This window comes from Drosophila innubila, assembly GCF_004354385.1.
Source record: "Drosophila innubila isolate TH190305 chromosome 2R unlocalized genomic scaffold, UK_Dinn_1.0 1_C_2R, whole genome shotgun sequence".
Taxonomy (NCBI): domain Eukaryota; kingdom Metazoa; phylum Arthropoda; class Insecta; order Diptera; family Drosophilidae; genus Drosophila; species Drosophila innubila.
The window spans coordinates 4785970-4901759 of record NW_022995374.1 but is presented as its reverse complement, the minus strand read 5'-3'; the positions used below and the strand labels follow the sequence as shown (position 1 = coordinate 4901759).

Genomic DNA, 115790 nt, shown 5'->3' with positions numbered 1-115790 from the left:
CAAGCTCCAACCTTTTCAACCACATGTCTGCACCTTTAATTAATATTCAAATATAAATGTTTATTTAAATTAATTATACTAAAATTATTTACAATTATATGAATGTAGAATTTCATAAACAATATTCAAATTATTTACAATGATATTTCCATTTTAAAGTATATTCAATGTTTATATTCACATGCCACACAAAATGGCCAAAAGGCAACACATTAGTCAAACAAAGCACACACATGTGGCTGCCACTGTGTGTCCTGGGTGTGTGTGTGTGTGTGAGTGTGTGTGTGTCGACAGTTAAATGGAGGCAGTTGAATGGAAGTTTGCCGCATAACATTAGCATGCAAATTGCTAAATTGAAATTGTCATTCACATTTACCGCCTCTTGACTTGATGTTGCCTGCTTCTGTTGCTGTTGCTGTGTTTGTTTTCAACCTGGCTAAAATCAATATATATGTACGTATCTAACGCGGCTTAACATGACATTTGACTTGGTCTTGATGTTCGCTCTGGTGTTACCTTTGTCAATTGGCCTGACTGCTTGAAATGGGTATTATACGCATCATAAATGGCCGCAATTAGAGTTGGCTAAGTAACTGGCCCACACAGATCGATAAACTGTCGCCACAGTTACCAAAAATAAATCCAAATTACCATACTGAAAAGAAATGTCGAACAAATTGATTGACTAACTGATAGCCTGATTGAGAGATTGACAGGTTGAGAAGACACGGCTCAAAATTCCTCTTGGCCTGACTGATAAGCTAATGGTGCTTTAATTGAAGGTCTTAACGCTTTTCATATCTCATCAGAAAGTGCTCAAATAAGACACGTGGCATATTATTTACTCTCTCTTTTTCCCATTCTTTGCCTATATCTGACTTTGTCTGGTTGCGCTGGCAACACTAATTGGTTCCCTAATTAAACATTGGAGCTGCAAAAAATGTGGCCAACAGCATGTAATACTCTTAGTTCTTAGCTGAAAGTCAGTTGAAAGTTGCCAGGCGCTTTGAAGTGGCCAACACTGCAGTTTTGGCCAATTATCGGGCATGCAATTCATTTAGTTAGCACCGCACTTGGCCTTAATGGCCATGCTGCACTTTCAAAGTGCCAATACGTGCCACAAATTTCAGTTAACTTCCCTTTCCTGCTAGCTACTTATTACTTTGACTTACATGCCGGCAATTAAAAGACAATTATGTGACCAAAACTTGTGCTGGCCAAGTATTCCCTGAACTTCAGCCTGGTGACCATATTTGATATATTTTTTTAATTTGTTATTCTTCTTGCAGCAGGAGCATCAGGCTAAATCGAAACATGTAAAACAAACACAGATGGCAACTTGATGGAAAATCTTTTAGCTGCTTGCCAGGTGAGATGCCTGCAATTTCACTTTATCGGACCAAGTGTAATCCTCTGCAGCTATTGTAAATCTTATACGTTTTTCAAAGCTACGACCACATTGGAATCTGAACGCTTCAATTATTGAACAGCCCCAGTTAAGACCTTAAGGCCAACTTTGTGTGTGTGTGTGTGTGGCAACAAAGAAACAGCAACAAGTGCGCAATGCGTTTAATCATTCAACAGACCTCATTTAGAGTGACCATAATTTATTTTGCAAACTTTTTTTTAAAATAAAAATTGTCGAGCTTGCAAAAAAATATCATATCATCAAAATTCCATTTTATAATTTTTTTTCGGCTTGATTTTGATACAATTATATGTAAAAATAATTATAAAATCATTATCTTCGCTTAGATTCTACACAAAACCAAATCTCTCAACTAAATAATTTTATTGACTTAAAAATTTTAGGTTAAAATATTAAGAAAAAATATAATACAATGAAAAAGTATAAATATATTTTCTTAATAATTTGAACAATTTAATCAAAGACAAACTTACTCGATCCACCCTTCCGAAACCTCTTCAGATTTTTGCAGCTTGTCAGCCTTGGCCAAAAAAAAAAATTAAAATATGTATACATCTCTAATTATCTGTTTCAAAATATATACCTTGCCAAGTTCACTGTAGAATGCTCTAAAGTCAAGGCTTTAAGTTTAAGCTTCCATTTGGCATATCTATTGTGTGAGTCATTCCTTATGCCCCATATTATAATACTTACTTTAGCTGAACTGTTGTTGTCCCTGAGGTAAAAGTTATAAAAGAGCGCACATAATAAAGTAATTTTACAGTTTACCTTGTAGCTGTAACACAAACTCCATTTACTTGATGAATGTACTACGAGAACTCGTAGAGTTCTTATATTTATATTATAAAGAAAAGCAAGAGAAGCAGCCCGTCAAGTATGTTGGATTCATTTTGTTGGACACTTTGACTTCATTAATATTTATAAAAGCTGCTGGAACAGTGACAATGTTGGTCGTGGTAACGGTGACGGTGGCTTTGGCCAACAATAAGCTCAACTTTGGTTGTAATAATTTAATCGCCAGGTATTTAACAAGTTTTCTAATGCCAACTTAGAGGTTGCCTGGGCATGAACTAAGCTGAAACGCTTGAGTTGAGTTTGTAAATTGTTTGGTCACTGGGCGTGATTCTAGGTGACAAAACTTTGCCAGACAGCGAGAGAAATCGACACAGAGGAAGTGCAAATGGGAGCGAGAGTGGGATAGGTACACTGATAAAAAAAATGTTCTAAAATCAAGATATTGCTCCCAAAACTAAGAATTTGTGTCCAAATAATGCGTTGAGAACATAGAATTCTTGAATTAAGGAAACACATCTTGGTTTTGAGAATATTTTGAATAAGACCAAGTTTTTATTTTAAGAATAAATGTTTTTAAAACTAAAATAAAAAAATTAAAAATGATTTTTTAAATTTAGAATCTAATTTTTTACGAGTGAAGCGGTTTCTCTAACCAGAAATTTTTATTCTTGTACTAAGAACTTTGATTTTTTAGATTAATTTTCTTAGTATTAGTTTAGTTTATTAAAATATTTAAGATGAATATTCTTGATTTTAGAAGTTGGTCATTTTTTTCAGTGTGGAGAATAAAGAGGGGGTATGGTGGTGGCAGGTAGAAAGCTAAACCAAAGAACCGCAATCGCTTTACATTTTCAATTTCCATCTAATCTAAATTACATGATACGCGCACAATTTGAACGCTAATGAGCAAAAGGAGCTTGAGCTCAGCTCGAATGTACAACGTTGCGTATGCGCAACATATTGCGTGTGAATTTTAATTAAAAAGTTTTGCTCACTTACCCAACCAAGATAATCGCTGGCCGGGCACAGGGACAGACAGACAGACAGACAGTGTGATAGACTCCCCTTAGCCATGGAAACAACGGATGTTGTTTCTTTGCCACAGTTGCTGTTGCTCCTTCGATTGCATCGATTTTCTCATTGAGTTTGTAAGCAATTTTGCAGGAAGCAGCCAGAAGAAGAAGCAGCAGTAGCTTAAGCATGTGCATTGTTGTCAAGTTGATTTTCATTTATATTTAATTATGTGCAACTGCACGACAGCAAATGGCTAATAGTAAACAGTAGTAACAGTAGATACTATATACACGTACTAACGCCACAGGCAGCCAATTGATTAGCTACTGTTGTGGCACCTCACACCTGCACATCACCACCGCATGTTGCTAGGTAATTAAATGTTCACACATTAACTTATGCTGGCACACACCTGCTGCTGATGTTGCTGCTGCTGCTGCTGTTTCTGCTGCTGTTCAATTGACCAGGTCGCTGCAAATTGGCCTGGCTTATTGGCTGACAGCTAACAGTCAATTATTGATTACGCAGTGAGTTTTATAATTTACGAAACAATTCATTTCGACAGCATATAATTTGTTTTAGTATTTGGCATTTGGCTTTTTGGCTCATAATTAAGCATGCTTGATGTTTAGGGCCATTGGCCCAAATGCAAACCACTTGCTTGATTCTGTTTTTGGGCAGCACGCTCTTTGCGTGCTTCGCTCTCACGGCGCAGGCGCCTCGCAGTTACTCCGAAAATAGCAAAATAGCATGAATAGGCAGTCAACGTTGTTGCGTATACGCAGCGTTGTCTCAGTCGTTAGCTGGACGTGATGTTGGCCGCAAGGGCGCCACGGCATAAACGCAAGACCAGAGGACTAGATATTGGCCTAAAGGCAGCTCTTTTTTGCCGCTGAAACAACAAGTACCTAACTGTGTGTGTGTGCGTGCGTGCGTGTGTGTGTGTTTGTCTGTGTGTGGTGTGTCTGCCACAACGTGAGTGAGTTAGTGTTGTTTGTGTTGTTGTGTACAAGTGCAATGTATAGATGCGTATCAAAAAGTGCAGCATAGAGCTAAAAAGTATGCTTTAGAAATTTATTATCGCGCGCGCTGCGTTTACGATTCGTTTGTGCAACTTGTAACTTTGTGAAGTTTGACACGCCTTCCGTGACCCCACCATACTATATAACACAATATACATATATACTCCATACTATATACGATATATATATATATACAAACAAATATTCGTACTACCTTTCGAGCTGAATAATTAATGCAATCAAGCAATTTGAGCCCAGTTTTTAGTGTCGTGTGCGCGTTGTGTGTGTGTGCTCGGTTTCAAAGTGGCAATAATGAGTTGCGTTCGCGTTTTCCTAACCTAAACACAAAAGCAAAATGAAGACTATGACTAAATGAATATTAACTTTGTAGCAAAAGGCTTTATACCTATATATTGTACATAATATATATATCAAGTGTGACAGGCGCAACGAATTTCGGAAACTCAACTCAACTGATACTCAACTCAACTTTAACTTTAACTCTAACTTGTAACTCAACTGCAGACCAAATTAATAACAGGAAACATAGAATACTCTCAAAGGGATAAACACACTATTTTTCGAGAAGTACATACAGCTGCTGAATAGAGCAAATATTTGCACATACTCGTACATGTTTATAAATCTAGAGCTAACTGGCAACAAATTCCAATCATAAATTAACGCTATAAAAACTGCGGCGCTTGACTTTTCGCCGAAAAAAAAAATGTATTTCAATTTTCACCCCGAGCAGACATAACGAAATAAATAAATAGTAGAAGCACATAGATAATATAAGTAAATAGAACAAAATGAAATGAAATGTGTCTGCAGACCAAGAAGCGCAAAAGCAAGCAACAAATAACTAATAATAATTTTCAAATTTATACGAAAAACATCCATATACATATTTACGACGAGTGTCTACATATATGAGAGTAGAGCATCGGCATTCATCGTTTAAATGAGCAGACAGCTTGGCCAAAATATATTTCGATTAAAATCGAAATAAAATTGAACTGGACACAGCGCTGACACGAAAACCAAATAGCGTGCCAACTGTTTGAGTGGAATCTTGTATTGTCTGCCAATATTCATATACAAAACAACAGCTGACAACAGCGTAAAACAACAAATACGACAACAACAACAACAGCAACAACAACACCAGCTATCAGTTATTGCAACCAACAGGTTGCCAGCAAACAATACAAATTATTATCATTTCCCCTCGAGGTAAGTCAATAAATACACCAATTGCAATTAAAATAATTAACACACTTTTTTTGTTCTATGGAAACGTTTCTTTATGAACTTGAAATCGCTCGTGCCAAAAATTATTTGATGTTTAATGTTTTTCTTTTGTGTTTCAACTGTTTGTTGTAGGCAGCCGAAATTTGGGAGCTAAAAATAAATGTGGACAAACTGCTTTAAAGTAGTTGGCATTCTTAAAGATTGAAAATTAATATTTATGTGACAAAAATTTGTTAAAATATAATCTCAAATATAAAAAAAGCGAATATTCATAGATTAGAAAAGTAGGAAAAAACAAATGTTGCCAAGTTCCAGACAAAAAAACAAGAAGAAATTCAATTTGTAAATATTTTCAGATCTTTATTATTTCTAAGAAATATATCAATAAGAATAAGTTTTGTCTTTGTGTGGTGAACTCGCTTTTTATTATAAAACTGGATTTCTGGTCTTTTTAATTTGAAAACTTAAGCAATATTAAAGGTGTTAAAAATTTGTCGATAAATATAATATACAGTTTCTTTTTTAAAGAAAAATTATATTTGAATCGTTTCAAAAAGAAATTGATAAAATAATTCTATTGAGTGTAACTACTAAAAGTGTCTATCAGCTGTACTCTATTTATTTGGTCTTAGATTAAACTTCTCTGCTTAACTATATTTGAAATTATTTTCGTATCTTTGTAACTTAGAAATATCTTAATAAAAGCAAGCTATTGTTTTTGTGTACTGAATTCGTTGCTTAATATAAAACTGGACAATCGAGTTTCATTTTAATTTAAAAACTTAAGCAATATTAAAAATAAACTGATAAAATGTTAGAAGGCAATTGAGATTTTACAAGTGAACAAACATAATAAACAGATTTGTTTCGAGGCGGAAATATTCTATGTTTATTAGTAAAATAAAGTGTGTGCAAGTGAAATAAATGTATTTTTTTCAAAGAGAAAAATTATATTGAATATACTCTTACGCAGAATCGCAATATTGAATGAATCCTTTCAGAAAGTAAATGATAGATTGATTCCATTGAGTGCCAGCAGTAGAAGTGGATGTCAGCAGGACTTCATTTACTTGGTTTTCTCTGCTTAAGGATAACTTAGCATTTGCCTGATCACCTGACAGTTTCATTTGAATCCCATTGTTGAGACCCATGAGCACATGTGCGAATAAATGTGGTTTTTATGAGTAGTATGCGTTGAAATGTGGAAAACTGACCATGTCACAAAGTGCCATAAACAATTTTACAACATTTTGCCTGTCATAAGATTAAATGTCCATAAAATGCGATAGAGGAGGGCATGGCAGCTGGGAAACTGGGAAAACTGGGCGACTGTTGAAGGCGAAACAAAAGCAATAACTATAAAACAAACAGAATACAATGCGCTTGAATTGTGCGAGCGAAGGAGCACAACAGGAGCACAACAACAAGAAGAAGAGAAAAAAAAAATGGCAGACCCCCACACGCAGACTTTATTACAACAGCAGCAACAACAACAACAACAATCTTGTGCGGTGGCAGCAACAAAACATGCACACATACAATTTGAGTTTTGCTTTTTACGAACTTGAATTTCTTTCTTCATTTTTTTGTTGTTGTTTTGTTTTGTTTGCCTTTGGCGCGGATTTCAGAGTGCCACAATGGTTGTGCGTGTGTGTGTGTGTGTGTGTGTGTGTGAGGATCTAAAGGTATGCACAGTCAGAGTCACAGACGACAGCATCCAATTACAAAAAGTGAATATTTGAAACTTGTTTGTTGACCTTAACATTTTATTTCGACTCTTGGCATTGCGAAGATTTTCAAGTACGCACGTATATCTGACCTAAATGCGAAACCTTTAAGGAAACTTTGATATGCATTGCTGGAAAAAAAAAATACACAAAAGTTTATAATTCAGACATTTCTTTCATGCTGCTGATAATGAGCCGTTAGTGGTGTTCGCCGTGCGGGGTTGGGGGAGGAGAGGGATGGCGACTCAACGCGTTAGTTGGCGCCACTCACGCGATGTGGGCCACTTGAGCACGTTTTGCATAAATTGCTGGCCCCGTCGTCATCCCTGATGGCATGCTAATAACGACAACCGCGCCCACCTTGATACAAACATAAAAGCGCCTGCGGAGAGAGGCGATGGTGGGTCAAAACAAAAGACCGCAATGCCACAAGCTTATAGGCTTGTTAAGCACATCTAAGCACAGCTGCCATTTGCACATTATTGCCGAAACAGCCGCAAACATCAATCTGATGCTGATCTCTGTTGAGGCGCCACAGATGCCTATCAATGTCCCGGCCGGGGCCACAAAGCACCGCAGGCCAATGTAATCTGCTGCCAGGCTTGTTTTCACTTGTTAAGGCGGTAAATAAGCCAACAAGTGTCTGCTTGCACAGTTGCATGAACTGTAATTAGATTTACGTTGCGTATACGCAACGTCGCTCAGTCAACAAACGCACCGCACAAAAGCAACCTGACACATACATAAACACATACACACACACACACACACATACACTGTTGAGCAAGGACACGCAGCATATGCTGTCCCTTCGGAAAATTTGTATGCAACCTCTGGTTGCGCATTTCCAAAATGGCAGCACGTCCTCTGTGGCAATCACTGGCGGCTCAATAGAGAAAAACTAATTTTTTAGTGCCAAAAGAGAAAAGGCAAAAAAAAAAAAAAGAAAACAAATTGTTAGCCTGCCTCAAAGCAAATGTTGAAGCAGCATTTTGCAACTGACGTGTTTGTGTAGGTGTGTGTGTGTGTGGGTGTGTGTGTTTGTGTGCTGTAGGGCAGCTTTGTTATTGTGTGTGCTGATTAACTGTCAGGTGACCGAGAGCCTCAAATGATGGCCATGGCGATGGCGTTGCTGTCAGTCTCATTTTTCCAGCCACCAGACTCATTTGGACAGTCATTTTCACTGTCGCTGTGACAACAGGCCCTAGACAAATGAGACATTCCCTTAGGTGGCATAAACAAACAAAAATAAACACATGAAAAACAAAAAAAAACACCTGAAATATACCCTATACAAAGTAAAATATTCTTGAAAACTGCACAAAATATGAAACTTGTTTTATTCCTTTGCAAAATTTCAGCAAAAATAACGAAATAAAAAAATTTGATGTTATGTGTGAATGACATTTATATTACCACGATTAATTTGAACTATATATATAAAATGTAAATTTACAAATACTCGCATTAAAGTATTTTATTTATAGAAAATGTTCAATAATAATTGTCAAGTGTAAATGGTTAAATTTACTGTCATTAAATTCAGTTGAAACATTGAAACATATTATGAATAGTAGTATTCAATATTGAATCTCATTATTATTATTATTTTTTGCAACTACTGAGAGTTTATTTATGTCAAACAAATCAAGATTTTTTCAATACTGAACTAAACGAAAGTGCATAAATTTTTTATAGCCAGTTGTAGGGTATGAAAACAACAGCAAAGGGTAAAAACAACAATAAAACAATGCTTTGCATTATTCAGTCTTTTGCATTGTGGCCAAAGTATTGTTGCGGTTGGCAGAGGCGACACAAAAAGTTCATAAAATAAATTGCAAAGTTAATAAACAAGTAGTCGAGGCTTTTGTGGCTGCTTATATGCTGAGTCGAGGCCCAACAGTTGGCAACGCCAATTAGCTTTAAACACGCCATTAACTGCTTAAATGGCAACATGTGTGTAATGCCAGGACATTAGACAGCAAGGCGGCACAGTATCCTGGTCTCTTCAGGCAAACAGCTACCAGCTCTCAGCTAAGTGTGTTCATTATCACCTGTCCGTCCAGACAAGCATCTGATATTAGATATACATATATACATACATACATACATACATACATATAGGCGCCCCATTCGACCCCAAAGCTGACATCGCACAACGCATTCTTAAGTGCTTCATCTTGTCTGAATAACATTAGAGGCAGTAACCTGCCACAACCCACAACCTCCTGCCACTGCCACCATGTTGTACAAAATGAGCTGGCACATTTATGGCAGCCATTTTGGGGCACAGGCAGCTTGGCATTAAGTACCTGCCCCGGCCTAGACTTCCCATACATACCTAATGAACTTGGTGTTGCCTTTCAAGCAGCAGCAAATGACTCTTGTCTCTACCAGGTTCTTTTTTTTTCAGCAGCCAGCATCATCCTCCAATTTTGCGCCAACTCAGTTGTAGCTCTTATTTATGAACGCATGTAGGAAAAATGCATATTTATGCCAGCCTTTGTTTTGGCCTGCCTATTTATTCACTTTTCGCTGGCATTTTTATTGGTCTGACTTCTGTGAACATATACTCTCTCTATATATATTCCCTAGAAATATATTCATATATATATATATACAGATAAGTATTCCACTCACACCTTTGCGACTGGCACTCAAATTTCAAACTCGTTTGTGCGCGCAAAAACTTGTAAATTAGTTTTATGCCACCTGAGAGTTGAAGCATTTGAAGCGTCTTGTGGCACATGCATGAGTGTTGTGGGTTGTGGGTTGTGTGTTGCACGTGCAACGCTCACTCTTAATTTGATTCCACTCGACTATTGCCAAAGTTTCGTTGCTTAAATATGACTTATAAGTAGTCATATATCAATATAACCAAAGCTGTCAAAATCAAGCCAAAGTATTAAGTAATTGTTTGACATGATTGTGGCATCATTTCAATAGAAGATAATTTATGAGTCTCCATCAAGAATTATGCTTAAAAGTTTTTGTTATTTATTTGCAAATTTTGCCATTACTTTGTATTTTATGGTTAAAGTTTATTATTGTTTAAAGCAAAATTCAAAGCTTAAGAAATAAATGCAACTAACATAATCATTTTTAATGTAATTATAATATAATTATTGAATTAGATGCATATTACGTATACGTAAATCTATTAAGTCTTTAAATAACTTTTAAATGTATACATAAATCATTTATTTTAATTTACACCATTTATTTTAATTGTATAAAATGTTTATTATTATTAAATACTATTAAATCGAATACGTAATATATATAAATTGATTCATTATCATATTCAATGCTAATGACACTCACAGTACTTACTATATCTGCGGCAATCAGTTACTCAAGCTGATAGAAGCTTTCCAGTTGTTATAGATTTCATTACAAAAAGCGCTCAAATGACAACAACAATTTTTATGTATCAATTGAATTGCTGCTCGTTTTCCTTATCGCGTGGTTCAATTTTTCACTGACTGTGATTTGAGGGCCCAGTGAAATTTGACTGAACGCAGGAATGAGGAAAAGAGGAGACTTTCCAACTGGATTGTTTGCGTTGCTACGGGTCGTTAGCCTCGGGGCGGGTTCCTAGCCCAACAACAGCAACAACAACATCAACAATTTACAGCAAATAATTCAAAATGTCAGCCGCAGCAATGAAGAAAATGCCAAGCTCAAGAAAAATGTCAAGGAATTTAAGTAAGTGCAGCAGCCTTGACTCCCTCTCTAGTGGCAGCCCCTCTCCCCTCTCCCCTCTTCTCGCTCCCCTCAACTTCAGCATTTGTAAGCCTACTATTTGTATAGCACTTGATGTTATGTAAGTCCAAGAAAATGACGCAAGTATATTTGACGAATTGCCAAATAGATAAATGCTCGATGGGGTTTATAGTCAATATACTACGAGTATTTTTTTGTTTATAATTTTTGGGGCAATTGTTTATCTCCGCAGTTGGTGTAAACAATGGCCAATGTATTTTTTTATGCGTTAGCTATGAAAATCGATTAATGTTTTCGAATATTTCGAATGGCCAACACATTTGTTTTGATTTATGGTTATAGGAAGCAATGGCCAACACATTTCGGCCAACAACGGCGGCAACAATAACAATAGCTCCATTGATTGTTAAGTAAACATTATGCGTTTGTTTAGGTGCATAAAAGTTTCGCTTTTTTTTTTATTTCTTTTTGTTTAATTTTCGCTTTTAAATTGATGTTGTTGTTGCTTTTGTTGTTGCTGGTTGATCTTGTGGCTTTGGCCCATTTGGGATTTATGTGGTGTGTTTAGATACACTTGATGTATGCTTTGTATATTTGATTAGACTATAATTTAGTTCTTTCATTTTATTGATTTTCCCATAGTTGAAAATTCGGTTTACAGTTTTGCAGTTTCCAGTTTATTTAGCCTAATGAGGCATGCCCCATCTCCTCGAATTTCGGCCAAAACTAACCGCAAAGTGGTAAAGTGCATGGGGAAATTGCTCAAAATGTCAGTTAGCAATTTAAAGGGCGCAAAAGTGAAGAGCTGCCACTAGCAAAGATTGCACCCGCATCCCCCTTCGACACTCACCCCTTTGGTTGGTTGTAACTGAAGCTGCAGGAAAACTAACAAAGTGCTCTAAGAGAGCCAAGGGGCAATATTATGGAGGCAGCAACTGCAGTGGCAGTGGCAGTGGCAGTGGCAGCAATAGAAGCAACAGAAGCAGCACAAGGGCAAGAGTCTGTTTGTGGGCGTGGCGTGGGCGTTGGCGTTGCCTTTGACTGTCGACGTTGTTGCTCGTAATTTGCAATGCAAAAGCAACATAAAGTGGCTGACTAGGCAGACAAAACTCGGCTCAATTGGGGGCAGGCAGCAGGGGTGTGACGACCCTCTAAAAAACTTAAGTATTCCACAACAGATTTCGTATATCTTTTTTTTTTTTTGCGCGTTTGCGTTTTCGCTGTCGGTTTTGCCCCTGCTGTGCTTCCCCGGCATCAGTTATCAGCGTTTGTTTAGCCCCGCTGACATCTGTCTGTCTTATCAACAAAATCCCCGTCTCAACTAATATGAGCCGGCTTTGGCAATAAAAGCGACGCGGATTTGGCGCTGTGGCATCAATCAACACTCGACACTCGACACTCGTATCCGTACAAGATGCAACTCAATTTGGGAAGAATTTTGTGGCTGCCGCTGTTGCTGCTTTCACTGGGCCTGGCCTTAACCGAAGCCAGTCCACGTACACCGATTCTTGTCAGCCGACCAGCTCCATCTCCCTACAATCCCAATCCCCCAAGAGGCGGTGCGGCCGGAGGAATCTACTAGCTGACACGCTGATGTCGTTAACACATTTGTTTAATTTAATACAATTAAAATCAACTGAAAATCAAAGGCTGACTCATAATTCAATTATTGATATTGTGTGTGGCAATTCGTGTTCGGGTTGTAGATACAATTTTGTGAATGATTTCCCTACAGTGGAGTTACTGTAGCAGGGCTCAGGGAAAGCTATTTTCCATGAAACCAATTAGCAAAAGTTTGTATTTGCTGTTGCTGTGAAATTTGCAAGTCATAACTGAAAATTTGCTTGTCAAAAGTTGACAGCTCTAGTTGAGTTTTTCTTTTTTTTGGGGTGGTCATAAAATGTTTCGGAGCGGGTTAAAGCAACTGGGAGAACGGGCAAATAATCTAGATTCGACGTGGTTTTTGTAGCATAAATTTTCCTAAAGTTGGCAAATTATTCTCTGAAGCGGCTATTATGTTACTGTTACTAACGTTATATCTATTAACATAGCTGAAGTTCTAGAGGCCAAAAGTTTGCAAATTGCTGGAGTTTTCAAAGTCTAAAAGTTAACAGTTTGCTTGGTAGCATTTAAATGGTAAGTTTGAAAGCTTAACAGCGCATGTTAATGTTAGTTTTGTGAACACTGATAAGAAAAAAGGATTTTTATCTCAAAACCAGGAAATTACACTGTAACCGGTATTAGTACCGGAACTGAAACCGTAACTGAAATTAATTCTCTTTCATTACCGTACCAGTACGGTTAAAGAGGTGATAACTTCCAACTGTCATAACTTGATCAAAACTGAACCGATTTTTGATCGGAATGCCATTTTGATCATGATTTGGCCTCTAAATTAATTCTGCATTTAAATTTTTAACATCTAGAAAATTTGATATTTTTTCGATTCTAAGCCATCTATTATCCAATTTTCCATACCTACCCCTTGTCATTTTTTCAAAAACTTTGATCTCTCATACCTTCAACAAAAACTAACCGATTTTCGAGCGGAATGTCATTTTGATCATGGTTTGGTCCCTTAAATAATTCTGCATTTAAATTTGTATCATCTAGAAAATTTGATATTTTTTCGATTCTAAGCCATCTATTATCCAATTTTCCATACCTACCCCTTGTCATTTTTTCAAAAACTTTGATCTTTCATAACTTCATCAAAAATTAACCGATTCTCAAGCGGAATGTTTTTTTGATCATGGTTTGGTTCTAAAAATAATTCTGCATTTAAATTTTTTTCATCTAGAAAATTTGATATTTTTTCGATTGTAAGCCATTTATTATCCAATTTTCCATACCTACCCCTTGACATTTTTTCAAAAACTTTGATATCTCATAACTTCATCATAAATTAACCGATTTTCAAGCGGATTGTCATTTTGATCATGATTTGCCTTCTTAATTAATTCTGCATTTAAATTTTTAACATCTAGAAAACTTGATATTTTTTCGATTCTAAGCCATCTAACATCCAATTTTCCATACCTACCCCTTGACATTTTTTCAAAAACTTTGATCTCTCATAACTTCATCAAAAATTAACCGATTTTCAAGCGGAATGTCATTTTGATCATGGTTTGGTCCCTTAAATAATTCTGCATTTAAATTTGTATCATCTAGAAAATTTGATATTTTTTCGATTCTAAGCCATCTATTATCCAATTTTCCATACCTACCCCTTGTCATTTTTTCAAAAACTTTGATCTTTCATAACTTCATCAAAAATTAACCGATTCTCAAGCGGAATGTTTTTTTGATCATGGTTTGGTTCTAAAAATAATTCTGCATTTAAATTTTTTCATCTAGAAAATTTGATATTTTTCGATTGTGCCATTTATTATCCAATTTTCCATACCTACCCCTAGACATTTTTTCAAAAACTTTGATATCTCATAACTTCATCATAAATTAACCGATTTTCAAGCGGAATGTCATTTTGATCATAATTTGGTCTCTTAATTAACTCTGCATTTAAATTTTTATCATCTAGAAAATTTGATATTTTTTCGATTCTAAGCCATCTAACATCCAATTTTCCATACTTACCCCTTTACATTTTTTCAAAAACTTTGATCTCTCATAACTTCGTCAAAACTGAACCGATTTTCGAGCGGACTGCCATTTTGATCATGATTTGCCTTCTAAATTGATTCTGCATTTAAATTTTTATCATCTAGAAAATTTGATATTTTTTCGATTCTAAGCCATCTAACATCCAATTTTCCATACTTACCCCTTGACATTTTTTCAAAAACTTTGATCTCTCATAACTTCATAAAAAATTAACCGATTTTCAAGCGGAATGTCATTTTGATCATGATTTGGCCTATAAATTTATTCTACATTTAAATTTTTATAATCTAGAAAATTTTATATTTTTTCGATTCGAAGCCATCTAACATCCAATTTTCCATACCTACCCCTTTACATTTTTTTCAAAACTTTGATCTCTCATAACTTCTCAAAACTGGAACCGATTTTCGAGCGGACTGCCATTTTGATCATGATTTGCCTTCTAAATTGATTCTGCATTTAAATTTTTATCATCTAGAAAATTTGATATTTTTTCGATTCTAAGCCATCTAACATCCAATTTTCCATACTTACCCCTTGACATTTTTTCAAAAACTTTGATCTCTCATAACTTCAACAAAAATTAACAGATTTTCAAGCGGAATGTCATTTTGATCATGATTTGGGCTCTAAATTAATTCTGCTCTTAAATTTTAAACATCTAGAAAAATTGATATTTTTTCGATTCTAAGCCATCTAAATCCAATTTTCCATACTTACGCCTTGACATTTGTATAATTTTTTTACGTATATTTCGCTTAAAAATGTAATTACAATATTCAATGAAATTGTTAAGAAATAATGTATTTACGTTTAAAACAACGAGATCAGCTTTCGCTGTGACTGCCGAAGCTGAAACGTGCTGACTACGAGTAGTTGCAAAATTTGGATGTGGAACAACGCTTTTACTTTATTGTGGTGGTGTTTTTTGTTGCTGCTGTTGTTGTTTTTGTTGTGTCACGCCGTCAAATTTGCATGTCGTCATCATCCACATAAACATCTACATATACCTGGTGACAGGCCTCATAAATAATAATTAGAAATTGGGCTAGCGAAGCCTTCAAATGGAGATGCATTCACCTGGTGTGCGGGTGTGTGTGTGCGGGTGTGTGTTGACACTCACGCATATTGCGATTTGCATGGAACGCGCGTGATGCCATTTATAATTTTAATGCAATTTAATTTGTGCGCCAACGGGACGTATGAGTAATCAGCTGCTGTTGCAACGGTTGCCAATTTTATTTGCGTACGAGTATATTAAAATTGAGTACGCGCAAACATTTCAATGAGTTTCACACACAATTTTTGCTTTGCTTTTCTATTTTCAGACGCGTCCGATCCAAGAAAAGCGCAAAGAAAAACACTTGCGAAAATTAGCAGCAGCTTTGCTGATGCTGCGGCATCGGCATCGCCATCGCCAGTGGCAACTATAAATAGTGCTGTGTACTGTGCGCGTGACAGCTGTGACTGAACGGTGACGTCATTGACTGGATAGTCGAGCGACGCGCTGCTGGCGACGTCATCAACAAACAAGCAAACAAACAAACAAACGAACAGGCAGCAGTTAAGCAAATACTGTACATCACGTATACGCCGCGTATATACACATCGAGTGATATTATCAGCTCGTGTGTGGGTCAAAATGTGGCCATCAATTGTGAATTGATAAGATCAAAAAAACTATATAGTCTAACAATATCTAAATATATAAATAAATATATAAATATATACATATATACTTATAATAACAATATGCGAAGAGTAAACACACGAAGAGCCATGAGAATCGCACGAAAGCACAGCAAGAAGAAAGAAAAGCGGAACAAAAACAAAAATTGTCAAAATAGCATTTACAGCTGCTGAGCCTCAGTCTAAATTCATCGTCGATCGGCGTCGCGCTGCGCGAGGCGTCTCCTCAGTTGTGTGCTGTGTGTTTGGTGTTGTGCCTCTCACTCTCTAAAGGTGTCGGTGCTGCTGTGTGTGTGTGTGTGTGTGTGTGCGTACATGTGTGTGTGTCAAATTAATGCGATACACGTATCTGTATCTGCTTCTGGCGCTAAATACGCCACTAAAAAAGTGGCAAGTGCCTGATCGACTCGAAACGAGTAACGAGAAACAAAAAAACAACAAAAAAACATTGAAAACAACCAAAAAAATTAAATAAACTACAAAAAATAAAGCCAGTTTAATAACAATAACAAACAATACACAATAAATACGTGTCATAAATCATATAAAAATTGTGCAAAACTTAAAATGTCAGCCATAAATTCAAGCAAAGGATTTCATTTAATGCCATTGCAGCTGCTCTAAATGCGGTGAGTACTCGTATTCAAATAAGTACTCGAACACACTCATTAAATAATCTTTCCATCGAATGTCTAATTAGCCTAATGCGTTTACCGCTTACCTTTTGTCTCTCTCTCTGGCAAAATTGTTGTCCATCTCCGTTTCAGACTAAAGGCAAAAGAGACTTATTCACTTATTTATGTAGAGATTGTGATACCTATCTTGTTTCTAGCCAGAATAAGGGGGAAGGCAGGCAGAAAGGGAGAAGCGAATTGGTAGGCGGATGGGCAGGTGGGCGTGGTTAAAGCTTATGTTGATTCAAAATGGGACCACGCTGCGCATACGGAATTTGTGTGCGTGTTTGCTGCATGAATGTTTTCATAAATTGAGTTTGCTTTTTTCGACAGTTTCGAGGGTTGTCAGTCCCCTAAATCCACCCTCTTCCCTTCGCCTACTCTTGATGCATACACTACCTGTCATATTTCATTGCTGTGCGACTTTTGTATCTGTATCTGAATCTTGGAGCGACTCGAAAGCCAACTCATTTCAATAGGGGAATTATGAGGTATTAGGCACACATTGCAGACGCAAAATGCCTATTATAAATGAGTGGGAGGTGGGTAGGGTAGGGTGGCTCATTATTATGCGAGGTAACATTTGTGAGCTTGAAGGCAGCTTACGCAATTGATTAGTCTTATATATATATTTAAATTGTGCTCGTTGTAATGCGCTTTGAATGGCATTTGTTATTGTTGTTAAGAATTTCAAGAATTTTGTACTGCGGCAAAAAGAAATGCAATAAAATACGAAGAGAAAGAGAAGAAGAGGAATAAAACTAAGTTAATTTATGTGCACAAGTTCATCTAAATAAAAATAAATAAATAAATATGTATGCAATCAACTGCTGGGCATCATCTTCAGATACATGCAATTATGTATGTATCTATGCAACCATGTATCTTTTTATATGTTTCGATGACTGTGACTGTGACTGTGTGTGTGTGTGTGTGTGTGTCTGTGTCTTCTGCCCGTTGCCCGTACCTTGACAATGCACTTGAGTCAAGTTGCTTCCTCTGCTTGGGCGCAGCCAGGTCGTCGAGTCGCTTCGCTGCCAATGTAGAGGCTGCCAAAATTGCATAGCAAGTGTTCGGTGGCAGAGAAAGAGGGGTAAGGGGTTTGGGGCTGGGCTGCAAGGGTATTGGGGCAGACGCCAAGGCATGATGCGAACACCGTGTAGCAGCTGTAGAAGCCAACGCGCTGCTTGTTTGTTTATTTATAACATTTTTGTTTGCTACTCGTTTCCGTTTGTCGCTTGCCGTTTGCCGTTTGCTGTCGCGCTTCCTGATTATGATACCGCAGCGTGTTTGGGGTATATTGGCTTTATCATGAAATATGCAACATCCCCAGTGGCATTAACATGTCCAGCTGTCAGTCAACTTGTGTGGCAGACAGCCACAATGCTCGCACGCCATTAACTGATTTGTTCATAGTCGAATGTGTCATTTGGAATGAGTGTGCCATTTTAGATTTCTAAAAGGAATGCATGCTTATAAAGAGAGTCACATTAGTTTGATTAATAATATTATTCATATGTGAGATATTTGCATAAGCAAAATATGAATGATTTATTCAGTATTCAGGCAAAATCATATACATTTTTTGAATGTGCCAAATGATGTTTGTTTTGCGGCTTCTATAGTTGAATCTGTCATTACTAATGAATTCAAATAGTCAAGGAGATTTACATAGGTTGTGTAATAAATAGCTGAATATTTGCATAAAAATTTGTCCTCAATGGTGAATGAATATTTGAACATGGTGTTATTTTTTTTTTTATAATTTATTTATTTATTTAATGTCAGACTAAAAGCAGCCGACATTTAAATTAAAATTTAAAAAATTAATTAATTATTACTGTGTAATTTTAAATTTAAATATAAATATAAATATTCTGGGGGTTCAACATTTGTGGCATATTTTTGGGGAAAATCCAGAAAAACCCAATCAGACCAAGATAAAATTAGAGATTAGTTAGTTTAAAACATGTTTAAAATTTCGTACTTAGTACTTGAAATAATATTGATAGTTAAAATGTATTCCAAATATTTAATATTAAAATAGGTTAAACAATTTATTTAGATATAGTTATGTTAATATATAATTTTTAATTTATTTGATACAATTAAAGAGATTTATCAAAATAGTTTGCACTCTTCACTGCGTTCATTAGCATAATTAAACCTATTTATTATTTATATTTATATATATTTATTCAATTTATTTAATTTATTTAATTTATTTAATTTATTTAATTTATTTAATTTATTTAATTTATTTAATTTATTTAATTTATTTAATTTATTTAATTTATTTAATTTATTTAATTTATTTAATTTATTTAATTTATTTAATTTATTTAATTAATTTAATTTATTTAATTTATTTAATTTATTTAATTTATTTAATTTATTTAATTTATTTAATTTATTTAATTTATTTAATTTATTTACTTTATTAAATTTATTTAATTTATTTAATTTATTTAATTTAATTAATTTAATTAATTTATTTAATTTATTTAATTTATTTACTTTATTTAATTTATTTTTTTATTATTTCAATAAAAGCAAAAATATCAAGCATAGTCTGAGTCTGAATAAATAACAAACAAACTATCGATTCTCTATCGTTCTCAAGTGAAAGGGTATTCAAGTGTCATTGCTCAAGTGATTTGCCTCTTTTCTCATTGTGTTTTCGTATTCATTTTCATGCTGGGGTTGTCATGAATGATAAGCACAAGTACTTCAAAGTAGCAACCGGCTGACTGACTGACGGACTGACTGACTGAGCATTCGTCTCTGCCTTCCGTCTCCGTTTTGGCCACCGCCGGCGCTGTCACAGCCATTGTGAGTCTGTGTCAGATTGGTTCATTGTTTTTTGTAGTTAATTAATTTTATATAGTTACCGTTGCACTTTTATGGCACAACAAATGTCGGCAAGTAGCCCAGGGCGATCATTGTTGCCGGGTTATTGCCGCTGTTGTTGCTCTTGTGTGTGTGTGTGTGTGTGTGTGTGTGTTTGTGCATTTTGCAAAATTGCTTTCACTTTGTGTTTTGCTTTATGGCATTGCTGCCGCCGAGAATAGTCTGACTGCCCCGCCCCTTTCAGTTGCCATCCCTTCGCCCAGTTGCGGCTGAAATTCATAGCGTATTTTCAATGCCATCCGTTGATGCAGAGTGCTTCATCTCTTTGCCCTTTTCCCCCTCTCTTCTCTGCTTTGCCTGTTCCCTTTTTTGCTAGGTATTCCATTCTCATGCGAAGTCCTTTAAGCGCGTCGTCTGCTTGGCTTTCTAGCTGTGGAAACTTTCACCGGATGATTGATCAATGTTGACAGATTTAACGAGCTGCTAAAGTGCTGCAAAACAATTCAATTATCGGGGGAGTATATGTGTAGTATGTGTGTGTGTGTGTGTGTGTGTGTGGGGTATTTGTGTGTAGCTGCAGGGCAAATGGAAGTAAAATATTTGCATATACGAGCAATCGCTTGACAGCTGCAACGCATCATCAAACTTACAACTGAACACATCATCATCATTAACAGTTTTCCCATTTTCCATTAACCAACATTTAGTTGCATTCATCTCGGAAGAGTGCGTTATTATATTCCCCTTACAACGTATAAATAATTCAGTTTGCAAGATTTGCGTTTGCCTTCAAATATATTCATGATTTATAGCACATTCGTTTATTTATTTATTTATTTATCGATGCATTTTTATTTTACTATTATGCTTAAGTCACGGCATTTTGTTGCAAGGTCTGTCAGCTTATGACAATACGAATTTAATCGTAAGATTTCAATGCCGTGTAGATTTCAGCTGGCCAACAGCCAAGGAATGTCAATATTACTTAGGTTTTCAACTTTTGTTTATCTACTTGCCAGGTTAGCAGGTCTTACCCATTAATCAATGAGTTAAGACACTTTTCTAGGGCTAAAAGACTTTTCGTTATGCTTAGATTTAATTTCAATTGCATGCTCACATTGAATACTTTGAAATATTATTTCTATCTATTAAATTCAACGAATCTATTGTTAAACAGCTTGTGAATTATAATCATCAGTCAAGTGAATAAATGCAGCTTGTTTTTCCTCTCATGATAAATCACAATGGAATGCAATGTTTGAACATGCAACATTTTTCATTCAATTTATTATTGCGCTTTGGTTTTCAATCATTTATTAATACCCTGTATACACAGAATATATTGACTGGGTATAACTTTGTGTTTGTCCATTTGTAAGAGGCAGAAAAAATTTGTTTCTGTTGGCTTGTCGATAACATAAAATTCAGGATTTGAGTTAGATAAAAATATATGAATGAGATAGGAATTTCTGTACCGCAAAAGATACAGCTAAAGTTATGGATGGCAAAACAGAAATAGATTGAAATAGAGCAAGAGCTAGATTAGAAAGAATTAGAGTTGGTAAGAATTGGAGATAAGTATTGAAATAAGAGTTGAAATAGTTACAGTTAAATTAAAGCTTAAAGTTTCAATAACAATTTACTTTTCGTTGCAAAACCTATAATAACTAATTTAATGTATACATTTTGAGTTAAATTTATTTATTTATTTATTTTAATATGGTGTTTCATATCGGTTGAAACGATTCTTATATAAAATGGCCAAGTAGGTTGAATAAAAGCTTTATACATAAAAAAGGTTATGGTACTTTTGATAGAGTAACTTATTGTCGAGCACTCTTTGTTTCTATCAATCAAGGCACTGACAAGCATCCACATTTCAATTAATCTGGCTCATCAATTTCCTAATAAAACGGACAGGCTAATAATAATAATAATCCTTTTATGCGCATAATTTGAGTCTACGCCTGTCAGAGCTAATTTGTGTGTTAATTTCTGTGTTCAGTACTCTCACTGTTCAGAGCCATTGAATACTCAATAAGGCTGCAAGTTGAGCTCGGAACTCGCCCTTAATTCACTGGGCTAACTGCGCATCGGCAAATGGGGAAATGGGCCGTCTTGGCCTTGGCTAAAAGACAACATGTGAAAAGTTGGCGTAAACTTTGTTTTTTGCTGACTGTCACAAAGTTTGTCCATCTGCTGTGTCGAATCCTGGTCGTAACTTTTGGCCAGAAACTTGCCACGCAATGAATTCAAATGGTAAACAATTTAATGAGCACAGAAATTTCTCGTATGTGAAATTGCTAAATAATTTAATGATTGCATTCGAACTTCGAAGTTTGGTTTTATTCGCTTTTATTCTGCTCGTACACTGATAGAAAAAATGTTCTAAAATCTAGATTTTTGTCTCAAAACTACGAGTTAAAAAAAAATGCGTCGAGAACATAAAAATCTTACATTAAGTGAAAAAATCTTGGTTTTAAGAACATTTCAAATAAGACCAAGTTCTTATTTTAAGAATAAATGTTCTTTAAGTTAAAATGAAAAAAAAATAAAAATTATTTATTATATTCATAACTTTTCTGTTTTTTATTTTGATTTATATAGATTTTATTTTATCTTAGAAATTTTATTAAATTTATTTTAAATTGTTTCGAGTGGGATTCGAACCGCCGCCTACTGCTTCACAAATGAAGTGGTTAGTCTAACCAGAGCGCCACGGGGCAACCATTAGTTTTATATGAAATAGTACATATTTATACTTTCCTAACATCTTAAGATTTTTATTCTAGTATTAAAAACTTTGATTTTTAAGATTAATATTCTTAAAATTAGAAATTTGGTCTTATTATAGATACATGTTTTTGACTTTTGAAGCTGGTCTTTTTTTTCAGTGTACATACACAAACAGAGCAATCAATGCTTTAATTATTGATGTTTTTTAATTAACAAAATTGCTTTCCTTTCTCACACACATTCTCTCTCTCTTTATATCTTGCAGCTATTGTCAGGATGCAACGCTCTAAATGACAACACGATACCAAAAAGTTCGAACTCGCTTTGTGATAAACCCAAGTTGAATAAAGTACGCGCCAATAAGTTAATATATAATATACTTTATTTCATTGATATTTATACGTAAATCTCTTAAGTTCAATTATATAAATTCAGTTAGTGAGACTTTGAGACATAGAAAAGCAAACATTATAAAAGACAACTCGACACTGCAAAACTGTAACTGTAACTGTAACTGTAGCTGTAACTGTAATTATAACTGTAGCAATAACTTTAGAAGTACCCAAAAAGACAGACACGCCCCCTGATTAACATTTAGTTAGAGCAAATTAATTATTTTTGATAAGGATAAGCGACAGTAGCGTAACATTCATAGAGATGTGCCACCATGTCACATGGGGACATTGAGGAATGTACGTAATATATCCCGCCGATGAGCTCATCTTGATGACCTATGGTTTCTTTGCGCCGCGTGTGAAACCACGACCCTCACTCGACTGTCTGCCCGAGCCGCTCATACCGCTTGAGTATCCAGTCCGAGCCAGCTCCAGTAACAACAACAAAAGCAACAAAAGCAACGCCAACACTTCCGTTAAGCATAACAACAACAGCAACTTTATAAGCGTCGCCGCCACCAGCGCCATAAACGATTCATATCCAGCACAGTGGTCCACAGGTGTCAGCACAGCAGCGTCCATTGTAATACCGCCCCGCATTCCTACTTCCATTGCCGCGCCCACGCCGCCCAACTCGCCACACAAGCACCTAACACCGCCAGCTGCTACTTTGCCCCTGAGCAGCAGCAGCAATAGCAGCAACAACTTCTTTAGCTTCGAGGCAGTTCCAGTTGTTCCAATTGTTCCACAGACACCTGTTCGTCGCACTTCGCGCGCTTCGCTGACTCACTCCAACTACAATCAGTCCGGCGGCAGCAAGCGTTCCAGTGTTAGGAGCAATCGATCGAGGCCATTGACGCCGCTGCTGCCACATCAGCGTACGCTGAGCACGTCCATGTATAATGACGCGAGCATGCAAGGCGGCAGCTCAGCATCTGGACGAGCACCATTCCAGCGCAGCAGCGCCTACAACAGCAACGACGAGCAGCAGGAGGAGGGCGCTGATTTGACCGATTATGGAGCAACTGCATCGGGAGGATTGTTGGTTGCGCGCTCACGCAGTCCCAGCGTCTTTTTGGAGCCACCAACGCCAGATCCAACGCATGCACACTTTGGACCCGGCTGGGGGCGACCCATGTCACCCATGGATCTGCCGCCGGATCTACCACGTTCGAGCGGCAGCAGTGTGGGCAACAAATCGCCCACCACCAAGTCGCGACTGCGTCCCAAGCTGCACATACCGTTGGGTCGACTCGGCCGCTCCACATCCTCGGATACGCGGGAGCGTGAGAGCAGCCGGCTGCGTGAGGATGTCCATGTGCATGTGGAGAATCCGGTGTTCAGCAGCGAGAATCTGCGTCAGAACAACTTTGATGCATTCTTCGAGGCACGCGAACCGGTCATTAAACTGCACCCACGTACGCCTGGTACGGCGCCAGCGGACGGTCACGGCTATTCGCCACCCCTGGACAAGTATGCTGGCGTCTATGACTCCCCACGGGCCAAGGGTCCCGCTGCCAGCTCCGGAGGTGGTCTCTTTGCGCGCTCGCCGCGGGAGGAACGCGAACGTGCGCTCAACGCGCGTTCCCGCAGCGCCGAGCAATGGGATGAGGCGGGAACGGGAACGGGAGCGGGAACGGCAGCGGGTGCGGGATCGGTGGGTGGCAAGGGCAGTGGAGGTGCTGGTGGCGGCGCGCACTCCAAAGGTGACAGGTGCCCCCAAAAACTACTTTTTCACAAGCTAATCAAATTGTTTACAGTTATTTTTGTGCTGCTGCCGCCGCTGCTGCTGCGCCGCAAGCTGCCAAAAAAAAAACTCATAGAAAATGCTGCGTACAACGTTTAATTGATTGATTGATTGATTGATTGATTGAATGATTGATTGATTGATTGAATGATTGAATGATTGATTGATTGATTGATTGATTGATTGTCTGATTGATTGAATGCAAAGGCTGCATAAGGAGCCAAAAGTTTTTGCTAGTTTTTAACTGCAGTTCTTGAGATGATTTTATAGCATTCTCTTATGACTTTGCAGAGGTTATTTTGCAACTTTGTTGAACTGCAGGAAAGGAGAAGAAAGCACGTACAGAAAGAAAGAATTTATAGCAACAAGTTTGTTAATCAGCGTGGCACAACTTGATTTATTACCCAGTTTGAGAAGTTAATGTGCCAATTTCAGCGACTTTACTTAGTTTTGTTTGGAATAAACAATCGCAATATCAACGATAATAGAAGTCGAGTAAAGAGAACAGCTGATAGTTCACAATTGGTTTACTTAGCTTGCTCTTAAAAAAAAAAAAAAAAATAAAGTTATGATGTCATTTATATTTTAATTTCCTATTTGGCTCAGTGTACAAGCCAGGGACAGTAAATAATGATAATTTTGTTTTTTTCAAATGTACAAATCCTTGACTTCTAGTAACTGTAAATATACGTGATATATACCAAAATTTGTATATTACCATGAACTTAAAATTTATGATTTTTAATTTTTGTACTCATTAAATAATCATTATTTTTGGTCAAAAAAAAATAAAACTCATAGCATTAAGATTATTTCTTGAGTTTATTTGTTTTGAATCAAAAATAAAACTCAAGTTAGTATTTTTATATGTCAAAATAACACCTTGAGTTTTATTTCAAAATATTCAAAAAATCAAGTTTGTATTTTAATAAGTCAAAATTACACCTTTGATTAAAAAAAAATAAAACGCAAGATATATTATGCTATAAGTTTTATTTTTTTTTTTGCTCAAAAATAATAATGAAGATTTCTTGAGTTCTATTTCATTGCTCAAAAGTAATCAAAAGTGAAATAATTAAACTCATGATTATTTATTGAGTTTTATAATAAGACTTAAAATGATTACTGTCCCTGGTACAAACTTGCAATTGCTTATGACACCATAAGATTAGATTGTTGTAGACTTTGGAATATGATTGAACAGAATTTAACTGTTCGAATTTGATTAATTTAACTTAAACGCAAACTTGCTAACTTTTTTAAAAATAAATAAGATTTTCGTATCACACATTTCAATAAATATTTTCCTTAAGACAATTTCCATATTAATGTCAAATATGTGCTCATTATTATGCAGAAGTGCACTTATCTGAATAGTAATGGATAGTTCAACAAAGCATTCAAAATAGTCTCTGCAGGGATTTGCAAGCCTTCGCATGCCAAAGATGACTTCTCTTACATGTTATGTTCTGCATAGTTAACTTGAAAAAAAAAATAATACAACATAAAGGCTTAGACGAGTGTTTAAGCTGCTTGAGTTTAAATGGAATTGTGAGAGCCTGACTGCCTGACTGACGTCTTATCCTAATTCTTATCACACATGCAATGATGTCGGTCTCTTGCTGAGTTGCTTGCATGCAAATAGGATTATGTGCATGCCTGCATATGCCCTGGACAACCTATACACACACACACACACAATTCACACATTCGCAGCTCCACTCATACACACATGCACACACACACACACAGACAGTGGGATTTAACCTTGCATTGCGTGCTTATGGCCGCGCCTGGGGGCAAGGAGATTGTAAAGGAAATGCGCGCACTCAGTTCGCGTTTTTCACTGTGAAATGGGCACGAACATAATTCCTAGGATACGCTACGCAGTGCTTTGCAAAGCAGCAAAAAGAAAGGAGCAAGGAGCACATCCTGCTGAGCACTGACGGACGCCTTCAGAAATGAATGCCAAGCTTAGCTGGGCGTGAAGTGTAATCAACAACAACGACAATAATAACAGCAACAGCAGGAACAACAGCAGGAGCAGGAGCAACAGCACATCCTGCTGCATGCAGCACGACGGCACGTGAGTCATGCCTCAAGATGGCAACCGACTTGTCGCCCACTTGGAATTCATTTAAAAGTTCACAGCGCGCCAAATTTGATGACCAGCATCTCAACTCAACTCAACTGAACTGAACTCAACTCAACTAAAACTAAATCAACAGCGTGTCCTACGTGCTCCAGCTGCAACATGGGATATCCTTACTCCGTCTGGCTGGCAACAATCTCGGGCACGCCTTGTTTATTTCGCTTGAAATTGCCGTCGGAATATGTCTGCGATAAACTATAACCAAGGCACACATGCCGTGCAGCTGTCAAGCAGCTACACTGAAAAAAAAAATTTCTAGATTTTGGTCTCAAAACTAAGAATATTGGTCTAAAAATTCTTAAATTAATAAAACACATCTTGGATGTAAGAACATTTCAAATAAGACCAAAATTTAATATTAATTTAAACAAATTAAATATTTTTTTTTAAATATATAACTTTTTTTTTTTTAATTATGACTTTTATACAATTTTTAATTTATTTTGGTAATTTTATAAATGTTATTTTAATTTGTTACACATATTTATACTTTCCAAACAATTTAAGATTTTTATTCTTGTATTAAAAACTTTGATTTTTTAGATTTATATTCTTAAAATTAGTAATTTGGTCTTAAAATGTTTTTATATTAAGTACAAATTATTTGAGATGAATGTTCTTGATTTTAGAAGCTGGTCTTTTTTTCAGTGTATGCTTCTGCGTCATTAAGCGACACTAAATAGTCTCTATAGCATACTTTTGCGAGCAGGAGCAGCACTCATACGCCACGTGCGCCACACAAGCCACATGTAGACACTGTGCTGGTGGTCAGCTAAACAGTTGCCTCCCAATAAGCATTTTGAAACTAGTTCAAAATTCGTAAAGCCAATAGCATTACGCTTGATTTATCGATTGAATTTGAAATGAGGCACAATGGAGAAATAGCTTCGACAATGTCTTGGGATCCAATTCGTGTGCCGTTTGTTCTGTTGACTTTTGTAATGGGCGACCAAGCACTTGAAATTTCCGTTTGCTCAACTGAAAATACAAAGAATGGCAAACAAGAAAGCAAAACCCACCTCGTCTCATTATTTATGCATAAATATGAGAGGCAGCGATTTGTTTGATTGTTCGCTGCTCCAAATACTCCACCTACTCCGCCCACTACACCCCCCCTGCTGGTATTGCTGGCGGGGAGCAAGGGGCGTGGACAGCTTGTCGGGCACGTCAACCCAATATATTTTTGTATTTATCACGGAAAACGAAAAGAAGTGAATAAAAAGAATAAGAATTCCTGACATGCCTGCCATTATTGAAAGGCAACAGAAAAGAGGAAAATGGTAAACGGGAAACGGGAAATGGTGGGAGACAAAATCGAACCGTATACGGAACGCATAACTCAGACTACGGCTACTGTTTAATTTGAGTTACTTTTGTTATTTACTTATTTTCTTACAGCTTTTTGAATGCCGTTTATGCCGATTCAATTCGTTTCGGTCAAGATTTGATATAATTCAATCATATTTGATATGAAATTTAATTTGTTTGCATTTTTTTCGGTTTGTTTTCGTTTGTTTGTTGCGTTTTGGAATTTTATTTAAATTTATTTAAATTTAAATTGCTTGATTTGAATTAATTGTTAATTTTTTTACATTTTTCTTTTCATTTTAAATTATATGTTTTTCTATATTCTAATAATTGTGATTCTGTTCCAACAGATTCTTTGGCAAAATCTTCAAGTGGTCCAAAAAATCGTAGTTTCTTCGGGTGGAGGGGACCACGGGGTGGTTCCCTTAGCCCACAGGGCAGCATGGCGTCCTATAATGGTGTACTAAAGGATTACAGTCACAGCAGTTTGAATGAGGCTTTCAAATCCCAAAACAATGTCAACTTTAAGTTAATTAAAACAGGTAAGCTCAACATATCTACATAATACATAAATCCGTATACATATATCATTTTAGCCAAGGGAGTTTTGTTTACACACAAAGCCAAAAGTTTTTGTTTAGGGTCTGTGCTATTTTCATGTCAAAAGCAACAATTTATTATGGTGTTTTTGTGTATGTGGAAGTGTGTGTTTTATTTGATAACTTTCTCGAATGTTTTCCGTCTATGAGTTTAGATGGCTTCGCTTTATGGCTTATTGATTTCAATCGCATTGCGCCTTTGTCTTCTGATTTGGCTATAAATCTATTCAATTGATTTGTACACGTTCAAATTCCCACTCTATATATGACACACATTCTAACAGCTGAAGTCGTGACTCTAAGTCACACTTTAACTTTAAGTCCTCAACTATTTTTCTTCTTTTTTGGATACTACTTTGCTTACTTTGCAGTTTGTTCAAAGTTTGAACACATGCTGTATTGACCTTTAGAACTTGTTGTCAATTTGTATACCCTGTCGATGTATTAAGGGGTATTATAGTTGAGACTAGAAATATACAAGATTTCAACTTTCTTCTTTGAGTAGATAGTTTTCTTAACAGGGTAACAAGTAGTTGGCATCTTTTTATCTCTGTCATAAAGTTCTTGTTTGTTGATTTTGTTTGTTTGGTCGTCTGAAGGGAACACATGATCTCAAAGCAAAGGCATAACTTTGACTAGTGTCTTTGAAAGTTACACATTCTGTCAAAAGCAATACAAACTGAGCCTGAAATTGCATTTGGGGTCCCCCGTTTGTAATTTCAGCACTCAGTTGCAAGTTGGGAAAACTTTTTAATAACATTTTTGTGGAGCAAAGTGACATGATTGCAGGCATGACAAGTACGAGCAGAGGTATCGATGAAGCTGTTGCAATTCCTGCCAAATTCCAAATTCCAAATTCAAATTCCAGCAATTCCAAATGGAGCACTTCAATTAGCTGGCAGTTGACAGCTTAAATTCTTGACATTTTTGTTGGTTTTTCATAAAATGCAAATTTCGAATGGCACTTGTTGCTGCATTTCGCATTCTTGAGGCAATGTGTGTGTGTGTGTTTGCACCAGAGTCAATAAAATTGTTTATGGTCGGAGGTTGGCCCATAAAGTGGCAGGTGAATGCTAAAGTTAAAAGTAGAAAGTTAAAAGCCAGTGCAGATTCATATATATTTAAATAGTCGTAAATGTGATGGATTACAGCGATGACAGACAATTTTCTCATATGACTCAGCTATTCAGTGGGATTTACGAGGAAACTTTTCGTATTACGTATACGCATTCAGAGCCAACACATTGTGGGCGTCAGTAAATGAGTAGCTTAGTTCAGTTTTAAGCCATCAGCTGGCATTTTCAAGCCACTTTTAAAGTGTTTTCATTTCAGTCGGGCTAAACAATAGCCTTGTACACACAGCTTTGCACACACTCTCCAGCTGTGTGTGTTAGCCAACATTAATGCACTTTGCAGCCATGTACAATCAACACATTTCGTTTTTAAATTGAATACTATTTTGCTAAGCAAGCCAAAACTTTTTATTTCTTTATTTCTTTGGTGTTAGTGCTAAAAACAAAAGTATCATAAACTAAAATAGTAAGTGCTAAAACGATTTCTTTAAAATCTTGCTAAGCAAAAGAGATTTTCAGCTCAAATCATATAGAAATTTGTTAGAAGCATATCAATTTTTAGTAAGAAAATTAGTAGCATATAAAGTGGCTTAAGCTTTCAAATATTTTTAAGTCCAGTCGGAAAATGCTGCCGGCTAATGGTTGACCCATATAAGTGCACTGGACAGAGACGGGCTCGTCACTCCCTAGTAAAGTTTCAATTTCACTTTTGTTTAGAAGTGGAAGTTTTTTTATTTTTGCTTCCCTTTTTCACTTTATGCTGTCCATTTTTGGCTTTGTGGTTTACAGCTCAGCAGTGTTGTTATTGATCTTGAGCGATCTGGCAACATTGATTTTAAAATATATGCAAATTAAATCAAAGTTATCGATATAACAGTGCGATAACATTAAGCCTCAGAAAAGTTTTGATTTATTTTGTTTTTTTTTTCAGTGATTATAATAAAAAAAAGTAAACTTGAATTAATTATTCGTATTTTAATTGGCTTACAGTATCCGATTTCAACGAATCACTTGCCCAATTGTATGAGGAACATGCAACTGCCCTTCAAACTTTAGTGTCCAATTATCGCAAAAAGAATGCTGAGCTGCGCAAGGAAAGGTATAACCTGATTATATGCAATTCGATAAAGCACTTAATTAATCAACTATTTATAATTGTTCATGTGGACAGACCCGCCTGCCATTTGGCCATCTTTCAGGCATGGGAAACATTCCTGCAGGAAGCGGAAACCGACTCGCAGGCCTGCAACGATGTGGCCAGCGTACTCTCCCGCCAGGTGAGTAAAAATGGAGGTGAAATTGTTCAAATTGCCAGCTATTTTCATGATTATTTCGTGTTGACAGTTAAATGGAAAAGTTGTGTTGACCTCTCATCCGAAGGTAGTGCGGGAGAATGAGAGAGAGATAGAGAAAATGAGATCTAAAATAGATTATGGTTGTCATATGCGCTAATTGAATAATGGGCATCCTTAAATCAATCGCTCGACTAACCAGACAATTATATACATACAAAATCACATGACCGCGGGCAGACACTGATTAATTATGGTTTAATGTACTCACAGTTAGTGAGTGTGCTTGTGTGTATGTATTTGTGTGGGTGTCCATAGCTTTGAGACCTTGGGAAATCGCATGTGTAACTCGAATGACGCGTAATTTTAATTCTTTGTTCATTTATACCCTGTAGTCAGTCAATATGTAAAAGCAGTTGCTCCGCCTGTCTAGTAGTTATAATTTCCTTTATACATTTTTAAGTTCTATTTTTTTAAATATTATTTTGTAAATGTTTTAATTTTTTTTTATAAGTTGTGAATTTTTTAGCTGATTATAGGGTATTTCTTAGTCGCGCACTCTCAACTCCAGGCGGCTTAAATATTGTACTTTTTCTTTTCTTGTTGGTGGAGTTTGTTTTGTTTTCTGTTGTTTATTTGTTTTTCGCGTTTTTCATTTGCATTTTACCAGATGATTTGCATTTTTTGTTGCCCAAAAAAAACATTGCCATCAATTGTAGCATACATCATCAAAGGAACATCATTAAGTAGCTTTAAATGTTGATTAAATGGTGCTTTCTTAAATTACTTAAAGTACTTTGTAAACTGTTATTTATTTGATTTTGAAATGTTGCAGGTGTCACGACCAATGCTGGATAAATCCTTTCATCGCAAAGTTCAAAGTCGCAAAATATTTACACACAGGGAGTCTTTTGAGACTATTATCGCAAAGACTGAAGAGAAGCTGTCAAAGGTGTGTATTCTGAGCAAGTTGCCACATAATTAAGTGGCAAGTGTCGAGTGCTTTTATCAACCAGTTGACATTGACTTTTTTAAGCACTTAATGCGCTGCATAAAGAAGCTGGCTTAAAATCGCACTCACACTTGCAAACAGAAATTTATATTAAGCATACGCAATGTTGCCACGCACATGGCACTTGATGATGTGCTTGCTTGTGTACGTGTATAGTATAACTCAACTGTTGTCTCGCTTCCGTTCTATGTATGTGTATGTGTATGTGACAGTGTCGCCTGGACTACAAGCAATGCCACATGGCACACCGCCAGAATCCCAGTCAGCACTCGTTAACCGAATACATTGATGCGCATAATGCGTATGTGCAGCAGCTGCATGCAACGAATGGAATGCTCGAGGCCTACCACGGCGACACGCTGCCCCAACTGATGCAGGAGTTGGAGGAGATACACAACGACCTATGCAACATTGTGTCCGACTCACTGCAGCAGGGCGCCGATGTAATTGCCGCCAAGGTGAGTCACATTGAATGACCCAACTGATTTATGTCTTGAGATACGATTTACGCAATTTGTTGCTACTGTTATTGTTGTTGTTATTGTCGTTGTTATTTGCGGTCGCTGTTACTGCAGTGCAGCAGGTGGTTGTTGTTGTTGTTGTTGTTGCCGTTGTAGTTGTTGCTCTGCATCATGGCACACTGCCAGGATAGGAATTTGTTTACCCTAACCTGAGCCTAACCTTTTGAATACAATTTGAGCATTATTATAATAATTGCCATAATTGCGACTCCAGGGGTCGCAATTTGCGCAGGTAATTTATTTAATGTTACGTAATGTGAAGTGCGTGCGAGTAGACATCAAACAAACAATCGCCAGAATATGCTTGTGGCTATAAAATGTTTCTTTTTATCATCGCCCTTGCTGACTACAACTAATACTTTGGTAATGAAAACGATACGACTACAAACAAACGGCATTTAACATTCTTGCAAAATATTTGTTTTCCCTTAAAGGCTTTAATTCTTTTGTTAAAAAAACAATTGATACACTAGTTGTTCTCAGTTTTTCTAAAGGGTTTGTTTATTTTTTGTAAATTAATGATTACATTTGTAATAGTTGGACAATTTGTTATATTACCATTTTAATTGCTGGAAAAGCCGTATTAGTGAAAAATCCATTTTAAACATTATATTTATGACAAAAACTTTTTATGCTCGTTTTGCCTTGATTTCACTAATCCATTTTGATTCCATTTAGATTTAAATAAATCCTAATTTTAAATTTTCAAGTATTCTGAAGAAATACATACATATCTTTAATCCATTTCCCCATGTCTTTAACTGTTGTATGCCAAATTAAATTCTCCTTTTTTTTCGTTTTTCACATTTAATGTTTAAGTGTTTATTGCATATTGGCGATTTCAATTTCCAGAGAATCGTAATTGATGAAGCCTTTTTTTATGTTTTATATATATCAATAATCCTTAAGCAATAACTTCAGATTTCCAGAGAATCGTTATCAACGAAGCCTTTTTTTATATTTATATTCAATACAAGTAATTTATGTTTTACAATAATCCTTAAGTAGTCACTGTAATCTTTTTCCCTTTCCCTTAAATGTTTTTCCGTTATTTAAAATGAAAATTATCATATTTAAAGAAATTTTTACAAATTCAAGAAAATTATTTAAATTGTAGTAAAATGGTAATTTTAAATTTATTTTCTGTTATCTATTTTTTTATATAACCTTTTTTTTATATTTGATGCCAGGTTCTACGTTCTTGCAAGTTTTTTATTCATATCTCACATTTAATGATTAAACTTGAAATTGCTGAGAAATAAGGAATTGAATATTGTAGCTGTGAATTGCCAGAGAATCCTTAAAACCGATAGCACATCCCTAGGTAATAACTCTAATCCCTGTGCATATTTACAGGCTACAGAGCAGTCGAAGCGCTATGCGAGCCTGGCCAACCAATGCAGCAGCGTGTTGCCACAGCAGGATTTGGCCAACTTTGTGCGGTTGTTGGCGCAGCCATCGCAGGCACAGAAAGTGCCCAGACGAGCCTTTGCACCACCGCAGGCACAGCAGCCGGGCGAGGCGGCTGAGGAAACGGGCGACTATAACGTGAGTACACACACACATACAAACCTACACACATGTGTGTAAAACACCTTCAATGCATACCTTGCAGGAGATGACGCCCATTTTGCGCAACGAGCTCGTCTTTGACCGCCACTCGACGTTGTCGCAGCGCTCGGCGTTGGAGTCACTAAAGCGTGAGGCCATTGAATTGGAATTGCAAATACGTCAGCTGCAGGTGTGTAACAAATTTATGTGTAAACACAACATACGATGCGATGTAAACGTATACATATGTTATATATATATATATACAATGCATTTGGTATGTAATTGCCTTACAGGACTCCATTGATGCACTGAATCGCACACAGACACGCGGCATTGAGGGCCAACTGTATAACAAGGTTAACGAGCTCCAGGAGGATTTGTCCATGAAGAAATTTGATTTGCGCGCCAAGCAAATACACTTGGCTGCCATTCGTGCACAGGTGAGTTTAGTATTTTTTATATTTAGGTGAAAAGCATCGCTTAGCCGGTGCAAGCACCACAACTGAAATCTGTTATACTTGTAGCTTAAAGCTGTCACAAGTAATAGAAAACTTTTTGTAATTTGTGTAAGCACCTGTTGATGTCGGAGAGAGCTTTAATGTTTGACCTAAGAGACTTTATTATTAACTGGATTATCCTTATTAACTTGATAATTAACTTTAATAGATTTTCTTAATTTATTATGGTTGAAGCTGATTTCTTATCGGAAATTTATTATATTTGAGAGTGTGCTATTTAAAGTGCACATGTACTGAGTACTTTTTGTGGATGTAGGTCAAACAGCTGTAGGTTTTGACATTCTGTTTTCAATTTTTCCCACTGCGCATGTGACCAGTTGATTCCCTAAGTGCTGCCTGTCGGAGGAGCACAACTCCGGAAGTGTTTGTCCTTCGTTTAGTTCTGCGGTAGATGAGCTTGCGTTTGGTCTGTGTAACGACGGTTGTGTTAAGAACGACGAACACGACGACTACGAGCATTATAACCGATGTCAACTGCTTGCACGTGCTTGAATTTTAAACTTGTTTTATGCAATTAGTGCACAAGTATTTAAAAGTCTGTGTGTGTGTGCGGTTTTTTTTTTTGTAATTTCTAATTTTGTCTACCAAAATTCGAATTGTGTTAACTGTTGTTGTTAGATTTGTTGTTATTGGTGGGAAAAACTCCAAGCAAATAGCTTTAACCCCAAGCTCTAAAATCAGCTGTTCGCCTCGGTAAAACCAACAGGACAAAGAGAAAGAGAGTGAGAGAGAGAGTGAGAGAGTGTGTCGAGTACGACGACGGGAGAACACATGTGCATGGGCAGCGTTGCCAGATCGTCGCGTTGCAATCGTTTCTGTTCGCCGTTTATAAAAGCAACGTGCAAGTGTCGCTCCAAGTCAGTCACGTGCCTGCATCTCAACGTTGCTCACAGCGCGCGTCGTGTTCACGTTCACGTTCACGTTGTTGTTGCCCCAGCTGCTGAGTGATCCGCATCCGTTCGACAAAAATTTAATCGTCGCCGTCGCTGTCGTCGCGTCTGAGGTTTGATTGGCTGCAACTGTCAACTGCCAACTAACTACTGGCTATACTTGCAACTTGCAACAGCCCAGTTAATAAAACAACAACAACAATATAACGAAAAGCGGAAAAACGTCTACAAATTACATACATGAGAAATGCATTGGCATTTGTTTTAGACTAAGGCGTTGTCTCAGTAGCAAATATCAATTTTGTTAATCACAGACAATAATAATAAATATATATATACTCGTACTTTGTAGAGCGCAGGACAGGCAGGCTTTTGTGTTCAGTTTACTCAAATCTATAGATCTGTCTAAATCTTGACTTGACCGTAAGTAATGCAACAAATGTCGTTGATCCACAAGAGCAGTGTAGTCTCGGCAGCATACATATGTAAAATAATCATAGCTTTCCTATTCTTTTATCTAACTACATATATAAATATTAATAAATATCAACAAAACACGCATACGCACCGTGCGCCCAACGAATTAGCAATTGTGCAAAATATTCAAAATGAAATACAATAGCAATAATAGTTTTTACTATGTAGCACTGTCAGTTTATACTTCGAATCGTTTTGCTTGCTTTAAGTACTCGTAACTCGTAACTCGTAATTTTAGTGCATTCAATTATATAGAAACCAAATCGGTTGGTTGCCATAAATCAAACGAGCTAAAAAAAACAAACAAAACTAAACAAACACACGCTTGTAACTAATTTTAGCAGCAAATAGCAAATAACAATAGCTATCTAGCTATACTCATCTCTATTCGTACTTCTATCACACTTTCACCATCTACAATTACTACTACAACTACTACTACTAAATACATATTTTTAGAACCACTTAACTAACAAAAACGCTATAAATAGAAAGCAAAAAAAAGCAAGCTACTTACTCGTATGTACTGTAAATAACAACTAATCCACTTTGCTAATCTATAGAAAGTAGTTATCTAACTAGCATTTACTATGTACTCGTAATGAACATCGCCTACTAGCGGCTCGCATTGCATTTATATCCCTATATCGTGTGTCCTGAATGTGCAACTCCGTTTGTGAACGGCAACTCATTTGAGAGACCGAGAAACATTGCCACGTCACGTCGTGTTAACCAATCTATTTCACATCGAATTTACTACACCCTACGATCTATATATATTAATATATAACTCATACCATATATCTATATATAATTGTGCACCATGCGCGTTATCGTACTCAAAAAGAATCGCCCTAATAAACGCGGCACGCCCACGGCAACATCCTCCTCGCGAGAGCCGCCCAAAAAATCGTATGCAAAAGTAAGAAATTCGTTTCAATTTATCAATTGGTTATTTCAAATTCTGGTTTTTTTTTTCTTTCTATTTTTATTTGTGCTCCACAACTATAAAAGTGTGTGTTTAGGCTTCGTTATAGCGAAGATAATATTTACGTTTACTATGTTTTCTTTCGTTTCGCCCAAAATTGCGAATGCAATCAATTTTTGAGAAATTAAAATTCAATAAAAATGCAATTGAAACGCGTGAATTTCGAATGTAATTGAAAGCAATAAATGCGCAATAATAACATTTATATTAGCAACCATAACTAGCATGTTTAACTAGTACAATTTAACTATAATATGATTTCGATATTGCATTTGTAAATATTAGAGATTTCAATCAATATCAACAGCAAATAAACAGCAATTTAATAGCTCAAAAATTGGTTGTAGTTGTCGGAATTCTATGGCATGTTACAATAACAATTCCATGTTATGCATAGCAATTAAGCATTTTATTATAATATATATACAATTATTTATATAATATCTTAATTTACTTGGCGAGCTGTGGCTCGCTTGCCGTGAAAAGTATCTCGAATTCTTCATTCGAATTTTCAGCTCTCCGCAACTGTAAATAATATGCCAAAACGATCACGAGAAAATATGACTCTATGGCTGAAGTTACGGTTTTAGATCTGTAAATACTTGGTACTTGTAATATTATACTTTTACCTGCTGATACAGCATCGAAGATGAATAGATTGTTTAGGTTGTAGATCATAAAGACAACTGTACTGATCGATATCACAAAGATCCAAAACAGCAGACACGCCTTACGTTGCTGGTGAACAAAACTTAACTATAGAACTATATTTAATTGATTCTTTAGTTTAACTCACCATTATCACACCTGCCAACAGCACCTGAGCACTTAAGCAGCCGATTAGGCCCAAGGTCAGGGTGGAAATTGGATCGCGTCTTATTATATCATACTCACGATGTCTATACGAAATTTGTCGATAATAGCCAATCTCATGGTAGGAAATGAAAGCCTCAAGTAGACCAGACAGACCTTCAAGCACTGCGATTAACTTGCAGCCCATTTTCAGGTCAAAAAAGTAGCAACAACTCTTTATGTTTAAAACACTTTCGGGTATAATTGATAAGAGCATATTCTCTCGATCGTGAGATGCCTCGTTGCGATGGTTGCGGTTTCGTAGAAAATTTGGAAAAGACATTATATGTTGACTTTTTAAACTGTTGTTGTTAATGAAAAATTGTTGAAGCTGTCCAGAAATAGCAAAATCATCTACCCCAAAACAGCCTACTTAGTGCTCTATACAATTGTTGCCTGCCGTTTTTTGATTAAGTTTTGTACAATTTCCTATTCGAAAATGAAGTGCACAAGAAAATCCAATTTGATTTATTTGTTTGCAGCAGCGAAAGCGAAAAGCGCCGGAAAATGAGCAGAAAATCTAAAACAATTCAATTTTCTAAATGCCAAACGTGAGGTCTTCCATCTACATCTTCTACTTCTATTCTTTGTAAGGTTCTCTAGGTTCTGCTTATTTTCTCAGTTGGACTCTGGACACTGTCTCAAATGGTTCTGCCTCAATTTCAGACTTGGCTGCTGACATTACCTCTGCTGCCATTGGCACAATCAGTTGGCCATAAGCGAAATTCCTTTACTGATTTCCTTTTAAAAGCATTTTTCGAATTGTCTTGACTTGGCCACTTGAACTGTTCCCCTCTCTTTCACTCTCGGTCTGGACATTCCCTTTTGCTTTCCTGTTCATTTTCCGATTGCCATTTCTACCAACAGCTTTTCAACTTCTTATTACTGTGTGTGTGTGTTGGCACATTTTATTTATTGTTGTTTGGTTTCATTATTGTTCTTGTTGTTGTTGTTCAGACAATGACAACTTACTTCAATGTTTACGTAGCATTTATTCAAGCCACGTCATCTTAATACCATAAGTGGCATATCATTTTGTTCGAATTAAATTTGAGAGCATTAAATTAATGCATATTATTAATATAATAGTATTAATAATATTGAACATCACAAGTTTTATTCGCAATATGGTTTATTTTATCAAATAAATGTCCAATTTGTTAGCAGCAGCAATCGTTAATATTTATTGTATTTTTTTTATGTATTTAAATAGCAATTGTTGCAATGTTGTTGCTTATCTTTTGGGCTATTTTTCCATTATTGAAATTATCTGAAAAAACATGTTAATTCAAAAGGCGAATAGAATAAATGAAATATTATTATTTTAATAGATTTAACAGTACATTTTTATTGGAAAGCTGTTAAGTTGAGTGCTTAAATAATAAATATTAAATTAATTTATATTGCTTAAAAGCTATTTTTTGTGAATAATATTGATGAGGCGCAAATTGAATTTTAATTTCTTATGCCATAAAATCAACTAATCTTGTCACACACACACACACTTACGCATGCTGCTGCTGCCCCAAAATGTATGCTACACAAAAGTTGAATAGATGCAAATAAAATGAATTTCCGTTTCTAGCTGGAAATAGTTGACAACAATTCGACGACAGCAGTGGGAGGATATGTGACATTTTTTTTGTAAGTCTCTTGCTATCCTGAATAGATTAATGCACGCCTTCTCTGAATCCTTTTGTGGGATACGCATATATGTAGCTGTAGTCTGTCAGAGGGCTAAGGTCAAAAGCTGTGCTCCTAAAAGGGTTAATTTTAAATTTATTGCTACGGTCTTGTTACTTATGCCCCCAAATCCTTGCAAAGGGACGTAAAGGAGCTCAGAGGCATTCAGTTGCCAAACGGCGTAGGCGTTGTCATAGTCATAGTCCAAAATGGTGAAACAACAATTTACACGCTGCCCTCGAAACTCACACACACACACACACACCAACAACTAACAGTTGGAGGAGTTAAAGGGGACAAACTGCTGAATTTATGTACGTGAGCTGAGTGTTTGGGGAGCAACCTGCATGACGGCTATGACATGGCGATATTTCTTCGCTCGGCTGCCGGGATACCGTTATCTGGGCAACCGGGTGGCCAGGTTGTACTTTATTTTATTGCTTTAATAAATATAAAATGCGTTTTGCTTTTCTTTTTTCCTCCTACTGCTGCTATCTTTCTCTCACTCTCACTCTCTCTCTCTGGCTGTTTGCGACTCGTGCAACTATCGACATAGTTTGCCACAATCTCGGGCGCAATTAGTGTCTGGTGTGTGGGGACTAGCCTTAATCTTAAACAGGGCCAGAACTTAATTGGCCGCCTAATGTGTCGCTGCTGAATTGGTTGTCATATATGAGCATAAGCTACAGATCATTTCTTATTTTGCTCTCCCATTTTTTCATATTGCTGTCGCATAAATTTTAATTAATCATAAAAATGTGTGCACATCAAAATGCCACAGGTTTGGGGCAAGCATTGTGTTTGCTCTTTGTTTCTGCTCGCGCTGCTGTTGTTGTTGCTCATTTTGCCTAGCATGCTGTCGTGAGAAATTCATATTCGTGTTTAATAATAAATCACAAGATGCTGCCGCTTGGAGGTCGCAACAGCAGTCTGCCCCATTCATTCTGCTTAGCCACTGGGACAGTTGAATGTGGTGCAACGTTTGATTTTCATTAGCTTTGCCACTTACACACACACACACACACACATACATATAGCGTGGGTCAAAGAGACACACACACACAATGACTTGTAAGTCTGTTGGCAGTGGAAATGCCAGCAAAATGGTGCCATAAAAGGATTGCTGGCCAAGGAAATTTAATTAAACTCATCATTCCATTGTATGCCAGTCTCTGCCGCCATTCCTTTTCTCTCTCCCTCTCTCCTCTCTCCCTCCCTTTCTCTCTGCTGCTCTCAATTAATCAGGCTGTTCGCGAGCTTCAACTTTATCAGACGGATGTTTGCATCAACTAATTTGCTGAGTTTTGCGGTCTGTAAATATATGCCTGCATTTTCCGTCGTTTTTTCTGTTTAAGTTCGAAAAACTAACCGAAAACAAAACGCTGCATTAAAGCTACCAATTATTTATGCTCTTTTCTGTGGGCATTATCAATACTGTTAAACAAAATAACAAAAAGTTTTGTAGTTTTAATCAGCTAACTACTGAATAGCTAAAAAAAATCAATTATGATAATTTTGGGAACTGTCAGAAAAATTCGAAAAGAATTAGCAAATTGTTAACTTTATGTCCTATTTTTAATTACTGATCTGACTTTTAAATTTAATTAATTGAATTTTTGCTCAATTTTTTCATTAGTCAATCTGCAAGAGTATTAAATCTTCGACTCGTTAGCTGCTCATTTTTATTTTGCCGTGTCTTAACTTCGCTCTACTGCGACTGCTGTTCGAAACTGATAAATATTTAAGGGGAAATCTGAAGAGTAAAATGTGGAGAAGGTTTTGGTGTAAAGCAGCTGCTTTTATGGTTATTTTGTTGTGCAATCCAATCCCTCCAACAGCAGTTGGCAGACAGATTTGAGTAGCTTGGATTAGCTAGAAGCAGTTTTGGAAGATTTACAAAAATGCGCTTCATTTTGCCACTGATTGCTAGTTGTTGTTTTTATTTTTATTATTTTTGTTCTTGTTGTTGTTGCCGCTGGTAAAGCTTTCTGGGTGTTTTCATTCATTAAAATTTCATTTGAAAATCAGTAAAATGCTGCCGTAATCTTTTCTAGCCATTTGTTTTGCCCAGCATTTGGCCCAAGCTCATTGTCTTGGCCTCATCTTTGTCTAAGTCTTTGTCTGTGTTTGTGTCCTGCCACTTGAACAAATATTTCTGTCAGCAAAGTCTCTTGACGGACAGTTGTTGTCATTGTTGTAGAAAAGTGCAAGGACATTCGCCTGAGAGTTACAAACAAATACTGGAGGCTTGTGGACTTACGACTTAGCCAAAAAATTGCAAAGCCATATTTTTGTCTATTTAATTGCTGCAAGCTCTTATCTGAGTGCGTTTTATTTGACGTTCATAGTTTATGCTTCATGTTTTAGCCAACTTTTTATACCTTTTTTTTCTCTTTTGGCGCTGTCAAGATAAAAACAACAACCCAAAACATAGCTCGAACAACGAGCAGGGATAAAAATAGTAAGGCATACAACAATGTTTGACTTTGTGGATTCCGTTGAACAGCAATTCCTACCCATCTTCCCTCTTCCCCCTTGGTCTTACCTCTTCTTTATGTTTGCTTTACTCTGCGCTGTTCTCTGTTCTGGTTTACACTTGGCTGGTTATCCCTTCAAAGCACTTTGGCAGTTAAACCGTAAAGATGATAAATGCGAATGTCTTTCAATTTGAGTTGCTGCTTGCCCCATGCCTCATGCCTCATGCCACATGCCCCTTCTTTCTTTGCTGCCGATTTCTGATTGCCTCTTGCACCTATTCGCTCTAAAAAGGCAGCTGAATTTATGGTTATGCCGCTGACCCGAATTAGGCCAACATTTAGCATATTTCTTTTCTCAGCTTTTTGGCCACACTGATTGACAGTCAGCACTGGGCCAGCTACACCTACTCAGCCATCCATTTTGGCCAAGGCAACGGACTCTGGCTTAAAATACAGAAAGTCACATTAATCAACACTTAAGCGTTTAATTGCCGCTCATTAATCTTGACGTGGCCAAAACGAGAACAGCCGCATTGGCAACGTTCTGGCCTTCTGTCAATTGTCTCTCACTCTCTCTCACTCTCTCACTCACTCACTCTCTGTCTCTCTTTGTCGTTTTTTTCTCCCTCTTCTACCATTCCTTGCGGACATTTTGTCATTTAGCAATTAACTTTACGCCCATAAACACGCCTTGTTTTTGGCTGCGCCAAAATTTGCGGCACGCCGCTTGTAAATATTGATGAGGCCAACGCCGTGGCAAGACGAGGCGCCTGTGGCAGCCACAGCGCCGCACACACAGTGAGCTGATGGACTCTTGCCAAAATTATGTTGCAGCTTATGCTGCTTGGCTCGCAGCTGTCGCCGTTTTTGATTGAAATATGAGCCTAAAATTTGCTCTGACCGCGACAGCAACCATTTCCCCCACTCCCCGCTCTCCGCTCCCCGCTCTCTCTCCCTTGCTCCCAAACCAGCGAAAGTCAAAGCTGCGCAATCGAGTTAATTAATTTTCACGTTGACATTTCATTCGTTGTATATTTAATGAGCGGGTGTCGCTTTTGGCCCAAAACTTGCCAAGCGTATATTTACATATTCACTCAATATATGCTACATATATCTATATAAGTCTACATGTGTGTGCGTCTCTCGCTGTGTGTGCGTGTGTGTCTATTTTACACCCACAAATGGTTTGTCGTTGACATTGGCTGACTTTCTGTGTTGTTGACTCGTTTTTCAAAATATTGTGACAAAGTTATGCCAAGCAGCAGTCACAGCGTGCAAAATATAATTTCATTTTCACATTGCATATCCAATAAGCACAAACAGGCGTTACTTCAAATGTCAAAACTTATGGCAACAAGACAAAAATAAAATACAAAATAAATATACATAAAAGTAGAACAAAGCAACTGAGGTAATTTTCAAATGTTGTTAACTCGCCTGACAGATATCCTATCAGCTTTTTGAGCTAGAATTAAATAGGCTGATATTTTATTTCAAAACAAACTGAAATTTATTAAGGTTGCCTATCAGAAAGATATAAATAGCATCGTTATTGTTACTAACATTGTTACAATTATTGGTATTATGGCTGTATGCTTTATTAATTGAATAAAGAGGAACAAGTTTATACCAAAAACAATAAATTAAAAATTAATTAACAATCTTATACACCTTTTAAGCTAGTATCTTGTAGCTGAAAATAAAAAATCTCCAAACATGATTTACAACATTTATTCGTTTGATTTATTTAGCTATTAATTGCTTGTGACAATGATTATTATTTTTTGAATTTATAATGCTGCTTTACATTACTATTAATAAAATTATAACTACTATGCCATAGTTTTATAGGGAAATCTTTAGCCAAGCATCAATCTGTTGATTTTGCTCGTAAATTCCAATTCTTATTGCAAATTTAAGAAAATTTTTGTTATCTATCTAGTCGATACATTCCTAAAATGCCAATAAATTGTTTCTCTGTTTTATTAAAAAATCAAGTTGTTCTTGCTGAATAGTTGGCAATAAATATTTGCTAACCTGTTGGAATTTATACAAAATTGTGAAAGTTTTGTGTGATGAAATAAAACAAAATTGATATCAGCTTTTTTTTTTTAAATTGAACATATAGAAAAGAAATGTGAGGAAAATAATAACATACACGTATATGGGCTGAATAATCTATGCAATTCCTTGGCACTTTTGTTTTGTGTATTTTCTCTCAATTTCTCAAACATTTTTCATTGCGCTGTTTTCCTACAATTTCTACTCGTATTTGAATGTTGCCATCAAAGGGAAAACTTTCGACTACTCGTATTTGCCTTGGCACTTGTCTTTTATTTTTGCCTTACACTTAACAACATAGCCTCAGTTGTTGGCTCAGTTGTTGCCTGCTCAGTTGTTGCAGTTGCATTTCGTTTTTTTTTTTTTTGTATTTATTTTTCTTTTATTTTCCGCTCTTTCAATTTTTATTTATGCAAAATAAGTTTTGCCTGTGGATCTGCCTCTGACGCTGTTGCCTTGTTATCGCATAAGGATGTTGTTGCAACTTTTGCCAGTGTGTTTGTTGTTGCTGTTGGGGAACTACAAGAATCGACATGTTGTCTGGCCACACAGGACACACAAGTGCTACGAGTACCGTGGTTAAAATAAGTAGGAAAAGTAAAGAAAAACCCCAAACAATCGCAGCCCTGGTGTCAGTCCTGTTGAGGCCAGCAGGACACAAAGTAATAAAGCTCAAGTGACTTCTGTTGTTGCAGCAGTGGTTGCCCTTGTTGTTGCTGTTGCTGTTGTTGCTGTTGCCGAAACTTTAATTATCACTATGTTTGCAGTGTGTGCGGCCGCTCATGCACTCACTTATCCCACTGCGTGGGCGTGGCTGTGGGCGTAGTTGTTTGAATTTAACAAAAAACTTTTAGTCTGCATAGTTTTTTGGCTATTGTTGTGGCTCAGTACATCACTCTCCCTTTCTCTCTCTCTCTCTGTTGCTGGCCCTTTTTTGTGGTTGAAACTTTGTTTTTTTGCGCTCAGTTGGGTGCAAGAAAAAAATCACGCATACGCCACAGCAGCCACATATGTGTGGTCAATAACTATTGCATACTTCACGGCGCTCGCATATGTAGCAGCAGCAGCAATCACGCATACGCCGCGTACGCCGTGCTACCATGCATATGCAACGCGCTGTTAACACGACTCAAACAACGAAAGTCAACGAGTGTGGCGACTTGGGCGACTCACCGCATTTCCATATTCATTTGCACATTAGGCAGCCAAATCACACACACACACACACACACACAAGCAGCCACACCCAAAATTGTTGGGCCAGACTCATGAATTTTTATCGGTGCTGTCGTTAGTGCTTTGCATACATTACTCTGCATTTTGTGCAGAAGGCATGTGGCACGCAACTGTCCACGCAACTGCAACATACGATTTCCAGTTGAGCTAAAGTGCAACAAAAGTTTGCCATGAACATGCGAAATCAATGAAAGAATTACGCTGCAGTTCAGGTGCATTTTTTTAATGCCATGTTGCGCTGATTGCAACAGAGAGTGATGGGGGGAGGGGAGTGGCTGCGGGGGTAAGTGCTAAATGATGCCACGTGCGCTGCATTGACAAGCAATTTTGCATTTGGGAGACAGAAGCACAAAAGCGACACCATCAATTTGCAATATATCAACTTGAAAAGTGTTTCTCTCTCCTCTCTCTCTCTCTCTCTCTCTCGCTCCCAGTTTCATTTAATATTTGCCGTTAGCTGCCAATTGATGTGACAACTTGATTGCAAATCCAGCTACAACTAACCGTTGCAAGTTGCCAAGTGGCAGGTGCATTTTGTGTGGCAGTTTTTTTGGCACGTACTAAAAGCAAGTTGCTTGCAGCTGCAGCGTCCAATGTTTAGGTTTCAATTAAAGCATCGTTACCAGCCCGCAAATTCGGCAAATGTTGGCAGCCTTAAGCTTGCAACTTGCAACTTGCAACTGGCAATTCGCGAAAGCACATGTTGAAAATACAATAAATACACTACATATATAGATATGTGTATACGAAAACATATACATGTATGTGTGTGCAAGTGTTACAAGGCCAAAAGTTTTGCAGCATTGGCACAAAACGCACAGCACGTGGCATTTTCTTTTATATATTTGCAGGTTTTACTCTCACACATAACTTGCTATAAGTGCTGTATGTGTGTGTGTGTGTGTGTGTGTGTGCGTGTGTGTGTGCGTGTGTGTGTGTGCGTGGGCGTGTCGCATTTAAGCCTCAAATGCGCCTTAGGGTTACCATCTTATGGGCAAGCAAGAACGTGGCTGGCTTTAATGGAAAGCGAGCGGAAAATCGCCTTTCCTTTTCTTTCTTGGGTTTTATTTCCATTTTTATTTTTATTTTAATGCCCTACAACCTATTGAGCACTGGAATGAATCCAACATTTGAGAATTATGTAAAAATATGCTAATGCAAAGGTATTTGATAATTTCTTTAGCATTAACATAACAATTATGGCTATAAATCTGTTCAACAGCTTGTTAACATTTAGTGGCAATACTCTGTTAACTGCATGTTAAAGCGTAGGGAGTAGTAATGTTAAAATACATCGCCAAATTATTTAATGCATAAAATTACAAGTATATATTTGCTGCAGAATAAAACATAAAAAAATAAAATAAAACATAAGTGCTGCAGTTGAAAATTCCAATTAAAAAAATATAGCTAGTAAAATTTTAATAGTACAAAAAATCCCAATTAAAATTGTACTTTTAGGTAAGTAATAAATAAATACCTACTTGACCTGAAACGAACTATTGACTGAGAGCTTTCCATTTTAAGCATTTTCAAACTCTAGTGAAAGATTTAAACTAAAATTTCAATTTATCCGAGAAGTAGTTCAGATAAAAACGAATCTAATTTCAATTTTCATCTAATTTACTGTGAACTGAAATACTAAACCGAATTTATCAAAAATGAATTTTGGCTGTATAATTTAATTTAGTAAAAAAAATTTAATTAATCGGTATTTCCAGCTCTGCTATTAATATAGTCAAAACAATTGAAGAAATGTAAATAATTATATTTTTATGCTATATATAGGGTATCTAGCAGTCGTTTAGTTAGTGAGCAGTTCTAAAATTCTGCTGGCGACAGCTGCATTAATTTGGCTGTCATGACTTTAGCTTGACTTATGCCATATTATAGACTCGTAGCCAGAGAAGCTGCAGCTGTGTTGGATAATTGCTTCTCTTTTTCTTTTGAACGTATTGGAAACCCTTCAAATGCTTAAACATGCTGCAATCGATGTTAATTACACGCTGTTAGTCAATAGAATACTTAACGTTAGTTGGAGCCTGGCTTAGAGAGTAACATAGAGAGAGAAAGCATAAGAGGGAGAGAGCTTTTGGTCAGAATGCGGCACGGTAATGGCCAATAGCTGGCAGCTGCTTTTAGTGGGTGGTGTTAACGCAAATATTTTCAAAGAAAACATTTTGCTTTTCATGCTGTGCCGTTCTCTCTCTCCCTCTCTCTCTCTCTCGAATTGTGGGAAATATTTTTAAACGGTTCGTGTGTTAAATTCATTGGCATGGAATTTTAATTGGATGATTTTTAGTGCAGGCCACGTGCCAATTTGATGTGGCATGTTATGAATTCACAACTGAACAGAGTGTAAGTGCGTATGTGTGTGCTTGTGTGTTTTGTTTGTGGCATGCGCAAATTGCGAGGCATAGACAAATATTTCACTGTTGCCTCAAGTTGCTGCTTAGTCATAGATAAGCCACTAAGTGTAAGCGTGGGCGATAAGTTCAGGCAATACATAACATAAGTAGAGCTTGTGGGAAAAGCCACAGTTAAATAAAGCCGACTGTGCAAGACCCTGTACTTATTGTGTAGAAAATGTATACGATGTTAAATTGTTTCTTGAATAACTTTAAAGTTTATAATACGAACGAAATTAAATTTTTATTCTCAACAAACTTGGTTGGCATAGTCTCTGACAAACTAGACACACCTTGTATACTTTTCCTATACAGGGTCTAACAAGAGCTCAGGCATTGGCAGCCATTATGGCCAGTAGCTCCATCTTCTAGCTGAGCGTTGTGTACGTGTGTTCATATATAATGATGTGGTCTCCAGTCTACTCCAGCTTCAGTTTCTGCTCTTTTTGTCATACATTTTACGCTCGAGAGCGTACAATGGGCAAGCTGAGGCTGAAACGGGAGCTGAACTCTGCAAGCTTCAGTTGTCTTGGGGGACTGAGCAGAAAATGTGAGCTAAAAATATACATGACAGCAAAGAAGAAACAGAAAAAAAGAAAAAAACGAAATAATAATAATAAAAAATAAAAGAAAAAAACACCGAGAAAATCAACGCGAAGGGAAGCAGCTGGCATGGTCTGAATGCTTTTGCCAGTGGCAAGTGTTAGCCAAAGCTTTAGCTGACGACGGCTTTGAGACTCGCTGCGAGCAATCCAATAACAAATTATATGCACAAGACAATTGGGTCCTTTATTGCCGAACGACTTTTATGCGAAAAGTGCAAAATGATTTACGATTATGTTGATAAAATGGCTTAAATAGTATTTTCATTTCGTAACGCTCGAGTGCACTTTGGAGAGCCAACGAAAGACTCCAACGACAGCAGAGATTCACACACACACACACACATACACACACACACACACTCAACACACACACACATAGCATACAAGGGCAGTTTCAATTGTCTGCTGCCATATGATTTGTTTGCGTTTAAGCATTGGCGACAGCAAAAAGACAACGACAGTTTCTTTTTTTGTAGCATACTTTTGTGCGCACGCATGCTTAATATGCATGTGTGTTAGTGAATGCAAGTGTGCGTATGTGCGTGTGTGTTAAATATTCATGACGCTGTCTGACTGTGCCCCTCCTTTTTTTTTATGCAATCGAGGGAATTTCTTAGTTTTCAACTTTCGCCTTCAACTCTGGCTACGTGTTTGCATATTAAATAAGTATCTTTTACTTTAGCCTAACAACTGACACGCACACACACACACACACACACACACACACTCAGAGACAGTTACATGTAGCAGCTGCTGTTGAAAGTGCTTGCAACTTGCCACATGCAACTTGCACTCTGTCAGTTGCTCAATTATGGATACGCTGACAGAGTCTCTGCATCTGTAAATGTAACTACAAATGTATCTGTATTTTTTGGCTGTAAAATGCAATTATTGATTTCGTAGACAGCATTCAACATAGATAATTTATTAAAGCATTTCTCTGAGCATAATTGAATGAAACCGCAAAGCATGCCACATACATACGTGCTCACATCCATCGACACGACTCTCGCAAATGCCACAAAGACTGACAGTTTCCTTGACATGTGCTCAGGTGAGCTCACATATTTGTAATGAGTGACAAGGCAACTTGATCAGACTTTATTATAGGCTGCGGTCAGTCATGCTCAATGTTGAATGCTGAATGTTGAATGTTGTCCATGGAGCAGAAAATACAATTACTTTTCCTACACACACAATTGATTTTCTATCGCAGCTCACGCCGAGCAAAACAAATTGGCCGTAAAATAATTGCAAATACACCAGCTGAATAACTATTTGTGCACAATATTCGTTTAAAGACTTGACTCGCACATAAATCACAGCTTCTTGAGGCAATCGATTGTTTCTCTCGCTTTAATCTCTTTCAGAGCAAGACAGCAAGATTTGTGGCAAATTAAACTGAATTTATTAAACAGTTTTGCAATATATAAATCATTGAGAAAATAAAACAAGTAATTCTTTTCTTTAATTAAAAATCATAATTAAAGCAAAACATTGTCATATTTGTCTTAACTTTTCATTATTTACTCAACTTAATTGCTATTTTAAATGCTTGACTTCTTGTTGCATAAAGTTTTGCTATTGATAGTATCATTTAAAATATGTATTATTCATAATCTAGAGTAAGTCTAGAACTAGTGACAATTTGCCATTTCGTTTGCTTGCTGCTTAAGATTTTGTGACACACTTTTTGGGGGGCATTTGGCAGCTAATTAATCGCGACCTCGCTTGCCATATGTTTACCTCGGGTAAACAGCCAAACATTGCGCCCATAAGTATGCCATAAACTGTGCTTAAGCCAAGAACTGAGCCCTCTGCTTACTTGTGAACGCTGTGGAGGGTGGGGAGGTGACCTAAATGATGTTTGCTTAACAGCATTTGAATTAATGATGAATCTGGTTGCTTAGTCAGAGGCAAAAGCCAAGAGCAGCACTTGCCGACTCACCTGACTAAGGGACACCTTCGAATCAGCAGAACGCCCACTGCCACGCCTTTGAAATGCGTCCGCGACTCTAATTTGTTTGTACAGCTTGTACTTGGAACTGAATTATGCATGGCAGCTGAGCTGAGGCATTAGGATGGGGCATGCCACCGTTTGGGCCTCGCAGTTGCTTAATTGGATTTCGATTTTGTACTTGTGACACGCACTGAAACAATAGACAACATACAAGCGACTCGTCACAGACAAACAACAACAATAACAATGGACATGCAGATTAACTTAATTAATGTCACACTAATGACAGCTCAATGCGATTATGTTGGCAACTGCAACAAAAGTGGCAACAGTCGCGGCAACAAATAAAATTCAGGCAGAAATTAACTGTCACAAGGCAGCGCAATAAATTGAAAATGTAATCGACAAGTCCAATCAAATGCTATCGATAAATGATGCATTGCTAATGAGCCAGCTTTGAGCCAGATTCTTAACTGAATGGGAGCAGCTTTTGTGGCATTCATTTGGGGCAATACACGTACTCGTAATACGGCTAAGCTTTTAAGCCGCTAATTAGTTTATGAATTGCTGTGCATCGATTTCTCAGCTATCAGGCAATCAACTCGTTAAGCACATCTATCTAGATTTTAGAAGCTGCAAAGTTAATCAACGTCTGTGCCTCCACCGTCTTCAACCAGAGGCAAACTGACTTCCAGATGCCGTTAGCCTGTCACGTCCTTCATGTGGCCAATTGAGAATGCAAATCTGTCGTTCGGCTCAAGCTCAGTCACTATAGTAGTTGAGTATGAGTATGAGAAAGTGGATGAGACGACGAAGAATGGGGCTTCAGTCTGTGACGTGTGCCCCTCATCGTCAACGGCAGTTGCACTAACAGCTTATAATCGCAACTTAACATGCTTGCAACAGCTGCCGAAGCATCAGTGCAAACATCCTCTATGCCGGATATCACACAGTTTCACTCGCAAAAAAAAAGGAGAAACAAAGAGAATGTTATGATTGACATACGAAAGATTTAATACTCTTGCCGAACATATTAAAAAAAATAAACTATCAAATTTAATCTTTATTTTCCAAATATTTGCACAAATGTTTGTTAGAATTAAATTAAAAAAATCGTGTATCAAATTTAATCTTTATTTTCCAAATATTTGCAACAATGTAAGAATTTTTTTTTTTTTTTTTTTTTTTTATTAAGCGTTGAATCCTTACAATACAAAAAATAGTAACATACAACACAATTATAGTAACTCATAATAGGACCAATCCTTAAGCTAGGCGCATGAGGACTTGCAATAGTAAAAACTAAATTAAAAAAGTGGTTTATCAAATTTAATCTTCTTTTTCAAATTTTTGCAACAATGTTTGTAAGAACTAAATTAAAAATATAGTGCATCAAATTTAATCTTTATTTTCCAAATATTTGCAACAATGTTTGTAAGAATTAAATTAAAAATATAGTGTATAAAATTAAATATTTATTTTTCAAATATTTTCACAAATGTTTGTAAAAATTCTATTTTTTGGATATAAATTTTAAATTTAATTTTCAATTGTATTCATTCACTCATTTTTTGATTTTAAATGACATTATAGACAATTTTAATTGAATTACAAAAAGTCTTTAACTAAAGTATCAATGCAGATACACATAACTTTTTTTTTAAGCTATTCTAAGGAAAATATATCAGAAGTGCCACATAATTCGAAAGCAACCGAAAATCTCCCAAAAATGTATGGAGATTTGAGAGATTTTCGGTTGCTGTCGTTTTCTGTGGCATTCCTGTATGATTTTTATACTTATCCTTGATCTTGAATCGGTCGTTTCTATAATTCCTAGTAGAAGCAGATGAAAAGAGAAAAATGTATGTCTTTATGGACTCGAAATATTCATGTAGTATAACGGTCACATCTAGTAACATAACTAAAAGACCTTTTGTAAGGGCATAAAACGGGCACCCTGTACGTCTGCTACGGTTTGTAACTGGATGCCAGGCATGCCCTGCTTTGCCCTACCCTGATCTGCTCGACCTCAGCTCGTTGTTTACTGCACCTCAGCGCATCCGAGTATGCTATGCTAAATGACTTACATAGCAACACACACACACACACATACACACAGCAGCTGAGAGATTGCAACAAGCGTGTGGCGTGTCGAGTGCGTTGCACTGAATTTTGCAGCTTTTGTTTTGCGGCTCAAGCCACTCAGCTTGTTTTATATGCGCTTATCTCTAGATACTACACACACACCCACACACACAAATGACACACAACAAGAATATGGGCAAGCACAGCTGCCATTTTGTTGGCTTTCTTGCAAGAGGTCCTTGTGCCTGAGCAACGTTTACAAACATGTAGTTGAGTGGGCCGTGAGTGTCATTGTTGCTAGAAATTTGAGAGAGCGTGTGTGTGTGTGTGTGTGTGTGTTGCCTGCTTTTGAATACCAATACCTGTGTGGCAGTATCCTTTCGCTCCCGTTCTCTTCTTTCCTCCATACACTAAAATATGCAGACCGCAATTTGCAAGAGACAAAAATGTAATTTGTGCGGTATTCTTCTACACATATGTTTCCAATTCTTTCTCTCTCTCTGTCTCTCTATCTCTTTTTTAAGCCTGGGTATGCTGCATAAATGCTGACCACGTAGCAAGTCCACTTTGTTGAACTTTGAGTTGCATGCTCGCGGCATCTTCCACAGGATTCCATGTTACGCTGCACACTTTCAATATCGCTGTGGCATGCAAGATTTCAATTCCAATTGCAATTCCAATATCAGAGACGACAACAGCAACTACAAATACCAACTGGCACTCTGTATTAGTGAATGAATAGAGCAGAAAGAAGTCAACATAAGTGTGGGCTCAGCGAGTGCAAAAGGCGAGTGCAAAAAAATATTTGTCCTGCCAGAAATTGACAACTGTTTGCTTAGCTGAGAGTGTTTGCTTGTTCCGGGTATGGGCAGCGGGAATGGCTGAGGCAAGGGGGTAAGAGACTGCTGCTAGAAGCGGAAATTTGACACTCTCATTCTCAGTTGCACTTACCAAGTGGCTGCTGTGTTCGGGTCTGGGCTAAAGGGTGTTGACTGTAGGGGGTGTTGGCTGGTTGACTGGTTGACTGGCTGACTGGCTGTCTGACTCAGTGAGTGTCCCTGCAGCCATAGCGGGTAATATCAGCTTACTTTTTAATGGCACTGCCGGCAGTCAATTATGTTGTCTTCTAAGCCAGCGATGCCAGCTAAAATATGCAATTAAAGCATCTAGCCAACTCTGGATGCGAAAACTATTTGATTGCCAATTGATGTTTCCAGCACAAAGAATGAGAGAAGTGCTAAATGAATACATGGCTCACATTTCTTCTCACAGCACATAAATAATTCTATAAAAGAAATAAATTAATCTTAAATATTTCACTTGCCCTACGTTGGGCGCCATTTGTACTTCAAGCCAATTAAATATAACTTTTTGGTAAAACCTTTTAGCTTTCATATATTTTCCGACTTCTTTATTTTCTTTTTTATATTTAAAAGCTTTTAAAAAGGCCAAGTGACGTAGCTAAAGTCCATAAGTGATGTCTAACATCTGGAAACTTTGCTTTAAAAAACTGCTGAGCCATGCCCATGCAATTTAAAGTGAATTTCAGCCAATGCTAAAATCTATTCGAATATATTTGACTAGCTTACATTTATGTATTCCCTCTGCTAACTTTAAAAAGCTTTAAACAACTTGTAACAAAGGCTTCCCACTAGACACACGTTGGGCGCCAACAGCGTGAAGCATATTTTAGCTGAAATATGTAAGCTTTATATTTGGTTTAATATATTCAGAAGCTATACGAAGAGATATTTATTATTAAGCTTAGCTTGCAACAAAAGAGCTTCGATCTGCTTGATGTTGGGCGCCAGAGGAATATGAAATATTTTTACAAACTAAACCCTTTTTAAAAGTGGGTTACAGTCAGTTTGGGATTCACTGTGAAATTTGCCAATCTTTAGATCTATAAACTTTTCCATTTGGGCGTCATGAGTTTTACAACTTTAATCAAATATTGAAAAATTGAAAAATTGTATATTACTGTCAGCTCAAACTTTTGCCACACAACATACTAAATATGTCAAAGGTATTTGAGAACTATGTGTCAACTATGCCACAGGCCTCCCCTCCTCCGGTATCTTGAACTTGCCAGCTAAAAGCTCCCACAGTATTTTTTTTTCTTCTTTTTTTTCAACTTTAATCGATAAATATAACTATTATTAAACTACGAGCAGGAAAGAGGCAGTGACAGAGACAGAGACAGACGTAAGTGAATAGCTCATGATTTCGTAACGATGCCAAAAATATGAAAGTGTATGTATGTCATGTGATTTGTGTGTGTCTGCTCAAAGTATTATGTGTGTGTATTCATACTCGAAACTCGCTTGTGTGTGCGGTCTTTTGAGGCAGCTGTACGTTACGCTAACAAGCTGCAGTCTGGCCCATAACTAAGGGCCAAAAGCCAACTACAATATGTGAACTGCAAGCCTGTCTATTCTCGGCAGCAATTTGTTGCCAACTTCGTCTGAGACTTGGCTGCATCGCAACTTGCTTAATTTGATATCAAATTTATAACTGACTTATTGGCACTTGGCAGTAAGATTACGCCTGCCAGGCAGAACCGTACCCGTTTACCTTAGCCTTTTACACAACACACAGCCACATATCTTTCAAGTAAGTTATTACGTATACGCAGTGGGTGCTTGTGTGTCTGCGGGCTGTCAAACTTTTGAATGCCGCGGGCCGTTTTACGACTTAGGTATGTGCTTGTTATATGCCATGAGTGCTATATTCCAAGCAACTGAATTTTTAACACGCCCATCTCACGCCCATCAAATTCAAATGATGTGATGGGATGTTATGTGTCGTGCTGCTTGCTTGCAACACGCAAAAACAACAATATAAAATTCCAGAAATATATAACAGAAGAAAGCAGAAAAATTGAGGCATGCTACGTTTATGCAATTTGCAATATTGACAGCTCAGCATTTTGCAGAGCGGACATTTAACAGCTGGCGGCAGTATTTATGCATAAGAAGCTGCCCTTTCAAATACCCTAACCTTGAGGTAGTCTTAAATGTCTTAAGAAAAATGTGCACTGATAAATAAAATACCAATTTCAAAAATCAAGAATTTTCAACTTAAAAATATATAAATTAAATAAGACAAAGAATTAACTTGCAATCAAAAAAAAACAAAATATCCAAAATACATTCTAAATATTTTCTTTAATTTATGAATTTTAGCTCAAGACAAATTAAATTAATTTAGTACAATTTAAGAACTAAGCAACAAAATTGTTTTTATCACTGTAATTTAAAGTCTGCTGATTTTCTGACTGAAATGTTGAGCTTGCTCTTCTGCTTTCGTCCATTCTTAATTAAAGAGCACCAACGGCTACATATTTTTTTTTCTCGTGTCAAAACCAATTTCTTAACATCGACCTCGGCGATTTTATAAATTCCGCAAAGCTTTGCATTTTCAGCAGTCTTCCGGACCATTTTTTCTTATAGTTGACTTTCCGTTGCTTTCTCTTCTATTTTTTTTTTCTTGTAACAATATTTTGCCTTAACACTTTATTAAATTTCCACAGGCATTTTTTTTTTGCTGTTGCTGCTAGGAGTCTTAATGAAAATTTAAATAATTGAATGTGATGTTGCAGGTGGCAAGTGGCAAGTGGCAAGTGCCAGACTGACTCTGTTCTCTCTTACGCTCGCTCTCTCGCTCTCTTTCTCTATCTCTTACTATGGCATATTAATGAGCCTAAGAGCTGGCAGTCAGCAGTTTTCAGCACTTGGCTCGCAGAATTAGTTACTGTGCAGCATTTAAGCGTTTTTCTTAAAGCTTCCTTTTGGCCAAAAAACGAACACAGACGCAGCCTGCATCCTGACAATGACAAATGAATACTTTTATGGCCGCGACCCGCAGCGGCAGCGGCATTAAAAGTTTCGTGTTAGCAAAAGTGACACCTCGGCCCGAACAGTACTACATGTGTGTGTGTGTGTGTGTAGGTGTGTGTAGGTGTAAGCTAGCCAAGTTGTAGTGTCAGTGTTAGTGGTGTTAGTGCTGCTTGGTAGCTGGCAACGTGGCTTAGGCCATGACAGGAAGTGGTCTTTGCTTCAGTGTAGTCATGTCCCAACTGCCCGACTGCCTGAATCTGTTTGCCCTTTCCACTCACTCAATCTCCCATTCACTCTTACCTCTTCTCTTGCCATCTCTTTCAGCTAGTGAGTATTTATTCAGACTCATTGCCACAGCCTGGCATCTCATTCAAGCATTTTTGTTGCACGTTTCTGGTTCGTGTGCTGTTTACCAAACGAATTAAATTGTTCGCCTCAAGTGTATTTTGTGCTTTGACGCACAAACATTTCCACAACTGGCTACGAGTGTTGTTTTTGTTATTCTTGTTGGTAGTGTTGTTGCCTGTAGGCTGAATTTGTTAATCTTTAGCACTCAATCAGTTAGCGTTTGCCATGACAGCAACTGATTTTTTACTCGCTAATTATGCACGTGTGCGTGTGAGTGTGTGAGTGTGTCTATTAAGTTCGTATTCGATTCGTGCTCGTACCTGAGCCTATATGATTAACGACTGCATTTGACATTAATAAACGCGCCTCGTGCAACATTCGGTGCCTCCTTTGGGGCTGTAAGCATGTGTGTGTGTTTGTGTGTGTGTGTGCGAGTAGGTGTAGTTGTGTGGATAATTCCATTGGCTCTATCGATTTTGAGTCTACTGAATTTATGAGCTAGCACGAACATGACCAAGTTAATTGATTTTTTATTAGCCCAAAAACGAAGCCAAAACCTTGGGCAACATCCACAGGTAACAGGGAAAGCGGCTAAAACGCTGTTCATGGCAACAGCGAGTTTCAATATACCGCTAAATGTATTTTTCATGTGACTGAAAGGCACACACACACACACACACACACACATACAATACATGTGCGCATGAAAACCAATTGACAGTTTTCAATTTAAGTTGCGGAAATATTTTGATTTCCGTGTGCGAAATGCTTTATTGTTGCTGTTGTTGTTGTGGGAGGAAAAAACCGGCTCAAGCGTCACCATGCCATTTGGCACTAGCATATTTTCCGCTCCATTTCCCAGGCATACATACATATATAAATTTTATTTTATTTGCACAAAGCAAAGAAGAAAAACCGCAGCAAACCATTTTGTCAGTGCAATAAAAGTTTGCGTGTGAAATGCCTGGCGGGCAGCAGCAGAAGGTGCGAGAGAGAGAGAGAGAGTGAGAGAAAGAGAGGTAGCAAGGATGCAAAAGAGTTGAGAGTTGTCCTGTTGTCGACTTAATCAACTGGGAGCTGAGAGACAGCCGCCTGCCATGTGGGGACATATGCACTTTAAATTATGCATATTATACCAAAGCCTCTGTCTGCCACTAAGTAATTAAGCAGATAGCACACAGATTGCCGCTGTCTCTGTGTGCGTTGGCTTTAATAAGTATTTATGAGTCGGCGAGTGTGTGGCACTAACACACTTTAATTAGAAATGCATGTGATAAGCCACAATCCAAAAGGAAACTTCTTCAACGCAAGCTAAAATTATGTTGCCTACTTATGAGGGCAGCTTGATTGATAAGTCAGTTAGTTAGGAATTCGATTAGGCCACAGACAGCAACAAAACAAAGGCAAAGGAGAAAGGCAAATTCAAGTTTGATAAATTACTTTTAAGCTGTCACGTGTAAAAAAAAAAAAAAAAAAAACACAAAACCATTGACCATTTATCAGAAAGCCAGCCAAGTGAGCAGGTCAAGTGGTTGGCCAATCGATGTGGCTATATCTATATTTATAGGCCCATCAATTATAGGCGAGGTCACTTATTTTTTCTTCAGTGTATATATAAATAGCAAGGTAAACAGACTGAATTAGATTCGTATGAATTGAGTTGCGTAGTTGCAAAAGCAAAACAAATTCCAATGCCATTGGCAGACCCAAAAGATGCCACACACCACAAGCCACAGATTGTGGCAACACTCATAGATACACACACACATGCACACGTAACTGGGTGGCCTTCTACTTCGTTAAGAGTCAACTGAGTATGTCATTTTATTGAATCAAAAACCACTCAGCTATTGAAAATCAATTTGCACTGCAGCAAAGCAGCAAACGTCGTCGCCAAACTGGACCAAAGAACACCTGGCAGCTACACGGACAGACAGACAGACGGACAGACAGACAGACGGACAGACAGACAGACGGAAGGAAGGATGGAAGGACATGCTGTGCAAGAAATAGGACAATAAATACTCACACACACACAGTCGCCTGAACACGCACACAATTTTCCACATTTACACTTGCCATAATAATAAAGCGACAAAAAAAACGAGATGTGGGGAAAATTGTGAGAGAGGGAAAAAAAAGAAGAAAAGCAGAGGAAATCAGCAGCAGCAACTGAATATAAAATTTGTTGGCAGCAGCAAAGAAAATGCAATGCCATTTGAGGTATGCTGATCAGCATTTGGCGCGCACGTTGCCTTTTTAAACCAATTCCAAATCGAGTTAAGAGCACAAGGACATGCCACACACACACACACACACACACACACGCACACACATTTAAAGAGGGGTAACCATTCACCTGTATGCAAAATGAAGCGGCAATGCCACTGAAAATTGATGGCAGTCACGTAGAATGTCAGGCAGCAAGAAGAAAATCCATAAAACACAAGTAGAAACTTGAGGGCAGCATATGAGTTCTGCTTCTTTCACATCCCTTCCCTCCCCTGTCAGCCAACATTGCTGCTTTTTGTTCTTGGTGTGCCTGCAAAAAAAAAGGACAAGCTAAAAATGCAAATTGCAAAAGAAAAAAAAAAAAAACAGAAGCACGCAACGTTTTCAGGTGACCAAAGAGAGGCAGCATCAGCAGCAACAAGGTTGCACCTGCAACCAGTTAAAGTCTCATTAGAGACCAGTTTGCGGCAATGTGTGTGTGTGTGTGTGTGTGTGTGTGGGTGCGTGTGTGTATTCCCCACTTCTTCTCTTGCTGCTACTTCTGCTTTTTAGTCTGGCTTTAGCATTTCACGCAGTTTAACCAACTTGCCCCAGGGACTGAACTGAACTGGCATGATACTGATGCTGCCACAGTTGTAGGTATTGCCTAATGAAAGCCATAACTGTGCATTAGCACGACTGGCAGTTAGTTCTCTGTCTGCTCTTACCCTGTTTTAGCCTTAAAGCGGCGCCTTGCCAACCGTATATGTACAATAAAAGGCGGCTTCATATGAGTTTGACATGAAATTGCGGCACGCAGCCATAAAATACGCACGCCCAGCCGAAAGCTGGGCAAAATAATAAATAAAAGCCCCAACAAGCCATGCAAATGGCGCCGCTACGCATCCGTATCCGCATCCGGTTGTCGGTACCGGAGCCGGTGACGGTGTCGGTGTCGGTGTTGGTGCCGGAGTCGGTGTTGCTACCGATGCTGTTGCCGTTGGCATTGCCATTCCCGTTGCCTTCCCTTCACTCTCCCTTTGCCACTGCCATCGCCTTGGCCTTCTGCTTGTTCTGGGTTCGAACCGGGGTTCGAACTAGGGGTTCGAACTGGGTCTGCCTGGCAAGGCGTTAAGCGTGAGCCGATTACGCGCACTTATCAGACTTGGCTGTCAGCCGAATGGAGCTGCTATTGCTACTTACAGTTCCAGGCACCCAGTCCACATTTCTCCCTCTCCCCGCTGCAGCTTTAGTTGCCGTCCATAAATTGTTACATGCTTTTCAGTTCAACTCCGAAATGTGCCTCAGCATTTTAGTTCTATTCAGATATTTGCCTCTGCAACTTCCTGCAACTTTACTAGTTGCAACTTAAGAATGCAACCTGCTCTACCTTTCAGCAGTCGTTAAGTGTTGTAAAGTGTCAGCATATTAAATGACAGTGTTGCTTTTAAGGCATTTCAACACTTTATAAATGTTTTTTTTATGCAACGCAAATATAATAAAGTCATAGATTCTTGTTGTTAAATATGTATAAAAAGATTTATAAGCAGATGAAAGCTTTGAGCTCTCGGCTCAATTGACTTAATTCTGCAGCAAGCTCAAGCTTAAATCCATTCTCCAGTCCGTTGCATTTAGATATATCATAAGACTTCTATTCGGTATAAATTGTGCCACATCTACTTGAGTCAACACTATTTGGTAAACTTTGTTGAAAGCCTTAAGCTGTTAACTCAGTTAACTTATTCTATCTGGCTGAGAATTGACTAACTTCCACATCTGGAGCTCTAGTTATTACGAGATAATCCTTAAAAGTGTTGAGTTCTATTCAGATTTGAATTTAGGAAGCTTGAGGTTCAGATGACTGTGAATTACTTTAATACAGTTCTATCTATATAATAAACTAAACTCTAAATTCATGTAATTTCTGATTTTACGCTAAAAGCTCTCAGTTAAATAATTAAATGTGCATTCAAAAAAAACTAGCCATAATTATAAGAAATGTGAATGCAAAAAAAATAATTGATAAAAATGTTTTTTTTTTTTAAATAATACAGTTTGTCTACTTATTTTAAAGTAAAGTTAATTTTTATTTCTTTGATTTTGTTTTGTACGAGAAGTTTAAGAAGAATATTACGTTCAGAGAATATACATAATGTACAGACAACATCCTGAGCACTAAAAAAATGTTGTAGTTATATTAATAAAATTGGAAAAATACTAACAATGTTCATATATTTTTTTTGCCCGACTGGTTTAAAGTCTTGAATTCATTGATTGATATTAGCTAGGAACTCAACTGACTGACTACATTTAAAACCCATTCCTCAGCCAGCTGCAGTTAAGATTTAAGATTTCTATTGCTTGTCACGAGATGTGGCACATTTAGAGCTCGTGTCATTTGGGAAACTCGCATTGACAGCATGTGGCAGGCTTTGTGTGGTCCAAAAAGTGCTGTTTAATTCAATGCAAAACAGCACAAAGATGGAATAAAAAAGAAGATGAAATGGGATTGAAAATGGAAATGGGGAAAAACTAATTGCTGCTTTTAGGCGTTAATGAAAATTACAAATTGCGCATACGCCGCATGTTGCACTCTATAGACGATGGCATAGCGAATGGAGGGAGGAGGTGGAGGGGGGCGTGGATCGATGTTGCATTGTCATTGCATGCGGTTGCATAATCGCTGCTCTACATTTCGCGCTTGGCTGCAGCGCGACAACAACAACAACAACAACAACAACGATCTCAACAACAAGCAAAGCCATTAGAAGTTGCTACATTTTCTCTAAACACTGCGAGGGAGACAGAGAGAGTGTGTGTGAGATGGGCGGAGAGAAGGAGGGGTGGGGCAGACAGAAACATCACTCCGCTGCATTTCATCTCCTTCTCTTTTTGCTTGTTGCAGTTTTTGTGTCGAGTCATTTTTGCGCTCAAAAGCACTCACTAAAACAAATAAACACTTTGCGCATTGTTTCGTTTTGACAAATGCGTGTAATTTACGGAAATGTTTGTTTGGGCATCCTACACCCATCTCTCTTACTCCTCTCACTCTCTCTCACTCTCTAACTCTGTCTCTGTCTGCCTTTGTGTGTCGTTTCATGTTTGCTAAATTGTCTTAAGCATATTTGCACGGCACTCACATGAAACTGGAGCCGTGCTCGGCTCAGCAATTAGTTGGGGCTGCTCTAAAAGCCATGAAGTAAGCACACTCACTAATGACTGCGCTCATGCAACTGCTGCTGTGGCAACAGCTGAGGGGCACAACAAAATCCCAGCCGACGGCATTTGAAAAAATAAATATATGGGTTAATAATGCAACTGGCTGCAACCGCTGCTCATCAAAGTGGCAATAAAATATGCGCATATCCACGCGCTCGAATAGCTCATTACAACGAGTTATGTGTGGCATGCCCCACCACTCGTGTTGCAATATGCACTGACTGCTATCGGATCAGCAAAGAGTGAGGCAAATGAAGCGAGATATAACTAACTGAGATTGCCTTTGTTTTCCTTTTTATACCCTGAGTCCATTGAAAATGTGCAAAAAAGGGTATATATGTTTGGCAGAACGTATGTAACAGGAAGAAGGGGGCGTGGCAGACCCCCCAAAGTATATTTATTCTTGATCAGGATCAACAGCCGAGTCGATTGAGCCACGTCCGTATGTCTGTCCGTCTATCCGTCTGTCTGTCTGTCTATCCGTCTGTCCGTCGGTCTGTTTGATCGCGTCGATTTTAGAGACCATAAAAGCTAGAGACTTCAAACTTGGTATGTAGGCTTATGGATGCCTTACGCGGATCAAGTTTGTTTTTATTTTTGGATCGGACCACTATATCATATAGCTGCCATAGGAACGATAGATCGAAAATTAAGTTTTTGTATGAAAAAGTTTTTTGTTTTATGAGATATCTTAACCAAACTGATAGAATATGCATCTGTGCTGGTATTATACATCCCGACCAAATTTGGTTCAAATCGGTCCACTATATCATATAGCTGCAATAAAGACGCTCAATCGAAAATTAAGTCTTAGTATGAAAAAGTTTTTTGTTTTATGAGATATCTTAACCAAACAGATAGAATATGCATTTAGCTTGGTGTTATACATCCTGGCCAAATTTGGTTCAGATCGGTTTCCTATATCATATAGCTGCCATAGGAACAATCGGTCGAAAATCAACTTTTAGTACAGTGTGCCTGGGCACAGGGTATCCTGCTGTCGAGCGTGCCCGGTTGTAGTCGTTCACTTGTTAATTTTTATTTTAAATGACCAGCTTTTGTTGCGGTCTTAATGAGGCAAATTTTTAGTTGCGTTTCTCCATTTTACTTTGCTCTCTAGGCCAACTTGAAACATTTCTTGGCCGCCTTTTGTTGTCTTCCTTTTTTGTTTTTGTGTTTTAGTTGAGAGCAATTTATGATACCTTTGTGGTTTCAATATCGCAATGCAAAGAGTAGAGCAACATAATTAAAAATTGTGACAGCCATAAATTTTACGTTGGACGTTTTTTTTGCCCAATTCCCAGGAGTCAAGCGCTATCAGACTCTGTCTGTCCGACCGTCGTGCATTCCTTTTTGCCTCATCATCATCAGCATGAAAAATCAACTGAAAAAGTTGTGCCTTGCCGTGGCTTTTTAAAGTTGTTGTTGGACTTAAAAGCCACTTTTGCCAAGTTGCAAGAAAATCAATTAGAGCGCATTATATGCAGTTGAAGTTGCACTCAAAAGCATTTTAAAGTATGGCAAAGATAGAGACAGATAGAGAGAGAGAGAGAGAGACAAGGGCAACATTTGATTCCTTTCATTGTGTTCCGTCACATGGTCACTGATTGCTGAGTAGGAAGTAGGACTAAGAGAGAGGACAACGATGAGACGACGCCCACATTGGGTTGCTATTTTAGCAGCTAGTTGGCCCTGACAGCAAACGGGGCGATAAAGCAGACCGAACCGACCGACGAGCGTCGTGGCCCGCTTTCAGCTGCGGGTTCCAGTTGAGCCAACAGAATGAGGCAGCTGGCAACTGGCGACAGGAGGGCAGGCACACTAGTGTTGTAAAGTGTCAAAACGTGTACTTGTCGCTGGCAGGATGCGCGGCGGCTCCTTTAATTTGAATTTTATGCACTGCATGCATAAATTTATGGCACAGGACACGCCCTCAACGACAATGACAAAGGCAACATGACAGGCACATGTCCATTACGGCCACCCAACACCCAAACACACCCCATCCACACACACACACACACACACTCGCACACACACTCACCGAGACAGAGACACTCTTAAATGTCCTGCTGCTGATGCTGGTGCTCAGCGTCAGGCAACAGCTTCTTATCTTGGCCTCTCCCATGTCTTGTCCGTCTTCGTCCTTCTCTTTTTGCCTCTATTTCCTCTTTAAATTGTGCTTTAGGTCTTTCTGCAAATTGAAATTAATCTTAATTTAAATGCTGGCTGGCATTTGTGAAAATTAATTGTGGATTAAAAAAGTGATTACAAACGTTGCTTTGTCATACATATTAAATACATTATTAATTGCGTTAGGTCAGTTATTCGTTTATAAATGCATTTCTCGTTTATGCCAATAAAATGGCAATTCATTGTCATGGCCAACAGCATTGTTTAATTTATATCGATATGTGCACACTCACATTCTCTTCCCCCACTGCCCTTTCAAAAAAAAGAGCATATTTTCTGGCAAGCTTAATATCCCGCTGTCAGGCATAAGGACGAACTCACGCCCTGCTGCCAATCTACTGTCACGTCCCTGTCAGTTGCCAAAAAAACAAAAAAAAAAATATCATGTCGAGAATAGTACTCGCAACTCATATCAAAAGGCAAAAAACAGCAAGTTGCACGCGCCTCGTTGCATTATAAATGTTGCAATTGGGTGAGTGCTGAATTTGGAGCTGTTATTTTGTGTTATTGTCAGGCCTGTCTGTCTATCCGCCTGTCTCCGAGTTGAAAACACGCGACGAGTCAATATCATTCCTCGCAATTGCACGGCACTTCCATCGATGCACAATGACACCAGCTGAAAGTGACCCTGAAAAGCTCAATTATATTTCTCGAAGCGTGTGAAGAGAATAATGTGGAAAGTTGTCAAGGGTGTCAAAGTTTTAGTCGATTTTTAAGCTGTAAGTAGAATTTATTGTATTGAAGAACTCTACAGGCTTTCATGTGCTTTCAAAACTCTATTTACCAGTAAGCTTATATAAGATTGTTGTATTTTTATCTTATCCAGTTATCTTATATTTGCGTAGGCTAAACAGCTTTTTGATGAAGTTATGAGAAATCAAAGCTTTTGAAAAAATGTAAAGGGGTTGGTATGGAAAATTAGATAATAGATGGCTTAGAATCGAAAAAATATCAAATTTTCTAGATGATAAAAATAGATGATAAAAAAACAGAATCAATTTAGAGGCCAAATCATGATCAAAATGACATTCCGCTTGAGAATCGGTTAATTTTTGGTGAAGTTATGAGAGATCAAAGTTTAAAAAAAAAATAGGTATGGAAAATTGGATAACAGATGGCTTGGAATCGAAAAAATATCAAATTTTCTAGATGACAAAAACTTAAATGAAGAATTAATTTAGAGGGCAAATCATGGTCAAAATGAAATTCTGCTTGAAAATCTGTTAATTTTTGATGAAGTTATGAGAAATCAAAGTTTTTGGAAAAATGTAAAGGGGTAGGTATGGAAAATTGGATGATAGATGGCTTGGAATCGAAAAAATATCAAATTTTCTAGATGATAAAAATTTAAATGCAGAATTAATTTAGAGGCCAAATCATAATCAAAATGACATTCCGCTTGAAAATCGGTTAATTTTTTATGAAGTTATGAGAGTTCAAAGGTATGGAAAATTGGATGATAGATGGCTTGGAATCGAAAAATATCAAATTTTCTAGATGATAAAAATTTAAATGCAGAATTAATTTAGAGGGCAAATCATGATCAAAATGACATTCCGCTTGAAAATCTGTATATTTCTGATGAAGTTATGAGAGTTCAAAGTTTTTGAAAAAATGTAAAGGGGTAGGTATGGAAAATTGGATGATAGATGGCTTGGAATCGAAAAAATATCAAATTTTCTAGATGATAAAAATTTAAATGCAGAATTAATTTAGAGGCCAAATCATAATCAAAATGACATTCCGCTTGAAAATCGGTTAATTTTTTATGAAGTTATGAGAGTTCAAAGGTATGGAAAATTGGATGATAGATGGCTTGGAATCGAAAAATATCAAATTTTCTAGATGATAAAAATTTAAATGCAGAATTAATTTAGAGGGCAAATCATGATCAAAATGACATTCCGCTTGAAAATCTGTTAATTTTTAATGAAGTTATGAGAAATCAAAGTTTTTGAAAAAATGTAAAGGGGTAGGTATGGAAAATTGGATGATAGATGGCTTGGAATCGAAAAAATATCAAATTTTCTAGATGATAAAAATTTAAATGCAGAATTAATTTAGAGGGCAAATCATGATCAAAATGACATTCCGCTTGAAAATCTGTACATTTCTGATGAAGTTATGAGAGTTCAAAGTTTTTGAAAAAATGTCAAGGGGTAGGTATGGAAAATTGTATGATAGATGGCTTAAAATCATAAAAATATCAAATTTTCTAGATGATAAAAATTAAAATGCAGAATCAATAAAGAGGCAAAATCATAATCAAAATGACATTCCGCTTGAAAATCGGTTTATTTTTGATGAAGTTATGAGTGTTCAAAGTTTTTTAAAAAATGTCAAGTATGGAAAATTGGATAAGAAAAGGCTTCGAATCGAAAAAATATCAAATTTTCTAGACGATAAAAATTTAAATGCAGAATCAATTCAGAGGCCAAATCATAATCAACATTACATTCCACTTGAATATCGGTTCAGTTTTGATCAAGATTTGACAGTTTGAAGTTGGTCAGAATTCAGATTAAGTCACTTTACAAGTCAAAATTTTTATCCAATTCTTCATGTTTTTAAAAAAAACATTAAGGGTGTCAGAATCAAGGGAGTTGGTTAGGTGATAAAGTTTCTCTTTTCATATTCGCACATGCTCTGCCCTATTTGCAGATTAATCTTGAATGTTGTTCAGCTAATGTCATGATGTTTAACAGCTGCTACAGCTGAGCTGTCAAACTGTCTGTTGCTGGAAACACAAGTCAAAATCAGTTTTTAGCAGATGATTTATGCAGCATTTGGTGGAATACCAAATGTTGCCCCTTTTGCCACATGCAACTAAATCGCATTTCATCGAAATTCTGTATGCCATTAAAAGAACCACAGAATAAACAATTTCAGTATTTATTGTTGAGGCCACTTAAGCACTGCACTCTAATATAAAACCAGAGAGAGAAAGAAAGGCAGAGAGTGAAAGTGAGAGTAATAGAGAAGGCAAGTACAATGATGGGCTAACTAAACTGTAACCAAATGTCACACGTGGTTTTAATTATCGTTACAAAAAGCCATGCATGCATGTATATATGTGTGTGTGTGTCATAATTACATTTTGTGGAATTCAGCAAAGTGTTGATTATTAATTAAAATTGCTTTATTTAACACGACACGCACAGCACAAATAGCTGTCGAGCTGCAGAGTTGTTCGAGCCGCCCATGAAAATATATATCAAAATATCAGACTATCAGTTAAATATTTAGCATTTGCCTCTAATTTGCGTATGCATGTAATTATGCAATAACGAGCTTGTCTCTTTCACTCTCTCACTCTCTCCCTTTACCTATCTTTCTCAGTTTTGTTTTAATTACTGTAATTAAAGTGCAATGTTAGGCGCTTAAATGCAAATTGCTCGCAAGTGAATTCTCGTGTCTGGTCTCAAATTGCAACTAAGCCTAAACTAAAATATTTCTTCTCTCTCTCTCTTTTTTTTACCATTTTGCAGAAGGAGTTATTCGTTAGCAAAGTTGAGCCAACTTCGCCGCGAAACGAACGCAAATTTTCCGCTGCCACAGCGCCATCGATGAAAACAAAGTGGCTGAAAGCATTTAAGAGCCTAAAGCCGGCGGGTTCTGGTTCAGCACAACAATCAGATAGGTGAGTTAACAACCACTTTTTTTCGCGCTATCTATGTATCTATCTATATACGTATATATATATACAAATCTTATGTGCATTAGCCCCCAATTCCATTAAGCCAAATCCTTCTCATATTATACAAGTGCTGTCGAATTGCAGTGCGCTGAAAATGCTCAGAAAATAGTCGGAAAAAATGTTTTAAACTGCAAAATACAGCTACAAATGAAGCGCAGCAAGAGTCCTATATTCCCCGCCCCCCACCACCAACCACCAAACACGCCCAGTTTAATATGACTAAAAGCCGGGAAAATCTACCATAAAGGAGTCAAAAAGTCTAACCGTCTGGCAAAGAGAATATTTTCAAATCCATTTTCTCGCTGTTTATGCAACAATTCAAATTTTTGGCTCCACTTTCTGTTAAGTAATTTAATCACTGCGAGAAAAACAAAATAAACAGGAAAAGCTGCAGCCTTTGAGTTGAATTTTGTGGTTACATAACCGCAACTGTGTCTCTTCCCCTCCTGCCCAAAAAAAAACTCCCCAACCCATCCAGAACCTGAATGAAAATAAAGCTTAGTTAAGGTAACCTTTAGTTTAATATGCGTCTACTTTCGAGTGAGCTGTACTTACTAATGTTCTCTGTATACACTTACTTCTTTCCCATAACATCTTGTGATATATTTTTATAATTTAATTATATACGATTATTCGATACAATCAATTAAATATTTGTATAACAATCGATACAATCGATCAGCCAACAACCGCGACAAAATCAAATGTACCACGCTGTATCGACCGTTTTGACCTTGAGGTAATCAAAATTAATCAAGAAACTAACAAATTAACAATTAACTCAACTCATTATGTTTTTGTATAAATTAATGGTACAATATATACATATACATTTCGATAAAACAAACGAAATTTCAATTAAAATTTAACAACAAATTAAATATTTACATTTTGCTTTTGCTTAGCGCTTGAAAAACAAATTCGCTGTAAATGTTGCACGCCAATGTAGAATTAGCAGCTCCCCCACCTCCGAACAAATATCGAATAAAAACTATATATAAATATAACTATGACAATTCGATTGTATAGTAGCAAAAACAAAAACTGCACAAAAGCAGCATTTTTATCTGGATTTATTTTTATTTGTATTGATACATTTATTTGTGTATTTTATTTTAATTTGTGCAAGCCATAAACTGCACCTGTGTCCGTTGACCATCAATCACATTTGCTCGTAAATCAATTAAAATTGAACTAAAACAACAACAAGAATAACACCTGGCAAACATACTTAGCCAAGTTCTATTTATACTGAAGTTGTTCAAAAAAGGCAACTTCTTCGCTGTGTGTCCATATGTGTCCTACGTTTGGGCCAGTAAATTCAACTTGGCGCCAAGTGAAAACATTGAAAAATATGCGAAAAATTGCAGGCAATAAATTTTAAACTCCGCCATAGACACCCGCACATTGAACGGCTGCCTTGCAGATAAATTGCATTGGCATTGGGCATTGGGCATTGCGCTGGCATTCCCATTCCCATTCCCAATCGCATCCGCATCCGCATCGAATTGGCTACCGTTTATGGTATTCCCATTGGCCCATTGCCGACATTTTTCTCTGTTTTTCTCTGTTTTTTTTCTGTTTTTTGGTAGCATTCGCCAACAATACTTAATACCATGCCGACAGCTTGCACTGCAAACGATGATAAATCGAAAATCTTCTCGGCTTAGAGCAAGATAGCGATAGATGAAGTGGGCTATAGAGCGAGATGGCTAATGATAACTCGTCAGCTTGGTATGGAATTATGGCCAGACGACACTCGTTTGCATTATTTGTTGCAGCTTCTCTCATTCATCAACTCGATCTGTTTATCTGGCTTTATAGAGTGCGATTTAAAGTAAACACACAACGGCAATGGCTAAACAATTTAATATAAACATTTGCAAACGTGACAAGAAAATCACATTTCAACTTTTCTTATATTGCAAAAGTTTTCGCATTGCGCTCGTAATTACTAATGCGCCCCGTTAACCGCCCGGGAAACTCGTTCAGCCGGTTTATACTTTCTTCACTCTTTTTTTTTTTTTTATTTATATCTGTTTTTGTATCTTGTGCAGCCAAAAAAGTTTCTCTTGTGCATTAATGAAAAATTTATAATTAATTTTATGACCCTTTTTTTTGTGTTGATAAATAGAAATACATGCATTTTGCTAGTCCCCGCAACTCTTTCCCCTCACCACGCAACTCAAGCATAAATTACTCCCCAATGTACATTGATTCACCATGAATAAAACTCTATATATTTATATATACACTTAGCGTTTAGTGTACCCTGTAAAAGTACGCATAATACGTATAATAAAAATAACAAAAATAGCCCAAATCTGTAAGTGTATTTATTTGTATATATACTTGAATAAATTAAATGTTACTTAATATAAGGTTTGCCAATTTAATAAATAATATCTGTGGAATGTGCCGTGGTCTAAATGAATATGCAAATCATACCCTTGGGTGGAATGCGACTAGTTAAGGATTTATCGATAAAAGTTCAACAAATTCAACTAAGATAAAAGTTTTATTTATGTTCGACCCACTTAAAACTCAGTTGCCGAACTTTAAAATAATGGGGAACCGATAATTGTCGAATATACATTTTTTTTTCATCAGTTTAGAAAAATCTACAACTCTAGGCTGAAATTTGGTAGAAGCTTGGTATCAGCATGTTTTATAATAAAAGATAAAATTATATTAAAAATTACAATGTATAGTTGAGTAAATAATGGGGATGGAAATTACTAGGAAAACTGCTAGGCTTTTATTGCGTATTCATAGTTATGCGGTATTAAGTATTAATATTTATAATAATTTTATAAAGTACGCAAAATATTAACGATTGTAGAAACTGAGCTTTAGTTATTAAATATAGTATTATTATAAATATTTTTCTTTAATAAATTATATAATTGATTAATGTGTAGCTTACAGCATTTTATAAAAATTAATTTATATATAAATAAGCCAAAATTCTTTGCAAAAAGAACAGAGATAACAATTAACAATTATTATTTTTAGCTAGGTTAAAGACTTGCTTAAAAGATTACTTATATTTAAAGCTAGACAAATAAAAAAATTATGCTTATGATTTAAAGCTAGACAAATAAAAAAATTATGCTTATGATTTGTAGCAAATGTTTCGCCTTTTTCCATTGCATTATTTTGGATCTTACATGCAACAAAGTGTAATTATTTTCACTTGAAAAGGTGAGAGTACAATACACCAATTTGTACAGTTTACACACATTTGTAACAACTTTATAAGCCAATGTGCTGAAATGAACTGAATTGTTGCTTGTTTGTCTGTCTGTTTATATGTTTGTTTGCTTGTTTGTTTGTTATTGTGCACAATATAAGCCACTTACAAACAATAAGCGTCGAAAGTTGGCCCACTTCCATTACCACTTGTCAAGGATGTTGGTCCTCTCTGCCTGGTCCTTAATCCCCCTCCTCTCGACTGCCCGCTGTGAACAATTGTAGTATTGTCTGTCAGCATTCATCTACCTCTCTCTCTCTCTTTTTCCATCGCCTGTCTGTCTGTCCATCCGTCCAGCCATTTGGCTGTACATTTTTCTGGTAAATAAAACAGAGCCAAAAAGGACAGACCAGCAACAGCAACAGCAGCATTGGCAACACAAAAACAACAAATTGGTTATGTTCGAGGGCAAATGCTATGCATATAAATATGACATCAAATTATTGAGATACACGAGAAATACTTTTTATACCAAAATGGGAGTATGCATATTTCGATTATATTAAATGTTTTCAGTTGCTCTTTTTAAAAGTTAATTAAATAATGAGTTAAGGAATTTAACACGCTCAGAAATGTATTAATTAAATAACTTATAATTTTATGATTTTACCAAGAGCATTTTAGAAAACATTAAAAGCTCTAACTAAAATATTCCTAAGTGCAAGAGTGTTTAAGTTATATAAACTTGATATAATAGCTCTCTTTAATGTTGAACACATGTTTATTGTATGGAATTTAAACAAGAGTCCTGTGATTAATGTTCATTTGGCATTGTGCGTTTCCATTGTTTGCTGTTGTCATTGTGCATATTTTTATTTAAGATATATATATATATATATTTGATATATGTGTGTATGTGTATGACCTCCTGCCATTGGCCCGTAAATGCAAATTTACACTTTCGTATGTACATATGCTGTGATAACCAGATTTATATAGACATATATAAACATTATTGTATTGTGGTTGACACAATAATTACATTTAGTGAATGGAACAAAGCAAAGGCGCAACATTTGACACAGTTTTTTTAATTGGATTGGTTTGGTTTGGTTTGAATACAAATACTATATACTATATAGTATAGTATATACACTCGTCTATTTTAGTGTTATCATTTTGTGTATTGTTTAGAGAGAGAGTAACAATGTAACAATGAGTGAGAGTGAGAGTGAGTGAGTTAGACAATGGTGTCTGATATTATGTCTATTGCACTCTTCACAGGCGTAATGGTGCCTCGAATGCCCCATCGGAGTCACTGCGTCCCAATCTGGATGGCAGCCATCATCTGCAGGAGTACACGTACAAGAAGATAACGGCCTGTGATGTCTGCTCTCAGATTCTGAGAGGTGCGTATTATATATAGGCGTATAATTATATTATCATTTAATTCTTACCTCTGGTTACCACCTGTACAGGTCACACACGTCAGGGGCTGCGGTGTCGCATTTGCAAGCTAAATGCCCATGGCGATTGTGCCCCAAATTTGCCACGTTGCCAGCCAAAACAGAAGCTGTTGCGTCGCCAGAAGAGCACTTCCGAGCTGGAGAATCGTGTTGATATCGAGGAAGAAAGTGAGTATTTGCCACGCATTTCTCTTTTCTCTCTTTCTCTCTATCTCAAGCCCCATCACGCGCTTTCCCCCCTTCCCAATTGAACCCAAAAAAAACTAACTAACAACAATAACACTTGCAAATTCGCTTGCCATTACGTGAGAGCCAGAATCTTAAGCAGAATTATAAACATTGAGTCGGCGTACTGTACATTAATGATTTACCCAAAGGTGTCATGGGTTTTTAGCACCTATTTGTATGCTCTAACCTTCCAGCTCTTACTCTTATTCGTACCTTAGAAAGCAGCTAAAGCAAAACCCTTTCGAGTGTTTTTTGCTAACAAAATTCAAATTGCATTTGTTGTGTGTTTACTTTTATATTATATTGTTATTGTTTTACATTGTTTTTTTTAGTAATTGTGTAAAGTTTGTGTTTTTTTTTAATTGGACTAACTGCAAGCTGTTGTACTCGTACTACCAAGAACTGCATTGGCATGACCTGGCCAAAGAACACATTGTTGTTGTTGTTGTCCATGTCCAGCTCGAAGTGGTTCCTGTGTTCCTTTCCTGCTGCTGCTGTCAGTGGCCATGTGAATTTGTGACCCTCAACAATGGGCATAACCTATTACCTGGTTATTTCCAATCGATTGCATGCCACATCCAGAGCCAGAACTAGATCCAACCAGTAAACCAGTAAATCGTAGCCAGTACATTTCAGTTAGTTAGAGTTGAGCTGGCAGCTGTCAAATCGTCAAGGAGCAGCAGCAACGCATCCTGCGAATATTGATTTGAGCGGGTTTTCTGTGCTTTTGCTGGAGGAGTTGATTTCACAATGAATTTATGGCACTCGTGGGACAAACTGATTGCGTCATTTTAGATTTCTGTCACAATTCGCAACATTTCTACATTTTTTTTGTATTTTATATACATATTTTTTTTTCATTTTATCATTTTTTATTACCTTTTTTGATGTGTTCTTTGTTGTCAAACAATGCATTGTATTCAGTTTGTTGTAGATGATTTGTGATTTCTACAAAAACTCTTCGCTCTCAACTCTTAATTCAAACTGTAGCTAACTAGTCAACTGTACGTATTTACTTGTATTTTGTAGAAACACAATTTCTTGGGGTATAGTCATACAAATTTCGTTGCAATCATATAAAAAAATCAAGAGTGACAAGTACACAGCTTCAGAAAAATATTGAAAAATTAAGTTATAATTGGGATAACTGAAAAAGAATACTCAATTATACCAATCTGAAAATTTGATCATAAAAAGAATGCAATATTTATAAAAAAGAAGTGACTTCAATAATTTTTACAACGCATCAACCATTAAGTAAATGATTTCTTAACAAATTTAAATCATAGTAAAATAAATATTTTTAACTCGAACTGTGTATTTATCATTTTGCACAAAAACAAAGACCTTAGTTTGACAACGACAACAACTACTCAATAAATGTTAAATTTAAAATCCTCTTCCCCCCCAAAAACCACTGAAAAACGTAACTGAAAACCAAAATCGAAACACATAAACACATAAAGCATCGCCACAGGAGTCGGTGGTTAGTCCACAAACAGGTCAAACAGGTCATACAGGTCAAACAGCGGCCGATGAGCAAAATCAAAGCGCAAATCTGTTGAATGTGCCCAATACGAAATTCCGTCAAAAGACGCCCCTCATCAATCGCATTGCGCAACTAGGTACCGAATGTATAATACTCTATATAGTATATTATCATACTTATATTGTATGCGCAGAGATAAGATACTCAATTGCCATGCGCTTGAATTTTTGTGTTCTTATATTTTACAATTTACATATACGAGTATATTTATTTACTTGATTTGAACGTTATCGTTATATTGAGCTTATTGTTTATTAATCGGTTATTGCAATGATTGATTGTTGCGCTTTGATTCACCTAATAATTAGCGAGACAAGAATGATAATTAATAACAAGAAACATTATTATTGCTATACAATAAGTATAAAACATATGCCTAATCACAAAACACACACACATTATACAGCAGGGAGTAATATCGATTAATCAGTCGATAGACACACATCAATACATATTGAAATTTCGATTGATCTAAACAAAAATGTAACAAAACAATAAGATTGCGTAGTGGAGCATGTTTTAGAGCTGTCATTAAGTATATCTTATTGCTAAAAAAAAAACAACAATTAATAACTACAACAACAATAACAAATTTCTCAATAATTAGTTATCGTTGTGGGTATTTTACTGTAAAAATTGGGTCAACCGTCGACACTTTTAGCGTTTGATTACATGTTAATGTCGCCCAATTTAGAGTTCACTGTTTCTCAGCTAGTTTTCAATCAATTTCTCATACACAACAACAACTATGAACTATGAATAAAACAAGCTGGCGTACATTTAAAGCTAACTAATATACATACTTAAATTTAGTAGAGGTACATATTTAAGTATTATCAAACTTCGCACATACACGCACATACATTCACATAGCGCATAATTCCCCAGACCACGCCCTGCCCCCGCCCCCTTTCACAACATTCCAAAAATATGTCGATTAATGAATCAATCGAACCGATCAACCACTTGTTAAATTTAACTAATGCACTTCAAAACTGCACATCATCAAAAAAAAAAAACAATCGAATATCGAAAATCGTTTTGAAATTGAAACAAAACCAAAAAAAAAAAAAACCACCACGGCCAACCACTGTTCACGCCCACGTCCACGCCCACGCCCACCACCAAAAAAAACGGCAACTAATCAACTGCTACGGCACCCAAAAAAAAAACCAAATCAATCAATTGAAAATGTAAAACAGAAATTACCGAAATCGATCAAATTTATCGTGTGCTGAAACAAGCCGGAGAACTCAAATCCGGGCATATTCCAGCCGCCGACAAATCCGTCCACGTGCCGGGCAAAACGTTGGACGGCAACGTTGGAGTTGGCCTTGCAGCAGGAGCGGGAGTAGGAGCAGGAGCGGGAGTAGGTGCGGGAGTAGGAACAGGAGCTGGAGTTCCAGGCAGCACAGCATTGCCGCTGCAGCCGCTGGCGGGAAATGAAAGGCCACCGCCGCCCGATATACCCATTGTGAATGTGCCGCCAGAGATGGCAATGCAGGAACCGCATCAGCTACAGCATCAGCATCCGCATCAACATGCGCTGCAGCATCCGCATCCGCATCAGCATCCGCATCAACGCAGCCTGGCATCGGTGGCACAGGCGGCGGCGGTGCGAGCCGGTCGCGGTGTACGACCGCCGCCGGTGGCCATGCCCATACTGGGCGTGCAGCTGCAACAACAGGAGCTGCAGCAGCAGCGTGGCGGTCTGCCAGTGCCCACACAAGATATCTCTAGTAGTTCAGGTCCGCAAAATAAAACAGCAAAACATTTAATTGCAACAAAGTAGCTCTCTCTCTCTCTCTATCTCTCTCACTCTCTTTCACTCTCTCTCTCTCTTATAAATATAAATCTCTAACTCTCTCTCTCTATCTGAATCTGAGTCTGCTCATTGTTTCATAAATTCTATTTCTTGTATTCCATTTTGTTTTTTGCTTCTGTTGCAATTTCTTTTGACATTTTTATGGTTTGTAGCTTTGGTTTCTCGTTTACCCTTTGCTCTCTCTCTCTCTCTCTCTCTCTCTCTCCCACTCTGTTTCTGTTGTTTTCGTTCCTTACACAACATTCATGCAGTGCCGTAGTAGCATTCAATCAATCGATCAATCAATCAAGCCAACATTTCTATCATTTCGTTACGTTGAACTTCAAATTCAACTTTAAGTAAATACTCGAAAGCAAAGTTGAAAGTATGTTAATCAAACACACACACACACACACACTTAGTCATACATACTCGTAAGTCACATACATAGCGAATAAATAAGCTCAAGTCGTCCCCTTTAATATGAGTCCTTTAATATGCTCCTCAATTTCACCTCAACTCTCTGCTAAATGCTGTTACTGCACTTGTAGCGCAATTACATTCACACACACACACTAACACAATTATAAATATATATATATTCATTATATTTAATTGCATAAACTATTTGAAATACAAATTCGATTGACATTGCCCAAATATATTGCGCATACGCCTCGTTGCTTCTACGCTTGCGATTTTCCAATTTTGCCTAACAACAAAAATAATTACACACACACAGTCACACCCACACAGATATGTAGCCATGCATTTTGTGTATATATTAAGCCAAAAATATAATCAAAGCTTTTGCATAGCGACTGTCAAACTGTAGCATTAGCTTAGTTTCTTTTAACTAGCGTTTAGCAACAGCATTTACTTAGCCATAGTTCTTATCTATTATCTATTTGGTATTTGGTATTTAGTTTGTATTTTGTATATGCTAATCATGCGTTTTCATTTACCACACACACACACACACTCACACACACACACATCAATACTTATATTTATAAATAACATAATTAAAACTTTATTTTTAAGCTCTAACCAAAAGTAATTAAATGCTTAAATAGGTCATTTATTTAAATATATACTCGTATCTATTTGACTTCTTGCATATGTGTGAGTGAAAGTGAGTGTGTGCTTGTATTAGTATTGGTATGTGTGAGCTGTGAACCATTTTTAAACGTGCTCAAAACAAATTTCTCTCGTTGAATTCTATTATTGTGACCCAAATAACAATTGAATTGAGCTGCTGCTGACACAACGAATATTGAATACACTTTTATAAATTTGTTAAATAGCTTTTATAAATTTGTATTTATTATTAGTGCTGTATTTGACACAGCTGGCAGTGTATTAGTCTGTGTCGGTGTCTCCCTGGATCTTTTATTGCGTATTCATCGTGGTCCCAAGTTACAATATACATATATCAAAAGCAAGCATGCTAGACTGATTTTCAATTGAAAACCAACGCAGCGAGCTGGCAACACAATTTTCTCGCACACACACACACACACACATACACACACACACACACATACATACGTATGCTTGCCAGCGCCTTGGAGAGCGATCAGATTTAATGGCAATGCCTATTTGCAATCTGTCGCTTTGTTTAGTTGCACTCGAGTGCATTTTGGCCTGCAACTTGCCACAAAACGTTGTATTGGGCTCTCCTGATTAGCGACAATTTCGTCACTTGCAACTTGCAGCTTGCCACAGCAGCGACCTTGCAACTGCAACTGCATTCCCTTTGTGGCCTCGGCCAATTAGCCAAGTGTCTGCTTATTATTGTTGCTGATTTGTTGCTGCAGCTGCTGCTGTGGCTGTGGTTGCCACCACCAATACATCCTGCCCCATGTTGCTGTCTCCGTCTCCTGTGTTGCACTATATTTTATGGTTTGTTCAAGTTTGGTAACTGGCAATTGGATAATTTGCCAATATGTTTGTAATTGTTTTGAGATTAGTATACGCTGACTTCCGTAGCCTGATTACAGACTCATAATATGAGTATGAATTTATGCTGCCATTTGTAAACCACACACAGACACACACACACACAGAGAGACATACACACGTATTTGATTTATTGATTGTGCAACAATTCGAAATTAATACACACCAAAATGTTTTCTCGTGTTATCTTTTTGTTTCGCTTGCCAAAAACTAAAACAAATATCCAACTGAACCCAAAAATAAATAAATAATCAAAACACCACAACCAACAATAACAACAACAACAACAATGAGAAAGATCAGCGTTATGTTGCACCTTATGCGCCCGTCAGCAACATGTCCAGCTCGGCCTACATCAGCAGCGGCTTTGGCATTAACTACTACACGGCCAGCGCACTGCAGCAACAGCAGCAACAGCAGCAATTGGCGGCAGCAGCAACATCTAGCTATCAGCAACAGCAGCAACTGCAACTGCAACAAACATCGCCAGCACATCAGCAACAACAACAGCAGCAAATGTCCGGTAACTATTTGCAGAATGATCCGGGAATGCGACGTCGTCTGTTTGCCGGATTTCGACCATTGTCCGGATTTGGGCGCATGCGACAGCAACGTTCGTCGCAGCAGCAACATCGTTCCATATCATTGCCAGAAAGTAATTACGTGACATACAATCTACAACAACAACAGCAACAACAACAGCAACAACAACATCAGCAACAACCAGAACAACAGCAACAACCAGAACAACAACAACAACACCATCACTTTTACAACCATCACCATCACTATCCACACGATTATTTTGAAACAACAACACCTTCTGCTTGCAACCGCACGAAACGTGCAACACGTTCCGTCAACGATTTGTACGGCAACTATTCGTTTGATTCTGTTGCAAGCCATATTGCAACAGCAGCAATAACAGCAATAACAGCAACAACAACTCCAACTACCAATATTTCTACTACTACAACAACAATTACAACTTCATCATCAACAACAACAACTACAACTACAACAACAACAATCAACCGTTCTTTTTGGAATTGTACTGCATTTTATTCCAATTGGATGTTTTTATTGCTGTTTAGTGTCGCATCTCCTAAATGTTGTGTGTGTGTGTGTGCTTGTGTGTGTGTGTGTGTGTGGTTAAATGTATAGCTAACTTAAGTGCACCTCTGCTCTCTCTCTCCTACAAACCCAACACTACATTACTTTAATTTCAACTTAGACAAACTTGGCTTAAACAATGCCCCAACACGCCAATTAGTCTTAACCCAGTTTACACTTCAGGCAAGCGGCTCATTTCCGGCTCAGCACTAACAACGACAACAACATTGCAGCTACAACAATTATAAGCCAAGGCACATTGCCATAATTTGTATACATGGCCGAGTTGCAAGCAACTAAAGCAGCAACTTGCAACGGCTGTGCCGTGTAAATTGCGCGCCATTGTCATCTTTTGTACAAAAAAAAATAAAAAAATAAAAAAGAAGAAAAAATAAGAAAGAAAGATTTTATAAGACACACCAAAGATTTGATACCCTTGCAGAGTTCTTTATTTAGTTTTTAGCTGATCGCTCCTATGGCAGCTGTATGATATAATAGTGCAATTTCAGCTAAATATGTTCAAAATGTATAGGACAATTTCAAAGATCTAAAACAAAAATAAAATAAATAAATCCGATGTCTTACCAACTTCAAACTGTCACAACTTGATCAAAACTGAACCGATTTTTAAGCGGAATGTCATTTTGATCATGATTTGGCATTTTAATTCATTCTGCATTTAAATTTTATAAAATACTAAAAAAAATATTTTCCTCTAGATTCTATAAGATATTAGTTTAGATGCTAAGGGTCCCCCCTTTAAAATTTCGAAAATTCAAAATTTTCAATCTCAAGTTTTCACTTTTAATCAACTCTTTATATCGTAATTAGTATAAAACAACACTTTAATCTTGATTCTGAGACCTTCCATTTTTTTGTAAAAAATCATGTGAAATTGAACAAAAATTTTGACTTGTAAAGTGGCTAAATCCGCAGTCTGACCAACTTCAAACTGTCATAATTTTATCATAACGAACCGATTTTTAAGTGGAATGCCATTTTGGTCTTGATTTGGCCTCTTAATTCGTTCTGTATTAAAATTTTGTTAATTTAAAAAATTTTATTATTTTCGACCAAGATTCGATTTCGATCCTAAGGGTCCCCCCTTTGAAATTTTGAAAATTCAAAATTTTAAATCTCAAGTTTTAACTTTTAATCAACTCCTTATATCGTAATTAGTATAAAACAACACTTTAAACTTGATTCTGAGGTCTTTCATTTTTTTGTAAAAAATCATGAAGAATTGGATAAAAATTTGGACTTGTAAAGTGACTAACTCCGAAGTTTGACCAACTTCAAACCGTCATAACTTGATCAAAACTGAACCGATTTTCAAGTGGAATGTCATTTTGATCTTGATTTGGCCTCTAAATTCATTCTGCATTCAAATTTTATTAAATTCTTAAAAAAAAATATCCTCTAGATTTTACTAGATATTGATATCGATACATACATATATTTATTATAAAACGACGTCTTAACATTTTAAAATGCTTCATAATTGATTTGTTGAACCGTTAAGTACCGGTACTGATACCGGAACCGAAAGAAAATAACTGAACTAGACTCTTTTACCGAAATAGTTATTTCGGAACGTACTGAAACTGAAACCGTAACATATATTTGTTTCGGTTTAATTCCCTGATTGGTTGAGATATCTCAAAAAACAACAAAGTAGATTGGTCCAAAGAAAAAGATTCATTAGAATAGCTGCAAGTCAGGCGGATAGAAACCTGATTAAAAATATAGCTGTAATTTAAGGAGTTTAAAGATCTCGTGACAAAACTAAAGTGACCTCTGCAAGGGTATAAAAAGAGAGAGTGAATAAAAGAAGGTACACGCAAATATTGCACGCTTTCACAGTTGCCACGCCACAGCACAGTTGCACAGTTGCAAGTAACTCGCTGACTGTACACAAAATTGAAGTTCTGCTCGAGTTTGAGCCGAGTTCATTTATGCTTAATGTCTGCCGCATTTTTAATGGTATTCTCAATCTTTGGCGGACTTTACAGTGCCAAGTCCGAGCGGCAGAGCGAGAGGGAGAGTGGAAGCGAGAGCGAGAGCGAGAGAAAAGCTAACAAAGTTTTTTGTCTTTGCCTCCTGCTCACAATCTCTCACTTGCCCCCTCAACTCACTTCAGTTTGCTGCTGCCTGCAACATAATTATGCTAAAATTTGTTGTGGCACACAATTTTTTCCTTCTTTTTTTCCCTATCTGCTGCCCGTTGCTTTTTAGACTGGAACTGCGACTGGGATTTTCCGTTTATTTTTTTTTTCCATTTTACCATCGTTTTCCTTGTTGTTTTTGCTGTCTTCGTAGTTTGTTCGTTTGTACGTTTGTACGTTTGCATGTTTTCTTTTGGCCAGTTGCGGAGGCTGAGCAGGCTCTGTGCACTTATTTTTTTTGGCCGGATTATTTTCTTTGGTCTATTACATTTTGGCCCTAGGATAAAGTCGAGGCGAACTGCTTCTTTTATGCATGAACGCTGAACGTCTTAATGTTTAATACTTTTTGGTTTGTCTTCATTTAACTTAATTAGTTCTTAGTTTCGTTTGCATGCCTTCAGATCAATTCGACTCCAACTAAGCAGCATAACAGCAGTCCAACTAACGAAACTAAGCTTAAATAATCAATTGACTATATGTACTATATAAATATGTATACGTGTGTGTAGCAACAAATACAAAGACGGACATTGCACGGCCTTTTGGAGAGCCCCTGATGTTGACCAGAAATATGCCAAAGAGTCCTGAGCCCAGTCAAGATGAGTCCAAAGGAAACAAGCGACGCATCCGTTTGAATTGAATTGAAAGACTCTACCCAACAACAACAACAACAACCACAACAACAACAACAATTGCTGCTTAGTTGACAACAGTTACCACATTGAGTTCTTTATTTAATTTAATTAATTTATTCTCGATATTTTTTTGGTTGCCCTCTTAAAAGTAGCAGTAAAATTAAAATTAGCATTAAACATGAATGCGAAATGCAGCACAGTAATTATTATAAAATACTCAACTAATCTATCTATAACAATTATAAACATTAGTTAGTCTCAGTTCTAAATATGATTATTATAAATAATAATTAAGGTAGCCTGAATGTTCTTCGCTACAATCAAATGTATTTTAAAGTATTTTAGTACACGTATTCTATTCATTATGCACATCTCTCTGTACGTTTCTATCAATGTTGTAAATACCACACGAAAAAGTAATTAAAATATAATAAAAATAAACAAAATGTAATTCAATTTTGGATGTGAGTCAAGAGAATCGCTACAGAACACTTTCTATCAAATCAATTCTCAATTCTCTCTCTGTGTGAGGAATGTTTCCAATCTTTTGTCTACATTATCGCATCTACACTGAACTACACGCACATAGTTTATGCACGGGGCGTCTAAGATACATACACTTGAACAAAACACCTGACAAACATGAAAAAAAAAAAATAAAAGGAAAAACACCTTTGCTGTCTCTTGAAAAACGTGTGTTGAATGTTGCTCTGTTGCAAATACGTACTCGTATATAGTACTATAATCATACTCGTATCTTTCTATTCTAATTACAATATATTTTCCAAGTGCGCTGGACACTAAATGTTATAGTTTTTATCTTTTTTATAACTGTTTTCAGTTCTCTGGCTAAACAAAATGAAAACTTTAACTGTTTTTTCGGTTTCCGTTTTTATTTTCAATTTTTGTATTTTCCTTTTACATATTTTTCTTAGTGCTGTAGCTACTTACATAGATACGTACATTTAATACTGAAATCTGAACAAACGAAATTAAATTGCAAATTTTTTATCATACATTTTATTGCTTTTTTTCGTATACAAACCAAAAAAAAAAAAAAAAAAAAAAAAAAAAAAAATATGAAAACCAAACGAAACAAAACGAAACGAAACTCGTGATGCGTGTGTCTGTCGCGTTATTGTCCAACACCACAATAATAACACATAACCAACAACAACAATCACAACAACAACAACAACAACAATGAACGACAACAGCACCGCACTCACCGCGCCGACAAAAGTTGAACTTACGCATGAAATCGTTGAGCTTGGACTCACCCGAATCCTCGGAGCTGCACGGTCAGTTTAGGCGTCGCCAGCATCTGCCGGTGACTGGCGCCTCCACATCCAGCGGCTACTATCATGGCGGCTCTGGAGGCCATCTGGAGCACAGTACTCCGCCATCGAACAACAGCCGGCTGCACTGTAAGTAGCAAACCAGTTCCCGCTCACCCCCGTTCCCGTTCACACCGTCTACACCACCGAACCGGAGTTGCACCTTAATCTCCAATGAATTTAAACTAAATGATACTGATATTGAAGTAATTCCCATTCAATGGGTATCATTCTCAACTCAATCTTTCACCTTGAACTCTTTAACTCCCACTCTCTTTTCTCACTGTCTCGCTCGTTTTCTTCTGATTCTCAAACTTGACTCGAATGACTTTAAATGACCTAATCCAAAGTTAACACGAAGATGGAGCATAAGATACATAATATCATCCATCTTTTAGATACAAATGCTTAATCAATAGCTTAAACTTTTACAAGTAGTTAATTTTTGTTAAATATCTTTAGTATGTTTCGTTCTGTAGCTTTAGCTAAAAGTAGAAAAAATTAAATTAAATTTAAAATTTGAAAAAATATTGTTGAAAGTTTCACAATTTCACTTGACAGTCATACAACAAGAAAACTCATTTTCCAAGTAGTTTCAGAGAATAATATCAACTTAAGACTTCATTTGATTATCAGCCAACATCACAAGCTATTTTTGAAGCACAAAAACCAAAAAAAAAACGCCTCTATGAGTTTTTACATTTTCTGCTACTTTCTGTATCTGTATCTGTAATTGTAACTCTAACTGTATCTGTAACTATATCTTGTACTTTTCTATCATATATTCGTGCATTCAATTAATGGACAACAACCACATTGAGATTGTGCGTGTGTGTGCTTGTTGTGCATGTCCTTTAAGCCATCACAGTTGGCCATTAACGCTGCCCTATATTTCTCATCCGTATCCATTACAGCGCCTTCAAGTCCCTCGCATCCGGGCCGCAAGCTCCTCTATGCCACACGTGGCATGCGGGGAGGCAGCGTCGATTTACCCGACGACATGGAGAAGTCGCAGTCATCGGCCAGCACATCGCCTTGTTTATCTCCAGTAAGAAATGCCCAGGTATTCCCCCTGTTTGCCTTCCAACTCCCACACTCTCTCTCTCTCTCTGTCTCTTTTTGGTTTTCTTGTCTCTTTATTATTTCTTCCAATTTGTTCGTTTTGTTGTCCTGTTTTATGCCTGACTATAATGTGCTTCCAATTTCAAGAAATCACATCGTCTGCTGCCCACCAATCTCTATGTCATACTCTACAACTTTAAGGCCAGACACGCTGATGAGTTGGATCTGAAGGCTGGCTATAAGGTAAGCTATATATATTTTTCGATCTGCATTAATGAACAAAACCTTTCGAATATGGATAAATCATAAAGGTTTAGGCCACAAACTTAATTATGAAATTGAAAAGGAAGTGGAGTTCATATTGTAAACCGATTTCTAGAAGCTTTTTAAGAGGTTTACCTTCACACTTGCTTATAAGAATAGTTTTCAAAGATTGTCTTATCTATATAAATAAAACTGTTTGTCCTGACTGACTAACTGACTGATATTCGTGGAGCCCAAACAGTAAGGCCGAGGAGTATGAAAGTTGGGCACAACATAGCTAAGCAAATCTTATCGTGCAATAAGACGGCGTTTAGATTATAGTTAATAGCTTGAAATATGAAAAATAGTATGCAGAATGTTTATTTATATTACAAATATTTCGAGGTAAAATGTATAGAAATCATTGTCAAATTTGAATTTATTTATTTTATAAAATTTAACGAGACATTCCTAAATTGGCCCTAAGATATATATTTAGACGTCTTGATTTGGAAATGTTTTTTCTTTCGAGCCAATCACATAAATATAAATGTTTGGATATTTGTTAAATAAACGCTTAGTAGGGACAGCGTATTAATATTCTCCCCACATATTTTAGCATTGCAGTAAATAAATAAATAAATAAAACGCTTTGTTTAATCCGCTAAACTCTGCGTTTACCACAAACACAAACACACAAAGAAAGAGAATGAGACAGAAAACAAACAGCACGGTCTACACAAAAGGAGAAAGAGAGAGAAGTATAGCATATGGATATACGCTATATTTATACAACAATATATTCAATATGGGCAAAAACAATCCTAGAAATAACTGGTTCATTTATAATGTACACATTGCATTTTTATTATGTACACACAGAAAATGGAAAATAGGAAGCAGTAGAGAGAAGAGCAGCGAAAGAGAGGGGAAATAAGAGTGGAAAGGAAAAGTAAAATAATATAGTAGTTAGGGGAATTGTGTGTACACATTGTGATTGCCAATGCCGTTCCGATTGCGATTTGTGATTTGCGATTTGTGAATTGAGATTGCGTATACGCCTCCATGGCCGTGAGCAAAATGTGGCGAGGCGATTTGCATGTGCATTAGCCGTAACCAGGCATTGTCCTTGGCCGGATGAGGAGCTTGGCTAATGGCTGTTGCTTAACCACTTTCTGACACACTGCACAGGTGACAGTTATCGATACCTCGGATCCGGATTGGTGGAAGGGCAAAGTGCTGGGACGCGTTGGCTTCTTTCCATCCAAATACTGTGTGCGTCTCAATGCCAACGAGAAGCCGCTCCAGGTGACGCACAATCTGCAGGTGTCCGATGGCGAGCGTGGCGAGAACATGACGCTGCTCCGAGATCAGATTGTCATCCAGGTAGGTGGCTCCATCTACTCAATCCATTGTGCTCAATTCAATACTTGCACTCTTCTGTCAGACTGGGGATGAGGTGAATGGCATGGTGATGGTACGCTCGGCGGACAATCGTCAGGGCTACTGTCCCATCAAGTATCTGCAGGAGGTGTGACAGCCAGAAGAGGAAGAGCCGCCAGCCAAGTCATCCATGCAGACGTCGCGTGACAAGACCAAGCGTAGAATTCGAATCGTAGTAGCCGACAACAACAACAGCTCCCCATCCGCACCAGCACCAGCTTCAGCACCTGCATCCACATCCACATCCGCATCCACATCCGTATCCGCATCCGCATCCATGCATCATTCACAGGCATCGCCGAGTCGTGAAACAAAGCGACTCAACATCGAGTATGGCGATGCAGATGGCGGCCTCATTTGGGACAAGGACAAGGATGTTCTAATACTCTCCGGGCGCAATAAGAACGACAAGAACTGGGAGAACTGGGAGCGCATACGCGAGCAGAAGCTGGAGAAGATGAAGAACATCTGCTTCGAGAGCTATCGCCAGTCGAAGCGGGACAAGCTGCTGCTGGCCAAGCCGCGAATAAAGCAGCTCGACTCCACCTGGTATACGGACAACATCTACTCGAATCGCTCCGACGATCTGGACGAGGATTACGTGCCCGATTGCCTCAAGTACGGCAGCTACAGCCATCGCATTCTGCGCGACATTCGCGAGCAGGACGAGAAGTATGCGGAGGATGCGCTGCCCATGCGGGAGCGACGCGGCGAGGGCGAAGGCTCGCCCGGCTATGGACTGCAGCGCTCGAAGAGCTGCAAGGAGTTCCAGTATCCCAAATCGCAGAGCTGCTGCTTCGAGGGCAATGTGTACGAGGCGGGTGGAGGCACTGCCTCTGGCACTGGCACTGGAGCAGCAGCAACTGCTGCCACCACCTCCATACTGAAGAATCGTGCCGGAGTGCCCAAGTCGTACTCGTTCAGCGCCTCCACGAAGACCATGCCCTTCGATATCATTGACTACGAGCTGCCACCCGCCTCGAATACGCGTCGGGAGAAGCGGGAGGCGTACAGGAGGAGCATGAACATGCTCTACAGCAACAGTCTGGATGAGCGCACGCTGGCGCACACTTGCTGTGCCCGGGAGCAGTGCACCAGTGCCAAGTGCCTGCTGGACGACATCTATGCCGGCTCCAGGAGGCGGCTGGATGCGTATGGCGCTGCCGCCGCCGCCGCTGCCAGCGCTGGCAGCAACAGGAATCTGAATCGGAATCTGCGCTCGCCCGCCGATTGGCTGTTTGAGGAGCGCGCGGAGGCAGATCATCGTGTCGGCATGGGATTGGGCATGGGCATGGGCTTGGGTGTTGGCCGTAGTCAGCGCCTGGCCCCGCCTCCGCCGCCCATTCCTGCCCAGGCAGCCACGGTGATCTGCTGCTGTGCGACGGATGACTATTGCTGCCATCGCCAGCCACAGCACCGTGTGACGCGACCGACCAGGTCCAGCAGATCCCACTGTCCGGGTCATCATCCGGCTGCCGAGGAGGAGGAGCACATGCATTGCCGCTACGACACCGATCTGGAGCACTTTATACGCGCCGAACGGGAGCGGCTGCTGCTGCAGGATAAATTCCTCGACGAGGACGAGCGCTATCTGGCCCAGGGTCACAGCATGGCCAGTCCGGGACGACGCTATGCCCAACACTATCAGCAGCGTCCCACGCGCAGCAAATCTCTGCTGGAAGTGCCGCCTCCCAGTCTCTTTGACGACGACAGCTGCTCCGATACGACGGAAATCGATCTGGAGGACTTCAACATCGATCTGGAAAAGTACTGGGAGCAGCTGGACAAACCGCCCAGTCCCATCAACATGGACATGCGACGCAACATGCACAGCAACCTGAAGGTCAAGAATGTCAACGTGCGCTGCTATAACAATGGTCAACCCATCGACATGCATGATCGCGAGCACGAGCGGCTCATGATCAAGAAATCGCTGCTGGAGGGCATGCCTTCACCGCCGCAGTTGGACTCCAATGGCAGCTGTAACAATGCGGCGGGCTATGCTTTTTTTGAGCATGCCGCTGGTCCGCTGCATCACCAGCAACATCAGCAGCAACATCAGCAACATCAGCAACATGCACACCAGCAACACCTTCAACAGCAGCAGCTCCACCAGCACCAGCAGCGACATCTTGGTGGCACGGCGCCAATGCTGCCAAGCGCCTACGCTCATGGCTATGGGCATAAGGTATATCCGTCGGCAGATACTCTACCCTCGTATCAGTACAACAACTTTTATCCGGAGCACTCGACGCTGGGCAGCGTGCTCACCCAACAGCCGACGGCGGGCATACATCACGCCTCCGCCGGCGGTCATTCCGCCTTGAGTCTGATCAACAACATCTTCTCCATCTACAAGCCCAACAAATACTCGCCCGAGAACTGTCAACTGAACTACGAGAGCAAACCGGAGCCGTGCAAAAAGATGAATGTGCCGAGCACCCGACGACCCCTCGGCGCCGTCTCCAGCAACACGAGTCATGGCCACGAGTACCTGCACTCGTCGATGAAGCGACCCTTGATGGTCAGTGGCGATCAGCCGCACTTTAAGATCATACCCGAGAAGACTGGCTTGAAGATATCGCCACTGTTGGCCTATGATGAGTATGGAGGCGGTGACAAGTCACACCACAGACTGAGCAGCACCGCAAGACCTTTGATGCTTCCGCACTGATGGTGCTGGACCTTTCCTTGGTATGGTAATGGTAATTATTGTTAGTTATTGTTATGTCCACAGCAAGCAATCCAAAAGACTCGCTCGCTTTGAGTGTTAACCCAAGACGCACAACTTGGCCCAGTGGCTCAACTAATGTTGTAGTGGCATCTATACTTTCTTTCTTCCTCCTCTATCCTCTCTACATCCTTCCTCAACAGTGATGTCAACTATTTTTCAGAAAAATTGGACAAAACGGCAAAAGAAAATAGTGAAAAAAAGGCTGGAAAAATAAAAAAATTGGACAGCAAATAGGTCAACATTTTTTAAAATTAAATTTAACAGTTTGAGCAATCCTCGAACAAGACCGAACCGCTTTCTAAAAAAGATTCAGTTCGGAAAAAAAAATAATTACATTAATATTATGGTTTTCTAATATTTTTTCTAATATTACGCAATTATTTGAGACTTCAGATTAAATAAGTCATATTTAAATCTTCCAATAAATTTAAAAAATTATCAAAATTTGATTTCTTAAAAAAAAAATATTTTATTAGTTCAAAATGTAGAGAAAAATGTACAACAATAAAAATATTTTTTTGTATGAAATGGAACCAAGCTTCGAACCCAAACCTTGGGTTCAGAGGGCTTAAAAACCGATTTCTAAAAAAGATTCGGTTCGGAAAAAAAAATAATTACATTAATATTATGGTTTTCTAATATTACGCAATTATTTGAGACTTCAGATTTAAACAAGTCATATTTAAATCTTCAAATAAATTTAAAATATCATCAAAATTTGATTTCTTAAAAAACAAATATTTTATTAGTTCAAAATGTAGAGCAAAATGTACAACAATAAAAATTTTTTTTTGTATGAAATAGAACCAAACCTTGGGTTCAGGGTGTTTATAAACCAATTCGCGAACCGAACCGATGTCCTGCTCTATGGTTCGAGTCGCCGAACCGAACCTTTTACAACATTTTGGAGGTTTGCAGCCTTGTTTTCAATATTCTCCCATTTTTTTAAGTGAATATTTGAGTATTGAGAAACTATTTTCTTTTCAATGTCGTTTTTGATCTGAAAATTTTCCAAAACTGGCAGAATAGAATCTTTATTGCATCGACGAACACGATCTAAAAAAAAGGCTAGATTTTCTGATCCGAAAAAAGGCCAAATTGGCATCACTGTTCCTCAACTCCCCATCTTCCAATCTCCTCTTGTCGTCGTCGTCGTCGTCGGAAATGCTTTTGGTTTAGGTTGAAGCATCAGTTCATCGTTTTGTCTGACACAAATCCACAGAAAGCCACCACCACCACCAACAACAACAACAACAACAACAACAACCACAAAAACTAGAACAAGAAAACACCATCACCAACAACAACAACTGCGCCATACCATTGGAAAAATAAAGATGAAGAAGAGAGTATTAGGAATACCGAATGAATCTAGAAGTAGAATGCAAAGTAGCTGAAAGATTAAGAAAGAGCATATCCAGCTCGGCTTTAAACACACATACAACAAACCCACATATACACCCACAAACTCACAAACACACACACTCATACAATCACAAGAAATGTGCTTTTAATCCGCTTGAGAAATCGCCGCATATAGTTGATAAATATATAGTTTAAATATACTATATACATATATATATATACCACTAATTTTTCGAGCAACTTTTAAGCAATCGGCAGGCGTACTATATATAAATATATATATATATATATATATAGTCCTATTATATATATATATAGAGAGATAGTTAATAAGTCATTCATATCCGTGTTTCACATTGTATTTAGAAGAATCGTACCGAATCGAACAGAACACAACAGTATATGGAACGCATTGTATACCCTGTAAAATCTTGAACCCTGTAGCAGCTAAGCGAATTTTTATTAATACTAAACTATGATTAATGATTTGAGACAAACATCGTTTTTATTGCCACGAAATTTTTTCTATTTTTTATACCAAACAAACTTTGAAGCGAAACAAAAAAAAATATATATATAAAACTAAAACTTAATCGAAGCAAATTTCGATATGGAACGTTTAAAAGGCTTGACTCAATTTGTTGCAGCTTCTAGTCTTATGTATCTGAAAGAAAAGAACAACCACTAGATTTGTATGTATATAAGATGAAAATACTATGAATACTCGTAATTATGATTGTACTTTTATGATGTATGCGTATCCACTGGCCTTATTTATTAAAACAAAAGAAATGAAATGAAACAAGCTAAAAACAACATAAACAAATGAGCTGAACTCTTACTTATACATATGTATACACACACACACACACACAGAAACACACACATACTTGCACTTAATATGTGAATTTATTTGCGTTAAACTTTTGAGCGCACTTGAGAATAAATATTTAAGGCTTTGCGTTAATTTTGTTAATTGTTTTTTGGCGTCCAATTTTACATGAGCATAAGTATTATTAACTAGACGCTAGCGAGTAAAGAGTAGCGAATAAAATGTAACGAGTAACGAGTAACGAATAACGAGTAACGAGCATCGTAATCGTATTTGTAGTCCGTAAGAAAAAGCAAACCAAACAGTTTTAGCACGTAACTGTGCAATCAATTTTGAATTTGAATTTATTTTTAATGACTTTTGAAGCAAAATAAAAAGAAATACAAGAATGATAAAAAAAAAAACTAGAAACATTTTATTAGACAACGTTTTCTATCCACATTGTTGTTGAACTACAGACAAACCCAGATTGTATGACGTGTATTATTAAACTAAGTGTAACCCTATGGCCTATTATTCAATAAGTAATCCAATTTTCTACACAAACAACAAGTACAGACAAACCAAAAAAAAAAACAAAATAGAGAGATTAATGCACCAAAACATTGAACACATCGAGCACACATTTAATGATACGATCTATATAGATGATATTTAGATTAAATATTACATGAATTAGATATTTAAGCGAGGATGAAAGTCAAGTGTAAAATGAATGAAGTCGATGGACATGAAAACGCCCAAATCTTATGAGTATGTAATTAAATGAAGTATATACAAATATATATATTGTATATATATAATACACAAATCTCAAAAAAAAATAAAAAGAAAATAAAAGAAAACAAAACCAGAACGTTTGCTCTGTCACAGGAGAAACGCAAAAATGCTGAAGTTGGCAATTAAGTAAATTAGTAATTAACAAACAATGCGAAACTTATACTAAGCTGGTAATGATAACAGTTCCACTTCTTGGAATGGTCAAAGGATGCGGAAAACATTGACCGTAATGAACTGTCAGCTCTTACCTTATGCTTCATTTTGTTTAGTGTGTAAAATTGTTATACTATAGTTACGATTACGATTACGATTGAGATTGAGAATCGCATAATATTGTATTTGTCTGTTATTGCTTAACTTGAATTGCATAAATATATATATAGAGTAATCGGTGTTCGGTGTAGGTACGCGGGCAAAGACTCCTTAAATGCAGACATAGAACGATTGTAGGAAAAACAAATATACATTTAAAATACGATACGATACACATGGCATATAATATAGTTAAGCGAACCCGACAAAAAGATATCAACGCAACTTACATATATCAACAAATAAAACTAATACTAATAAAACAACTGCAAACAGTATAAACAAATTAAGCGCAACTAGAGCAACCGCAGCGTAAATAAACTTAGAATAAAAGCAAAAGAAATGACAAACTTAACTCATTTAGCACTACATGCAATTTAAATGTGAAATTTAATACCCTTCATCCTGCTCCTCTGTCCACCCTCATCATGTTCCTTTCCTGCTAACCTCTGACCAAAATCTTAATTTAAATGAAATAAAAAACAAAAATGATGTTGAAATTCGATGTGAAAATATGAACTGACTTTTCATTTCTGATGGCAATTTTCAGCTGGGTATTATTCGACAATATATATTAAAATATGATCAAAATGTGCAAGTCTCCAAAATCTCAAAATTCCTTTAGTATAGTTAAGATAATTCAATTTGACGTCATCTTTCAGTTCAACTCTAAAGTGGGAAATATTCATACATATATGTAATTTTATAAAATGAAATATGAAAAACACTCGCTTTTAAAACAGGGAATATAAGATTTACTGTGCGCAGAAAAGTAGACTACACTTTTTTACAAAATAGCCGCTTTCTAAACGGAATAGAAGATTTACTATGCGCAGAAAAGTAAACTACAATTTTTTAAAAATAATGTCAGCCGCAAAGTATGCTACATAAATTAATCGTAAAGTTATTGGGATGAATCTGTAGTACAGATTCTGTACGAAATGTACAGAAAAATAATAAGTAAGAGAAAAATCTCAGCTCCTTTACTTTTGATTAAATGGTAACTAGTGTTAGCCTTGTTACTAATATTGACTGGGAAACAAATAAATATGATTTTAAAGTAGATTCCCAAAATTCATTTCGAGTTCAAATCGTTTAACAATTCATGTAAAGCCTTGAAAATGCCAGTAGATCAAAGATAATCCAGCCAGATATTAAATAAACTCGCTCAATTAAATAAACTTGTACAGATTTTGTTTTTATTAAGATCTAAATTTATATCACATTAAATTTTACATTAACAAAGATACAAAAATATGCGACTTGTCGTTGTTGTTGTTATTGTTATTTGTCGTTTTTACAATCAATATATTGGTTTTGGATTCGATTAAAATAGGATTTACAGCTCGGCCGTCATGCTTGGCATGAATCTTTTGGACATTGGACGTTTGTTTGTTTTTTTTTTTATGTTTTCATTTGATTTTTGGGTACATTGTGTTGACCAGCTAACATTAATGCTAAACATTAAACATAGAGTTACACTTATGAGCTATGTGAACTATAACTATCGCATTGTTTTTCTAAACTAATTGCATCAGAGTCAGTCAAAGAAGTTGGAACCTAAACCTAAACTACTTTGTCAGGATGCGCCATGGTGGCGATCTTCTTGTCAGGCTTATAGCTAGTTCGTCGGCTGCTCTCCTGGCTGTTCTTGTTGTTCTTCCTGCTGTGGTTGTTGTTGTTGCTCTGCTGAGGTTGTTGTTGCAACTACTGCTGCCGCCGCCGCTGCCGCTGCTGCTGCTGCTGCTGCTGCTGCTGCAGCTGCTGTTGTGCTTGCAACAGCGCCGTCCAGTGCATTAAGGGTATTAGTGCTGGCGGCCTTTTGATTGGGAAAAAGCACCGAGTAGGCCGGCGGTGGATCCAGCTCTTCGTAGTTGGGCGGCGATGTGGCATTCGTTGAATCTTGGCCAGATCCATTGGCGGCGGCCAGCGCCGCCTCGCGCTCGTTGTTGACCGCGTGCTGGGATGCGGATGCTGCAAGTGAACGTATGGATTGAATGTGAGAGCTCAAGCGACAACAGGAAACTGTTGCTGGTCGCGGTGGTGGTGATGGTGGTGGGGGCAATGCGGGGGTATGACATGGTGGTTAATGGCGTAATGCGAAAGTTAGACATTGCAGAGACAAAGTTATAGACATAGACATTGACAAGGATGCGCATACAAAAGACAACAACAACAAAGTTGTGAAACATGCGCAATAAGCAAAGAAAAATGTAACAAAAAAAACGAAAACAAAAACTCACATAAATATAAATGTCTATGTCTTACTTGGGCTACAAGAGTGTGCAATTGAACATACCCCAGAGGCCGCAGATGAGCAGCGCACCGCCGCAGAGGAGCATGCCGAGCATTAGATAGCCCCATGGTCCGTACTTGGACAGATCCGAGTGAATGCCAGTCCGTGTCGAATTGCGACGCGTGAATCCGCTGCCACCCGTAATGCCATTGCCATTCCCGTTACCATTGCCAGTGCTCTCCATGGTGGCATTATCTTGTGCCTTGCCATCCGACTCCGGCGCACTTGCCGCTCCAATGGCATTCGGAGAGCCATTGGCATCGCCGCTCGGCTTTTTCATATCTTTGGTATGCACTTTGTGTAGCTGTGTTGTCGAGTTGAAGCTGCTGCTGTTGTTGTTGCTATTCTGTGGCAGATCCTCGGGCTCTGTTGGCGCATCGTGCATGAATAAATTGCGAAGCACCTCAAGTGCGAATTGCTCAAACAGATCGTTTTCCTGGGACGATGGATGTGGTATGGCACCAGGACGACGTTGTTTATAGCATAGCTCATAGTCCTCATCGCTATCATACTCATTGCTATAGGGACAATGGCGAATGCCATCGCAGGCCAGCTCCTTGGAGATACACAAGATGGGTTCATCTCTGAAAGGCAAACAAAATATTACATATCTGTACAATTTATATTTATCTATTTTATTAATTTTATTTATTTATTTACGGTTGTAGTAAAGTTGCTAGGTCAAAGAGTTGTCCAACTTCCAACTGTCATAACTTGATCAAAACTGAATAGATTTTCAAACGGAATGTCATTTTGGTCTTGATTTGGCCTCTAAATTCATTCTGCATTCAAATTTAATTAATTTCGTTCAAAAAAATATTTTGCCTCGATTTCGATTTTCAATGCAAAGGGTCCCCCCTTTGAAATTTTTAAAATTCAAAATTTTAAATCTCAAGTTTTTACTTTTAATCAACTCCTTATATCGTAAATAGCATAAAACAACACTTTAAACTTGATTCTGAGACCTTTCGTTTTTTTGTAAAAAATCATGTGAAATTGAACAAAAATTTTGACTTGTAAAGTGACTAAATCCGCAGTCTGACCAACTTCAAACTGTCATAATTTTATCATAACTGAACCGATTTTCAAGTGGAATGTCATTTTGATCATTATTTGGCCTCTTAATTCATTCTGCATTCAAATTTTAAATTATTTTATTAAATTCTTTAAAAAAAAATATCCTCTAGATTTTACTAGATATTTGATATCGATACATTCTGCATTCAAATATTTAACAGTTTAAGCTACTTTATCATTGACTGTATTAGTAAAAGATTTAGGCTCTTTTCGTACCCAATTTTCAGGCATTGATGCCTGCTCGCATCCTTGCACTGCTCCCCCTTGCCCAGCACCGTGATCATCAGCTTGGACTTTAGCGCATGGTGTTCATGCTCCCAGACGATTCGCACACGTCCATGGAACAAACGCACCGGATCCTCCATTTCCGAAGCCGTATCCTCCAGCTGGCAAGGATCCACGCGCCATTGCGGCGTATGCGGATCCAAGGAGCTAAACTGCAACATAAAAACAAAAAAAACAAATGAAATTCGCATTGGTTGAGGTTACTCTAATATTTGCCAAACAATTTACGCGTCTGAAATACTTAAATAATAATAAATAAATAGATTAAAAGCAGAAGAAAAAGTAGCATAATAAAAAGCACTCAAATCCTTTCACGCTCTCAAACAAAAAGCGCTGACGTGATATAAATTATTTAAATAAATAAAGATCAAAACGTGCACAATAAACGATCAACTGCGAATACATTTTGGATATTTCGCATGACATTTAAGAACAACAACAACTTATAGAAGAATAATGCCAAATTAAATATTTACGCTGAAAAAATACGCCGCTCAAAAAGCGGTTTTAGGTATCACATGCGAATACCCATACAGAGGAAAAAAGAGGAAGGCGCGACTACAGGGAGTACTACGCAAAGTACTACGGCTAGTGAAATTCCACGCTATTCATAATTATAAATGCATATTATATTACGAGTATAATATGCAAAGCTAAAAGTAACAATTTGCTTAAAAACCAATTAAATATTCACAGCAAGTTCTTTATAGTTAATTTTAATGGCTCGACTAGAAAATACTCTCTAGGAAGTTATAGGTATTAATTTATTTTATTTTTTCAGCAAATTAAAATGTGATAATCTGATACTAACTGTTAATTTAAGTTTGCCAATTTTTCAATTTTCCAGTTGCATTTAAGAATTCTGAATACCATTCTAAATCAACGACAAGTATTAATAATCGCCAAAACGGAACCTAACCAACATTCCGTAATTTGTAATTAAAATTGAATAATAGAAGTTCGATTAGCTTAGAATCACTTAAAATTGTTTATCGCTTAAATAATTATTGATCGGCATTCTAAGAATATTATCGAAGCGTCAACCCTTGTAATTAATCGTATTTAAAGGGCCCGAGATTAATAGCTTAAATAACGGAGCTTAAACATCATCAGAGTGAAGTTGAGCAATAGTTAATTAAGAGTCGGATTTAATATCTGGTGTGTCGATTCAATTAAACTAGTTAGTTAGCTGTTTACAACTTAGATAAGCACTCATCAGTATTTATTTTATAAGTGCATCTCGTAATTGTGATAGCGATATGCGGTTCTCGAATGCGATAATGTTTATCATTAACAAACTGTGACACATACATAGGTATACGAATATATTCGTATTTGTAGCCCAGTGTTGCATTTGCATATGCAGGTTCTGTGAATGGCGAACAAAGAAACCCATTTATATCCAGATACAGTTTTTAGATGCCTATATAGCTACAGCTTTACCTATACCTGTGCAGGGACAGATACAGATACAGAAACAGATAAAGATACATATACAGGTACAGCTAAAAACAATCCCATCTCATATGCGACGCGCAGATAGTTTTTTATGGCCAGAGACTGTCCACGTTCGCATCAATCCGTCTGGCTGTCAGTCATTCAGTCAGTTCCTCAGTCCGTCAGTCTGTCAGTCAGTCAATTTGTCAGTTTGTCAGTCGCTGTAGTATTTATGGCATCGCAGCAACTGAAAGTGTTGTCTGTTTTGTGTTTTGTGTTTTGAATGTTGCGTCGCTTTTCGTTTTCCTGGCCAAATGAGACAAACGTGTTTCAAATACACAAAAAGCTCAGAACTCGCACCAAATGCAAAAATGGCTCGAATTGGGCGCGCTTATGCAAATCGCACGCGATTCGAATACCATATATGTATATATATACATATTTATATATGTATATGTACACTGATAAAACAAATGTTCTAAAATTCAGATTTTGGTCTAAAAACTAAGATTTTTGGTCTAAGAAATGCGTCGAGAACATAAAATTCTTAAATTAAGAGAGCACATATTTATACTCTCCTAACAATTTAAGGTTTTCATTCTTTTTTTAAGAACTTTAATTTTTTAGATAAATTTTTAGATTAATAGATTTAGATTTTATTCTAAGAAAAAAATAACATATGGTCTTAAAATGTTCTTATTTTAAGAATAAAATATTTAAGATGAATATTCTTGATTTTAAAAGTTCGTCTTTTTTTTCAGTGTATATGTATATGTATATCTCGTTGTTCTATGGCGTCTAACCAAGTCCCGCATTCTGGAAGTGCCAACTGCGATGCGGGCCAAGTTATCTATAATTCAGCATGAGTTCAATGTCAGTCTTAAAACCACACAAGTTGCAGTCTATTAAGCGATAAAGAGAACTTTTTCAATTGACATCGAAATTAACTGTAATTGGCGACAATTTCAAATGTCAAAATGCCATGTGAAAACCACAACTAAAACACAATGTCGTTTGCTAAAAAAACAACAACAAAAAAACCACAAAAAAAATAGTCACAATTAGCCAACTGACAATTGGTAAAAGTGTTCGACCATGGCATACCGTAGTCAAGTTGAAGTTTGTAGAATACCTTTCAAAATCAGCTCATAGGCTTAACATAAATTAGAATTATAGCACGAATCTTTGATGAAGTCACTTTGTTGAACTCATAACTCTGTCTCCCTCTAATACTCCCCTTCTCGCTCTCTCTATCTTTATCTTTTGAGCTAGTTCAATGCTAAATTCGTGTACAATCTACAACAATTCTCACAGCTTTCGGCGGTCACGCATGCGCAGCCAAGATACACACACACACTCACACACACACGCACACACGCTAATGGTAACACCCACACCCACCAGTCACCAGTCAAAGCAAAGTCAAAATCTAAATTATGAATTTGATGGTCAGCTAAAAGCAAATGGGAAGGTGCAACAAATGTCGAACCAACTCTAATTGCAGCCTTCAGATGAACACCTTTGCCCAACCTGATAACAAACCATCAAATGTCTTTTATATTAATTTTTATATATTGCGCATATAATCTAGTTTTTAGATATATAGAACAAATATACTCTTTTAATTATGTTTTTTTGTTGCCAAGCAAAGAGTTTGAAATTTATGTATTTAAAATTGTTATGAGTTTTAAAAGCTTGGATTTAGAGATAAGAATGTTTGATCCCATGTAAATAGCTTTCTTTTTCAGATAATATTTATTTAACTGAACAGAAAGGTTACGGGTTGCAATTCAAGATATTTTATTGTACTCAGCTTCAATTAATATCCTTTAATTAAATCCTTTTCATAGCTTGAAAACTACTGAGCTATTCTTCAGCTTGAAAATTATCTGCTTATTCTTAATTGAGTAAATTAAATAAATTAAAATTCAATTTTTCTTATGCTCTGTAGACTTTACAGTGTAGAAGTTATCATTTAAACGCAAATATATTCTATTTTATGTTAATAAATCATTTATACATCTTAGTTAATGTTATTAATTCATTCATTCATTTACTTAAATACAAATTATTCTCCACACGCAATATATTCAGCTATTTACAGAGCGTAAATAGATATTACTTAAAGTCAAGTATACTTTTTTTTGACAACTATTCATTAATTTAAGTACGACATATCATTGAAATTCAAATTGTTTACAGGGCATCTTAAAGCTGTTTATGAACGACATCATTTAAATGTTAATCAATATTACCGAGGCCTCATTTTCAATCTGAATCTATAATGAATATTCCACTTACAATGTTCAGGGGACAGGTGCGTCCCACAATGGTTGCGGCTGAGGTTAATCCTGCTGTTCCTGCTGTTACTCCTGCTGCTGCTACTCCTCCTGCTGCTGCTACTGTGGTATTCAGTCTCTCAATCAGCGTGGACATGCCTGTCAATGCGGAGGAACCAGATGACTGTGACTGTGGCCCCATCGTGCTGACAACAGAGGAGCTGCCACTGGAGGTGAAGGTGGATGTGGAGTGAGTGTTGCCATTGCCGTTATCAGTGTCGGTTGTGTGGGAATTGTGTCGCAACTTGGGCAGAATGAGACGCACTATGAAGCCGTAGCTGGACGGTGCACTCAGGATGCGGGTGCAGGTGTTGTGCTGGGCTCCATACGTGCCCGGCTTCAGTTCAATGATGAGACTCGACTCTTTGCCCTCGCTCTCCATGAAATGCTCATGCTGGGCACTGCACAGTGGCTTGAATGTGGGATGCGACAGTATGCCACCTGGAAAATCGAAAATAGAAAATCGAAAACGAGAAACGGTTAAAGTGGAGCACAAAACTTGACAAAATGTTGCTAATTTGCAACACAAACTATACAGTTATAACAATCAATAAGAGACAAGACCAACATCGCTATTGTACTCACAAAAATAGTTCAAAAATAGAGTGTGACTTATATGAGTTTTAAGTACTCAGCGATTACTCGTATGAAATTCAATTAATTTGATATATTGTATAATTGAATAACTGGCAATACCTATAAAAGCCCATTGATGTTCAGTTTCAAGAGTCTCGGCTCAATTATTTTGCACTCGCAGTCGAACTTTGCGCAGCAGAGGTTAAAGATACAAGCACACACAGTTGCAGATACATATTACAGATACAAATACAAATACACATACAGATACAGATACACATGCTAGTTAAATTAATAAAGCACACATGAGACAACACTCCATGACTGTTGTTGCTATTGTTGTGTTTGCTGTTGTTGTTGTTGTATTTGTTGTTATTGTTGCTATTTTTGTTGTTGTTAAATATGAAATATTTATTTACAATGTGCCGCCAGTCGACATTCGATGCCATATTCCGTAGGAAAACTACTTTTGCATTATATTCTGGGTCACTGACTCACACACACACACCCGCACACACACACACCCGCACACACACACACATGTGGCTGCATTGTGGGCGCTTATTATTGCTGCAACATTTTATTATTAAGGCCCTGCCTCCCCCCGCTCTCCTTGACCATGCCATTGCCATCTCTTGTCCTCTCTTGTCCTCTCTTGTCCTCTCTTGTCCTCTCTTGTCCTCTCTTGTCGTCTTGTTGTGCAATTTCCACCGCTCTTTTTGGCCCATTACAATTTTATTCGCCTTCGCGACTGCAAAAACAATTTGCATTGGCATTACTCTCTTTATATGCAAGCACCCAATAAAACTTGGCTCCTATCGAAAGTAACTTCAAACCACATGTTAAGTAACGTAAGAGCAGTTGCTAAATCTGACGTTTTCCATTCGCTATTATACAGGGGTGAAACGCTGAAAGAAGGGTAGCATTGCAAGGTAGTTTGGCAGGGCTTCTGTTATGGCTCTGTTAACGCCCATTTCCCTTTCCAACGCCCATTTCCAAGAACAACGTTGCAGAAGGCCTTCTTGTAGAAGGCAGTAGAGCAGGCCTGCGGCGTTCGCTACGAACATAATGCTTCCAAAAGGCATTGCTTTGGAGTGGATAAGCAACGTTCATTAAAACACAATAAATATTGAAAATTCATATATATTTGCTTAGACAAATGTGATATATAAATAATAACATAATGAAAATATTTATATTTAAATCTATAAATAGTATATATTCCCCCCAGTGCGTTGTCTCGTCTTGGTTCGGTTTTTTCTATTCCAAAGGCGTCGGCTTGGTTTTGCGTGTGCATCCACACTTTAAGAAATGAAAAAAAATTAATTACTTTAAGAATTAAACTCTGTATTACATAAAATAGTATCTACTCGTACTTACATTTCAATATAAAGTCGAACAACGCATTTTTACGTATTAATACATACATAAGTCATATATTTGACGGCTCCTAAATAAATAAATAAAATATTATAATATAAATATAAATAAATAAATGCAATGTATAAATGCAAAAGAAATTACTATATTTTTGTACTTACACAATGTAAAAATAATATTTTTCCAAGTTTTCATATTTCAAAATCACTTTGCAAACACGTGCGCACTCGACGGCAGCTTCTTCTTTTTTGCGATAGAAAAATTACAAGTATATGAAGATCATGCACAAAAGAATGAAAAAAACATAAAGAAAAAACTGTAAAAATTGCGCTAGTTATGCTATGTCCGCTCTTTCGTGGTGGTTAACAGAGTTTGTGCCTGTCTTTGCGAAGGCGAGGGCGTGTCAAAATACATAGCAGAGCAGCGAACGTTTTGAAAGACCTGGCGTTTAGCCTTCCAAAGTCAGCAAATGCAACGTACTCCTATTGCAAGGCTTTTTTGAGCTCTCTTAGCACCCTGTCAAGACATATACTACTCATTTTGCATGAATCATAAGGTTGCCAGAAGGAATTGCTTGGCGGAACACGTTGCTCCGGGTTTTACTGGGTAATTCTCATTTCGAACTTGACATTAATAGCCAAGTTGCTGACACGTGCTGCACTTTAATAAAGTGCTCAAATGTTTGGAATAGCTCCTAAAACTGCACTTAAAAATGCATTTATGCTTTTAATTGTTCAACACATAACATAACATAATATTAATAGCGCATAACATTTGTTACTGTGCATAATTTGAGTGTGTTGCAATTATGTTTAAGAGTGTAATTAGAAATATATGTCAATACAAGCGAAAGCTACTTTATAAATACAACAGAAAAATAGTTATAATTGCAATAATTGTAAATATATATTTACAGATTATCATTGGCAATTGTTCAATTAACAGTTTTGTGTTCAATTTTATTTGTAATTACACAACTCATAATTCTTTAATTAAAGGCTTAAAAAGCAGATGAAAGCGTCATTTAAGATAAATTTTTTTATGTAAGATATACAAATTATAATCACATCACATCTATAGTTTGATAGCCTCACCTGACATCAATTTTATAGAGAGCGTGCAATTAATAAAAATTAAAGAATTTTATTGACCTCTTTCGGCAACCTGTTGGCCTATATTAATTGATTGAAAAAGTTCAAATAGTAATCAAATTGATGTATTACTTTTTTTTGTAATAACTATTATATTTATGCTGACATTAAACCGCTGACTGACTGATAAATTGACCTATAAGCCATAACTTTAATCCATTAGCACCAAAAAACACAATGAGGTTTAGTATCTTTTTTGTGGTTGTTTGTGTGTGTGTTTGTCGGCTGACTGACGGACAGCTATAAAAGTCGAGGCTTATGCCACTGAACTCTAGCTTCAGTTACAGCTTTAGCTAATTGGGTTAAAGGCACACACACAACCACACACACACACACACATTATATATGTATTTAATCGTATAACAAGTTAAATGAGTGTTGTGCTTGACTGCAGCGACAGACGAGAGACGCATTAAGGTTGATGAGGCTGAAGAAAGGGTGGGAGAAGAGAAGGGAAAAGGTGGACGGGAGCTGGGTATTCCCAACTGAGGTTAACAGTGGGTTGGGAGAGCAGCGAACCAAGCAAAGAAAGGGCTGTAATTTCACTTGATTTTTCAACATAAATGTGCCGTTCATAATTTGTCTCAATTTCTAGAGCATGAACATGAATTGTTAGTTTAAATGTCTATGTCTATTTCTATATTTTTCTCTTTTTTTATTTTTTTTTATTTTGTAGTGCTTCGAAAGCAGAACGCAGCACAAGTGGAAAATCAAAAAGTTACAAGTACCAACTATTTAATTCGGGAATAGAATTTCACATTTCCAGAGTTTCTCATTTATGGTTTCTAATTTGCATGCGGCGAGTATCTATGAAAATCTATGCAAATGTAAATGTTGTAAATAAATAAACAAACTACAACATTTCAATTTGTGTTGGCGTATTTACCTTTTAGCTTGTTTGTCTTGTTGAAGAAGGTCAGAAACAGAAACAGGCAACAGCAGCATCATATAACTTGATTACTGAGCCGCGTTTTCAGTAATTTCAACAATTGTAAATTGTATGCGAGTGTGTGGTGTGTGTGTGTGAGTGTGTGTGAGTGTACTCTGGCCATAACAAAGTAAGTGTGTGTGTGAGTGTTTTTGTGTGTGTGTGTGACGGTCACTTGAAAAGGGCTCGACAAAACTGAGCTGAAGGGCAGTCAATGTTGATCTACAGGTGCCTATAATGAGTGCACACTCACACACACACAACTAACGAGTGTACTCACACACACACACAAAATGAGTGTGTGGTGAGTGCACTTTAGCTGGGGGGAAAGGGGGGTATTCAGCTCTCTCTTGACCGTTGGCAGTTGCTTTGCTCTGCTTTGTTTTGGTTTTGTTTGCATTTTGAGTTTTGGGCTTTGAGTTTTCAGTATTTTTTGGGGTTTGCCTGTTCGCTCATGTGTTAAGCCAAGTCTCTCCTGGGTGCAGATTGTCAAGCATCTGTTTTGAGTGGCTGGGCCTGTGCCTGTGTTGGGCATTACACATGCTGTGGCATGCTCCATGCTGCAAGTGGCTGCGTGCAACTCACTCATCATAATTACGTACAGTTGCGTAGAAGCATACAAAAAAACGCACTCAAAATGAAAAAGTTGTTGTTAAAAAATTACACAACACAACACAAACACACTTGCACTTGAGCGCAGAGAAAGATAGAATGAGAGAGAGTGAGAGAGAGTGAGAGAGAGTGAGAGAGAGAGGGAAGTGTAACACTTGACGCACAAAAAACGACAAGTGTAGTTTTGTTTTTGTTTTTATTTACCAACTGAAAATTAGGTCAACTATCAAAGTCAGAACTGCAAGGGTTAAGTGGCATGCACCGCATCCCGCAGTCCCAACTCATCAGATGCTACAAACACACACACACAATCGTTTACACTGGACAACAGCGCTAGAATTCCTGTTGGCCAATTTTGCTTATGGGTCAAGCGCATATGTGGTTGTTGTTGTTGTCGCTGTTGTTGTCTCTTTGTATGTCTGTTTGTTTTGCACAGCATCAACTAACTAAATAAAATAAATTGTACTATAAACAAGACAACAGCAGCAACAGCAAAGAACTTGACATGCATTCAGCTTTAACTGATTCTAGTTTGCTGTTGTTATCGTTGTTGTTGTTGTTGACGTTGCTGTCGTTGTCGCTGTAGCTGTTGCTGTTGCCGTTGCCATTGCTGCTTGCGTGCAACAGCAACAACATGATTGCAGACAGCCTAACGGCAACTGTTGCTGTTGCTGGTTGTAAGTCTCAGTTTGCCAACAGCAGCGTGACCGAGCCGGTTCAACATGACTCCACACATATATATACACACATACACACACATACACACATTTATAAGTGCACTCCACTTGGACTCGCCTGCTGCCTTCTAACGGTCGCATACATAAATCAAGGCGGCCATTTTAGCAATTAGCAAAAAATTACCAACAAAGTAAGTGCTTGTATAAAACTTGTGTGTGTATGGGTGTGTGTGTGTGTATATATATCTGCTGGCCAAAATAGTTTGGACCAATTTAGTCGTAGATACTGTGGCTGGTGGGCGTTGGGCGTAGCTACACCGAAAAAAAAGCATTCTAAAATACAAGTTTAAGATTCTTAACTTTGGCATGTATTTTATCAGTATGTATTTAAAATATTATTGCTAAATTAAGACAATATGCGGATAAAATGGCAACGATCTTAAATTAAAATAGCCAAAAAACCGAATCTGTCTAAAAAAAAAGTCTTACAAAAGCTCGTAAATCAAGATAATTACTTAGAGTCAAAACAAAAACGTTGCTTCAATTAAGTATTTCGTACTCAGTTTTAAAAAATCCGAGTTTACCAAGCTTTTAACACCGTTAAGGACTGATTTTAGCCTAGAATACCTAGATTTTCTTTTTCTGTGTACAACAACAACCACAAGAACAAAAACAGTAACAGCATCCTCAAGTGTCGCCATTTTGAGCGCGAGAGCGCAAAAGAGAGCGGAATGCCAAGTTAGATAACGGTCAATTTGCATTTTAATTGAGCGCTTGTTGACGCTCTGCACATCTTGATACAGCAGAAAAAAGCTATCGCCTATACATAAAGTTATCTCTGCCATCTCACTCTCGCAAACTCTTTTGTTTGTGTTTTCTCTTTTTTTTTTTTGGTGAGCAAAAAGTTTGAAACACTTTTGTCTGGTCATTGCATTGAGACGAGAAGTGGCAAAAAGGAGGCGGCAAACGGGTGGGCGTGGTGAACTCTAATTGAACTCTTATGACATCAACAGATCAAAAGCTTTTAGGCGTCCGCTGAGGTGCGACGACTTCTTTTATTTTTTTGCTCTTTGGGAGCAGCAACAAAAAAGTTCTAGCTGCTTGGCAACATATTGATGTTGTGTTTCAGTATGTGTGTGTGTGTGTTGTTGTTGTTTTGTTCTTTTTTTTTTGGAAACGCAAATTGATTCAGTAACCGGTTCGCATGTGTACACATGTATGTATGAATATTTATGCATGTTTTTTATTAAGAACTGTGTATCAAGCATTTTTTTTGGTTTTTATCTACATTTTACATAGTGTGTAAAGCTTAACTTGGCCATCATAATTAAATTTCAGTTAATTGTAATGTAATTGTCATAGTTCCCAAATGGAACAATGAAATAATGTTAAAAGTTGAACGGAACAACGTTAAAAGCTTCGCTTGTTAACAGACAGCGTTGCAATCGGTTAGGGAAATGAGAAATGGAAAAGGGAAAAGGAAAGGAAAAGGAAAAGGTGAAACGGTAACTTCATGACATTGCTGCCTCTGCCGCTGCCTCTGCCTCTGACTTTGCCTTTGTTCTGTGCGGCGCCAACTTCGCGGCGTAACTGTATTTCAATGACAATGAGGTCGAGTTCGACTTCAAGTTCGTTCCCTGTGGCTGCCATAGCTTTTTGTTCTCTTATTTCTTTAAATTCAGTTTCTTGTTGTTTCTTTATCTCATTACGTACAATACTTAATTACTTTTTATTTTGCTATTACAATTTTCACATGTCTTTAGCTGTGTATTTTGTTTCATTCTTGTTGCTTCCGCATTTATTTACTTGACTTTATTGTTATTACGTCTAGGCCTCTTTAAATAATTCACATTAAAGAAATAAAGTTTTTCAACAGCTGCCAAAACATTAAGCACATTATTAATAACTCGCTTGACCAAATGATAAATAAAACAAAATGTATAAGTAAATAAAGTATTTAAAACCATGTGCAAAGAAAAGATCCGAGAGATTCGTAGAGAGCAACCGGTTTACGGTTCACGTTCCCAAACTGTCGCAAAACAACAAATACAAATAAGAAACCAAATGACAGTGGTTCACATCATTCACAATAGGAGATTAACAGAAACAGCTAAGAATATAGTTGAAAGACAACTTGAAATATAATAGTGAGATAAAAAATTCAATTAAATAGAAGATTGTGAAATATTATTTTCAATGTTATGTATTCAACAAATAATAAAATGAAAGTAACGACTGTTGGGGAAGTATCCGAATACGGAGAGAAGGAGAGAGCTTAAGTAAACTGAAACATGCTTATTGATCGTCTTAAGTTAATAGCTTATCAATAAATCGACTAACCGAAAACCGTCGCACTCTCCACAATGACAACACTGGCGGACAGGAGGGCGATGAGCGCACAGGCGTAATAAATTTGCAAAATGACATTTTTGCCAATGCCTGTGGTTGTGCTGGCGCCGACGCCGACGCCGACGCCAACGCAGCGTCGACGTTGTTGCTGGCGTACGCAGCAAAAGTTCGTCGCAGTCGCATTCGTACAAGCCGCCATTTTTTTGTCTAGATGTCTTAAGTTTCAGTTACTTTTTATTTATTTGTATTTTTTTGATTTATCTGTTTTTGTTTTTCGTATTTAAACGGCTTTTTAGTGCCGTAGATTGTGGTTTCCTTGTAGTTTTAAAGCAGCTTCGCTTTTATTTGAATTTTCGTTTTCTTTGGCGCATTACAAAACACAGTTTGACTTTTCACTCGGCAAAAAGCCAATTGCATAATCCGACTAGTTCGATTCCGCACTCACAATTCTACACATTAATTAACGCAAACACGTAGGGGATAAAAATATTCAGTACAAATGCTTTATGTTTTAATGCTAATGCACTCGCGCGCCCTTTTTAGATCTGAATCTGAGACTGAGACTGGGCCAAGCTCTGAGCCACCCTCGACTCTCGACTCTCAACTACGCTGTGGGGGAGCCCGATGACGAGTTGAACTTGCTGCGACGAATGATCGAATCGAACTGAGCGCAGCTTACAGCGATGCCAGACGACGATGCTTCGCGATCGATTCGATTCGTCAGTGCTGCCAGCTCAACTTCGCTCCCGCTAAAACTAGCTCTTTTTTGGTTCTGTTCTCACTAAACGGGAAGTCGCTGCTTTACTTTTTGATTATTATTTTATATATATATCGAATTGATTTGCAGCAGCATTTTTACTACAATTATGTAATGTTAAAACAAACAGACAAAAAGAGTTTCAAATAACATTTAGACTTTTAATTGCTCAAAAGCCGGTATCACTGTCGCCTTACTTCCAAGACGAACACTAAGCTTAGCTGTTTTAAGCTTGCTCTTCGCTTGAATACGAGCTCTCTTAAATTGAGCAAAGCTGCTCGTAAACAACTCACATGCAACAACAATAACACTCTCGCACGGCATGGCAGACTGACAGACAACTGTAACGTTACAAATCAGCTAACAAAGCAGACACAAGCAGAGAAGCAAAACAAAAAGGAGAAATCGAAATCTTTTGCACACAAATAAAGACCAGGCTGAATCTTCTCCTTCTTTTTATCCACCACCTACGCCGTAGTGTACCACCTCCAGCAACAACACGACGACTTCTGCTTTAGCAATCAGTGCAACAATTCTGACTCATGGAGCTTACGGGCGTCAAGCGGATTTTTGCATTTTTATTTACTTTTTGTTCTTCTTTTTTTCTCTGTTTCTGGCTTGGGGCTTTGGTCTTGGGCTCTGTAACCCAATTTTAAAACGAGTCAAAAAAAAGCTCAAGGAAACAGATGAAAAAAAAGGAATTCGTGGGAAGCAGAATACGAAAATTACAGCGAAAGGCGTTGTAAGAAATCGAAAACAGTTCAAACAACATGTGTACTATATGCTTGTGCGCACACACACATAGATAAGTCCATATGAGTGTACATATGTATGTATATTTGTACATTACAAACATATCGCATGTCTTGAGGGAATAGCAAGAGCACAAATGGAATTTACTCACTTTTTTATCAGAAGCTTTATCAACTTTTTATTACGAATACGTATTAATTGAAGTGTAAGATTTAATTTCATGCAATTATACAATTGATTTATGTAAATTCAATTACGCATTTACGTTCATTAAGCAAACACAACTGAAATAATTCATAGACTGTCATGTGTAATACTATTTGACAAAAATAGACTCAACCGTTTATAAGAAAAGTGATAATTTGATGTTGTCGCTAATTAAGCTTTTTAAAAATAGCCACAGACAAAAAAATTCAAGTTGAAAAACGAGTTTTGAACAAAAATTATCCGAAATAGTACTAAATTTTGTGGCTAAATTCAAAATTTAAAGTTTTATACAAACAAAGAGATATGTACATACATATATAGTTTTGTTTACTTTTCTAATATTTTGATGAAGTTATGATAATTTCAAAATAACCTTAACTAATTACTCATGAATGTTATCTCTCTTCATCTGTCACTCTTCTTATTCTTCTTGTTTTATTTTTACTGCTTCAAATTGGCACCTGGCAACAGGCGAATAAAATTAAAAGCGAAACTTGAAAACGATCGAACATTGCATAAGGGAGAAGACCTCACTTTTACACTTGCATTTACAGTGAACATACATATGCACAAATGTACACATTTGCAATCGTGTGTGTTTGTGTATGTGAATGCACGTATGTTATTTTTTTCATGCTGTTGTTGACTCGATCCGGCAACGACAACATCGCTCGTCACGGCAACAATAACAATGTTATAGCCGGTAAGTTCAGTTTGTGGACGGCAATAAAGAAAATAACAACAACAGCTACATAAAACAGGCCTCATTTATGCGCTGCATTTTTAAGTTGTTTGCTATCGACTTTTTTGGATGTTGTAGTTGTTGTTGCGGTTGTTGTTGTCTAGCCACAAGCTGCTGTTGTTGTTGTCGCTAAAAATAAACGCCATGTAATTATAGACGCTAACTGCGACTTGTTGCACTTACACTTGCACACATACCTACATAATTACATACATACATGCATACACACATGCGTAAAGAGCCATGCCCAAAAGTGTAAACCGAACAAGTCAAGCAACTGTCAAAAGAGACTGAACTAAAGAGCGCGAGCGTAAGTAAGTAAGAGAGCAAGGTGCGTCTTCGAAGAGCGCAAGCTGCTTAAGCGAAGTATTGATGCGTGCTCTTTGCATGGTCTTCAGTCACGTCGTCCAGCAGCCGCGCAATCCAAAGGCCCATTCCGACCAACTTTGATAGGTCACGTATGCGCACATGATTAGTGAATGCCGTTGTTGTTGGCTACTCAAAATCTTGTCCTGCTATCGAATCACAAGCACACACACACACACTCACGCAAGTGTGGATTAATCTTCTTGTGGCAGCTAACCTTGGCCTAAATGTGTCGTTGGCCCGATTGTGCTGAGTCTACAAGCATTACAATGAGAAACCAGCTCTTAGACTAAAGCTTAACTCTCGGCCAGACAGAGGCAAACTTTATGTGAAGCTTTAAGCTCAACTAAGCGCAGACAACAACCCACTGTTAACACAATGTTAAGTTTTACAGTTGACATTTGAATTTCATTTAAATTTGTTTTTATTGTTCACGTAAATTAACTTAAATTACAATAATCATCAGAATATTTACAACATTTGAAATACTACGAAAAGGAATACAATCAATGAAAGTTTCCTTCCATATGTGTATGGTTTTTCCTCTTTTCCTTGTGAAAATGTGCGCTCAATGGGAGGGGAAGGGAAATGTGAAAGAAGTAGATTTATAGCGCAGGAAAAGGTTTATAGGTCGAGTATCTAAATGGCATGTGGTGATTTACGGCGATTACTTCATCTGCGACGCAAATGCATCATGGACTCCAGCGAACTAGGATCCAATGTGGCTGCATGCTCCAAATCCTCGCTGCTCGCATTCTCCTCAGCGACATTTACAAAGGTGCTGGACAGTTCTCCATTCAGTTTGTTGACGTTGCCCGTGGCAATGTCGTACATGAAGATTTCCTGCTCTGCCGTATCGCTGGATCTGCAAAGGATTAAAGATAAATTTGCTGTTATCATCGCACTACACTCAAAAAAAAAAATAATATACAATTGCACTAAATTTAAGAAATGGTTGTTTATAATACTTTTCATTATTAAGAAATATTTTTATCAGCATAAGAAAGTTTTTCTCGATTTAAATCTCGATAAAAGTTACTTAAAAAATAAATAAAGAGGTATAATTGATCTGATTGGGTTTTTCTGGGTTTTCCCCAATCCTAGCAACAAATGTTGGATCATTTATAATTTTTGCTTACCCCAGATCTAATTTTAATTTTTTTCTTTACAGTTCATAATTTATTTTTAATTGTATTTGTATTTTTAATCTTTAACTTAATTTTTATACTTGGTAATTTTTTCTTTGCCGACTGCTTTTAGTCGTGCATAAATAAATAAAATAAAAAAAAAATAAAATATTGTGTTCTTTTAAATGTATGTAACAGGGAGAAGGAGGCATCTCCGACCCTATAAAGTATATATATTCTTGATCAGCATCAACAGCCGAGTCGATATAACCATGTGTGTAAATCCTTCTGTTCGTCTGTCCTTCTGTCCGTTCGTCCGTACGTCTGTCCGTCCGTCCGTGTTTGCGCCTAGATCTCAGAGACTATCACAACCACAGTTTTTAAGATAATTCGGTTTTTATGACAATTTCCGTTATCTATTAAGATTATCTATTATCCCACTTAATGACAGCAAAATCGGACAAATAGAACGCCAGTAATAGCTAACCAAAGTTACTAATAATTAAGGCAATACAAGCACCCAAAAGTATGCAGTACTTTTTTTGACAGTAATTTCTATGAGGTACTTTTATATATATTGAAATAAGCGCTATGGTCGGGATCTCCACTATAGCCTTTCCGACTTGTTTCAAATATGGAAAACAAATTTCAGAGTGCTTCGGAATGTTACTTACTTGGTCACTAGCAGCACCACCGACTGCAGCTCGATATCCGTGCGTGCCTCCTTCTCCAGCCAACGCTTGAAGTTGTCCTTGGTGGGCTTCTTGACCAGCGTCTTGACCAGCTCGCCACCCAGGAACTTGACCTCTCTGCTGTCGACGCTGCTGCGTGCCTCAATTGACTGTGACTGTGTTTGTGCCTCGACAGGAGCTAGTACCACAACACTGACGATCTTCTTGCCCAGCAGCTCCTCAGTGTCGGGTATGGGGAACTGTGCGCCATTGATCTTCAGCGGCAGATAGCGATTGTATTGCTGGCGATCGGCCAACTCGACAGGTGTCACCACAGTGGCGTCTGTGCGCACGTATTTCTCACTCACACTCTGTCCCTGGGCTGCATCATAGCGCACCACTTTCACGTCCAGATTCTGCTTTTGGGGCAGGGAATTTGACTGCTTGACGCGATCAATTTGCTTCTCGCTGAGCGCTACTTTGTCGCCGTTGGGTTTCACCACGGTCAGCACCTTGTTTGTCTCGGCAATTTGAGCTCCGCCGCCGGCACCATAGAAATGCTGCAGATGCTCCGCTGGCAGATTCTCCAGTGCAATGTCACCCTGCTTGTCATAGTCCAGGATTGAAATGTCCGCGTTGTTCAGAATGCCAGAGGAGAGCAGTTGCTGGCGGAGATCATCGGGCACCTCGTCGGGCAGCTGGAGCAATGTTTGGGATGCCTTGCCATTGGGCTTGGGCGCAGCAGTTGGCAAAGGAGCTGGAGAGGATGGGGCAGAGGCAGAGACTGCAGCTGCTGCTGGTTTAATGGGAGTAACATAGTTAGTTGGTGGCTGTTGTTGCTGTTGCTGTTGTTGTTGGGGTTTCTCTTGTTGCTGTCGCTGCTGCAGCTCCTTGAACACATCCGAGTGATAGGTGGACACACTGAAGGGTGAATTGTCACCCGGTGCAGCGGCATTGAACTGTGCTCCAGCTGGACTCTGTCTCGGCTGCTGGGCCTGAGGATGCACCTGAATCACGTGCTCAGTGTTGCCCTGTGGATATTGCTGGTATGTGGCATAGCTGGCGGAAGGTGGCACCGGTGTGACCACCATTACCTTCTGTCCATGTGTGGACTCGGCATAAACAGGCGGCGACTCACTAGGATAATTGTTGTAATGAGATTGCTGCTGTTGTTGCTGCTGCTGTTGTTGCTGGGAGATGTGGGCTGAGCTGGCGGTAATGTAATGTCCAGTAATGGGCTGTGCTTGAGGTTGAGCCACACTAACAGCTGCTGGTGCCAGATTGGGAGCAGGTACATCATGTATCACCTCGTTGCGAGTGTTGCTGTAGGCAAATTGCTGCAGTGACAGCTGATGTTGCTGCTGGGATGGCTGATTCTGCACTGTTTCGGTGATATGTTGCTCATACTTGGGTATGGACTTGAGCAGCTCCGTCTCCTTGGAGGGTTTAATGTCAAAGTAGCTGAGTGCTGGCGAGGAATACTTGTGTTGCTGCTGCGATTGCTGCGATTGCTGATGTTGCTGCTGTGCATAGTAGTCGGTTGCTGGCGTCGGTGAGTGCACAATAAATTGCGGCTGTTGCACAAACTGTGGCTGTCTGATAAACTGATAAGGCTGCGGCTTGGAATGCGACTGAGTTGCACTTTGATATTGCTGTTGTTGTTGATGTTGCAGCGGCAGCTGCAATGGCTTCGTTTGTGCTGTTGGCGCGGGCGTTGGACGGAACTTGATGGGCTGATATGGCGCTAGACTTGGACGCGATGGCAACTCTGGCGATTTTGGTGGAATGGTTGGAAAGAATGGCACCTGCACCTGTTTATGAGGTGGCTTCTGATATTGCTGTTGCTGTTGCTGTGGCTGCGTCGCATATTGCTGATTGTGATTGACATAGAACTGTGATTGTTGCACCAACTTGTTGAAGATGGTCTGCGATGAAGTCGAAGGCAATTGTTGCTGTGTAATGCTGGGACGTGCAACATGTTGCTGCTGCTGTTGTTGCTGCGGCTGCTGCTGCGGCTTTTGATAGTACTGTAATTGTTGGTGCTGCTGCTGTGGTTGGGATTGCTGTGGTGGCTTGCTAGCTGGCAGCCTAAAGTAGTTGCTGCTGTGCTGCGCTGGCAACTGTTGCTGATGGGAAAAGTGCAATTGCTGCGGCGCTTGCTGCTGCTGCGCTGACTGATAGGCGTTGCTGCTGCTGTACAACAAGTTGGAGGCGTGGCCACGAGCAAAGCTGCTCTCGCGTCCATAGTCGGCACGTGTGTTGGTCAAAGGCAGAGCCACCACCTGACGTTGAATGCTCTCGGCATCGTGCTCCTCCAGAATGTGTCCCGTTTGATGTTTGTTCTCGGCACCAAAGGACACATGGATGCCACTGTTGCTGTGATACTTCTCCGAGTCGGGATGGATGATGGTGCGCAGTGTGGTGGATTTGAGTGGTGGCAATGGTGTCACTGGATACTGTACAATCTCCTCTTCCTCCTCCTCCTCTTCGGGCTCGTCGTTGTCATCATTGTTTAAGGAGGCAATTGGCGACTCCAGATGCAGCTTGTTGTTCTGATCCTTCTTGTAGTTCACATAGAATACATGCACCTTCTCCTTCTTCTTCTTCTGCTTCTTGGTCACCGTCGGCTGCACTGGCTCCTCGGCAAGCGTTTCATTCGCATCCTTGATGATGATCTCAATGATGGGCTCCGGCGCCTCCAGATACTGCGGATATGGCGCATAGCCACCGCCAAAGCTGCCCGGATATTGAGCTGAAATTTAAGCTGAATAAGTCAAGAGTCGAGCAAGTGCATCCCAGTCTTACCTATGGCCTGCTGACCATTGTAGTAGCCCGACTGTGTATAATAGTTATCCACGTAGCCGGCCCGGCGACTTGCCACCTCCGGATACAGATAGCCCGCATTGCCAAAGTCGTAGAGCGTCCGTTTGCCACGATTCTCGCCGGGCACAGCTTTCAGAGCCTTCGACTGACGTGTTGTTGTCGTTGTGGTTGCTTTAGCGCCTGTTGTGGGCTTCTTGGTGGATGGAATTGCTGGTTCAGTTTTGGACTTGACATCGCTCTTTGGCTTTGTTGTGGCTGCTGCGGTGGCAGCAACTGTTGCTCCTCCAACTGCGAGCAGCGCCAACTGCAATTTATGAATTATTCATTAACATGTGCAAAGATTTTCTTAATTAAATGTTGTTGCTCTGCAAGGTCGAGACCCGCAGCAAAATGTAATAATAAAATGAAATATATTATACAAAAAAATATATAGAAAAAAAACACTTTAACCGCAAAATGACGAGCAAATTGCTGAATGCCCAAAAAGAGGCAAATTAAAAGTATACAACAAAGCAATGAAAGCAAATATTTGCAACAACAACAACAGCAACAAAACCATTTCGAGTGTTTGGCAAATTAGCTGAGCAAAATGTTGTAGACGTGTGTGGAATCCGTCTTTGGCATTGGGTCAATGTCAAGTTGACTTCGCTGACCACAAAGCGATCTCCATTTTAACCAACCTGTTGGGTTCAACTTGAGCCAAACTCTAGGAGTCAAAACGAGACTGAAATCACAATCGAACTCGAAACCAAACTCATCAATCTTATTGATGAGTCTTTGAGGTGCTCACTCGCATTTTTCTTATTATTATTATTTTTATTGTTAGTCTTGCTGTTGGTTTAGTCTTAATCATGCCGAACTGTGTCACCGACGCTGTGAGTAATCATTAACGATGCGGCACTGTGACGTTGTGACGGCCTACTTGCCACACGTTGCCGTGAAAGTTGCGTTTGGCCGGTGACTTGAATTTCAATTTCAACACTCGCAATTTGCATTTAAACAACAAAAGCCAAAGGAATGCGTCAACAAAACAACGAAATGTATATACCCTACATAACGTATACGTAATTT

At 37.8% G+C, this 115790-nt stretch overlaps 4 protein-coding genes and 1 long non-coding RNA gene across 5 annotated transcripts; 1 reads left to right on the top strand and 4 right to left on the bottom strand.

The window, feature by feature from the left end:
• Positions 1 to 23940: 23940 nt before the first annotated feature.
• Positions 23941 to 89065, top strand: LOC117785198. Its single transcript, XM_034623111.1, is given in 21 exon segments — positions 23941 to 24651; positions 28496 to 28687; positions 30808 to 30916; positions 30989 to 31094; positions 31945 to 32061; positions 32334 to 32579; positions 33999 to 34190; positions 34258 to 34383; positions 34490 to 34636; positions 67735 to 67886; positions 68626 to 68682; positions 72421 to 72545; positions 72615 to 72770; positions 75732 to 76127; positions 83276 to 83485; positions 84310 to 84443; positions 84605 to 84700; positions 85892 to 86086; positions 86148 to 87398; positions 87462 to 88192; positions 88304 to 89065. Coding segments are annotated over 21 exon segments (5994 nt in total). The 5' UTR covers positions 23941 to 23954; the 3' UTR covers positions 88863 to 89065.
• Positions 37460 to 38215, bottom strand: LOC117785197. Its single transcript, XM_034623110.1, has 3 exons — positions 37866 to 38215; positions 37699 to 37807; positions 37460 to 37641 (listed from the first exon to the last, which is right to left on the bottom strand). The coding sequence occupies exons 1-3, from the start codon at positions 38202 to 38204 to the stop codon at positions 37520 to 37522; spliced, it is 570 nt and encodes a 189-aa protein (XP_034479001.1). The 5' UTR covers positions 38205 to 38215; the 3' UTR covers positions 37460 to 37519.
• A 4379-nt stretch (positions 89066 to 93444) lies between the features above and the next one.
• Positions 93445 to 107955, bottom strand: LOC117785196. Its single transcript, XM_034623109.1, has 5 exons — positions 107265 to 107955; positions 99563 to 100041; positions 95756 to 95976; positions 94466 to 95046; positions 93445 to 94140 (listed from the first exon to the last, which is right to left on the bottom strand). Exons 1-5 carry the CDS (start codon positions 107470 to 107472, stop codon positions 93788 to 93790), a joined length of 1842 nt encoding a protein of 613 aa, XP_034479000.1. The 5' UTR covers positions 107473 to 107955; the 3' UTR covers positions 93445 to 93787.
• On the bottom strand, positions 101312 to 101831 carry LOC117785201. The gene is made up of 3 exons (XR_004617489.1): positions 101718 to 101831; positions 101557 to 101626; positions 101312 to 101478 (listed from the first exon to the last, which is right to left on the bottom strand). It is a non-coding gene; the product is annotated as an uncharacterized LOC117785201 (long non-coding RNA).
• Positions 107956 to 110504: 2549 nt separating the features above from the next.
• On the bottom strand, positions 110505 to 115515 carry LOC117785971 (putative mediator of RNA polymerase II transcription subunit 26). The gene is made up of 4 exons (XM_034624272.1): positions 115510 to 115515; positions 114702 to 115023; positions 111900 to 114648; positions 110505 to 110963 (listed from the first exon to the last, which is right to left on the bottom strand). Exons 1-4 carry the CDS (start codon positions 115513 to 115515, stop codon positions 110771 to 110773), a joined length of 3270 nt encoding a protein of 1089 aa, XP_034480163.1. The 3' UTR covers positions 110505 to 110770.
• Between the last annotated feature and the right edge of the window lie 275 nt (positions 115516 to 115790).

What these genes read in the sequence shown, in the direction of transcription:
- LOC117785197 (XM_034623110.1), bottom strand. Translation starts at nt 38,204, where the DNA reads ATGTCTTTTCCAAATTTTCTACGAAACCGCAACCATCGCAACGAGGCA. An exon ending in TGTTGGCAGGTGTGATAATG is followed by an intron (nt 37,808 to 37,865) that starts GTGAGTTAAACT and finishes TTTGTTCACCAG; the next exon opens with CAACGTAAGGCGTGTCTGCT. An exon ending in CTTCGATGCTGTATCAGCAG is followed by an intron (nt 37,642 to 37,698) that starts GTAAAAGTATAA and finishes CCGTAACTTCAG; the next exon opens with CCATAGAGTCATATTTTCTC.
- LOC117785196 (XM_034623109.1), bottom strand. Translation starts at nt 107,472, where the DNA reads ATGGCGGCTTGTACGAATGCGACTGCGACGAACTTTTGCTGCGTACGC. An exon ending in GGAGAGTGCGACGGTTTTCG is followed by an intron (nt 100,042 to 107,264) that starts GTTAGTCGATTT and finishes TCGATTTTCCAG; the next exon opens with GTGGCATACTGTCGCATCCC. An exon ending in GCACCTGTCCCCTGAACATT is followed by an intron (nt 95,977 to 99,562) that starts GTAAGTGGAATA and finishes TTTATGTTGCAG; the next exon opens with TTTAGCTCCTTGGATCCGCA.
- LOC117785971 (XM_034624272.1), bottom strand. An exon ending in CAATGGTCAGCAGGCCATAG is followed by an intron (nt 114,649 to 114,701) that starts GTAAGACTGGGA and finishes CTTAAATTTCAG; the next exon opens with CTCAATATCCGGGCAGCTTT. An exon ending in GTGGTGCTGCTAGTGACCAA is followed by an intron (nt 110,964 to 111,899) that starts GTAAGTAACATT and finishes AATCCTTTGCAG; the next exon opens with ATCCAGCGATACGGCAGAGC.